Here is a 144,179-nt window from a genome sequence, read left to right as displayed (position 1 = left end):
AAAATGATGAGGATGGAACTGAGGACTGCTCTAGTCCATGATGCACCAAAGAGGAAGCGCTCCCTGCCAATCTGGCATGAAAAGAATTGTTACTAATCATAACTAATTGTTACTAAACAAATTGTCAGAACTAAAGAAAAGTATTCAAATTACTCTTTAACCAAGATCAAAATCACCAATCATTAAGTGAAAAGTAACTTGCACCCAGGAAGATCCAAATTTTCCAATGACCATCGCTGCCCATAGCTTTCAGGATAAAGCTCAGACTTCTTACTTTAACCAACAAGGCCCTTCATTCCTTACTTTCTTTCTCTCCTCTGCCTTCCTTTTTCCTTAATCCACAGGAGTGTGTCTCCGCAGCACTGCCCCCTACCCAAGCCAGTAATTGCAATTTTCCAATACACATGCCATTCCCCCGCCTAGAAAACTGTCTCCCTTTTTGAGTTCGTTCCGTTAACTCAAATTTAAATTTAAAAGTCAGCTCCACAGTGTCCTCTTTTGGGAAGTCTACCTTGACTCCAGCTTAATTTAGATGCCTCTCCTTTGTGTCCTCCCGCACACCATGGAGACCTTGCTGACAGCAGCGCTTCGTGATGGCTGATTGACTTGTTTTGCTTCTTTACCAAATTCAGAGCTCCCTAAGGACAGGGCTATGTTGAATTTAACTTGTATCTTCAGCATCTATTACAGTAACGGAAGCATAAAAAATACATTGATAAATGATTCTGAATGAGTAAATGATTAAGACAAGAACAATCAGGAAGTGATTTTTTTTTTAAAAAAAAAAAAAAGGAAACAATTTTTATTCCTGAGAAGCCCAACTTTTTCAGCCATAGTAGAGTTTTACGTACTTGTACAATTCTATGTATTGCTCCCTGCTGTTCCCTTCTCCCATCTTATAACAGAAAGAATATTATCTGAATCCATTACATGATTATCTCTGATGTGTTAAAGTTTTGCTCTCAACTTCCACAAATACTATAAAAAATTACTATAAAAACTCACTACTACTTCTTATGAATTCCCACACTAGGAATTTCTTGTAGACTTTAGCCCTAGGAAAGCTTAGTTTCCCATAATAAATTGGTATCCTTTCTCTTACTTGACAATGTAAGCTATATAATTGGGTGTATCTTCATTTTCACTTTAACTTCCAGGAAATTCAGAGTCAAATTTCTCGTCTAACCATAGCAACTATATAAACCTCCTGATTCGCATGGTTTATATTTTTACTTTATTTTCTGGTCTAATTCAATTCAGCTGATGTTTATTGATATCTTATTTTGTGCATAGACTGTTCTGGAGGCTTGGTATAAACCAATTAAACCAAACAGGAATAAAATTCTATCCTCATGGAGCATACAGTTTGGAGGTATAATTTTTATGTACTTTATATAACTCAATTGCAGAATTAATGCAGTGTATATGATCTAAAGTTGATGCTTTTATCTATTAAATACCTGGTTCCTTCTTCCTAAGTGCATTCATTTTAAATACATCTATCATCTAAATTTTATAAATGCTGACTTTAACAGGTGTGAAATTTGTAAGAAAAACATAAAATGCTGTTGGAATTAGAATACTTATTTCTGACTTTCTTAAATAATGGTAATAGAAAGTTTATAGGCAGCTTCAGTCATCCCTAATCAGCATTTGTAACACATTAGCAGTTGGTGTCTGGAGTCTGACATTTGCTGTGAATGAGTGCCTGGCAGCTTTTGTTGTAAGTTTGGGATGCTTTTGCTTAGTAATGTGTTCCTTGTTGTCTAGGAGGAGGGAATTTACTCTCCAAGACACCCTATGCTGTGAATGTCAGTTGCCCAACCCAACCCAGGGCTCACCCTCCACACCTAATACTATTCTGGGGGTTTCCAGGCTATGGGTCAGATATGACTTGTGCTGTGATTGTGATTGTGCTTCTCTTGAGATGCACTTGTCAGTCTTCAAAAAGATCCAAATAGCTTTTTATTTACTCAGGACCTCATAGAGACAGCAAAAGCTTAAGTTGAGAGTTGAACCTGCTTCATGGACTGAGAATATAGTTTGTGATATGGTTCACAGGAACATAACATATATATCAATTATATGTATGATATAATAGGAACCTGATATTTATGTCCTAGTTAACTTCCCCAAAGGGTTAGTGAAAACCTTAAGAGTGTAATGGGTAAGTGAATGAGATCGATTCTATCTATCCTCATCCCTTTTTTGGTCCAAGCTCCTGTCTTCATCCAGGCCCGCTGCTGCTCTTGTTCAACACTGCATGTTCTCTCAAAGTATCCACCAATGGAGGCCTGAGCTGAAAATTATCTCTCACTATGGAGAGAAGTGAAAGTCCATTCATGAAATCTGACCCCACTTACTCCTTCTCTGTTTAACTATTTCACTCTCATTACCATATAGGTTACACATACAACAATGCTATCTAAACCTGCCTAATTCACAGAGCAAGAATTTAATGCATTATTACTGGGTAGCAAAACACACAGAAAGTAAAGATACAATGTAAATGGAAACAGTGGTAAAGACTTAGATCTGTTTCTATGTCACACCTGACTGTATAATTGAAAGATGTTGTCACCTTTTGGACCAAAGAGTTCAGTTTATATTTGTTTTATTTCTTACGTATTGATGGGAAAATGTGGTTGTTGTACCACAGCAAATTAAGTATCTGCTTGTATTTTCTTTTATTAAATATACCACATTCTCAACAAATCATTTACTTTCCTTTCAGATAATTGGTAGGAAAATGTGCTCCCAAGTTTCCGATAACACAACAACATACAGCAAATGCATTTACTAGATCAAAAAAGCCAGTCTCAAAAGATGGTATACTATGTGAATTCATATATAGAATATTTAGGAAAAGGCAAAACTGAAGAGTGGAGAACAAATCAGTGGCTGCCAGGGTTGGAGGAGGAAGAACAGGTTTGCACAGAAGAAAACAGAGTGGGGAAATTTTGGTGGGGGATGGGTCACCATTAGGTATAATCATTTCAGGAGTGTTTTTATGGACCCATGTTTTTATTTAAAAATGCTGACTTGTATACAATCAGGAAAAAATTTTATTTTATGTAAAATAACAAAAAGTGTTAAAGGTCATGTGATTTTTTGCATGGTATAAAATGGGAAGAACTTTGGTTAGGTATCTAGTAATTATGGATTTGCTACACTACCTAAGATACTATGTATTTACACCATCTTTAGTTATTAGCCTTTGGATTACAATGTCAAAGGCAACACTAGAATTTTGCTAAGATAGATACAACTGTTTAAGTAACATATAATCACAAAATCAAATAATTAACAAGGTTCTTGAGAGTAATTTATCATATTAACACATTAACAAGGAAAACCACATAATCATCTCAATAGATTTGGAAAATTAACTATCTGAAATATCTAACATTCAACTCTGATTTCAGGAAAAAAAAAACAAAAAAACAAAAAAACAAAAAACTAGATATAAAAGGGCGTACCCTTAACCTGATGACAGGTATCTACATGAAACCTAAAGCTAGCATTTTACATAATGGTAATAGATTGAATGTTTTCCTTTAAAATGAGAAACAAGATGACAATGTCTGTTCTCACCACTTCTATTCAACTTTCTGGTTCTAGCCAGGGACACAGGAAATTTTGGGGAGTGACAGATAGTTCATTATCTTGATTGTAATGATTTTTTTCATGAATGTATATACACATCAAAACTTATCAGATCATAGCCTTCAATGTGTGTAGTTTATTTCACGCCTGGTATACCTTTAAAAACTTTTTTTTAAAAATGCCATTTAAGTGCAGTCCCTCCACCTGAGAGTAAGCAAAGCCCAATCAAGTTTTTTTAAAAACTTTTATTTTAGGTTCAGGAGTACATGTGAAAGTTTGTTACATAGGTAAACAGGTGTCATGGGGGTTTGTTGTACAGATTATTTCATCACCCAGGTATTAAGCTCAGTTCCCAATAGCTATATTTTCTGCTCCTCTCCCTCCTCCCATCCTGCCTGCTCAAGTAGGCCCTAGTGTCTGTTGTTTCCTTCTTTGTGTTCATAAGTTCTTATCATTTAGCTCCCACTTATTAGTGAGAACGTGTGGTATGTGGTTTTCTGTTCCTCATTAGTTGGCTAAGGGTCATTGCTTCCAGATCCATCCATGTCCCCGCAAAAGACATGATCTCATTCTTTTACATGGCTGCATAGTATTCTGTGGTGTATATGTACCACATTTTCTTTACACAATCTGTCATTGTTGGGCATTTAGGTTGATTGCACGTCTTTGCTATTGAGAATAGTGCTGCAATGAACATTAATGTGCATGTGTCTTTCTGATAGAATGATTTATATTTCTCTGGGTATATACCAGAGATTGCTGGTAGAACTAGAACTACCTTTGCTGGGTTGAATGGTGGTTCTGCTTTTTAGCTCCTTGAGAAATTGCCATACTGCTTTCCACAATGGTTGAACTAATTTACACTCCCAACCAACAGTGTATAAGTGTTCTCTTTTCTCCGCAACCTCACTGGTATATATTATTTGACTTTTTAATAATTGCCATTCTGACTGGTTTGAGATGGTATCTCATTGTGGTTTCGATTTGCATTTCCTTCATGATCAGTGCTAATCAAGTTGTTAGATTCTTCATAGTCTGTCTATTTTTCTTGGAAGTAGCCAGGAAGTCACTGGGTAGAGGTAGACCTGGCAATTGAGATATAGCTAAACATTCCCTCCTGACAAATAGAACAGAACGAATCAGACTTCTAGAAAGCCTGTTCACTGGGAGCAGAGAAAAACTATAGGATCCAATCTCACTGATAAGTAGGAAAGTATACTAAAACAAAAAAGACAAAGACAGATTTGAGATCAAATTCTAAATTCACCAATTCTTGTTTCTATTACACTTTCTGAGCTTCAGTTCCTGCTCTGTGAAATGAGAACAAAGATACTTCTTTTTCTAAAGGGTGCTGTGAAGAACAAATAAATTATTCTATGTTACATGCCTTATATATATGAGACATTCAATAAATACTGAATAAATTCCCCTTTCTTTGACCCAAGTCTTTTCTGCTTTTATTTCTGTCTGTTGAAAGCCTTATAGTTACTTATTCGACTACTTATTAAGTATGTTCTTTCTATTAACTCCAGGGCCAGGCAGTGGATATCACAGAAGAATCAGGCATGGCTTTTACCTAGGAGGAGCTCACTGTCTGGTAAGGAAGAACAATATATAAACAAATGCTACGTCGCCATTCTGCAGTCAAAGTCAGTGCTAGAAAGAGTAGAACCAACAGGTAGAATGACTAGTTTTGCTTAGCTGTCTCAGGCAAGGCTTTTTAGAGAAGGAGCAAAAAGCAGGTCTTGAAAGATGCATGAGAGTTAACCACGTTTATGTGGATTTGATTGTGGATTCCAAATTGAAAAAAACAAAAGCTGTACATTGCATTCATAACTATTACTAACAAAGTGCTTTTTATAGCTCACACTTCATGATATAATTCTGAATCCACATGTACTGAAAACAACTTCGGGGACTCCCTGAGCTTAGCAATCTGCCCCAAAATTCCCTGGTCCATTTAGAGAGGCCTGATCATTCTGTATGATCTTTAGCCTCCTTGATCTTGCCTGGGCTCTCAGAAGAGGCTCAGACACTCAACAATCTAAGACTAAAGAAAGATTGTCCCATGGAAGGACAAGTTCCGTACTGAGTTTGTGTTTATCACAACATTAAAATCATGTAAAGGCATCATTAGAGAAGTTGCACGCCCCTCGGGCATGTCAGATATGAATGGAAGTCTGAATATTATTTTTTCTGAACAATATTCAGAGTGAATGAAGCAAATTATTTGCCTCCAGGGAGATTGCTGAGCACCTTAGACAAAGGTATCACATAGTCATACCCCAATCAGCAAATCAGAAACATCTGGAGCCAGAAATTTTTTTGAATACATTTTCAGAAGGTATATATATTGAATAGGTCAAGAGAGTATCCTCCTGAGCTAGACAAGTTAATGTGATTTGGAGCCATAAACAACAAACTGTTTCATCTCCATTGCCACCTCACTCATCTCCATTCTTGAAGACTATTGTAATATGGTGGTTTGATTTGAAGTTGCCTGGACATGAGATGCATCCGTGAAATCCTGCAAGTACCAGATTCTTCATTTCAAGACTTGTGCTCATTTCACTGCAACATGCTGCTTCTGAGCAAATGAGCATGCCCTTCTCCCCAATCCCCACCATACATTTCATCAGGGGACCCTGAGTATATGGAACCCAGGATTGCTAAATTTTGCTGGGAAAAGGGGAGAGATTGGAGATTAGGAACATGGCTCCAGGATATGCAATGAAGAAACTTTCTACAGAAAAGAAACCTAACAATAACAAGGATCTAAAAAGAAGCAAAGGAAAGAGAACTAATTATGTGTGTGATACTATGCTAATTACTTAATTAAATCCAGTGATAACTATTAATATAATTAATATTAGTATATCCATTATAAAGATAAACAGGCCAGGCGCAGTGGCTCAGGCCTGTAATCCCAGCACTTTGAGAGGCTGAGGTCAGATCACGAGGTCAGGAGATCGAGACCATCCTGGCTAACACGGTGAAACCCTGTCTCTACTAAAAATACAAAAAAGTTAACCGGGCGTGGTGGCGGGCGCTACTTGGGAGGCTGAGGCAAGAGAATGGCGTGAACCTAGGAGGCAGAGTTTGCAGTGAGCCAAGATCGCGCCACTGCACTCCAGCCTGGGCGACAGAGTGAGACTCCCTCAAAATAGAATAAAATAAAATAAAATAAAATAAAACAAAGATAAACAAACTGAAGCTTAGGGTAGTGAAACATTTAGTTAAAGAATACTATTAATAAGGAGCAGAGTACAGATTGGAATTTAAATCAACTTGACTCCAAACCAAATGCTTTTAACCACTCTTCTATTCGAAAAAATTAAAAACTAAATTGTTTATACAGTATATTTCAGAGTATGCAATGTGCACTACACCATATACAGAAACTAACTGGCCCACAGCCAAGAATGAGCTCCTGGGCAGAGACCACATTCCCTCCAAAGTCATAAAGTCACTCAACCCTGCTCTTGAAACTACCTGGACACTGTTGTGAGTGTAAAGTGAAGGAGGCATTTGGAATGATTGGGCCTTTAAACCAGTAGTGGCTGTGTAACGCACGAGACTCCACACTGGCAGCTACTGACTTACTGTGATGAGACACATTAAAGTGGAGTTTCCCTGCTAAGCCAGCAGAGTGGCCCACTCCGCGGAAGGATCAGATTCATTACTGAAAATGTAGTGACTACGTTTTCTTGTATATCTGCATGCAGTGTGAGGATGCGCCTCCTCACTAAATATGAATGGCACTGTGATAAATATAGTGATGCAAACACACAGGGACCCACACAAGTTATGACAGAGAAACCTCAACTAATTTGTGGACTCAGGTAATGGTGTGGAGGTGATGTGTGAGCAGAAATTATGAGTAGGAGATAACTCAGTACCTGAATTAAGGGAGCACCCCAGGCAAAATAACAGCCTATATGAAACAGCCACCAGAGGTCGGACGAAGCAGAGGAAGGCCTGAGCCAGAACTTACCACCATTTACAGCTACCTGTCACAACCAAAAGTGTTCTAAGGAAATTTGCTAGGTCCAACGTGGTGGCTCACGTCTGTAACCCCAGCACTTTGGGAGGCTGGGGCAGGAGGATGGCTTGAGCCCAGGAGTTCCAGACCAGCCTGGGAAACATGGAAAGACCTTGTTTCTACAAAAAAATTTAAAAAGTTCGCTGGGTGTGGTGGCATGTGACTATAGTCCCAGCTACTTGGGAGGCTAAGGCAGGAGGATTGCTTAAGCCTGGGAGGTCAAGGCTGCAGTGAGCTATGACTCCACCACTGCATTCCAACTTGGACAACAGATCTAGACCTTGTCTCAAGAAAAAGAAAAATTGCTGAATAAAGATAAAATAAAATTGTCTCTGGATTTTTTTTTTCTTTTTGAGATGGGGCCTCCCTCGCTCATCCAGGCTGTAGTGTAGTGGCATGATCTCAGCTCACTGTAACCTCTGCCTCCTGTGCTCAAGGAATTCTCCTGCCTCAGCCCCATGAGTAACTGGGATTATAGGAACCTGCCACAACACCTGGCTAATTTTTGTATTTTTAGTAGAGGCAGGATTTCACCATGTTGGCCAGGCTGGCCTTGAACTCCTAACCTCAAATGATCCACCCACTTCAGCCTCCCAAATCCCAAAGTGCTGGGATTACAAGCGTGAGCCATCATGCCCAGCCATCTGTGGACTTTTAATCAGCCAATTAGTTAAAAGCTCTTTGCCCAATTTTCTCTAGACTTAGTCCTACAGAGTGACCTGATTTCTCTTCCCAACACTAACTCGCTGATCAGTAAAACCAGGTTGACTGACTTCCATCCAACCCTCATTCTTGTTATTTTAATGTCCCAACATAGCTGGAAGTTGCAAAGTTTCATTTGAGTCCTGTTTGTATGTCCTCCACTTCTGCCGACATAAAAGGGCCATTTGGTGGGAACACTGCATACTTGAAAAGACCATGGTGATAGAAGAGCATGAGACCGCGCTGCTACAGGAGCATATTACCAAGACACGCAACTAATTAAAATCTGTAAATTGTTCACTCTTTCTTTATGAGTAATAGTTTTGCATCCCCTTTGAAAGAAGGCTTAAAGATTGTCACAAAGTTATGGGGCTTTTACAGTTATCATAATAACCTTATCTAGATAGCACTTGGTAGTATACAATATGTTGCTAAATTCATTTTATTTACTCCTCCCACTTTTAACTGTATGAAGGGGACAAGACAGCTACTATTCTTCATTCTATTTGATACATTCTCATACTGGCACACAGAGTTTTAAGGATTTTGTCCAATTTATTGCTGAAGAAAAACTATCTCAAAACTTAGTAGCTTCAAACAAAAACTATCTTATTACACCTCATGATTTTGCAGTTAAGTATCTGAGCAGGGCTCAGCTGTGTGACTCTTCTCCAAGTAGCATTATGATCTCTCAGTGGTATTCACCCGGCAGATGCTCTGGTTTAAAGGACCAAGGATGGACTCACTCATATGTCTAGTGCCTTGGCTGGAATGTCTGGAAGGCTAGACTCAGCTGGAACTTTAGACCAGAGTATCACTACATGACCTCTAAAGAACAGTGGTTCCAAGTTAGTTCCAGAAGACAGAGGACATTGAATGAACTGAGTAATGTTCCGCTTAGTTCCAAAGATAGTACTACAGCATGGCATTTGTGATCTAACCTTGAGAGTCATGTAGTAATTCTCTCATATTCTATTAATCAGAGAAGTCAAAAACTCACAAAAATTCAACGGGAGAAATCAAAAACTCTATTATGTTTTTCTTGATTTTATATTATTGGGAGAAAAAATCTGTCTATCATTAGATGGGAAGAAACGTTAAGGAACCTGTGATTTATGTTTTAAGAATCATAGGCTCACAGGAAATGCTGGAACTGTGATTTAAATCCAGGACTTTGACTGCAAATTCCATTCCTTTAATCTACTATATGAAGAGTCACCAACAACCCACATGCCTATAGAATGTAAAGACATGAGGGAAGAGGCTGGCAGGGAACTGTGGCAAACCAGGAAGCATAGATTCAAGGGCTGACCAAGACTCTGTGGCCAGCTGTGTTGACTTATTATAAAAAGATAAAAATCCAGATTTTTATATGAAATATCTCAATTTTTAAATATTGATAAATAATTCAAAATTTAATGCACAGTTTGAAATCTCTCCCCTATATCACACAATTTGAACTTTTCTGTTTTGTTTTTTGTCTGGAGGAAAATTACAGAATTATTTGTTTCCTTTAAAGCAAGAAGTGGCTGGGCCCGGTGGCTCATGCCTGTAATCCCAGCTCTTTGGGAGGCCGAGGTGGATGAATTGCTTGAGTCCAAGAGTCCAAGACCAGCCTGGCCAACATAGTGAAACCCCATTTCTACAAAAAATTAGAAAAAATTAGCTGGGCATGGTGTCATGTTCCTGTAGTCCCAGCTACTTGGGAGGTTGAGGTGAGGCGATTGCTTGAGCCTGGGAAGGGAGGCTGCAATGAGCCAGATTGCACCACCACATTCCAGCCTGGTTGACAGAGCCAGATTCTGTCTCAAAAAATAGAAAATAAAAAATAAAGCAAGAAGTATAGAATAGTATAGAATACAAGTTCAGATTGGGAGTCAGACAGCCTCAGATTCTAATTCTGGTTTTGTTACTTGCTAACTCTGAGCCTTATACTAAGTCACTTATGCTCTCTGAGCATGTGTCCTCATATGTAAAATAGGGCTAATAATAATAATAACCCCATAGAACTGCTGTGAGAATAAACTGAGGCAATGCGTGTAAAAAGCCTAGCATAATTCATGACACGGAGAAGATGCTCAGTAAATCATACAATTACGGAGAGAAAAATATCCTACCACACTATAATACGAAACACTATGAAGAATGTTGACCAGAAATCAAAAGACCTGAGTTTTATTCTAGGCTCCATCTTTGGATAATATTCTGATTTTTATCAATTCAGTCTCAATTACTTCGTCTATAGAATTGGTATTTTAATATCAACCTTACCTACCTCAAGATGCTGGGGGATCAACAAACTACCTGTGTGGAAGAGCCTCCTAAATTGCTCCCAATATTTAAGCCACACTGAAAATACCACCATGGGTCATTAGACATCTTGACCCTCATTGGATATCAGCATCAGAGGAGGAAAGAGCACACTGGTCAGAGATGAGTCTAAGCGATGAATCAGCAATCAGGGAGCCTAAAAGGTAGGGGGCTCCTACAAGAGCACAGTCTACAAGAGCACAGTGAATGGATGTCTTAGTCCATTTTGTGCTGCTCTAGCAGAATACCTGAGACTGGGTAATTTATAATTGGCCGACATTTATTGGCTCACAGTGCCAGAGGCTGGGAAGTCCAAGATTAAGACAGCAGCATAAGGGGAGGGCCTTCTTGCTGTGGCATCACATGATGGAAGGCAGAAGAGCAAAGACAGGGTAAGATGAGATGAAATTTGCCCTTTTATAATGTTATCAACACCACCTATGAGAATGGAGCTCTCATGGCCTAATCACCTCTTAAAGGTTCCACCTCTTAATACTGTTACAATGGCAATTAAATTTCAATATGAGTTTTGGAGAGGACAAACATTCAAAGTGTAGCAATAAAGCACGTGAAAACAGAAGTTATGATCTGTACAGAAGCTGCAGGAATAGGTGAGCAGCATGGTGCGCCCTGGGCTTAAATTCTGTTCATTATTTAGATGACCTTGGAAATATCACTTAACTTCTCTGAAGCTTGTTTTATTCATCACAGATATTATGAATAGTGTAATCTCCTCTTGAAAGGGTTAATGTGCAGATCCACTGAACAAGCTCATGTTGATTGTCTCATACATACTCTTAATGAATGTTTATTGCATCTGACTCTGAGCCATTCTAAAGTCAAGCAGAAGACTAAAAATTTTGCCCCTTTGAAACTCAGGAGAATACACACACACACACACACGCACGCATGCACGCACGCGCGCACACACACACACACCCCACAAATGAGTACAGTAAAACTGATAAAACCTGAAAAGTTTTCTGGATTGCATCAATGTCAATTTCCTGGTTTCTATATAGCAGTAGTATACTCATGCAAGATGTAACCATTGAGAAATAAACTAGATGAAAGGCAAGCATGAGTTCTCTCTGTATTTTTGTGTGTGTGACTTCCTATGAATCTATAATTGTTTCCAACAATAACAAAAAAAGTTTAAAAAAAAAAGTCAGAAGAAACAATGGAATGTAAATGAGAGAGAGAAAGAGAAATTAGTAAGACATTAATATTGGAAAACAAGGCAAAGAAGAGAGTCGAAAGGCCAGGAACGTTGTGGTGAAGGAAGAGGAAATCCACAGACAGAAAAAAAATAGAAAAAGAATTCAGGACTTAGCCAAATCCATGGCTGCAGATAAAAATAGGTAAATGTGACCACATGGCTAGAAAGGGAGGGTATGCTATGAAATGGGGGAAGAAACAGGGAAAGAATGGAGATCACTGGAAAAAAAAATACCAAAAGAACATCATGCATCACACTGTGTGTGGTTTTTCATGTGTGTCCTGGAGCTTGTTCTGAGGCTAAGTCTTGAATGGTACATTTGTCTTTCTTACAGATTCGTGACCATTTTCTTGTTTATTCAATCCATAGAAAGGTTAATTATGCTAGAGACTGTGATTGGAAAACAATTCTTTGAAAATGCTTTGGTAACAACAGGTTGGCAGTGTATGGAAACCATCTGCTTCCTACAAATGTTAAGGTAAACTTTCAAACTTGTGGGGTTAGCAGTTACAGATTGTATAGTAGTTTAGTGGAGTGAAAATACATGCTGTGTTGATGCAGACTTTCTGGATCTTCTTGACACCCAGCCTAAAAGGAACACCGTGTTATAAGAAGAATGGTCTTTGGGCATATCAAAACTTTGAGTAAGTCATCTTTGTTTGCATGTATTAAGGCTAACAGAACAAGAACATCACACAAGGGAATATAGTATTTATACTGAATGTCTCCTAAGTAAATTAAGCCTCTCTGGTTTGCTCTTGCCTTGACCCACTAATGGGAACCGGATCATAGATGGAAGATTTGTTTCTCATAAAAATATTCTGTTTATTCTACAAAGGAACATAAAATGCTGTTCCTCTGACCTCATGGCATGAGCTGCTGTCAAGGGCGGCACTTGTGGTGGTTGCAGCTGCTTTGTCATAGAGCTGCCTGCTCTCCATTTCTAATGGCAGAGCTCTCCACCTCCATTCTGGAAGAGAGAAATGGAAATGGCTAATGTGCTCCCAACTTAGTAAATGCTGTTGGGGCTGCTAATCCATCACTCGAAGGGTACTCCTCAAAGAAACAGATTCTTGCTAAAACCATTCAGCTGAAGCTGAGAGGGAAAATTTTAAGTAGAGTGGGACTCAGAATTACGAATGGCAGTGGGGAGTGGACACAAATCATATTTGCTAATGGAAGTGAAAAATCTAATAGGTCCCTTGTGGTTTCAGCTTCATAGCAACACCTTATAATGCCTAGGCCTTAGGTGGCTTATGTCCATTACTTATTGAGGAATGGCTATGCATACATATAAATTAAGGTCTTAGGCAATCCTAAATCTATAGGTAAGTAACATTCTCCACACAACATTCTCACCCTGATTGACCATTTGTAATGCGTCTGTTGAGGCCTGGCAAAGCCAGAAAACAAACTATGTTGTCTACTTCAATTTGCATATATGAGCATTTTTTAGGAATAGTTATAAAAAAATGAAACATACATCCCAGTCAGAAGACTATATGGCATAATTAAGAGCCCCAAATTTGGAATTAGAAAATATTTGTTTGAATACAGATGTTGCCACTATATACTTAACCTTGTGATGGATTTTTAAACTCTCTGACTCATAGAATCCTCCTAATTAAAGCTAGATAGATGGCAATATGTCTTACACAGGATGGCTGTATGTGACAAACAACTATTTCACTTTGTGACAGATACCTATTATTCCCTCTTTCTTAGTTCATCAAGCCCCAATTTTGCTTAAGTATTCATATTTGCCCTAGCTATGTGTTCAGAGAACTGAAATGAATCCTCTCCAAGCCTAAGTGGAAAATCATGATCGGTCTAAGCCAAACATGGTCACTCCACTTCCTCTGACAGAATCTGGTCTAGGCATTGGTATGTGACAAAATTCTGGACAAAGAGGCATATGAAAGCAAGTCTTTGGGGGAAGGAAGTATCTAGTAAATGGATTATTCACTCTCACATAGAGCCCCCTGAAAATAAACTTCACTTTTCTTCCTCAGGATATAGTCAGCCACATGGGACACCTGAAACTACAGCAGCTAAATAAAAGTCATGAAAATAAAGCCAAGATAATTTCAGAGAAGTTAGGGTAGATCAGTGGCTCAATGACACGACGAGTCTATGAGTTAATAGCCCAAGAACTACCGTATCTCTGTATGATAAACTTACTATGTTTAAGCTACATTTTTTTTTTTTTACTTGCAACAAAGAAATCCTATCTGATATAATGTAAAAATCAAATAATGTCCTGGAAGGCTACCCTCTAGATATGGGATGAACCAGAGGCAAATGGTAGCTTTCCAAAGTCACAACCTAGCTTCTAGTCATCCCAGTCCTAGACTGCATTAAAGTGATCTGTCCTCTATTTGCAGTCTTGAGGATATGGGGAACTCACTCTGGAGGAAAATGACATCACTCAGAGATTCTATAAGTGCCCATACACAGTGTTTGGCATTCAATTAATCATACCAGACAAATCAACAGGCAAAACTAAGAGAAAAAATAAAAACAATAGAAAAGAACCAGAGATGACCCAGTTTAGGGAGTTATCAGACATAAATTTGAAAATAACTGTGAGTAATATGTTTCAGACAAATAGATGACAAGACAGAGAATGCAATCAGAGAACAGGGACCTATAAAAATAAAATAAAATTCTATGGCTAAGAAATATAATAACATAAATTAAGAATTTAATATGGACGTAACAGGTAAGCAGGAATTAGGTCAACAGAAATTAATTCAAGCCAAAGAAAGAAGAGCAAAGTAGCTGGAAAATTTAGAAAATACGAGAGACACATGAGTGAAAATTAAAAGGTGTAATTCGTATTGCAATATAATTTATATATAGTTCTCTCTATATAATATATGTATATATAATTATAGTCATAGAAAGGGAGCAGAGAAAGAGTCAAAAGCAATATTTGAAAGTTACAGCTGAAAATTGCCAAAAATTTATAAAAGACATTAAGCTTCAGATTAAAGCAGTATTCATACAAAGAAAACCACACCTAGGCATATCATAATAAAGCTACTAAAATCTAAAACCAAAAACATTTTGAAATCACCTAGAAGAACACATTTACTTTCAAAGGATCAGTAAGTTTGATTGCTGGCTCTTCACAAACTGTAGAAACTTTAGGACTATAGAATTGTTATTGTTAAGGTACTGAAGGGAAATAGCTATCAATCCCCAAATCTAAAATCAGTAAAAAAAAAATCCACTTAAGATAAAAGCTATCCTTGGTACCCACAGAAATAACTATTTATGTCCTACCAAAAAATATGTACAAGAATGGTTATCACAAGTTTCTTTTTAATAGCCAAAATTGAAAAACAACCAGTGTCTATCAATAATAGAACAAATGAGTAAATTGTTTTATATTTGTATGGTGATATACCTCATGGCAATAAAGAAAAATAAACTACTACTATTTATAAAATATACATATAAATAATATATAAAATAATATATATTATATATAAATATATAACATATATATATAATAAAATATAGATGTCACAGTCCTAGCCAGAAACAAAAGTACATATTACATGACTCCATTTATATGAAGTTCAAGAACAGACAAAACTAACTATGGTAGGAGAATACAGAATAGGAGCTACTTCCGTGGGAAGTATGAGGGGGCTTACTGGAGTGCTATGTATGTTCAAAACCTTGACTTCAGTAGTACACATGTAAAAATTCAAGTTGAATGCTTAAAATCTGTGCTCTTGAATGTAAGTTAATCCTTGATATTACTTACATAAAGAAGAAAAAAGCAAAGCTAAAATACAAGCAAAGAAACAAACCCTTAGAAAATTTGCTGTCAACAGAACCATTCTAAGAAATGCTAACGGTAGTTCTTCAGACAGCAGGAAAATCATCCCAGACAATGAAATGAAAAGGTAGGAAAGAATTAAGGGTGATGAAAAAAGCTATATAAGTAGATAAACCTGAATAAATATTATCTATACAAAACAGTAATAATGTTATGTGAAATCTAAAATGTATATGTTATATTCCTTCACACCGAAAATATCAGAGAGACAGCAAACATGATCAAAATGTTCTAAATGTTAGCAATGTCCAGAAACTGGTAAAAGACTAATTTATGTTAGACTATAATTAGTTAAGAATTTTTGTTGTAATTTCTAGGATATCTATTAAAAGCCTGATAAAATAATGAATAATCAGTTAATTGAGTCAAAATAGTAAAATAATAGACATGATGGAGAAAGTGGAACAAACAAATATACTAGTAAATGCATTAAATATAATTGGACTAAACATTTCAATTAAAAACAAAGATTATTAAATTGGACGAAACAAAATATAATAACCATGTGCTCCTTGTAAGAAACACTCTTTAAATGTAAAGACATAGACAGATGTTGAGTAAAAGGATGGATTCTTTTGCTGGAATTCCAGAGACACAGGTTCTGACACAAGAATTTGTGTGCAAATATTATAGTTAAGTATTAGGTGATGCCAGGATCATATGCAGGGGAGTGGAAAAATCAGAGAAAGGAAGGAATACAGGATGCACTAATGAACAGTTTAATTCTTCAGGCTACTGTAACTGAATTCTGCTATAGACAACTGAGAGGTGATATAAAATGTATATCACAGTTATCTCAACTGAGGCATTAGGAAGCTGGGGTATTTATCTTGAAACTCCCATACCTCAGTGGTGGAAGACTGCACCTGGAGAACTACTAACTTCCCCATACTTCCTGCCTGCTCCACAAGTCAATCAAAAGAAAAGTGTAGAAGGTGCCTTCATAAGCACTCAGTAGAATGCTTTGGCACTCCAGATGAGTGAGTGCTAAGCAGTTACTGCCACAATTTTTAAAACTATATGACGCAAACTTTAAAAAAAACAAAAATTTATGTAGTCATGCCAAAGTCAGACAATGTAGGCTTTAAGGCAAACACATTGATAAAAATTGTAAAAGGCTATTTCAGGAAATAAAGAAAATAATTTGCACTCACTAAAATGAACTCAACTGCATAGCTTAACAATGTATGAAATATAAATTGACACAAGCAAAAGGAGAAATAAACCTAAAATCATAGAAATATTAACAGAACCCTCTTAATAATTGACATATTTCCTGACAAAAATATCAGTAAGAAAAGAGAAGATTTGAATAACACAAATAACACACTGGAACTAATTGGCAAATTACTTCACTGCAAGTGAAAGCAATGACAGAACACACCTTCTTTTTAAGTGTACGTAGAACATTTATCAAAATTGACCATATGCTAGACCATAAAACACATCTCAACAACATCCAAACAATTAGAGTCATGCAGAATATCTCCTCTGATGTCACTGTTTTATACCTAGAAATCAATAACAAAAAGACTAAATAGAAAACCCCTAAAACTGGAAATGTTGCAAAATATTTCTAAATGGTTATTGTGTCAAAGAATAAGTCACACATGAAATTAGAAAATATTTTGTATTGAATTATAATAAAACATACAAAATTTGCAGGATGCTGCTAAATTAGGCTTGGATGAAAATGTGTATCCTTCCCATTCAGAAAAGAAAAAGAAAAAGAAAAAAAGGGCAGCTTGCTGCCAGGGCTCTTTTCATTTTACGTAAATATGCTCTTTGAGGGTGAAGGAAATCTGACTGATTTTCGATATGAAAATAAAACATAAAAACTGTTCTTGGAATTATTTCTAAACAGAACTTGTCACTAATCCTCATGTAACAGAAATGTATATGATGATCACTATTTAATAACTTTATTTTCATGTGGTAAATTTCAAAGCACACAACACCACAAAGCAGAACATCACATTCTGCACAAAAGGTGATCTGGCGTCCTCGTCGCTGGGCCAGCAGCAAACTTTGCAGCCACCAGCTGGATTTGGTTTCTCTGATGTTGGTGGCATGCTGTTGGGGAAATGTCTTCCAGACAGGCGAAGAGATGTGACACCAGCAGAACGCGGAGGACCTCAGAGATGTTGCTGCCTTGGCTTGTGATGCTTTTCCAGCATTCTTTCCATCAAGGTCTTTATGAAATTTGCATGGCTCATCGTGTGCTCAGGATTGTCCTTCCTGATGTAGGAGTTCAGCACTGAATGGTTAGAAGGTGGCAAAAGAATTTCTTATATCAAACCTTGCGCCTTTTGCGCTCCATTGGATAAGAAGTGAGCATCTGATCAGCCAAGTCCACTGCTCCCATATTCTCGTTATAATCCACAATGACACATGGCTTCTTAGTTTTCTTTCCATTTCTGTTGTCTGCTTCAATCACAGTATTATTGTGGAATGTTGGCAACATTGTCACCTCCTTCTTGTCACACCATTTTATCTCAAGGTAAATGCTGCAGCCACAAGTGCCACTAGTGAGTATTCTCGGGGCAAATGGGAAATGGGTTAAATGCACATATTAGAAAAAAAATTTTAAAAGGCCCAAACTCAGTGGTCTAAGTAATTATTTCAAGAAGTAAAATGAAAGCGATTTTAAAAAGAGTAGAAAAGAATGAAATGAAAAACTACAATCAAGAAAATAAAGCAAAATGATTAGATTAAAAATGAATAAACATTTAGCAAGACTGATCAAAGAGAGAGAAAGAGGATAACTAGGTATAAAAAGGAGTATATTACAACATACATCTTTTACCCTTTTTTTAAAATAGCATACTTTTAGAAAAGATAGATAATGAGATGGTATTATGAATAGTTTTATGGCCATAAATGTTAAAGTTTAAATAAAATTGCCAAATTTCTTTTTTAAAAACTCCTACACTCTTTTGACAAAAGAATAAATAGAAAATAATCTATATTGATTAACAAAAGTTATATCTGTAATTTAAAACATTCCATTAATCTCTAGGCTCAGATAGCTTCACTGGTTAATTCTTCCACATATTTAAGAATTAAATATTATCAATCTTTCACGAATTTTTCTAGACACAGAAAAGGTGAGTTAACTTTATAAGGCCAGAATAACCCTGATCCAACAACTTGGCAAAAGTATTATTGTCAGAGCAATCTCTCTCAAGACCATATAAAATTCATAAATAAAATATTGACAAGCCCAATTCAATGTTATGCAAAAATGATAATACACCAAAGTCAAGCAGGGTTTTTTGTAGTACAATCCATTTAAGTCAGCACATTAATGAAATAAAGAATAAAATCAGATGGTAATCTCAACAGAGGAAAGAATTTGATAAAATTCAACACTCTTTATTCTAAAAACTCCTAGCAAACTTGGAATAGGGTGAACTTTCTTAATTGGACAAATAATATTTTTAAAATACTTATATCAAATATCATATTTAAGAGTGAAATACTGAAAACTTTCTCTCTAAAATTGCGAATGAAACAAGGATACCTGATATTACCATTTGTATCTAACATTGTACTTGTTGACTTGGCTGGTATAATAATGCAAGAAAAAAATTAGAAGTAAGAATTGCGATAGAGGAAATTAAAATGCCCTTACATATAACTTGATTGTATGCAATAGGCAATCTAAAAGAATATACAAATAGAACTAGCAAGTGAAACAAGTGAGACTGATATTAATTAATTATGTAACTGTTTTTATGTAACAGTAGTAAATGGAAAGTAAAATTTTAGAAAATACTGTACTCCTATAGGGTTGCTAGCTAGGATTAGGTAAACCTCAAGGAGACTGTTTACAAAAGAAAGGATAAAGCCAAAGGCAAGAGATAGAGAGCACTCAGGTTGCATCCTTTAAACCCTGGCAACTTGTGAGGAGAGATCTTCCCCATCCTTCCCAGTTACTGGAGTCAGTAAATACTGTTTTTAAAGCTAATTTGAGTTACGTGCTAGTAACTAAAGAAAAATATTCCTTTGCTTTCAAATCAAACCTTAAAAGTTTCTTTCCACCATTGAGAAAGATCTCCCTATTCTGACACCTGGAGTATCCAGAGCACACTGAAGACCCTTCTGTGTGACATCTTTATCCCTCCATGCCCATCTTTCATGAAGCCAGCATTCAAGATTTCACATACCTCTTTTCAGGTATTCAGTTTCCCACCCTTCTGAAAATTCTTATTAAAAACATGTTTGTTACTCACCTACTGGGTGATTTTTATGGCCTATCTCAACGAATCCTCATCACGTATCTATGGGGTAGCTTATTGAGGACAGTGATATAGAAAGACAGTGATATAGAGACAGCTTATAGAGGACAGTGATATAGAGAGATGTTAATGGGTGTATTCAAGGTCATACAGCAAGTCACTGTCTCCACTTCAGCGTGTATAAATCCCACACATTCTCATCAGCCAGGTTTTCATCCTATCCCTAAGCCTCAAGTCAATTAATAGGACTAGAATAAGAGAATTACTGTAACTGACTAAGCCTGGTCACATTTCTCCCATGTGGTCACATGTACCATAGGTGGGATTGGCAGCCCTATCAGAATAATGTGGCATGTGTTCCAGGGGAGGAGCAATTCTCCAAAAAACAAAAAAAAAAGAGGATAGAAACAATCACACTGGAGAGTCAAATCTCTGACTACACAATCCACTACACTGAGTGTGCCTAAAGTTAAGAATTGTGGATTTCTACAGACACCTCATTAAATTCTAGCTGTGTGATTTGGCCTGGATATTTCACTGCTCTGGCCTTCATTTTCCTCATCTATAAAATAACGCACTTCACAGAGCCATCATAAACGTTAAATGAAATAATAAACCAAGGATGCTTTGTGCCTTGGACATAGAACTGCTCTGTGGGTAGCCATTATTAATAATATTAATTTTCATCTCATAGGCATAGGAACAAAAGCCCAAAGAGGTTGTGACTTACTCTTGGCCACATCCACTGAACACCCCAATGGAGAGATCAGAACAAGTAGAAGAGCCTGGAGTCCTGCAGACATCCTTTACACTCTGGGAATTGTACAAATGACTGATCAATGGTGACGTTTGGTCCTGAGGGAGACAGAGGCTCACATTTAGCTGTGCTTAAGGACAATCGTATAATAATCATAATATCTTGTGCTGCATGGTGCTTTTATTTTTCAAAGTGTTTGCCATCAATTACATCATTTTACTCTTAAATATCCCTATGAGTCAGGAAAGACATCATTGCCATTAGTTGTTGTTCTTATTATTGATTTTTTTAAAATGCTCTGCTTGTTACAGAGTAAATAAAGCCATTCCCATTTTTAAACTGTTTCTAGTATATTTTTTCAATAAATTCTGTGCTTTAGCTTTCTCTTACTCGAGTTGTTGTCTTCAAATTGAAACATGGCGAATTTCCTTGACAAATGCACAGCAAAATGGCTTAGGAAGAGAATCACTAAAGAGTGGAAGAGCAGGAAAATGCATTTTTATGTACAAAAAAAACAGATTACAAAATCTGTAATTCCCAGTCTTGAATTTCTGCAGCAGCTCAAGTCAGGAGGACCAAGAGATCTATGAGTTGATATGACACCACAAGTTAGCAGCTGTTCACATGGATCCCAGGCAGTTGCCAAACGAATGCATCTCTCAACATAAACAGAACCAGTGGAAAGTCTGGGCCTCATGAAATCTTGACATCTGCCAAATTCCAGCTGCATGAAAATGAGATCTTACCTTCTTTTCTCATCATACAGAGAAGAAGGTATGATGCAGAAAAGAGAATTCTCATCTAAGTAAAAGCCAGAAATCCCAGATTCTACCACTCAGCTCTGCCATGGCCTTACTTTAGGCAAGTCAAAACCACTCTCGGAGCCTCATTCACTTCTAGAGAGTGGAAATACATGAACTTCTGAGGAAGAAGATCTGGTTGTGAATCCAGATTTTCTGCATTTTGACTGCATGACAAGTTATTTAATTTTCTGAACTCTAGTTACAACATTTGAATTGCTTAGATTTGAAGATTGACACCAATCTGTAAAAACACCTAATACATTGTTGGGCATATAGCAGAGGATTAAGAGTTATTAGTAGAACAAAATAAGCAATAAAGTTTACATAGGCTTGAAAGATATACATATGCTATACACATACATAATTACAGTGGTATTTCTTAAAAATAAAATCAGTTATTTTAAATGATTATAAAGGAATATGATACATCATGCATAGTATACATTAAACATTTTATATTATTTAGAATTCCTGAATAAATAATAGCTCTTCAAAAAAAGTAACATTGTATAAAAGCAAGAGGTAGGATCACTCTCTTCTTTCATACAATAATTATCTAACGATCTCCTATGTGCCAAGCACTTTCATGCGCATGCTACTAACAAAACATACGGTGTCTGCCTTGTATAGAAAGGACGTTCAGCCAATTATAATGAAGGACTGTTCTTCCCTGGGGAAAGTACTTAGAAAGACTGTTTGAGGAATATATAAAAGTGCTGTCAAACTCAGTCTCAACAGAGTTTAGCTAGGTGAAAACAAAAGGTAGAGAATTCTAGTTTGAGCAAAGAGCATGAATGAACCAGCTTTGAGAAGAACATGAAAGACATTTGCTAAGAAAGAAAGAATCTATGGAAATCTTGGGGGTGGGGGAAGTATGAATCAATCTCTCAATTGACAAGAGATGAGATCCTTGTCTAATAATATAAGAAACTACCACATGACGAATGCCGATCTTTTAATAGTAAGGTAGTTGGAACTCACTTATAAAAATCAAGTAGCAAAATGATTTAGCTGTTAGTTAACTCCAGCCTGGGCTATGCTGTGCATGGGAAATGAGCTCAGCTTTGAATGCAGCAGATTATGCTTGTTTGGGTAGTACTTCTAATCGAAGCATATACTTATATTTTCCCTCAATCACAGGAAAACAAATTGGCAGTGGCATATTGCTTTGATATTTCAACCATTTGCTAGATTTCCATCCCTCCAAGATATCCAGCATCCAATTCATGCTAAACAGAAGCATGAAGCATGAGTAGGCCAAACTAGAGAAACCAGTATTTATGAGCCTATTCAAACCTTGTAAAGATTTGATCAGCAAATATGCCAATTGATACACCATGTTTTACAACTGCAGTTGTCTTGGTCTATAAAACGTATTATAAATCTGAAGGGATTTCTGCTTTCTTTGCACACATTTCTGTTTTACTGCCACCGAGTGGTCTAGATTAAAATTGGCAGTTTTGTTGCTTGGAGTTTCAGGAAGCAAAAGAAAGAAGAGTATTTTTATTTTTAAGTATAAGATACAAATAAATAATCCAGAAAGGCATCTTTCTCTCCTGCCTGGTTCATTCTATTTTCTCCATCTAAATATCTCCCCCAGTATACACAAAACCACACATGCACACACACACCCCCCATTCTGTTTTCTCCATCTAAATCATCTAAATTCCTCCCCCAGTACACACACACATCCCACACACATTATTCCAGTCAAAATCTCGAAGACCCTAGTATGGATGATGGCCTATAGTATCCATGGGCTATTCTACCTGTGTGACCTTGAATAATTCATTCTACTTTTCTTTTCTACAACAGAGATTTGCTGAAACACTGTAAGAGTTTTTTTGTTTGTTTGTTTGTTTTTGTTTTTCAGCTCTTCTTCCCCATCCACTCCCTAGGTGGTATTTCTGATGTTTTAATATTATCCCATTTGTTATAAGCTGGATTATGACCTCCAAAAATGTATATGTTGAAGCCCTAATCTCCAAGTACCTCAAAACATGACTATATTTGGAGATATGGTCTTAAGAGTGGTAATTAAGTTAACATGAAGTCGTTAGAATGGGCTGTAATCCAATCTGACTGGTGTCCTTATAAAAAGTGGAAATTTGTACACATAGACTACAGAGATGCAGGCACAGAGAAGAAAGACTATATGAGGATACAGCAAGAAGGGAGCCATCTGCAAGCCAAGGAAAGAGGCCTCAGAAGAAACCAAACCTGCCAACACCTTGATCTTGGGCTCTGGCCTCCAGAACTGTGAGAAAATAAATGTCTGTTGTTTAAGCCACCCAGTCTGTGGTACATCATTATGGCAGCCCTAGCAAGCTAATATGCCATCTGAAGCAAAGATATCAAATAATACATAATGTATAGACTTCAAAGCAAGCAACTGGTGTCTTGTTAAAGAGTCTGTGGCATGAAATTGCCTGAATCTCCAATCCTAAGAGGTCTCAACTCAAGATGATTGAAAACTAAGAGCTCCATCTGTGTAACTATATATACCTACATAGACATGTATATTTATATATGTAAATATGTGTATTTACATATATGGATATATATTTATATATGTAAGTATATATGTACATACACATGCATATATGCTATATATACACACACACAGCTTTGAGAGTGAGACAAACAGGTTCAAATCCAGGCTCTGTCACTTATTAGCCGGGTGGCCTAGGCAGAATAATTCTCTAAGATGTATGACTCTGTTTTATAATGACAAAACTGGAAAATAACAAAGTATAGTGGTATAATGAGGTAATACATAAGTATTAAAGGATGTAATCTTTTTTCTTTATAATCCGTACTTATACCTCATGTATGTATTAGGGTTCTCTAGAGAACTAATGGGATAGATGTATATGTGAAAGGGAGTTTATTAAGGAGTATTGACTCACATAATCACGAAGTGAAGTTCCACAAAAGGCTATCTGCAAGCTGAGGAGCAAGGAAGCCAGTCCAAGTCCCAAAACCTCAAAGGTAGGGAAGCCAACAGTGCAGTCTTTAGTCTGTGGAAGAAGGCCCGAGAGCCCCTGGCAAACCACTGGTGTAAGTGCAAGAGTCCAAAAGCTGAAGAACTTGGGAGTCCGATGTTCCAGGGCAGGAAGCATCCAGCATGAGCGAAAGATGAAAGCCAGAAGCCTCAGCCAGTCTAGTCTGTCCATATTCTTCTGCCTGCTTTTATTCTAGCAGCACTGGCAGCTAATTAGATGGTGCCCACCCAGATTGAGGGTGGGGCTGTCTCTCCCAGTCCACTGACTCAAATGTTAATCTCCTTTGGCAGCACCCTCACAGACACAACCAGGAACAATACTTTGCATCCTCAATCCAACTGAGTTGACACTCAATATTAACCATCACAGCTCAGATCACAAAGAAAATAATTTCCACTCCTTTCTACCCATTACTCAGGTAGCCCCAGGGGGATGTGAGGTTAATGCTAATCTTGAAAACTGATGTAGATTTGGACCTGTTTTCAGAAGAAGCAGAATGGCCCAACATTAAAGGGAAACAGCCTCTCTTTCCGCCTTATTTTCTGCTGATGACTTAGCCTGTGACCCAACAAGCCCCCCGCTAAGTACAAGTACACTACAAGTACTCAGCATCTGCTCTACAGAATCAGCTAGACCCACAGCAGGACCTAATCTTAACTTGGAGGAAGTAGAAAAGATCCCAAATCTATTTTTGCCAAAGGGCCCTGATCTTTTTTTTTTTTTTTTTTTTTTTTTTTTTTTTGAGACGGAAGTCTCGCTCTGTCCCCCAGGCTGCAGTGCGGTGGCGCGATCTCGGCTCACTGCAAGTTCAGCCTCCTGGATTCACCGCCATTCTCCCGCCTCAGCCTCCCGAGTAGCTGGGATTACAGGTGCCCGCCACCACGTCCGGATAATTTTTTGTATTTTTAACGGAGATGGGGTTTCACCGTGTTAGGCAGGATGGTCTCGATCTCCGGACCTCGTGATCCACCCACCTCGGCCTCCCAAAGTGCTGGGATTACAGGCGTGAGCCACCGCGCCCAGCCTGGGCCCTGATCTTTAATATCTACCAGTCTGTAAATAAAGATGACATTTTGGCTCCCAATTTGACTCCATGTTTCAAAGTCTCTACTAGTTGGAATCCGATAGAATGAAGCTTCTAGTCTTCTGACAACAGGGACCAAGAAGTCAGTGGTGTCAAGGAGCAAAGATGGGTTCCTCAGGAAAACACTGAGTTGATCTTGGCAGAGACTCATTGCCCTGGGCAAACGCACTGGGATATCTAGTGGAACTTCTTTTTTTTATTATTTTTTAAATTTTCATTATTTATTTATTTTTTAATTCAACAGTTTTTGGGGAACGGGTAGTCTTTGATCACACGGATAAGTTCTTTAGTGGTGATTTCTGAGATTTTGGTGCATCCATCATGTGAGCAGTGTATGCTGTACCCAATGTGTAATCTTTCATCTCTCACCCCCTCCCATCCTTCGCCCCAAGTCCCCAAGTTTATTGTATCATTCTTATGCCTTTGAGTCCTCATAGCTTAGCTCCCACTTACAAGTGAGAACCATATGATGTTCAGTTTTTCCATTCCTGAGTTACTTCACTTAGAATACTGGTCTTCAACTCCATCCAGGTTGCTGCAAAGGCTATTATTTTGTTCCTTTATATGGCTGAGTAGTATTCCATCGTGTGTGTGTGTGTGTGTGCATGTGTGTGTGTGTGTCTATCACAATTTATTTATCCACTCGTTGGTTGGTGGACATTTCGGAAATGGAACTTCTTTTTATGAGATTTTAAGAGCAGTAAACAAAGGCAACAAGAGAAAATGACAGCCATACTGTACTCAGCATATAAAGTGGGAGAAAGATCCCATTCTACAGAGGCTCTATGTTTCCTATAGAAATACTAGTTCCAAGGCAGCACAGCAATGTTTAGTCCCATCAGATTAATGATTTTTCATCCCAACAGAGTAGCATCCCCACAAGGAGCATTTGAAATAAGGGGATGTGTTTTCATAGCCACAATGAATGAATGGAGTGCACTTTTGGCATTCATTTTCAAGGGCTGGGGTTGCTAAATGTCCTGCAATGTTCTTGACAGTCCTGCAAAATGAAGCACGTCCCACCTAGAATGCCAGTACTACCTCCACTGAGAAGTACCACCGTAACTTGAGGATGGGGGCAATTATTCATTCTCTTTCATCCTTTAATATAACATTTTCTGAGCTCCTTCATATCAGGCCCTGAATGAAAATTGATGGATCTGATATTAACAACACAGTCACCCATAAATTTCAAAGCATACCAGTGGATATTCCATGAATTCTCACCAACACACCGTCACTGAACTTTTGTTGAATTTTTTTTCTCCCTTGAGAATATCATGGAAGCCACTTGAGAATAGCACTTTGAGGGTGTTCTCCAGGAGGATGTTATTATAATTACCGGACAAGGATGCTATGGTCCAAAGTGCTCAAAGCATCAAACCCTCAAGAGACTACAACAGACCTGCATTCCTTATGATTCTCACAGTGTTGAGGCCACACTGCGCTTTATCCCAAAAAGTGGGAGATACCTTTGCTTTTCCCTTTTATGTGACTCTGTCACCTGTTCACCAAACAAGTGCCACTTATGTTCTCATGTCTCAGAGTCTCCCCACATCACTCCTTTATCATCCACTTCTAGCTATGTATAGAATAGACTGGGGTACATGAGCAGGATACCTAAATTTCAGATAAACACTCTAATGTCCAACCTTTTTCAGACTCTGTCCTAGATACCACATAAAACCACATTATTTTTCTCCTTCAATAACTCTTTTCCACTCCTGGAAAAAACCCTCAAACAAATCTGCCCCCTAAGGCTTTACTTACCAGTTCAATTTATCAGATATATGTAAATCCTAGTTTAGGGTCAAACTGGAATGCCCCCTCCTACTACATATGAATTGAATTAACTATGCTTTCTTATATGTGTTGATGATTGATACAGATTAGATAAATAGAGGACAGATCCACTGACAGAGAGGGGAAGGGAGGAAGGAAGGAAGGAGGGAGGGAGGGAGGGAGGGAAGGAAGGAGGGAGGGAGGGAAGAAAGTGGATGGGTGCTTGGCAGACACCACACTCCCAATTAACTTTAGCTATTATCATTAATACACGTTGCAACAACTCTGCTATCAATGTCATTTTTAAAATGCAGAAACTGAGGCTCAAAGCCACAGGCAATTAGTCCGTAGCTTTAGGAGTCTAACTCATCTCTGACTCCAAAGTTCAGGTACTTTCGATTAAATTCAACAAGCTCTACATTCCACCCTATGTAAAACTCAGTCACTTTGAAACCATGTAACAGTGTATCATACATAGAAGACTGTATGTATACCCATTATGTATTTGTGCTTCATTCTGTAAACATGGGTTCCTCTCTCATCACATTCTGACAAGGACGGTAAATTGTCATGGTTGGACTGCTGTGTGCAGCTGAAGCCAAATGTCATGTGCTGCATGTCAACAAAGCCTACGTCACACTTGACATACACCAATTTATGCTATTCTAGAGATAATAACAGGCATATTACAGAAATAAGTAGATATCTTTCTTCCACATGTACTGTGGGTGGATAAACTGTAAACAACATTTTCTTTATTTGAAAGTTGTAAATGCAACAGATGGGAAAATTTCTGTTAATAACATATCAGCAATCATGCATATCTATATTTTGTTTGTAAATATAAACTTGTTCTGAATTATAGTGAATTTTCTGCAAGTGTGGGTGTGGTAAACATTACTAGGGCTCATTATTATCCACTTCTCTCTTTTCAGGCACAGGGAGACTGTGCCCTTTTTAAGGTATAGGGCTATCATTGCCTCAGACCAATGGACTGCATGCAGCAACAATGTGTGTGTCTCTCCTAAGGCAAAACATTTCATTCCAGGTGGGTAACCTTCTAGCACTTTCTGGTCTTGCCACAGGCATCATGGAAGCATGTGTTGAGAGGGAGGTGCTGTAGGGTCCACATAGACCAGATTGTTGAGCCAACACATGGAGGATAATCATCCTGGAGAACTGCCCAAATCCACAGCAGAATTTGTGTGAATGAAAATTACATTTTTGGTTTCTCAAGCCATGGAGCTGTAGGTGTTGTCTGTTAACACAGTGTAACTTGGCCTCTCCTGATTAATGGGATGGGTGAGGTTATTTCATTCATACTGTAAGATAACACATACATCTCTCTGTTGTAGTCAAAAGTAACATATGCATTGTCATCTGATACTCAAACTCTACAATCTGGCCCAAACCTACCTTTGCAATTTTGTCTTCTGCATTCTCCAAATGAACCTAGATGTGATTCCTTGGCCATATCCCATTTCTTGCTTTTTTCTGTCTCTACTTACGTTATTCCCCTACTTACAGTTATTATCTTCCCTTCTCATATGTCAATTACTACCTGTCTTTTAAAGATTCAACTCATCTGTTAACTCTTCAGAGAAGTCTTTCCTAATCCTACAATTATGAAGCAATTTATCTTTCCTTTGAATTTTCATATTTATTTTTTGTTACTGTACCTTACTTTATGTCATAGCTAATGATTATTCATGAGCATGTTTTATCCCTCCTGCCGGCAATCTTGAGAGGGGCATTTGAATCTGATTCATCATTGTATCCTCAACAACTCACCATGGTGCCTTAAAATTACATTCAATAAATATTTGATAGATGTAGAGGTACCAGTATTATGAATTTAGTAAGTTTTTTCATAAAATCAATTTGGGCCACTTGAGTGTGTCTAAAGGAGTCAAGACGCATTCCTTTACTCAATCATTTTTTTCTTCGCCTTTTAAAAAAGGGAGAGCGTTATCCTAACCAGGCCATCTTTATTAGTGGGTAGGGATATTATGCATTGAAAAGTCCTGCCTATACACAAGGTCCGTCTTCTAGGCCATGAAGCGTATCAGGAAATAGAGCAGGCTTTCTTCTTGTCCCAGAAGCATTTAGGAACTGGGGAGTTTATGGCACTGGGGCATAGGGGCTGGTAGTAAGAAAACTGGAAATGAAAGAAGAGTATCAGCAGCACTAATAGTTATTGGGAATGTAGAGTGTACCAGGACCTGTGCTAACAGATTTATGTATGTTATATCACTTGCTATTTCCAAGAGCAGCAGGGAGATGGTATCACGTGGTGGATAATACATAAACTCTGTAGCCAGACTGCATATGTTTTAATTCCAGCCCCATCACTACCTGAAATCTTGGACAAGGCACTTGACTTGTCTGTGACTCAGTTTCCTTAATTGAAAATAATACTCCCTACTTATTACTGTAATAAATGTGTTAATAAATAAAAAACACTTAGAAGAAAGCCTGTACATGATAAATACACAATAAATATTGCTTTAAAAAAGAATGATGTTGTTATTATACTCCCTTTATAGATTAAGATACTAAAGGGTAAATGCTAAGCTCATTGCCCAAGGACATTAAGGTAATAATTAGCAGAGCCAAGATTTGAAACCAAACCTTCTAGCCTCAGAATCAGCATTCTTAATTCTTCTACCATACAGCCAGAGGCCTTCAACATTATCGAGATAGAATGTTACAAGCAATATTAATGCTCCACTTTGCTGGGTAGAAGAATGGCCAGATCCGATAACTTGTGAGGTCTATTTCAACCTTGAGATTCTCTGTGTCTTAATCTGTTCAGACTACTATAGTAAATATACCATATACTGGGTGAGTTATAAACAACAGAAATTTATTTCTCATGGTTCTGGAGACTGGGAAGTCCAAGATCAAAGTGCAGCAGATTCAGTGTCTGAAGAAAGTCTGTTTCCTGGTTCAAAGACAGTCTTCTTCTTGCTGTATTTTCCCATGGTGGAACAGGCAAGGGAGCACTCTGAAGTGTCTTTTACAAGGACTCTAAACCCATTCATGAGGGCCCTGCCCTCATGAACTAACCTCCTCCCAAATGTCCCATCTCCTAATACCATCACCTTGGGGATTAGGGTTTCAACATACAAATTTTAGGTAACACATTCGGTATATAGCACTGTAGTTCTATTCACAGATGTTAAAACTTAAAGGCAGGTAAAGTTCTTAACAATCTAGAGCAGGGTAAGCTAATAGCAGAGGAGGCCAGATGGTCTTTATGTGGTTTAGAACTTCTGCTCTGTGGTCATTCTCTTGAACTTTATTACAACCACATTTTCCAGGCCACTATCATTATACTATAGAATTTTAAAACATAATGCTCCAAGGAGATGCTTTAGAGTCCAGCAAATGTGAATTTGAATCATTGTACTACCATTTATTTGTGGTAAGATCTTGGGCAAGTTATTCAACCTCCTATCAGGTTAACCTCTATTGGGTTCCTGCACCTTATAACTGTCTGGGTACTAACTCTTCCAATAGCTCCTACTAACAATTTTGTACATGATTATACCACCCACCAGTTCCATCCCCCAATACAGCAGTTCATTGGTTCAGATATTTCCTGACCAAGCTGGGCCGACCATAATTGCTCCTCTAGCAAATGGAACTAAGAAATTCCAGATTTTGCCAGCTCCTTGGGTAGAAATGAAACTTGTGAATTATGATTAGTGACTTTCTATCTGGTGATTATTTATGAGCATGTTTTATCCCCCAGAATGTGACCTGGGGGATGAGAAAACATTAATGTGTGCTACAGAGAAGAATAAATGAAGCTGATACACAGAGTAGTAGAGACAAGAGTCCTAAAAAAATTACCTGCCATAGTCCCTGACTGTTCCAGAGGCCTGGATTCATTTCTGTACTTAGTTTCATAAGAAATTCCCTTTTTGCTACAGTTGGCTGCGGTGGAATTTCAGCTATGTACAACCAAGGTCCTCGACAATCCAACACTCTGAGATCAGATTCCTCATCAGTAGAACAGAGATAATAATACCCTACATCCCTTATAAGATCATTACTGAAATTAAATGAAGTGCCGCATAAAAAGTGCCTCATCCAACGACTAGCACATAGTAAACCTTAAATAAATAGTAGCTGCTATGATAATATGCTTATCAAAATCACATTATACTATTAAAAGTCATCTCTCATGTTTATTTTCTCTCATGTATGTAATATACATTTGTGATCACATACTATGTACTATTACTGTGTTCAGAATGGGCTATGTGGCGAGTAAGACATAGTATTTATTTATCATCAACAATTGAGCAGGTGAGAAAGATTCTAAAATCATAATTATTATCAAAATAGTAGATTCAATAAAACTGCTGCTGTACTGAAAAGAGTGAACCACCTGACTGGGGGCATTGAGGATAAATGCCTTTGCAGGGTCAGTAACATGGACATGATCTTAAAAGTCAGAAACCGAGTCACACAAAAGACCTTTCATGCAGAACAACAACAAAAACGCTCAGCAGAGGCATGTGGGGATAAAACTCCAGGGAAGGTTGCGGAACACCAGTTAACTGCAGCTGAAGTTCATTAGGTTGGGAGAGAACATGGGACATGAGTTTGGGGAGGTGAGCAAAGCCAAACCAAAGAGGCCATAATAAAGAATGTGAACTCTAGTGTTCTTCAGCACTATAGGGTGACTAAGGTTAATAATTGATATGTATTTTCAAACAGCTAGAAGAGAAGTTTTGAGATGTTTTCAACACAAAGGAATAAATATTTGAGCCAATGGATACGATAATTACCCTGATTCAATCATTATACATTGTACACAAGTATTAAAATATTACCTTTACCCCATAAAATATGTATAAAGAAAGAACACTAATAGCAATAAACTCTTGCAGTACCAAACTCTATCCTAAACATGTTAACTCATTTAACCTCACATTGTGGTACATATTGGTATTATTCATGAAGAAATAAAGTCACAGAAAGGCAAAGTAGTTGCCTGAAATAACATCATATTAAATGGAAACCAGGTTTTGAACCCTGTTAAGGGTTGAATGGTGTCCCCTTCCTCCCACTTTATTTGTTGGCATCCTAGCTCTGACCATCAGATCTCACAATGTGACCTTATATGTAAGTAGGGTGGTTGCAGAGGTAATTAGCCCAATATCACTTGTGTCCTTATACACAAGGGGAAATTTGGACACAGACACACACACAGGGAGAACACCATGTGAACATGAAGATGGAGATCTACAAGCCAAGAAACATCACAGACTTCCTGCAAACCCCGAGAAGCTAGGAGAGAAGCATGGAATAGATCCTCCTTCACCACTATCTGAAGGAACCAACCCTGCCAATACCTTGACCTCAGACTCCTAGCTTCCAATAACTATGAGACAATGCATTTCTGCTCTTCAATCCACTCACTTTGTGGTACTTCTTTATAACAGCCCTAGAAAACTATTACAGGGCCCAAATTTGGCCCATCTAATCAGTAGGCTATACAGTTTTATTTTTCCAGAGCCAAGAGAGCATTTTAAGGAGAAAAGAAACTTGACCATATCTGCTTTCTATTTAAAGTCAGCCTGCCTTTGCTTGTCTTTTTACCTGAAGTCCCTCATTAGTCATAAAGACTAATGGCTTGGGTCCTGTATGTCTCTTGGAGAAAAAGCAAATGTAACACCCCCATATCTTTGTAATACAGCTCAGTTTAACATCAGTATTTGCCTCTCCTCTATTTGGACAAGAGACTTCACTGCAAAATGCCTCATTTTTATAGATCTATGATTAGACTGTTCAAAACAGCAGTTCTTTATTGCTTCCTGTTTATAAACTCATTCTACTTTGACTTATAAGGGCAAAAACAAAACACTGGAGACCATTTTTTTCCTCTTCCTTACTCTGTTTGATGGTAAATGTAAAATCCTGAAGTTTTAGGAGGGGGCATTCTTTGGTCCCTTATTGCAGCTATTTATCTTTCTTTGGGAAGAAAGGAGAGAGCGCTGACTCGGATGGAGATGTTTCTGTGGAATCTTTCTCTGGTGACTCGTAATCTAAAGCTGTTGAATTCAAGGAAGGCAGTTTTAACCACAGTATTTAATCTTGTGGAGACATTTATTGCACAGCTTTTTGTTTTGCCTTGTTTAATATAAACCACTGGAGAGATGTTTCGTGGTTGTGTCATTTCATAAAGCAGAGTGTAAAGTAGACAATAGCAGATAAGAAAAGACCACTCCTTAGCAATTCTGTCACAGAATCTGCATTCTGTAAGGAATGTAGAGCCTTAAAACAGCAGCAATAAAAATACTATCATTAATACATATTGATAGGAACAATGGCTAACTAACATCCACAGAGGAAGTATGGAGGAGGGGCTGTAGAGGCTACTTACAGAGTCAGGCACACCTGGATTTTTTATTATGTTTCTGACTTTTCCTAGCTACACAGCAAGTTCTTTTTCTTCTCTAAGCCTCAGGTTCCTCATCTCTGATATGAGAATATTAAGTCTTTTTTCATAAGGTTGTTATGAAGATGAAATGGGATGTTGAATGAAAAGCTCTTAACTCAGTGTCTGGCACATACTAAATGTTCACTAAATGTTAGCTGCTATTGTTATAAACAAGAATATAATTTATTATAAGCCTGTTGCATGTCAGGGGCCTCCAGATACATTATGTCTAATCCTGATAATCTTAGAGGGTAATTATTATTTTCTCCACCTTACAGATAAAAGAGTTAAATTACTTGTTCAAGGTCACTCAGCAGAGGTTCCCTCAGGTCCGAAAAATAGATCAGATTTCACCTGAATACCATCAAACTGGTAGAAGAGCTGCACAATAGAAAGCCTCTCCCCAATGCCACTGTGTTTCAAGTTGGCATTTGTAAAACCTACAGAGTCAAGATGAAGTCAAAGGATAGTCTTCAGTAGAATAACTAATTTGGTCAAAACCAATTTGCTCCTTCAAGCTTTATCAAAGAATTTATAGGAAAATTCAAAATGCCATCCAATCAATTAACTGTATCCCATAGATAAAATTTAATAACCTGAAGTTTAAGAGTCTCTCTGTTAGTCAGGTCTCCTTGGGTAAAGATTAATGACAGTCATCTCAAAATATTGTAAACAAAAGGGACGTTTATTACTCGTGTGTTTGAGAGTTCTGGAATCTCTAATTTCAGGCATAGCTGGATCCAGGCTCTTTGCTTTCCTCTCCTTCCCCGTGCTGGCTCCATTTTTGGCTCTGCTTTTCTCTGTTGGCTGACTTCCTTCTCTCTGAAAAATTGTAGTCTAGTAATCTTAACAGATATAAACTTTTTTCCTCCTATATGTGTATACAAATGATCCTTGAACAACACAGGTTTGAACTGTGGAGGTCCACTTATAGGCAGATTTTCTCCCAGCTCTGCCACCTCCAAGACAGCAAGATCAATCCCTCCTCTTCCTCCTTCTCTTCAGCGTACTTCATGTGAAGATGTTGAGGATAAAGACTTTTATGATGATCATTTTCACTTAGTAGATACATTTTCTCTTCCTTATGATTTTCTTAATAAGATTTTCTTTTCTCTAGCTTACTTTATTATAAGAATACATTATATTATATATGTATATATATAAAATATACACAATATGTGTTAATTTATGATGTTATCAGTAAGACTTCCAGTGAACAGCAAGCTATAAGTAGTTAAGTTTTGGGGGAGTCAAAAGTTACACGCAAATTTTCAACTGCACGAGGAGTCATCACCCCAACCTCTGTGTTGTTCAAGGGTCATTGATAAGAACTTTGGCCTTTTTAAGCCATAGAGTATAATCAAGCAACACTTTGACTGAAAATGCCCACAAGGACTCCTTGAAACAGGAAAAGATATTCCCAAAGAAAGCATTCAATTCACAGAAAGAAAGAATAGGGAAGCGTTTTAGGTGGACAAAACTCCCATGAGAACCATTTTCATTAGAGTATTTTTTAGAAAGACATTTTAATATTCAATTTTGGTTATCTTCTCCTTCATTCATTTGCTCAAAAAATTTTGTAGAGCACACTATAATCTAGATACTGTTCTGGATATTTAACAAACACAGAGAAGAAAAAGAAAAGAAGAGTCCTTCAATAGCATGACATTAAATTTTCCCATGGATAATATAATAAATTACCACACACAAATGTATTGTCTTACATTTTTGAAGGTTAGATGTCCAAAATCAGTCTCACTGGGCTAAAGTCAAGGGGTCAGCAGAATAGATTCCTTCTGGGGGTCTTGAGTAGAATCAGTTTCCTTGCCTTTTCTAGCTTCCAGAGACCATCTGCATTCATTGGCTCATGATCCCTTCCTCAAATCCCTGTACCCTCTTGCCTCCATTGTCATATTTACCTCCTCTTCTGTCATCAAATCTCTCTCACCTCCCTCCTAAAAAGACACTTGTGGTTACATTTAGGGCTCATCTGAAAAATTTAGATAATCTTCCCCTCTCGAGTTCCTTCACTTAATCACATCTGTAAAGTTCTTTTTGCCATGGAAGATAATATTCACAGGTTCTGGGGATTTAAAGGTGGACATCTTGAGGGAGGGGCATTATTCAGCCCTCTACAGCATAGAAGGAGAAGCCCGGACAACCAAAGCAAATAAATACCACACTCTCAGACAAAGACAGACATATTTCCTAAGAGAGAAGCCACAGGTTATATATAAGATTAAGAAGCTACTTTCAGCTGTGGAATCCAGTTTGGCTTCTTGCAAAATAACAGCAAACATTTATATTGTTCATTATGTGTCAGGCATTGTTCTAAGTTCCTTTCTTGTATAACTCACTTAAAATTCACAAAAAGTCATCCTCATTGTATGGAAGAGGAAACTAAAGCACAAAGATGTTAAGTGATTTGCCCAAGATTGCACTGAACTAGCAGGGCAAGGATTTGAACTCAAGGTGTCTGATTCCCAAGTTCACATATCATTTGAGATCCAACTTAAAGAATGGATAGGCAGGCTGACACAATGAGAAATGGAGGGGCATTATAGGCAGAGGAAACAAAGTGAACAAAGGCACCGAGACAGAGATATGAAAGGGAGATTCAGGCCAGTGAGTAAACTGGGTTGGATGCAGCGTAACAGGCCTAGGAGAAGTAGTGGGAGATCAAGCTAGCGATCTAGCTTGAAGTCAGTTAGTGGAAGGTCTTGAAACCACAGACACCTGCTATGGCTGATGAGATCTTTCAGACGTTTGGTATAGGAGGGGACTTGTCAGAGTTGGGCCTTGGGAAGACTGATCTGGAAGCAATGTGAAGGCTGGGAGGGAGGAGTCAGAAGGGAGCTGTTCCTGCTTCTCTGCTCCCTTAGCACTTTCTATATCGTAGAATGTGGTTATGTGTCTCACCCACTAGAGAGTGAACCCCTAGAGGGGAGCTGAGTGTGCTGTCCATCTCTGCCTGCATATGCCAGTGGGTGATACATTTATCTGTAAAGCACAGTACAGCTAGAGGTTAGGAGGCAGAGGTATGGATGCTAGAGCTGCTGCTGCCTACATTGATGCAAATAACAATACTATTTGGGAGTCAATCTAAAGTGTCTTTGCCTATCATCTGAAGTTTATTTTAGCATAATAACAACTTACTGGAAATGTAGGATATGCAGATCTATATTCTAATCTTAGCTCTGTACTTGCTTTTGCAGGATTTGGAGTAATTTATCAATACCCCAACTTGTTTCTTTTCTCTTTAAAATAAAGTAAAACTATTTTATTTATAACTATTAACTTGTGAGGTGAGAGTTATCCAGCTCACATAAGGGATCTGGCATAGAGATAGTACACAACGTTATTATTATCAATGTATAATATTCTGGTTTTGTTTGTTTGTTTGATACTGAGTCTCCCTCTGTCCCCCAGGCTGGAGTGCAGTAGTAGGATTTTGGCTTACTGCAAGGTCCATCTCCCAGGTTCAAGAAATTCTCCTGCCTCAGCCTCCGGAGTAGCTGGGACTACAGGTGCGCACCACCACGCCCCGCTAATTTTTTGTATTTTTAGTAGAGACGGGGTTTCACCATGTTATCCAGGATGGTCTCAATCTCCTGTCCTCCTGATCTGCCCACCTAGGACTAACAAAGTGCTGGGATTACAGGCATGAACCACTGTGCCCGGCCGACAATTTCATTTAATTTAGTCACCAACTCCCACTTAGGACCCTGTTATTATTTTGCCCCGTTTTATAGATGAGGAAACAATCTCAGGGAAAAGAAGAGATTTACTCAAGCCATACAGTGGAGACGTCTGGATTTGAACCTACTGTGTTCGAATCTCAACTGTGTGCAAACTCACAAAGGTAAATGAAGCCTCAGAGGAAGGGCGGGACAAGAGTGACCACACAGGTGAGCCAGATGGGCGAGAAGGATGCCCGCATATCGCTGAAGAAGAGAGAAGGCACAGATCAAAAACACCTAGACTCTTCACCCACCGGCAGCCATAGCCTGGGTCCATTGCCGCGGCAGTGGAGAAAAACCTGGTCCCCGCCCAGAAACAGCCTTCTGCGTCCTTAGCTACCAGGGCGGAAGAGGCGCCGCCCGCGACGCGGGCCCTGTGATTGGCTGGATTCCTGAGCTCAGTCCCCACGCCCCGTCCTGTCTCCAGGGTCTGAGAGTGTCAACTTCCTGGGGAGAAGCACCGACCGCGCAACTCTGAGCCGCCAGGGTGGGAACGCTGCCCTAGCGGTAAGCACCCCTCTCTGTTCTCTCCAGGGAAAGACCTCAGGACCGACACGCAGCTGCTGGGCAGGGAGGGGACTTGAGGATCACGAATTCCGAGTCTGGAAGATTCCAGACAGGTGCAAAGAGGTTGCAGGTCCCCGGAATGAGGGGCTGCCGTCGCACAGCAGGTCTTTAGTATTGGACTTTTGGGAAGAACCCTGGTCTAGCCATCAGACCCAAGTACTGGAAACAATCCTGTCCTTCATTCTCTCTGTGACCCTTGTCAAATAACACACCCTCTCAGGGCCTTAGTTTTCCAATCTGTGAGGGAGCCTTTGGAGTAGAATGATTTCTAAAGGGCTTTCAGTCTCTGGGTGGTTCTTAAAGGGAGTGTTCAGCTGTGACCAGATTTACTGAACTTCTGATTTTTCCCTTGACATCACTCTGTTTAAACAGCCAGTGCTTATCTTGTGCAGGAGCTCAATTTCACATTCATTGGATTGTTGTAGAAAGAGATCAGTGATCACAACAAAAGTCTGTCTCTCTTGTGTTCAGTCTCCCTTCAGATGCATTATCTCCTTGGATTCACCCCCAAGTCGTAGAACAGACCCGGAATTATCCTGATAAATGGAGAAACTAAACATCAGAACTGAATATTGATTCTTCATATGTCCCACTAATGCCCTAGTTTCTGCTCTGACCTCACTGGAATCCTATCCTATGTCTTGTAGTACAGGAAGGTAGAGTCACCTGATAACTCAGTAGATCTGCCTTGTAGACCTCTTAGGTGAGATTCCCAAGTCGGCTAATTACTGGTGATGTGATACGATGTGAGTAAGCCATATAGCTACATTTTGCCTGTTTCCTCAACTGTAAAACAAAAGTGATAATAGTAATTAAAAATATCTTTCTCATGCCTTTGTTAGGAGTGTTAAGTGAGGTAATACAGATGAAACACTTTGTCCTGCTATTGTTATTGCTTGTTATTGACAAGGATGATGGAGTTCCCTAATGGAAAATCAAGAAGAACAATTTACTTATTTTCATCTCTAAGGATTTGAAGGGATTTTGAAAAGAATCATGTCTTCAGCCTGGAAGACTCCCCGTGGATCAGATGCAATGCCTGAGATCATGGTGAAAATCATTGGAAGTAAATACTTTCGATACCTCGTGGAGAAGCCAAAGATGTAAGTCCATATTTGAAAAATACCTATGTTGCTTGGATGATAATGAAGTTTTATTGTTTTTTTTTTCACCCAGAAATTTAAACTTAAAAAACTGCCATCCATGGAAAACGAAGTCATTAAGATGCAACAGTAGAGTTAAAATCGTGTTGATAACTTCCATGCGCACTGTTTTCCTAGTATTTTTCATCTTTATAATTCCCCATACTCCTTAATTACTTGGGCTGATTTTCCAAATAGATGGGAAATAAGAGCATTGAGACATTTATAAATATTAATGGAGCATTACTGCCTTTTCTCATCGGGCTTGTAATCTACCACATGTAGTAATTTTAGGGAGAGTGGGGGAGGTTTATTAGTCAATTTGTTGTGAATTAAAGGAGTAGGATTAATACAGAATCATAAATTGTAAGGTTTTCACTTACTCCTGTTTGTATTTGATACTCTTCTAAGCTTGGGCTTCTCAGATCGTGGCTAAGATCTCTTTCTTCTCTTCCAAACCCATCACAGTCACATTTAAGAGATGACACTCATATATTTCTAATATTCACTAGATGTTTCAGCACAGAAGAGTATGACTAGCTCTTTCTTACAGAGTTTCAGTGGCTCAAAAAAGAAGGGAAGGTACTAGATCTGTCTTTCTTGTAGTAGGCATTCCATAAGTAATAGCTAGTCAAAAATTGCTTTTCCTTCCTAAGATTATTTCCTTAGCTCTATCTTCAATTTCAGAAATTCGTAGACTGAACAAATATACAAAGATATGGTATCATTGAACATAGGTGCAAGAAGAAATTTTTACTAAACCTGGCAATCATCAGAATCATGGGGAGGATCCTCAAAAATAAAGATTCAGGAACCAGCTCAAGGTCTGCTGAATCAAAATCTCTGAATGCAGGTCACCAAGACTGCTGTTATGAAGTACAGGCTTTAATAAGACTTTAGAAAGTCACATTAGTTCTACTTCCCCACTATCAGTATTGTAAAGTCTAGAGGGATTCCAAAGTGATTGCTATAATCAGTTAGTAATGTCTGCCACTGCACAGGAACTGAGGTTTGCAGCATGTGATTCATCCATTTGGGATCCCTACAGAGCTGAGAGGTGTGAAATCGAATCTTAGGTCTGATTCTTTCTTGCCTTTTGACATTGGGAAAATGAATTAACATCTTTGGCCTTAGATTCTATATATATGAAGTGGGGATAAAACAACACCTATCTAGTAATGGGGTTATTGTGAGGATTAAATGAGAAAAAGTATGCAAAGCACCTTTCCAGTGTCTATTATAAATAACATGCTTAGTAAATAATTCTGCTATTATTATTGAAGTCTTTCTATAGATATAAAACATGTAACAAAAAAATCAAACATCTTTCTGTTAAATGCTTGATGTCCCTTTTATATTCTCTTTATATATATATATACACACACACACACACACACACACACACACATATATATATATATATATTTTTTTTTTTTTTTTTTTTGTGAGACAGGGTCTCGCTCTGTGGCCTAGGGTGGAGTGCAGTGGCCCGATCTCAGCTCACTGCAAGCTCCACCTCCTGGGTTCACGCCATTCTCCTGCCTCAGCCTCCAGAGTAGCTGGGACTACAGGCGCCCACCACCGCGCCCGGCTAATTTTTTTTTTGTATTTTAGTAGAGACGGGGTTTCACCGTGTTAGCCAGGATGGTCTCGATCTCCTGATCTCGTGATCCGCCCATCTCAGCCTCCCAAAGTGCTGGGATTACAGGCGTGAGCCACCGTGCCTGGCTGTCCCTTTCATATTCTATGCCTAGGATGCAGTTTATGTCTGTTTTGTAGATGAGGAGACACTGTGATATGGTAAGTGATTATTTTGAGATATGTCAAATCCCTGTCACTGTCAAGAAAAGTAAATAGAATTGGTTTGGACACCTGGCTCAGATCTCCTACCTGGAAGACGATATTATTACTAATTCCATTCCTTCCTCAGGTTGTTTGTTTAGCCTTATTCTCTCCCAAACCCCTTGCTTTTTCCAAGGATATGGAGCTTAGTATGTTTTTAAACAGAAAGCAAGGAGTAGTGTTTAATTTTTAAAATAGTGAAAAGTTAGCTTTATCTCATAGGAAGGTGCCTTTCCCCATTTTGTTTTCTAAACTTCAGGAACCAAAAAATAAAAGAGTACATTAAATCAGCTAAATTAATTGTAAAATAAAATATGCAGTTCTATCTCTCCTATTATACTATAACAGCTGGCATTTTTTAGGTAGTAAGACGGGTATTTTGTTTGTTTGCTGTGTTTCCTATAGACTTCATGTTACTGTTGCCGGGATGACATAGGATTAGTAATGTGCATTGCTAAAATATTCTTGTATGTTTAAAAATGAATAATTCTTAAAGCCTCCTCATTGCTCAGGTAAGGAAAGTGCTGCCACTATCATGTCATTCATGCTGCAGAATCTGTCTTCCCAAAAGTGTTTATATTCATAAACCAGGGCCCCAGAAGGGTATTTTCTTTGGGTTGAATAAGTTGAATCAATTAATAAAAATCCACTTAAGAAGTGTAAGTAAACATCAAAAAAGAAAGGTTTCTCCAAAATGAAAATTTGAATTAAAAGAAAATCATGGATCAATAATGGATAGAAAATCAGAAATCTTCTCGTATAACCACATTTAGCTCAGATTTCCTGCAGGACATGTGTTGATACTGGGATAGTATGTCAGACCTGAAGGTGGTCTTTTAGATGCAGCCCACTGTATTAGCTTGCTAGGGCTGCTGTAATAGTGTACCACAAACTGGGTGACTTAGAACAACAGAAGTTCATGGTCTCAAGTTCTGGAGGCCAGACGTCTGAAGTCAGAGTGTCCATAGAGCTGTGATCCCTATGAAGGTGCCAGGGAAGGACATATGTGTCCTAGGTGCTCCATTGCTTCTGGCAGTTTCTTGACTTGTGGCAGCATATCTTGAAGCTTTACATGGCTTTCTCCCTGCATCTGCATCTGTGTCTAAATTGCCCCTTTATGTAAAGACATCAGTCAACTACATTAGGGGCCCACTCTAATCCAGTATGACCTCATCTCAACTCATTATATCTGTAATAATCCTATTTCCAAATAAGGTCATATACTGAGGTATGGGGGGTAGAATATCAACACAGGAATCTTGGCAGGGCCACAGTTCAACCCATAACAACCAGCCTCCCATTTTACAGATGAGGTGAGATAACTAAGGCCTCAGTGGTCTTAAAGCAAGCCCCTGAAGTTCCATGCTGGTTATTAAGAACTAAGACTGGAATGGAGCTCGCCTTCCCTCTTTCCTTAAGTTAACATGCATAATTGTTCACAGATCAAAGAAAAATACTTATATTTAGTATACATATTTTTCACAAAAGAGCAAAAGAGATGAATCTGTAGGCTTCAGGGAGTGAAACAAGTTTCCCCTTATTTGTGCCATCATCATCTTCCTCCTAGGTCACTATAACCGCCTTCCAACCTAGTTCTCTATCTCTAATCTTCACACTCTGTAACTGACTCCTCTGCAGCTTTGCTCCTGAATGTGTAGTCCGTGGATTTCCAGCACCAGTCTCAGCTGGGAACTTGTTAGAAACAGAACCTCAGCTCCTTTCCTGATATATTGAGTCAGAATCTTACTTTAAACCTGAATTTTCAGGTGACTCCTCCACACATTCCAGTTTGAGAAGCCCCATTCTTAAGTATGGCCAGCGTGATCTTTCTAAAATAAAATCTAATGACATGTTGCCACCACCAGACACACATTTGCCTGCCCCACCTGGGGGCTCCTATAACGCCCGTAAGGAATAGTACATGCTTACAACTTCCTATGCATTTCTGTCTCTATTTTACTGTAAATTGTATGTGCACAGCTATATCCCCAGCACAGAGGATAAAATCTTGTACATGGTAAAGCCTATTAAATAAATTAGAGTAACATGGCTACCAAGAAAAATAAAGACCTAGAAAGATAATACTTAGTAGCTTTAAACAAATCCAAATCTAAAGGCCCATGCTGTTAAAATAACATCCAGATGTTACTATGGAACCCTGATGAGTAACATGCCATGTGACAGGAGACAAATATTCTCATTTTCAAAAAGGGGATAGAAGCTAGTAATAGTACCACAGAGCCAGAGGTTGGTGGACAATCCCTGCCAAAACTGTAGGCCAAAAAATTAAATATATTAGTTGTGAAAATAAAACATGAAAGTGATGATCACCAAGAGGAGGTATGCGTTAACTAAAAATAGATTATGCCAAACTGGTTCCATTCTCATCATTGACAAGATTACTGCAGTCCAAATGAAGAGAATGATAAAGACAGTATGTGTTGATTTTGATGAGTCATTGGGCACATCTTTCTCACAAAGGCCTGAAACAAGGCAGTGAACTCCATACTGGACAGTGTTGAGATAGGTGATACACCACCAAGTGGTGATGGAACAATTGATATAAACACAACTTTCTGGAGGTGGAGAGGATTTGTGTGTGTGACCCTGCTCTTATTTAACAGTTTTTAATACACAATCAAAGGAAGATAGACAAATTGTTTCAGTAAACCCATACGTAGCAGAAAGCTAAGAAGCTTTGGCAAGGAAATAAGCTACAACCAACAAGATTAAGTGAACAGAAATATAGGCAAAGGCTATCTTTGGAGAAGTGTACATGGAAATGGTTATATGGAATAAATGTTCTGGTATTGCCTGTGTTTGAGCTTAGCATGAGTCAAGGGTATTCAGATAGAGAGATGTGGAGGCTCACTCCACACAGAACTCAGTGGAGTACTGCACACTTCATTCTGGATGCCACATTTTAGGAGGGACCCTGGCACACTAAACGTTGGGGCAGCAGAGGGCATTATGAAAGATCCATTGAAGAGAACAGAGGTCTCAGAAATAACACCACACATCTACAATCATCTGATCTTCAACAAACCTGACAAAAACAAGTAATGAGAAAAAGATTTCCCACTTAATAGATGGTGCTGGGAAAACTGGCTAGCCATGTGCCGGAAATGGAAATTGGACTCCTTCCTTACACCTTATACAGAAATTAATTCAAGATGGATTAAAGACTTAAACGTAAAACATAAAATCATAAAAACCCTGGAAGAAAACCTAGGCAATACCATTCAGGACATAGGCATGGGCAAAGACTTCATGACTAAAACACCAAAAATAATTACAACAAAAGCCAAAATTGACAAATGGGATCCAATTAAATTAAAGAGCTTCTGCACAGCAAAATAAACTATCATCAGCGTGAACAGGCAATCTACAGAATGGGAGAAAAATTTTGCAATCTATCCATCGGACAAAGGGCTAATATCCAGAATCTACAAAGGACTTAAACAAATTTACAAGAAAAAAACAAACCCATCAAAAAGTGGGCAAAGGACATGATCGGACACTTCTCAAAAGAAGACATTTATGTGGCCAACAAACATATGAAAGAAAGCTCATCATCTCTGGTAATTAGAGGAATGCAAATCAAAACCACAATGAGATACTATCTCACACCAGTTAGAATGACAATCATTGAAAAGTCAGGAAACAACAGATGCTGGTGAGGATGAGGAGAAATAGGAATGCTTTTATACTGTTGGGGGGAGTGTAAATTAGTTCAACCATTGTGGAAGACAGTGTGGTGATTTCTCAAGGATTTAGAACCAGAAACACCATTTGACCCAGCAATCCCATTACTGGGTATCTACCCAAAGGATTATAAATCATTCCACTATAAAGACACATGCACATGTATGTTTATTGCAGCACTGTTCACAATAGCAAAGACTTGGAACCAACTCAAATGCCCATCGATGATAGACTGGATAAAGAAAATGTGGCACATATGCACCATGAAATATTATGCAGTCATAAAAAGGATGAGTTCATGTCCTTTGCAGGGACACGGATGAAGCTGGAAACCATCATTCTCAGCAAACTAACACAGGAACAGGAAACTAAACACCACATGCTCTCACTCATAAGTGGGAGTTGAACAATGAAAATACATGGACACAGGGAGAGGGACATCACACACTGGGGCCTGTCAGTGGTGGCGGGGGGAAGGGGAGAGTTAGCATTAGTAGAAATACCTAATGTAGGTGATGGGTTGATGGGTGCAGCAAACCACCATGGCACGTGTATACCTATGTAACAAACCTGCACATTCTGCACATGTATCCCAGAACTTAAAGTATAATTTAAAAAAGAACATTTGTGATTCATGGGAGGATGTCAAAATAGCAACATTAACAAGAGTTTGGAATAAGTTGATTCCAACCCTCATGAATGGCTTTGAGGGTTCCAAGACTTCAGTGGAGGAATCACTGCAGGTGGGGTGAAAATAATAAGAGAACTAGAATTAGAAGTGAAGCCTAAAGATGTGACTGAATTTCTGCAATCTCATGATAAAACTTGAGTAGATGAGGAGTTGCTCCTTATAGATGAGCAAAGAAAGTGGTTTATTGAGATAGAATCAACTCTCCAGGTGAAGATGCTGTCAGCATTGTTGAATTGACAACAAAGGATTTAGAATATCATATAAACTTAGTTGATAAAGCAGTGGCAGTAATTGAGAGGATTGATTCCAATTTTGAAAGAAGGTTCCCTGTGGGTAAAATGCTATCAAACAGCATCATATGCTACAGAGAAATCTTTTGTAAAATGACGAATCAATGGATGCAGAAAACTTTATTGTTATCTTAAGAAATTGCACAACTACCACAACCTACAGCAACTACCATCCTCATTAGTCAGCAGGCATCATCCAGGCAAGCCCCTCCACTAGCAAAAAGATGAGGACTCGCTAAAGGCTCACAGATGATTATTAGCATATTTTAGCAATAAAGTATTTTTAACTAAGGTATGTGCATTGTTTTTTAGACAATGCTATTGCAAACATAATAGACTACAGTATAGTGTAAACATGTGCACCGGGAAACCAAAAAACTATGTGAATCACTTTATTGTGATATTTGCTTTATTGCAGCACTCTGGAACCAAACCACAAATCTCTGAGGTACGCCTATAATTTGCATTGATATTTACACCCAAGATATGCAAAGTTCTGGTATTTTCCCACGTGACTCTCCTAAAACTCATATTCTGTCATTTTTGAATCGCCCCAAACCCTTTATAATAACAAATTCTTTGTGACTTGTCTTAAACTTCTTTAAGTGTTAACATTAACAGTTTTAGAAATTAATGTATATAGAGAATTCCATCAACTTCCTTTTCACAAATATTAACTGAGCGCCTACTGAGTGCCAAGCCATGGAGACACAGAAGTGTACCTAAAGTTCTAGTGATGGGAAACACAAAATAGACAGATAAACAATGATTGTTCATGTAGGCACAGTGCAATAAGGAAAAATAAAGGAACATGAAGGTCTATCAGCTCTTAAGGGTCCTAGAAGCTGTCTCTGAGCAAGAGACATTTGAACTGAGACTGTGCGGAGATAAACAGCTAGAATTATGCAACGAGAATTATCCCAGGTTAGCTATCAGTGAGCTAAGACTAGCCCAGCCTTCGTCCGTGTGGGTATGGCTCTACCAGATTTAAACTCTCCATAAAGTTAGTATCTTCTTCCCTCCCCTGCTCAAGAAAAAGGGTCTGCAACTATTCACAGGTCTCAAGTTTGCCCATTATTGGGCATCTGGCATTCTCATTTACTGTTACAAATCGATGGCACCTAAGTTGACCGCCTGGAGCCCAAGCAATTTTTTTTTCTTTTTGTATAAGGTTGCCTCATGCTTGCCTCATTGTATTAGTCAGGGTTCTCTAGGGGGCAGAACAAATAGGATATATATCTATATCTATATCTATATATACCATATATATGTATCATATATATCCTATTAGTTATATATATAATATATGTATATCCTATTATATATAAAGGGGAGTTTATTAACTCACATGATCACAAGGTCCCACAATAGGCCATCTGCAAGCTGAAGAGCAAGGAGAGCCAGTCTGAGTCCCAGCACTGAAGAACTTAGACTTTGATGTTGGACGGCAGGAAGTATCCAGCATAGGAGAAAGATGTAGGCTGGGAGGCTGGACCAGTCTAGAGTTTTTTCTGCCTGCTTTATATTCTAGCTGCACTGGCAGCTGATTAGATGGTGTCCACCCAGATCAAGGGTGGGTCTGCCTCTCCCAGCGCACTGACTCAAATGTTAATCTCCTTTGTCCAAACACCCTCACAGACACACCCAGGATCAATAATTTGCATCCTTCAGTCCAATCAAGTTGACACTCAGTATTGGCCATCACACTCTTAAAAACTAGAATACCATCCCTCAGCAGGAGCACAGTGCTCAGGATCAGGGAACCCATATACCTGCTGCTTTCCTGCCACTGAGGTCCAGCCTGCACCAAGTGATACACACGCATTCACCTACATCCTAGTGACTCCACAGACTTACAGAGAAAGTAAATCATGCAAATATCTGAAGAAAGAGCATTCTAAGGAGAGAGAATAGTCAGAATAAAGCCTGTTGGTATGTTTAAGAAAGAGTAGGAAAGCCATTATTTGTGGAGCACAGTGGGGAATAGGGAGAGGAGCAGGAAATAAGGGCAGAGAAGCCAGTAGGGCCATAGTAGGAACTTTGGATTTTGTTCCATGTAGAATGGGAAACCACTGGAAAATTGAGAGCAATGCTGCTCACATTGTATTACTATTTTCTAAAGGCTGCTTCTGTCTGTTAAGTGGTGAGTAACTTGGGAGTGACACTAATAAAAAGAGAGAAAACATTTAAAGATTTATGTTAATCCAGGCAGGAGATGGAAGCACTGACCAATTATAGTCCATACATAAAGTATGGATAAATTTTGTGATAGAAAAATTCAAGGATCCCATTTATTATTTTTTAGAAACAACTGATCAAGAAGCCTTATCTTTGTTTATTACTTTTCTCACTAGACAATCTACACAATAGCTAAATATCTATGAACTCAATCTCTCATTAAAACTGAACAATAACATCACAGAAGATACTTATCTCCATTTTTACAAGTTCAAAATGATAAAGCAGTAGGCTAAAATCATACTTCTATTAAGCCCTTTCCACTGCATTAAACTGCTTCTTATTAATATCCTGGAATAATTTTCGTTTGTTTTCATTTGTTTGTGTGTTTATTTTAGGCACTGTGAGAAGTATAAAGAAGCATAACATACTGTTGTTCTAGTCATAAGTCTGTAAATAAGAGTACCGGGTATTATGTGAGCAAACATTCAATAAATGTTTTAGAAAACTTCTAAGTGCCCATTGATCCCAAATATTGAGACTATGAGGTAACAGTTATTTTTGCCATTTGAATTCTATATATTTTAAAAAATATAATAGAAAGTCAAAGTCAAAAACAAAATACTGTTTACAACACATGTGACAGAAAAATAAGTAATTCCTAACTGCATAAAGAGCTTTTCCAAATCGATGGGAAAAAGATGAACAGCCTCATTTCAATAATTGGCAATAGACCTAGACAGGAAATAGAAGAAATCAAAAGGAACAACAGATATGTGGGTGTATATTCGACCTGCATGATAATAAAAGAAACGTAAAGAGTAATGAGATATTATTTTTTACAAATCAAATTAGGAATGTTTTATAATGGAGATACCCAGTGCTGGCAGGTGTTTAGAGAAAATACTCATATGATACTGTGTTTTTTAAAGTATACTTATTTAAAGCCTTAGAAGTATATGTCCTTTGGCATAGATCTGTGTCTATGAATCAGTTCTATGAAAACGATTATCGATGGGTGTAATGATTTGGTTTCAAAGATTTACACAAAAATGTGTGTTGTGTCTGGGTCCCAATAGGAAACAGATCATACACTCAAACCAGGATGGCTTTAGTTTAAAAGGAATAATTACAAAAATATAAGCTGAGATTAAGAGAACTGCAAGCTATGGTGCAGGAATCATGGGCTAGCAGCCACAAGGTTGGTAGGAGCACTAGGTCTGAAGAGAGGAGAGGAGTAGAATGTTACCGAAACCATAAAAAGGAAGCATTCTGCAGCTCGGGCCATCTTGAGAAAAGTAGTGACTTTTGGCCAAGAGACACAGGTAGCCTGAGTCAACATTTCAGGGAGGGAACCTCCTCCTGCCAGGGCTACCCATTGGCCCAAACCACCCAGAATCATAAGACATAGGCACTGCTTTTCTTAGAGACAGGATCTCTGTCCATCACTCTGGAATACAATGGAGGAATCATAGCTCATTGCTGGAACTTCTGGGCTCAAGCAATTCTCCTGCCTCAGCTTCCCAAGTAGCTAGAATTACAGGTGTGCACCACAACGCCCGGTTAATTTTCTTTTTTTATTTTTTATTTTGGTAGATAGGGTCTGGCCATGTTGTCCAGGCTGGTCTGGAGCGCCTGGCTTCAAGTGATCTTCTTACCTAGGCCTCCCAAAGTATAAGATTGTAAGTGTGAGCCACTATGCCTGGCCTCATGGGCACTGTCGATAGAGTAAGTCCACAGAGATCAATTTTCTGGGTTTGAGAAGGATGGTGAGGATATAGGTGCCGAAGAAACATCTCCGGCAGAGCAGCAACATTCAAATTAATAAAAATTTGGAAACCAAATTAATGTTCAACAATATAGGACAAGTTAAATAAACTCTTGTATATCTATATAATGAAATACCATTAGACATTTCAGATGTTGGTGTAGAGATAGAAGTATTGGCCTGTAAAGATATCTGCGTTATTGGGTGGTCGGTGGGTGGGATGGAGGCGACCTTGGAGCAGCACTTGGAAGACACAATGAAGAATCCCTCCATTGTTGGAGTCCTGTGCACAGATTCACAAGGACTTAATCTGGGTTGCCGTGGGACCCTGTCAGATGAGCATGCTGGAGTGATATCTGTTCTAGCCCAGCAAGCAGCTAAGCTAACCTCTGACCCCACTGATATTCCTGTGGTGTGTCTAGAATCAGATAGTGGGAACATTATGATCCAGAAACATGATGGCATCACAGTGGCAGTGCACAAAATGGCCTCTTGACACCTCATATCTGTTCTTCAGCAGCCTGTTACAGGAGCTCGATCCTACCTATGTTAATTACCTTTAGAACTACTAAAGTTCCAGTAGTTAGGCCATTCATTTAATGTGCATTGGGCACTTTTCTATTTATTTAAGAGTCAATTGCTTTCTAATGCTCTATGGACCGACTATCAAGATATTAGTAAGAAAAGATCATGTTTTGAAGCAGCAGGTCCAGGTCACTTTGTATATAGAATTTTGCTATATTCAATAAATCTGTTTGGAGGGAAAAAAAAAGATATCTGCGTTATTTTGTCAATTGAAAAAAATGTTTAAGAGATTAGAAAGGTTGATTACAATCAATCTTTGTTTTAAAAACAAAATAAAACTTCTCGTGTGTGTATATGGAAGCTTTTTGTATAGAGATAAAATATTTGGCCACCTTTAGTTTTGCCAGCTAAGATTTTGATATAACAAATTTATATTGATAGAGTATTTTTAAAAATCCATCATCTTTTTATATATTCCTGATTTAGTTCAACCTGATTAAACAAAATAACATAGCAATAATGATTGCTCCTCATTCCCATAGACCATGTGGATGAATCCAGACGTGATGCAGAGAGAACTGTTTATGCTACATCCTCTCAGAGTATGGATAGAAGACCTGGCTCAGAAACTGTGCCCTACAGCACAGAGATCATTGGTGAAGAGGCCAGGCAGTTGCACAGTCATTTTGCTTAGACTTGCAAAAGCAATACAGGAGAGAATGCAAGTGCAAAAGACATTAAATTTCAAGTCATTAAAGATTGGTTCCAAGATTTACATTTTAGCCAATAAACATTGGCTCCAGACTGGCAAAGCTGCACTCTCTGTAAAGCTCTTGGGTGTAATCCACCTGAGGACATCATGATGCAACAATGTTTGGGTTGTTTGTTGTTTGTTTTTTTCTGTAAAATTAAGGAATGTGATTGAGAAGAATCCTGCTTTATCAGAACAGATTTTTAATACTACTTAATATTTGTTTTTTAAAGGCAGAGTGATTTCTCAAATTTGTATTTACTGTGATTGATAAATAACAAGGTGGTCAGATAGATTGCATTAATTATATCTGTTTTATCTATTTAAATAGATTTTCTTCAGTTCCTATCTACTACAAAACCTTGACTTTTGAACTTCAGTTTTGTCTGTCAATAAAGGAAGTTTTGGGAGTCCAGAGAAAGAAGCATCCCTTTGTACCTGAGTGAGAAGAGTGTGTGTGTAAAGGAGCTAGCACTTTAATTTATGATTAACATAGAATTACTATTTGTCAAGGTCTGGGGAAGGCACACTAGGCTTGGTGCTCAATATTTTATACATTTTATCTTGATAAGGATTATTTTTTCTCATCTTGTAGCTGAGAACCTGAAAATCAGATATTCCCAAAGTCACACAACATGAAAGAATTTATGTGTGGTGACTGACACATAAGCATTCAGATAGAACATATTAGCTAAAATAATTACATTGATAAAGAAATGATTCAAGTACGAGTTCAGGAGTTGAATGAAAGTATTTTTATGATCTTTTCGAAGACTAAATTTCTATGATAATAGTACATGGTATGGCTCCATGACATAAAAAAAGGAAATAAACAAAAAACCTTCATACTTCGACACAATAACATTAGCTACATTAGCACAGGCTTCGCATTTCAGCTTCCCTGTGGAGCTTGGTGAGCTTTTTCAGCTGTACTCCCCTCCCATTTCCGATTTTATTTTTTATTGTCTTTTTAAAAAGAGAAAAGTCTGGTTGTCTTGATTATCTCTTATTACTTACAAATAAGAACACACTTTCATTTGCTGAAATTAGATCCCCATTCACTGTGTTGGCACACTCTAGGCTGTCTTCTCCAGAGGGTTTAGGGCCTGTTAGATGGCGCACAGTTGGAAATTGGTGGCACTGAGTCGCTGCCAAGGCTGGCAGACCTTTAAGATGGCATCTGGTGACCTTTTGCTGAGCCCCCTGGGTCCTTCATTTGAGATTTTATGTTCTCGGCAGGGGTGTAATCCAAATCAAATGTGAGATCTGGTGAGCTGGAGTTACATGGGAGGTGGGGCCAGCGGGGGATCCCTACCTTGCTTTGGGCAGAGGATGCTACTAGACGCCTTTGCAATGTTTCTTTCTAACCCTGAGACTCTGTGCTCTAATGGAGGGTGACTCTAATGGGCTGGTTTGCAAAAAGGAGCCCGGTGAGAGAGGGAACGATTGGACAGTTTTCTCCTCATTTATTTATCATCCAGCAACACAGTAATCCTCTCTAATTGCTCTCATTCCTGGATGACACTAAACTCTTCACGGCACCCCCAGAGCAGCAGCTGAGGTCAGAAGTACATATGCGGAAGCTAGCTGTGTCTTGCTTCCAAGATAGTATTGATGGTGTTTTTTGTTTTTTGGTTTTTTTCCTTCTTTTGAAATGGCAAATGTCTATTTTCAGTAATATAGGTAGATAGTACACAAGCCTAGGAGAAAGAACTGTGAGTTTGTGAACAACATAACAACCAATGCGTGTTGACAAATTGTTTGTGTTAACCACAGACACATGCCGTTTCTCAGCTAGAGAGTCATTTTCTTGATAATTTTCAAAGTGCTATGTTTTTAAAAAAAAAAAAAAAATACAGCTTTTACTTGAAACAGATTTAACAGGTTATTTTTGGTTTTACATCTACAGGAACTGTTTTAAAAGACAGGCAGATACATTTTACATTTCTCAAGCAATTCTGTCCTGACACTGCCCACAAAAGGATCTCGAAGATGATTAAAGCAAAGATAATCCATTGTTCCTGTCTTTATCCAAAAGAGTTAACTCCCTGCCCAATGACCATTTTTGCCTTCAAATCCTGTGTTTCCTACTTTGGTTAGCTGCTCCTGTACTTTCAGCTCCTCACATAATCACAAACTTCCATGGACCTTCCTCTGACTCTACTGACAATAGGATCTGAGTCTGTGCAATGAAGTAGACAGGTTTAAATCCTGGCTCCACTACTGAAAAGCCATGTAAATAGAATTAGGCCAATCATATCAACTTTCCTGGCCTTAATTTCTTCATCCTAAAATAAGAATAATAGGAACACCTGACTATAGGGTTGATTTAAGAAATATATAATCTAATGTATATAAATAAGTATAGTGTAGCTGTCACATTAAATGTTCAGCAATAATATTATTTTTGTAACCATTGCAAACTATAGTTCTTTGTTTCTTATGAACTTCAAATAGTACTGAATCTTCATAATGTTCATTTGACATTCATTTATATGCTAAGTGGATATGTTTCATATTACTTATGTAAATTTTATACCAATTTGATACTTTATAGAAATACAGCATACCTATATTTACATAAAAGTATACATCATCAGTCTACCACTCACTGAATTTTCACAAACATGATATACTCATGCAACAAACACCTAGATCAAGAAACAAAATAGTACCAGAATCACAGAAACCCCATTATGCTTTCTTCTGGGCTATACATCTCCCCTCAAAGGTAATCACTATTCTGATTTCTAGAATCTAGTTTTACCAGTTGTTAGCTTTATTGTTTGTGTTATTTTTGGACAACCAAATGAAATTTAAACTTCTTGAAGGCAGGGAACATATATGTCTTCTCTCATTACAAAAAACATTTGTCAAATATACACTCTCCTTCTCATACTCCTGTCTTGCACTATTATCATTTGAATGTGTTTGTCTGGCAAAGCCCCAGTTCTGTGTAAGCCTCACTGTCTGCCTTCTCTGCATGTCCGCGAGGACTACTGGGTGAAATGCCACTCATCCTCTCAAATTGATTTCACAAAAATCAATGGTCTTTAACCTTAACTGGCCACTCAGTTGGCCCAGCCAACCTGTCTTATTTTTCTGATTATCCCTCTTCTACTCTTCATAGCAGCTGCCCCAAACCATCTGCCCTTAATTCAGACTTTCCACCCCATCACTTCCCCCATGAGACCCAAGGTAACCATACCTTGTTATCAGAGAGAAAATTCAAGCTGTCAGCAATTTGATCAACCTGTTGTCATCAAATGTACTAATTTGCCTATATCCTTACCTATTTTTCTATAATCTTACCCTGAGGCTTCCCTTCTGCCTCTGTTCTCTCAATGACTTCCATTTCCCTTTGTCAAGGTTCATCTTACATCATCAATGATGCCCTCTCCTTTCTGCAGTTCAACTGGCAATTCACCATTGGTGTTTCAATAGGTTAAACTCCCTAACATCTTTGAACATGATAATAACAGTCTTATCTGAAACCCTGTATTCTACATCAATCATCACCCCATCTTTCTCCCTTCTTGCAGCCAAACTTCTTCAGAGAGGTCTTTATACTTCCTGTCTACATTGCTTGTCCCCCCTCTTTCTTCAATCCATTTCAGTCTAGCATCCACCTACATTACCTCATTGAAACTCCCCATACCAAGATTCCTGACTACACCCTTATGGCTAACCCAATGGACCCTTTTCAGAAATTTCCTTTCTCAGCAGCATTTAATACTGTTGTCCTGTCTCCAGAAACATCCTCTTGCTTTTCTACCAAGTCTTCCTTCTAGTCTCCTGATTTCTCTTCTACTTTACTGGGAATTTTTTAAAGCTCTTTTTAAGGCTCATCTTTCCTCTTTAAATGTAGGTATCCATCAGAGTTCTTTCCTAGGCCTTCTTTTCTTCTTGTGCTACCACCACTAAGAGGATGACTATAAAAATACACACATACATTCAAATTATTGCCCATGGTTTGGTCTTATTCAAATCAACAAGTATTGTTCAACAAGTATTATTTAAATCAATGAATATTGTATTTACATAACATGATATGCTTGTAAATGGATCTTTTCCACTGTATCTATAAATAACAGCTAGAATTTATAGAATGCCATGTAGATACAAGGCATAGCTACTTTGAAACTTATTTTTTCTGATTATAAAATAGTATTTTCTTATGTAGAAAATTTAGAACAATAATACTATAAAGTATAATATGACATGATATAGTGTAATAGAGTGTAACGTAATACCCTGAGTTCTACCACCCAGAGATACTGTTAACTTTCGGCACATTGTTTTCTAGATTGAATAGGCACACACATTATTTACATGCATTTTATACAGTTGAGACAATCATATATTCACTTACTTTTATAAGTGGACATTTACTTGTATCATTAAATTATTCATAATTATTTTAATGACTTCATATACTCTATCATGAGCAAAGAATGAAATAGTAAATGCATCCACCTATTACTCAATATTTAGAGTTTTCTTTTTTTTTTTTTTGCATTTTTCTCCTTAATACACACGCTTTAAAATTGTTCTACAATGTCTTAATACACATGCTTTAAAATTGTTCAGTTTCTTGACTCTTAATATATTTTTTCAGGTCACCCACTGTAAGAATTATATCTGTCTTCTATGTTTAAAATGGCACCTTGTTACTGTTTTAATTTGGAAGACTTTTAGTTATTTTTTTATTTTTTATTTTTTTAGAGACGTGTCACCCAGGCTGGAGTGCAGTGGCGTGATCTCGGCTCACTGCAACCTCTGCCTCCTGGGTTCAACTGATTCTTCTGCCTCAGCCTGCCAAGTAGCTGGGACTACAGGTGCGCACCACCACGCCCAGCTAATTTTTGTATTTTTAGTAGAGACAGGGTTTCACCATATTGGCCAGGTTGGTCTCGAACTCCTGACCTCATGATCCACCTCCCTTGGCCTCCCAAAATGCTGGGATTACAGGCGTGAGGACTTTTTAGTTATTAAACAAGGTTGAACTTTTAATTTTGGTTGTTATTTGAATCTCCTTGAATCATCCTACAGATTTTTTTTCTTTCTTTTCTCTGTTTAATATTAAACTTAAATGAAAGGCTCCCAGGAGAAAAGGAAGTCTCAAGGGGAGAGGCATAGAGCAGAACTGGAGCTGACAAACTGTTTTGACTTTCTTTTCTAAGGCTGAAAATACCTGTTACATTTACAAGTAAGAAATGTGATAACCTTTAGGGTTCATTTTTCATACTGGTCATTGCTTACAGTAAGGGTTTGGGAGCAGATGGATAGATTATGAGTATGAGGAAGAGGGTAAGGAAACAGATAAATCCTGCAAAGGTAATATTAATAACATGTTCTCTCTATGGTCAGTTATGCATAGACAAATAACCAATGTTTATGCTTCCACATTCCACTGTGCTGAGTTACCACCGTTTACAACACCAAACACACCTTCTGTTCTTATGCCAGCCTTGCGTATGAGGAGTCTGCCTGTGAGTAACAAAGTATAAAATTCTTTCTTCACAGCAAGGAGAATGAGAATTTGAAAACAGAAACCCAAACAACGCGCCAGAAACCAATGACTGATAATGCAAGGCAGATGAGCAGAGACCCCCCAGCTCCCATTAACTTCACTGATCAGCAAACCAATTATAATCCAGATGATGTGAAAGAGAACAAGCACCCAGCGAACAACCAGAAATCAGAAAACAACCAGAAACTACTAACAGGGGCACACAGTAGCAGATTCCTGGATGGCAAAGTGAGTAACAAAAAATACCCAAGTTTATCTTGATAATTTATTAAGAAAATACAGATAAAAACATAGGTTCACACAAAAACACACCGTGCAAATGTTCATTAATATATTTTGCACGAGATAGAAATAGGAATCAATTTTTTTCAATCTGAAAATGAATTTCAAGGTCATTTTGTATATTGTATCTTTGCTGACCACCAACAGAGTTGGTCATGATCACCAATGAAGTTGGTCATGACAACCAATGGAGTTGGTTAACCTATTCGGCCTGTGGTTAGCTCAGCGATACTCAGTATTGTTACTATACATGCAAAGTTGGGGCATGTTGGAGGGTAAGAGTCTGTCTGCTTTTACATTACAAAAAGAGATAATTTATTTTAAAATTCCAATGCAACCATGTCTAATTACAAAAAAAATTATAGGCCCCAAACTCTGTTGATAGAAATATATATCACTGCACTCTGTTAACAATCAACCAAACAATTCATAACAAACTAACTTGATGGTGATGAATCTATATGATTAGTAATTTGTAATTAAAAAGCAAGTAAAGCAGCAATTGAAAACTGGATCTAAATCAAGACAAAACTAATGATTCATTGATAACAAAGTACCATTTCCAAAATTGCTGAAATTGCAATTAAACAGATACATAGAGTAGGAGTTTTGCAATGCTGCCAAGCATTAAGTGACAGCCAGATATTTTAGTAAAATACTGAATTAGAGTTTGCAGTACACTCTAACATAACTATTTTTAGTTTGTAATTTTAATAGCCCTTTCTAAATCACTGAGCTACCAGCTAGTCTTTAGTCATATGAGAAAATGAATGCCTATGGATTTGGGATCTTCTGCTCATAAGAACCATGCAAAGGATCAAATTTTGGAGTGGTTAACAGCCTATCTATGGACCTCAGGCTATACTCTGCAAGGTCTAGTTGAACACTGAAGACCAGAAATGAAAGTGACCTTCCAAAAACATGAGTGACACAGATTGAGCCATCACTCAAGCCTCTTAGTCTCCAGTTTGGCTGAGTCCTTGAATTTAGGCCTTGGTTACAGCAAAAGATAGTGAATCTGCAGAGGTGATATAATCCATTTGAATTATCAAAGACCTCTGAATTTTTTAACCTAATTTAGAATCTGGCATTAATATATTTGTTGTTTTTGCTCCCAAAGAATGGCCTTGGTAATAATACTATGGTTATAAAAGACTTTATTATTGACTGATGCTTCCTGGTGAATTTTATTATTTACTCTTTGAAATTAACCCTGTGAGGTAGATGCCATTGTTATTTCTATCACCATGGCATAGATGATAAAACCAACACTCAGAAAGGATAAAGTGACTCATAAGTGTGCAGATAAGATATTTATCTAGGTTTTCTTTTTTTCTTTACTTAAATTTTTATTGATCTTTCTAATTATAAATCATAGCATAATCATGTAGCAATTTTTGAAAAACAGAAGGAGAATATAAATAAGAAGAAAAATATCAACTAAAGTAAACTAGTGGTTTTCTTTTCCTTTCTTCCTCTTTTTTCCTTCATGCATAGAGATATAGAACGGGAGTCATTATATATACTCTTTATTATCCTGCTTGATTCACTTCATATCAAAAATTCTCCCCTTGGCATGAAAAAAATCATTCTATGCATCATCTTTAATGGTTCTGTGAGAGTTGTACTCAGAACTAACACTAGATGGATAGCATTTACTATGTGCCAGGCAGTATTCTGAGCTCTTTACAGATATTAACTAATTTATTATTCCCAAGCACCCAGTGAGGTAGGAACTCTTATTATCTTTAGTTCATGGTTAAGGGAGCTGAGACACAGAGAGGTCAAGTGCCTTGCTAAAGTCATAGAACTGAGAAGTGGCAGACCCACAATTCAAGCCCAGGTTCTAGGTCCTTAGTCACCAAACTGTATACATTCCTTTATAGAAACACAACACAGTTCACTTAACAAACGCCTTATGGGCACTTAAGCCATTTTAGTTTTTCTCTCATATATAGACATCTGTTTCTTGACACTCCTCCTAATACATCAAGCTGCTCATTCCTGCCATGGACTCTGCATTTGCCATTACCATAGGTAGTATGTTCATTAGGTAAGCTGTTCTTAACCTCCATGATCTGGATTGTTTGCTAGCTCTGTAGTACAGGGAGAAAATTTGCCCCTCCCATCCCAGAACTCAACAGGGTTTCTGGTGGGAGGCTCAGCGGGGGCTAACACCCAGCCACCAAACAAGGAAGGCCTTGTGGGAGGTGTGGGGACCGACTAATTGGTTCTGTCTGCCGGGCGGGCGTGTGGTGCTGGCCTGCCAGATGGCAGCCACAGTTGCCTGGTACAGAGACCCTCATTACCAGCTTGACTAAGTGGTAAATGGAATCCTGCCGCAGTTACAAAAGCACACCAATCAGAACTCCTTCTAGATCCTTATCACTCACACATAGATGAAAATAAGCTTTCCTGCCTGGGACGTAACAGGCAATCTGGACCAGCTGAATTTGCTCCAAAAGAGAAGTTGCTGATAAAGACTGAGCTAACATGCGTGAGGACGAGCAAGTGTGAAACTCTTTTCCAAATCACAGAGTAAGTTCGAAGAGTCTCATTGGTAGGAAGTAAGTAAAACTGAAGATGTTAAGAGAATCCCTCATTTTGTATATATAAGAACAGTGAGATATCTTAGAAATAAACAAGTGCAAACCTTCCTTTCACAAAGGAAGAATGAGAGGACCAGAGAGCTTAAATGCTCCAAGGTCTCACAAGAAAAGAGCTTGGCTCTTCTGACCCCTAGTCCTAGGATCTTTTTGCTTCTAAATTCTGCTTTATACGGGTACATTTTTGAAAAAAATACATATTGTTTATGTCATTTCTCAGAATTATCGGCTCTGCCTTCTCTCAGAAGAATAAAAAAGAATGTGTGACTGGCAACAAACTCAGTAGCACAGTTTCAAAAATAAAATTGCAGTGTGCTTTTTGCATCTGGCAGCATGAAAATGAAAGTGTTAGTGCTTTAATTTTAATAATTATCACAGTTGATTGGAAAGGTTTCTTTTCAAAGCTCTTTTGTGTGTTTTCCCTTGTTCATTCTCCACAATAGCCCTGCAAGGTAGGTAAATGCACATGATGTTATCTTTATTTTATAGATGAATAGACAGATGTCAAGGACATTTCTGCTTGGCTGTGCATTTGCAGCTCAGATTCAGCAAGTTCAAAGCAGAGCCTTTGATCTTGTACTTCTGGTGGTCTGTGTCTCACAGAATGGTCTCACTCCTCTCTCAATTGCACCAGCAAGAAACCAGAACATACTTTCCTCGTCTCTCTCCCTAACCCTGATATCCAACCAATCACAGAGTCTTTTAAATTCTACCTCCTTCGTGTCTCTCAAAACCTTCTCTTTCTTTTATTTCCTTTGTCATCACCATAATCAGACCACCATTTTGTCTCACCAGGGAGATTTTAATTATCTTCGAATTGACTTTTCTGTTTTAAAGGTCTCTCATTGTATTGGTCAGCTATTGTGATAAATACTGCTGCATAACAAATCACACCACAACTGAGTGGTTTATAACAATAATCATTTATGCTCACATCTACAGATATGAGCTTAGGCAGCTTTTATTTATCTCAGTTGGGTTGGGCTGGGCTTGGCTCTAAACTGGATTTGATTCAGGTCTGCTCTATGCTTTCTTGTTCTGAATCCAGTGAGCTCCTCAGAGCATGTCCTTCTCATAGTGATGGAAACATTTTAAGACAACAAACTCAATTACACAAGTACATTTTAAGTCTTTGCTTTTTGCTTGTGTCATATCCACTAACATCCCATTAGCCAAAGCAAACCACATGGCCAAGCACAACATGAATGGGGCAGGGATATATATGTTATCTCTTTTAGGAGGAACCACTTGATCAGATATACCCTCTGTTTAAAACACTTAAATTCCCTTGTTAAATCCCAATTTCCCTGGTATAAAATTTAAACTCCTTGACTCAGCATTCTAGCTCAACTCTGTCTATTATCTATTTCACTTTCATCCCCACATCCCATTAACTGAAATTCTATTCCATAAATAGAGTTCTGTTCCCTTTCACCTCAAATCCTTTGCCCAAGCTATTCTTTATGGGCAAAATTCTCTTCCCTCCATCTTTATTTCATTAACTTCTAATCATATAAGTGTCTCAACTTAGATAGCAGCTCTATCAAGAAGCATTATGGTCTGATTTCCAAGACTGAGGTAAATGCCTTTCCTAATGTATTTCCAAGTGAATCTGTGCATACTTTTACAGTAGATGTTGCCATACTATTAAAATAAACTGTTTCCTTATCTGTCTCCTTCCACAAGTCTATAAGACCACTGAGAGTAAGAATTGTTGCTTGTTCATTTTTGTTTGCAAATGTCTTTCTCTGTATATTGGCTCAAAGCCAACATCTAATTTAATGGGAAAACACTAGAGACTTTCTCATTTCAGTTTGAAAGAAGTTAATAGTGCTCACTGTCTCCACTGGCTTTTAATATTATGCTGGAGGTATTTGCCAATGCAATTAAATAAGAGAAAGAAAGTATAGGCATATTATTTAGAAAGGAAGAGGTAAAACTATTTTCGGGGTATAAGATTGTACCTCTAAAATCTCGACACTTAATGAAAAAACTACTAAAACAATCAAGATAATTTGGCAAACTAGAGTTATAACATCAATAACACAAATCAATGATCTTCATATGTGTGAACAAAAATGAGTTAGAAGATAAAATGGAAGAAAAGGCACCATTTACAATAGTAAATAAATGTAGAAGTAAATTAACTAAATAAATTAATTAAATGTCACAGCATAAACTTAACAAGAAATGTCCAAACCTGTATGAGAACAAAATATAAAGCACTCCTGAAAGACATAAGAGTAATTTTAACAAATGGAAAGGTATGCTGTTTTCTTGTACATAAAATGTTAACATCATCAAAAGTCAATCCTCCCTAGGGTAATTTATAAATTTGTTGGGATTTCAACAAAACAAAATACTATTAGGTTTTTATTTTGTTTTGTTTTACAACTAGCCAAATTGATCAGCAAGTTAATTTGGAATAACAAATAAGCATGAATAGTCAGGAAAACCCTGAAAAGGAGAGCAGCACTATGAGGAGTGGGTAAGATATCATTACCAGATGTTAAAACAAAAAGTCTCTATATTTAAAATCATGTGGTTTTGGCACATGAATACATGAAAGACCAATGAAATTGAAAAGAAAAATTCAGAAATAAACCCACTGGCATATTGTTATTTTGTATATGATAAAGGTGACATTGAAAATTAATAAGAAACAGATGGACATTTTAATCAGTGACACATTATTGGACAGCTTTAGAGAAGTTTTGAGTTGGGTCTATTCATCATATACTGTACATATATAGGATGTATATCAGGATATATTCCAAATACATCAAAGGTTTAAGTGTAAAGAAATAAAAATATACAAATAGTACAAGTAAACTTGTACTATTGATAGAGTGATTTCCTCTATCATATGGGATAAGGGGAAACTTTCTTAAGTAGGACTCAAGTTGCAGATACAATGAGAAATACAGTGATCCTTTTCACTGAAGGAGTGATTATTTTCACCATATGGCCAGACCCCCTGTAAGCAAAGCACATAAACACCTGACAAAGTAGGAGGAAAATCTACAACTTGCATTATTAACAAATATATCTCTCATCTATAGAATATTCTACTTAAAATAGAGAAGAAAAAGGGCAGTAAACTATTAGAAAAATGGGCAAAATATATGAACAGGCATTTCACAGTAAACCAAATGTAAGTGTTCCTTAAATATATGAAAAGATGTGGACTTGCTTTTAATAAGTAGAATGCAAATTAATTCTACCTGAGGTATAATTTCTCATTAGCAAAATCCAGGAAATTGATAACATAATTTGGCAAAATCCATAATATTGATAATATACTTTGTTGGAAGGCTATGGGGAAACAGATACACTGCTACAATGATAGAAAAAACTTTAAATGGAAAAACTGTTTTGGAAGAAAAATTGATAATAATTAGCAGAACTACATCTACATTTTTTATAAGAAAATCTCACTTTGAGAAATCTATCCCAAAGATGTACTTGAAAAATATAATATTAAAAGATTTATACAGAAGATATACATTGCAACATTACCTGTTATACCAAAAAATTATAAACAACCTAAATTTCCATAGATAATGGACTGTTTGAATAAACTAAGGTACATCCATACATGGAGTACTATGAAATTGTAAAAAGAAATATAGAATTTGTATATATATGAATATTATTATATATTACTATGTGGAGTAATGTAACAAGATACATTATTAATTGAATAAAAGTGAGGTAGAAAAAATATATAGATTATTCTACCAGGTATCTATCTATCTATATATCTATCATGTACATATCCTTTATGTTTTTTAAAATGAAGGAATTAATTAAGAACATTTTTAAAAAGTGGTTATCTCTTGGGGATAGGTAGAACATGATGAAGGGATAAAAAAATAGAAAGCATACTTCTCTGAATGTCTTGTTTTGCTTTGCAACCACATAAATTTTTTACACTACAGAATTATAAAGTAAAATTATATGTTAAGAAAATCAATTTGTAAAAATCAAAAACAAAATAAAATAAATCTGGTTTTGTTATCTTTTGGTGCATAACAAATTGCCCTAAAACTTAGTCACTAGAATCAATAAACACATATTACCTGCTACTGTTTCTCAGGGAAAGAAATCTAGGAGTGGCTTAGATGGGAGATTTTGGTTCAAAGTCTTGTAAAATTTCACCCCAGATTTCACCCAGGGATGCAGTCATCTGAAAGCTTCATCAGAACTAGAGGATCTACTTCTAAGCTCACTCATGTGGCTATTGATAGAGGCCTCCTGGTTGTGTCCACAGGTCTCATCTTTTCTCATGTGGGCTTCTCTCTAGGGGTGTGCATGATATGGCTGGCTTCCCACAAAATGAGTGATGGAGAGAGATTGATTCTACACAATCCAATTGGAAGCTGCAATATCTTCTATAACCTAATCTCAGAAGTAATGTACCATCACCTCCACAGTATTCTACTGGTCACATAGACCAATCTTAATTAAATGTTGAGGGGATGAAGGAGACTACATAAGGCCATGAAACCAGGAGGCAGGCCATGAAACCAGGAAGCAAGGCCATGAAACCATGAAACAATTGTAAATGATTTTAAAACACAATGACTTCATTGCATATACCTAGTGGAATATTTACTGTAAGGAAAATATTTCTTGAAAAAATATATTTAAATGTTTTTAATGACCATTATGTTGATACTGTTATTCTCTGTGTCTATATTTTATGTGATAAAGCAAGTGAGTCATTATCTTGGTGGGGTTTTTTTTTTTTTTTGGACTTGTGATTTGGGGTATAGAAGAAATAAAATATAGATACAGTATTAATAAAATTACGTAAAACTCCTGTGATACTACATTTGAAATGAAAAATTAGTATGAACTCTTTTTAAAAATGTATTTCCCAGTTCTGTCCATTGGAAAAATTTAGAAACAATGACTTGTCCCAAAGCAATGAGTAGCCTTGCATCTGCATTATGTTCAGTAAAATTCCAAGAGCTGATTCCAGTTTTGAGCCTGAAATATCCACTTACACCAAAAGCAATGACGATACCAAAGACTTCCTAAGACTGGTCAAAAAAGACTCAGGATCTAACTTAAAGAGGATCCCACAGTTTGAAAGCCACATAATTTAGGCATCAATAAAAATAATAATTGCAATAAACACATTAAATATGTTTAAATGTATACATTCATAATTATTATTTTAAAAAATAAAAACTCATTGGTCATCTCTGAAGAATGCTGGGGAACAAACTCTTTATTTGAAAAAACAGTAAATAAAAGAACCAAGCATTTATTCAGTTGGCTATTTTCTATGCAAACTGTATCTGAAGTAATAGTTGATGAAGGAACATTTTCCTTTAAAGAACTATTTCTGTTAATAAATGAAGAAATAATGGTGGGATAAGAATATCACCATTTTGCAAAGCCCTAATGAAAACAAAAAGAATTAAGCAATGCATATGAATGCCTGTAATTATGAACTAAAAAAAGACAATTAGATAGCATATGCTTCCATGGGAAAATATACCACCTATAAAAATGTCTTGCCAAATACAATTGAACTGGAACATAAATAAGACTTTAGATTTAACTACTAATTTACAGGAAATAAATAATACTTTTTAAAAACAGCGTAGGGATGCCAGAAAATGCAGACTGTGTAAAACTCTACAGTGCAGACAACACAGCTTCTTCAACAATTGCAAGAAAAAACAATGATGAAAGGGGCAGAGTGGGAAGACTGGACATTTAAAAAGATATGGCTGGATGCAGTGGCTCATGCCTGTAGTCCCAACACTTTGGGAGGTCAAGGTAAGAGAACTGCTTCAGGTCAGGAATTCAAGGTCACTCTGGGCAACCTACCAAGACCCCATCTCTACAAAAAACTACAAACGTTAGCGGGGTGTGGTGGTGTGCACCTCTAGTCCTAGCTACTTGGGAGGATGAGATAGGGGATTGGCTGAGTCTAGGAGTTCAGGCCAGGCTGCGGTGAATAATGGCTGAGATACTGCACTCTAGCCTGGGTGACAGAAAAAAAGAATGAAAGAAGGAAGGAAGGAAGGAAAGAAGGAAGGAAGGAAGGAAGGAAGGAAGGAAGGAAGGAAGGAAGGAATTTTAAAAGCTGTAAGAAATATTAACCTATTGCAATATATGGTTTATATTTTGAATATATAAACTATGAAAATAAGATTTACCAGACAACTGGGGGATTCTAAAGGCTGATAAGACATTTGGAGGTATTGAGGAATTACTGTTAATAATAAGGAATTTTTAAAGTGTCATAATGTTATTGTGTATTTAAAAAGAGTCCTCATTCTTGGGGCAGTGGTTCTCAAACTTCAGTGTGCTAAATCAGAATTACTGGAGGACTTATTCAAACACAGATTTCTGGGCCCCATCCCACAAATTTTTATTTAGCGGGTCTGGGGTGGGTCTCAAGAATTCTCATTTCTCACAAAATCCCAGGTGAAGCTGAAGCTTCTGGCCCAAAAACTACACTTTAAGAACCACTGCTTTATAGACACATGCTGAAATAATGTGGACGAAATAACACACTGTCTAGGCTCACTCATCTCTGGTGGGGGGTAATGTGGGGATAAATAAAATAAGACTGTCAACTGATCATTGAAGCCTGATGATGAGCACAGGGAGTTTCATCATCCTGTTATCTCTACGTGCGCCTGTGTTTGAAGTTTCCAAAATTAAAAGTTAAAATGTAAACAAAATATACATTGTTACAAATATGAGTAAAATAGTCAAATGAATAATATCAATATGTATTGTATTAATTTGTTTAAAGCACATTTAAAATCACATATTACATATAATATTAATTTGGAAATACATGTTTTTCTAAGTCTACATTTCTTTAAAAAAATGTATCCAACATTCTACTCGATGTTTCTCATGGCTGTCCTCATTATCACTAGTGGCCATTTTTGAGCCATTTAACAGCTTTCTAGAACACCCCCGTACCTTGGTCTAAGTTGTTCAAGAAACAGAACTTTTCACATCTGCATTTAATGCTATCTCTGGAAATTTTCTCCCAAACCACAGCTATCCATTGCATAATGTTAAGATGATTTGTTGTGTTCACTTGTCTTGAAAGAGAGTGTGGATGACTCCACACACACTCAAAAATAGTTTTATTTATAAGCAACCTTTAAAAGACTTGTTTACATTTCCAACTCTTGCAAGTTCCAACACCCCCAGAAGAGTTAGTAAATCTGTGTTAGATTTCTGTGCTTCATTTGTACCAGTTCTTTTAGGCAAACATCACACAACTAGAATTGATTGAAGTCACTTTAGGCTATGGTGCTGGTCCCCAACTGGCATTTTGTGATTCAAAGTAAACTAAATGAGAGAAATCTATGGTATTAGAGACTTCATGGGTGCTCTGACAAATCCCAAGGTCAGAAACATGGGGAATCTTGATAAAGTTTCCCATTTTATCTTTTTTAACACATGGGGAACACTCTTCACTTTGGAAAAACAACAGCCCCCCGTGACTTAAATCAATCAGCAAGGGAGAAATCTGAAGCCCAGCCTGCAGCTGGCCTGAACCCATGCACCAAGAGCTCCTCCCCATTCTCCCATGCTGTTGCTCTAGTTTTTCAGCAGATTCAGAGCTATTCTGGATGTTGTGGGGGTGTCAGCCAGGCACAAGACAGAGTCCTGGCCCACATGGAGATCATATTACTGGAGGAAGATACACAAAACACAACAAATAAATATATCATAAGGTTTTAGAATTATAAAATATTTAAAATACATAACACTCATTCTTCACAGCATTCCTGGGCGTATAGTATATTTTCCTGTTTCCATAGGTGAAGCCAAAAAACTCAGTCTGTGGCTGGGTGCGAAGGCTCACACCTGCAATCCCAGCACCTTGGGAGGTCGAGGCGGGTGGATCACGAGGTCAGGAGATCAAGACCATCCTGACTAACATGGTGAAAATCCATTTCTACTAAAAATACAACAAAACTAGCCAGGCATGGTGGCGGGTGCCTTTAGTCCCAGCTACTTGGAAGGCTGAGGCAGGAGAATAGTGTGAAGCCGGGAGCTGGAGGTTGCAGTGAGCTGAGATCGTGCCACTGCACTCCAGCCTGGGCAACAGAGTGAGACTCTGTCTCAAAAAAATAAATAAATAAAACTCAGCCTGTGATGTCTAGGCCCAAAGAACTATGAGGGCAGGAGTCACACCTGCCTTGTTCATTTGTATCTGTAGTGTCAAGGATACAGGCACTTAATACGTTTTCATGTTTAAATGAAAACAAAAGCAACTGAAAGATACTTTGACTCATGGAGTGATGAAGTATTGATAACATTTCTTTAAAACACTATCATATAGAAACACATAACTTCTCAGAGGTAAAAAATATATATATTTGTATGTGGCTGAAAATGGAAATATTTTATATTGCAAATAATTTGCAAAGAAACATATTGTCCTGTGAGCAATATGTCTGAAATACCTAGCCAAATATTTTAAAGAGTGAAATTGGCCAGGCACGATGGCTCAGGCCTATAATCCCAGCACTTTGGGAGGCCAAGGCGGGCGGATCACGAGATCAAGAGTTCAAGACCATACTGGACAACATGGTGAAATCTCATCTCTACTAAAAATACAACAACAACAAAAAAAATTAGCTGGGCATGGTGGCATCCACCTGTAGTTCCAGCTACTCTGGAGGCTGAGGCAGGAAAATCTCTCGAACCCGGGAGGTGGAGGTTGCAGTGAGCCAAGACTGAGCCACTCTACTCCAGCCTGGTGGCAGAGTGAGACTCAGTCTCAAAAAAAAAGAAAAAAAAAAAAGTGAAATTGCTCTGTGGACTGAACATTGAATCTCCCTCACCCTGGGGTAATTGTGAAAAGAAGGATTCAAATATCTGCACAATTTACTAGGGAGTAAGTTTTGGACAACTCTGCTCTAGTCATTGCTCTACTAATAATATTTTTATAGCTCCTATTGCCCTCAGAATAAAGCATAGATGCTAACAAGACTAAAGGTAATTCATTGCCTTTCTCCTGCCTCTCTCTCCAGGTTTATCTTTTGCCTTTTCCAAAAGTTAAACTATGCTTTGAAAGCATCATCTCTTACATGCATGCATGCACCTTTAGGGTTTTCTATATCCAGTTCACTCTTCCTGTAATCCTTTTGTCCTCTCCTCCTCCCTCCCCACTTGTTAGCCTATCCAAATCCAAACCTGACTTATCTTGTAAGCCTAGATTTAGATGCCATTCCCTTCAGACCTGGACCACCCAGTTGAGATCAGGTGGACCATGGACTATTCTGAGAGTGGCCCTTAGAATCCCTTTTCTATTGCATGGTTACTTGCTATGCCTCCCACCATCTGCAAACTCTGTGAGAGCAGGGGCTGAGTCTGTTTTTTTCACTGTAGAGCTAATGACAGTGCCTGGCCCAGACTAGACAAACCATAAATGTTTTTTAAACGAAGGAATAAGGTTATTTAACTTCTGCAAACCTTGGTTTTCCAAAAGTAAAAGGCTGCTAGTACTACCTACCTTGTAGTGTCGTTGTAATGATTTAAATAATGACATGAGCAGGACACCCATGTGGTGCCTTGTACAGAGTATGAGCCAAATAAATAACTCTTGTGATTTTTATGCCTATTCAGAACTCTCTGTCACTCTTGCCTACTTCTGCTCACTCTAGAGAGCCTCTTGGTTTTTACTTAAAATGTTCATGACTATAAAACATCTCTGGGTTGCTATTCATACTGATAGGTTATTCAACATGGCTGTCAATTTAGTAGTTTCTAGAGAATCCTTCTGATCATGTCACCTTTCTATTACCTGGTATTAAAAATAACCATGTGTCCAGAGGCTGAGGCAGGAGAATAACTTGAACCCGAGAGGCAGAGGTTGCAGTGAGCTGAGATCGTGCCACTGCACTCCAGCCTGGGTGACAACACAAGATTCTGTCTCAAAAATAAATAAATAAATAAATAAATAAATAAATAAATAAATAAATAAATAAAATAACCACGTGTCTTGATTTGTACCAAGTTTTTGTTTTAATCAGGTACGGTAAGATAACATATTTGGAGACAATTGCCTTTGAAAAAAGAGTTAATTGCTTTCATTTCCCAAGAGAAGCGGGGATTCCACACCACATTGGGCTACTTGAGGACATCAAGAGGCAAAAGGAGGAGCAAGGAGAGAAAAGCACAAGCCATAGCCTTTCTCTGGGGTTTAGGTGGGAAAGGCAAGGCAGGGCAGAACAAACAGCTTAGGACTGGCTAGTTGGAATAATTCCCCCAGGCTTTGGGGCATAGTGACTATCCTGGTTGTCTGGAACCTAGTCTTGGATTTATTTAGGGCAGGAGAAAAAAAGGCTTGCTGTGTGAGAGTTAAATAAAGGAGGTATCTTAGGTTTTGAACTCAGGATTGGTTTGCATATAAAAGATGTATTAGCAGGCCAGTTGTTTACCATCTCTAGGAATTAGATAGTCCTGGGAGGGGCAGTCCCCCCCAGCCAGCAAGGCCTACCTTCTTAAGATGTCAAAACACCATAAAATATGAATAATTTAAAAACACAATTAATATACCATGCTCCATGGCAAGAGAGAACGGGGTTTTATTATTGATCCTAATTCTATCATTTATGCTATTGTAACTTTTAGTGACATTACTCCTACAGTATAATATTCTGAGCTTTTCAATCTCTTGTTAAAGTTAACAATTACCTTTGCTGCCCTTCCTGAACCTCCTAATTAAAACAGCCTAATGATACCCTTATCTCTAATAAGAACCCCACATTTGACTATAAACACCTTATGTTCTACCTATTATTTTTGGCCTGTCACAGACACTTTCTTGCCCAAATGAAACATACCCACCTGTGAATATATTTGTCTAACATGTGTTAAGCGTATAATGCTGAAATTGGTGTGAAGGCAACATTTCTTCACTGATGATTCAATGACTCGATGATACATGGGCAGAAGTTCATTTAGAACTGGGAATGTGCTTAAAGAAATTGGTTGGCTTACTCATTTTCTCCCTTCTTTCCTCCTTCTCTTCCCTACCTCCTCTTCTGCTCCTTGCTTCCCTTTGTCCGTGTTCTGTTAAGATTCCCAGTCAGGCAAATGTCCACTGTAGCTCTGTACCAACCGGAGACCAGTCCCTATCCTATGTGCATGGCGTTCCCAGGAGAAAGCTTAGAGACTGGTCCTTGGAACAGATGGTGAGAGGCGGCTCTGACCAACCTGAGGTGTGTATACTAAGAGTTGTTGAGTTGTGTCTATTGTAGATGACGGAGTATTATTTGTTGACTGTATTTCTTGATGTAGAGCAGATGATAAGTCGGTCTGAGGGCTGGTCATAGTGACTCACACCTGTAAGGCCAGCACTTTGAGAAGCCAATATGGGAGGATCACTTGAAGCCAGGAGTTTGAGACCAGCCTGGACAACATAGTGAGACCCCACCTCTATAAAAAAATAATAAAATAATAAAAATAAAGACAGTCTGAGAATGGACAAATGGACACCAGACTTCGTTTATCCAGTCAGCTTTCCAGAAAGTGTCCTGGGGAGTTCACAGACAAACCTTAAAAATTTCAACCGAACTCCTCATGTTCCTCCCACCTTCCTCCTTTTCTAGGATTGCTGAGCTCAGAAAGGGCCATGATGCTCCCAGTTAACTCAGTCAGGGTCTAGACACCATCCTTAATTTGCATCCCCCATGCTAAACTCCCAGCTACAATGGGTCTCCAAAATGTGTTACTCTAAATTCTCATACCATCAAAGCAGTTATTTTGTAAAAGGCAAATGATGTATGTTAAAGCATCTTCTACCAGACCATTTACTCTAGGATTTGCTTTCTTCTCCTGAAGGAAGAGAGCTGATGCATTGTAAATAATGAATACACCAGATTGAATGCTCACCTTCAGTGCCACTGACTTGTCCTGCTCCAGGCCAGGCCTGAGAGTGGATGCTCAGATACCAGCCCCAGTGCACCTCTGCTTCCTTGCTTTGGTCTTTAGCTGGCTGATTGAAGAGTCTGGCTCTTTGTTTTTCATTGTTTTGTTAGGATATTGGCCAGAGGCCGAGTGGGACAACAAACGAAGACACTTTTCTTCTTGCCGTGGTCAGAAGAGAACTCAAGTCACGTCCTTTGCGTTCCAACTTATTAGAAAAACTTCAGAAAGAGCTGAAGATCCTGGACCCAATCTCTTCAAGATTTCTTCTCCAATCTCAGCTGAGCCGCCTCTTTTTGAAGCATGAAGTCCCTCTACAGTTACCAACAGTCAAAATCCTTTGTCAGAGATTTTCTAAGAGGGGTTCTCCTGAAATGGTATGGCCATGATGCTATTGGAAGTGTGTGTTCCTTTTGTTTCTTTAACTTGTACCCACCAGGGTAAAAGATTAAGAAGTTAGCAACTTTCTTGCAAATGACTTTTAACACTGACTACTGAGATAAAAAGCTTTTTTAGGCCAAGCACAGTGGCTTACGCCTATAATCCCAGCACTTTGGGAGGCTGAGGCGGGCAGATCACGAGGTCAGGAGATCGAGACCATCCTGGCTAACAGAATGAAAACCCATCTCTACTAAAAATACAAAAAAAATTAGCCGGGCCTGGTGGTGGGCACCTGTAGTCCCAGCTACTCGGGAGGCTGAGGCAGGAAAATGGCATGAACCTGGGAGGCAGAGGTTGCAGTGAGCTGAGATCGCGCCACTGAACTCCAGCCTGGGGGACAGAGCGAGACCCCGTCTCAAAAAAAAAAAAAAAAAAAAGAGCTTATTTATATTCATGTGTAGAAATTTCTAGTTGGAATGGAAAATAGACTTAGGTCTCTTTGCTCTGTTTCATTTCTCTTTAAAGGTCCTCCCTGCCCCAACTCACAGTGTCAGCTTTTAAACAACATCAGGGTAGTTACAGATTCAAGATAATGGGCCCACTCTAGTCTATTCATGAGCTAGCTTAGTTTGCAGGACCCAAGGTAAGAATTGAGACTGAGCAAAGATCTCCTTTGTGTCATCACAACTTCCTAGAGAGTTAGAAGTGGGGAGTATCTTTGAAATTTACCGATTAAGGAACTAAGGCCCAGAGGATGTCCAGGAACTTGTTTAGGAAACCAGAGAATTAATGGCAGACCCCATGCTAAGACACACGTTTCCCAGTGACAGGGCCAGAGTTCTTTGGGCATTGTATTTTCCAAGCTCATACCTATATCTGAATATAAAGAGTAGTCCAAGTGTCACCAAATTCAGGGAGCCAGAGGAAAATACCCTAAACTAGGAAGAAATAATAGCAATAAGAAAATCATTAGTGAGCATGTATCAATGGCAAAGCAACAGACAGCAGAAACCTTAAAAAAGAAGGCCTGGACTTTAATCTTAATCCCACCATCATTAGCTCTGTGACATGGAGCATACTCTACTTAAGTTCTCCCATACCTCAATGATCTCATCCAGAAAACCGGGCCAAAACCAACCTTGCAAGTTTAGTCTCAGGATTTAGTAATGTGATAAATGCAAACTAATAGAATTAGTTATATATTTATGAGAAGTATTTAGCAATACAGTATTGATTTATTAGTGCAACCTATATGAATATTCAGTTCAACCAGATTTTCTGGCCTGAGACCTAGTTTCTATCAGGGACCCTATCTAACTTCTCTTTCCCACTGCTCACCCCTCTGCTACCCTGGAGCTCTCTGTCCACCAGAGTCCCTAGGATGGCATCCAGCCTAGCAGTGGAAATGGATGACATTCCTTCAGTCCTTTCCTGTGCAGGAAAAGGGTCTTCAGATTTTTCATTTAGCCTAATACATTTTTGTCTTCAGATTATCTGAATATATCTGCTCAATGTAGCTAAATATATCTGCTGAATACAGCATATATAATAAATGTATAAGATATGTGAGAAGGAACAAGAGAGAGAGTCGGGGCAGGGGTGGGGAGAGAGAGAGAGGCTAGAGGTTAGGTTATGCTATAGTAATAACCCCAAAATCTTTGTGGCTTAAAGTCACAAAAGGTTATTTTTTCTCATTTTTATTTCCATAGAGCCAGCCATAGTTCTCAACACTGTTGTCATTTTAGCTCTGGGACCCAGGATGATGAAACAGCCACTTTAGGATATTTTTGGACAGGACAGCAGAAGGGGAAAAAGAGTCCTGGAGGGTCTTATGTTAGCTCACAGGGTCTCAGTTCTGCTTATAACTCATTGGCCAGAACTAGTCACATGGCCTTATCCAACCACAAGACAACCAGGAAGTACAATTTCACCGTTTGTCCAGAAGGGAAAATAATTAGAATACTTGCTAAAAACACCAATAATTATGATACTATATTTTTAAGTGGTTTTTTAAAAATGTTTAATGTAAAAATTTGCCAAACACATTTTATCTCAACAGGCCTCTTTCCTTACATGTAAATTAAATGAGGATATTCTATTTTACATGTAATTTTCAGGTGAATTATGAAAAGCTACTCTGGTTTTTAAACAGTGCAGCATCAGATTATCCACAGCAAAACAAAGCAGCTGCAGACCTGAGAAAAACTGAGAGTCATGGCACTCATAGCCAAAGGTACTCTTCTCCTTTTTTGTGAGGGTTTTGTTCCTAGGTGTCTTAGTCTGTGTGGGCTGCTATAAAAAAGTACTATAAAATGGGTGGCTTATAAAAAACATAAATGTATGAATCACAGTTCTGAAGTGAAGACTGAAAGTCTAAGATCAGGGCACCAGCATGGTTGAGTTCTGGGAGGGCTCTCCCAAGATGCACACTGCTGACTTCTCTCTGTATCTCCACATGGCAGAAACAGAGCAAGCTGGTTTGTGGGCCTCTCCTTACAAAGGTATTGCTATGGTTCGAATGTGTTTTCCCAAAGTTCATGTGTTGGAAGCTTAATCCCTAATGCAACAACAGCCCTGGGAGATGGGACCTAATAAGAGGTGATTAGGTCACAGGGCTCGGCCTTCTTGAATGCATTAATGTCATTATCTCAGGAGTGAGTTAGTTACCAAGAGAGTGGATTTGTTGTAAAAGCGGGTTGATCTCTCACCCTTGCCTCCTCTTGCCCTTCTGCCTTCCACCACAGAATGATGCAGCAAGAAGGCCCTTGCAAGATGCCTGCCACTGACCTTGCACTTCTCACCCCTGTAAACTGAAGAAATAAAATATCTGTTCTTTATAAATGACCCAATCTCAGATATTCTGTTATAGCAGTCCAAAATAGACTAAGACAGGCACTGATCTTACTCATGAGGACTCCACCCTCATGACCAAATCCCACAGGCCCAACCTTCTGATGTTATCACATCGGCATTAGGGTTTCAACACAGGAACTTTGAGGGAATTCAGTCAGTCCACGGCACTAGACTCCTAGTGCTGGCAGGGATCTTGAAGGCGTTCACTCAAACACCTCACCCGATGCAGAATCACTTTGCTCTTCACCAGCACTTGGCTTGTGCTCAGAGTTTTCTCTCTCTCTCTTTTTTGTGCGCAGGCCAACATAGAAAGTTATTTGCAGCAATTGCATATGTTTTTTAACATCAAGCATGTGTCTTTTTATGAGGTTGCTGTGTGAAAATGAAAAACCTCATTATGAAATAAGAAATGATTGTGTATGGGTACAGAACTCATCTATAAAGTGTGATTCCAAAAAGATGTTCAGTCAGTCAGCTCCTGGGTTGCAGGCACTAGCAAAAAAAGGTTTGAGGTTCAGGCATCCGCAGTCACTTCATATAATCTCAAGGGAAAGAAATTACTCAAAATAAAAATAAGATGTGAGAAATATAATCAGAGATGAAATGCAATAAAGTATGATATTCTCATGTTTGCCAAAAAAAGGTGACAAATCGCAGTGGTTAGGAGCATAGCCTCCATTGCAAAAGCCTGGCCTCAACTATTGTCTTTGCCACTCTGGGGCTATGTGACCTTGGCGTTTCACTTAACTTCTCTGTAGTTCCATTCTCCAACTGTAAAATGGGGATGATATACTTCACTTCATTGATTTGTAATAGTAACTGAGTTAATAAATGCAAAATTCCAAAAATCAGTGACTGGCACATAGTAAGTACTATATAAGTGTTTTTATTATTTTGAACTATTCTTCTAGAAGACACTCTTTTCAGCTGCAAATAATGTGACATGGTGGTTAAGAGCTATGGCATTAGAGTTAAGTGTTTTAGTCTAGGAAGAAGCTAGGGGTTTTTGTTTGTTTGTTTGTTTGTTTGTTTGTTTTGTTTGTTTGAAAACATCCTTGGGCCAACGGTTGGACTTGATTCCTCCTACAGTATGCCCTGTTTCACTGATAACTTCAACACTCATTGAATGTGAGCTGTTTGCCAGGCTTACTTTGCTGGCCACAGTGAATTACAGGATTGACAAAGCCTGGTCTCTTCCTTTAGGGCTCATGGTCCAAAGAAAACAATACTGCCATCTAGGCACTCCAGTCAAATACCACTCTGGGAGCAACTGTCTTACTGAAAGCCATAAAGCCCTACAAATTTTTAACCAACAGCAACTATCCTTCACATAATACATACTGTAAATTTTGGCCCTGAGAGGTCATAGACCATGCAGTAGAATACATGGCCACTCCCTGGCATATAAGGTCTTAAGAGTCCTAGACAGAAAGCCTTTGCTGATACCTAGATAAGGTTAGATCTGTGTGTTATATCGTCCCGTAGTCCTTCCCCTTCATAGCAGTTTTGGCATTTTCAGTTATTTATTTGATATTTGAGGTTAGGAATCGTGGCTGTCCTGGCCAACTCTGTGTCTAGCACAGTTCTAACATAGTTTCTGGCATACAGAAGATGCTCAATAATATTTGCTGAATGTAATTGGCACTTCCAGTTTTCTAAAGAGCTCACATCAATTTACTTTCAGGGATACCTGAATATCTGTTCTATAGAAAAGGCGCATAAAGAAATCATTTTGAGCGCAGCAGAGAAGGTGCTGCTTTATAAAAACCAGACAGTATGTTTGTAGAAATACAAGACTGATGGCCTGTAATAAAGCCAGGCTCTTTGTTAATTAAGGTATGGATCAGGAAAATCCCCTTCTCATGATCTGTCAGGTAGAGACTCTAATAGGGTAGCTCTGTGATGTTTTAAAAGGTTCCAGCATTGCCAGTGGCAGCAGGGGTGGCAAGAGCTCTCATCTCCTAAATGGGACCAGATGAAATAAATATCTGCAACAGGTCTTCTAAGAAACCCTACCAGCTGCAGTAAATGGATTCCATACCACACCTGCCCATCCAGTACTCAGGGTAGTGAGCCAGGGACCAAAGCTTCATGAATTCTTATCCCCAGAAACTGTCCTTGCAAGAAAAGAGGAAGGAAGACTTATGATTCAGATCTGGAACAGAGATATCTGATTGACAGTGTCCAGGTCATGTGCTCTTGCAGCAAAGAGAGGCTGGTAAAGCAAATAGTTGGCATTCTCCTCTGCCACAGTGAGAGGTGGACTGTCTCATGAGCTGGGGAACTCCCTGGACAGGTGAAGGCAGATCCAAAAGTTGGTGACCAAAATAAAGACACATGCCCACTATTCCTTCTCTGTACCAAACTTTTGGAAAATATTATGTATTATTAAGAGGTTCAGAACAGTATAATTTGGAGCCAAAGCTTGTGTGAGAGTCCCAGAGCCAAAAAAAATAAAAAGGAAATAATATGACCTTTGGACAAAGTTATATACATCTGATATGAATCAATTCCAGGTACTGTACAAGATCCCTGGGAAACAGTAAGGAACAAAACAGACTTGACCTCTTAGAGCAGACTACTAGGGAGGAAGTCAGACTTGAAAAAATAAGGAAATAGAGATGTGACTACAAGTTGAAGGAGACCTATTAAGGAAAAGAACAAAGCACTATGAATAAGTATATCAATCAGGGGTGTGCAGGAGCCAGACATCAGGGCCGATGATGCACACCTCTTCCCAACTCCTCATTCAGCAATGTCACAGTGGTAGCCTGAAATCAACCATGGTGGGAGTATTTATACCAGGGAAATCAGTAATGCAACAAATTAGGGCTTTATCTTGCAGAGCTGATTGTTAAAGATTTACCAGCATACCACTGAAAGAAACCTGATGTAGATGGGTAGAAGTTGGGCAGTGTCATGGACTGTCCCTCTAGGGAACTTGGTGTTTAACTTGAAACAATGGAAAACAGCAAAAGCTTCACAGAAGAAGCAATAGTCTGCCTGGATCTGGAGGAACAAATACATTTGGCTGTTAGATGAGTAAACATATCAAACCAGTTTCATAAAATCAGTGACTAAAACATCTCACCCTGTTGCTTTTCACCTATTATTTAAAATAATGATAGTCAGTTAGACAGACCATCTTAATAATTATGTACATTTGCATGCCAGACTGTAAGTAATTACTCCCAAACATTTCTGGGTTTTTCAGATATAAGGAGCAGAGTCAAGGTTAATGCAGGAAATTCAACTGGTTCAGGATTTCCTCCCAGGGAACTAGGTTCTCTTGGTATGGGGATCTGGTGGAATCTGCTTTGCTTTGCTTTGCTTGTGGCAGTGAGCAGTTTAGAAATTTCATTTGTCATCAGTAATTATCTGAGTTGAAGAAAAGCAAAATCAAGCAGGTAAACTACTATGATTACTTATTTTTTGTCTCAACCTAGAAAAAAAATACAGTTATAAAGATAGATTAACAATTTTGGCCTTTGGTGTAGTCAGATTGGTTGATGCCTCTTGGAAAAGAGATGGTAGAGCTCACTCAGATGGAGCAGGTACAATTTAAGCTATGAAATATCTGCATGCAGCCTCATGACCAGGTTCCCAAGACTGAGAGGGCCTTCGTGGATGGGCTCACTGGTTCCACAGTGTGTAGCAAAGTTGAGAGATGTAGTAGGAAAGCATGCAGCTGTTTTGAGTGGATCATCTTTTCATAGCCTTCCCCATTTCCCTTCCAATCAGCACTCCACCTCAACACTCCAGGTCACAGCCAGAAGTGAACAGGAGTCTGTTGGAGATTTTGAAGATGGCACTAAGGACAACCAATGGCAGACTCAACATAGACAATCTCAGTCTGAGTTTTCGAAAAGAAGATCGCTCATTCTCTGGCTGCCTTCCTCCACCTAAGGTAACCAAAATTCAATTTCAGATTTGTTCCTCTATAAAGGCTACTTTAGGGCATTGGGTCTATAGTAATAAGGCACAGGACTGATCTGTATTCTGCCTGTGGAATACATTACACAAGTGTTTGTTTTCTTTGCTTGAGAAGTGAAAAACAAGGCAGAAAAGGAATTGTGAAATGTACAGGAATTGTGAAATTGATCCAGGAATTATTTATACTGGGTTGTTTTATGTTAATAATAGAGGATATAACAACACCCAAATAATATTTCATAATGGAAAACAACTATTTTTTCAAGGCCAAATGTTTATTTCTCACACTCTTTCCTGGCTTCCAATGAGAACAGCATGTGGTGTCCCATCCCTGAGGAAAACCAAATTTTAGGGACCAATGTAATTTGCTGCCGGTAGAGGTTACCATGCTGTTTTGGAGCATTAATTAATAGTGCAGATGCGCTTCATGGAAGAGAATCCAGAACCATAATAATTCATGGAACTGCTGCAGCCAAGTAAATCCCATCATAAGGCTACTATGGATACAGGTAAAATAATAATTACCACTACTACTGTAACTCTATTAGCAACACCTCATCATCACTACACTTTTACTAAGTGCCAAGCACTGTGCTAAATGCTTTGCTTACATTATCTCATATAACACTTACAAAGTTAATTCTGTACAAAATACTACAAAATCTAGGTAGTCCTTACAATACCCATTTAATAAATTTTTTAAATTGAGTCTCACCGGGCATGGTGGCTCATGCCTGTAATCCCAGCACTTTAGGAAGCTGAGGTGGATGGATCACAAGGTCAGGAGTTCAAGACCAACCTGGCCAATACGGTGAAACCCCGTCTCCACTAAAAATACAAAAAAAAATTAGCCTGGTGTGGTGGAGCATGCCTGTAATCCCAGCCGCTCGGGAGGCTAAAGCAGGAGAATTGCTTGAACCCGGGAGGCAGAGGTTGCAGTGAGCCGAGATCATGCCACTGCACTCCAGCCTGGGTGACAGAGCGAGACTCTGTCTCAAAAAAAAACAACGGAGTCTCGAAGAGGCCAATTGAATCACCCAAGAGTCACAGCTAACAAGTGGCAGGGCCAGGATTCAAACTCCAGAAGAGTTATGGAAACTGAGAGGCAGAATCGGCACTTCATTAGGTAGAAGATATCTGGATGATTCCATTGAGTTCAATATACAAGAGTTAGAATTCCAGAAGATTAGAAAGAATTGGAAATTATAGGCCAAAAACTTCCTGTTAGAAAGATTGGAAAATGCCTTTCATCTAGGTATACAGAGGTTAGAATTGAGGGAGTCAGAGAATTTAAAAAACGGTGATGTTTACTAAGGAGCAAGGACATGATATGTTGAAAATGAGTTCTTATTCTAGGATAAAAGCATTTTTCTCTTAACTTCTGTATTAAAATCAACTGTGCAAAGGCAAAACTGTGTGTGTGTGTGTGTGTGTGTGTGTGTGTGTGTTTGAATATTATACATGCAAGCATATTTCATGAGAAAGAGAGATAGAGCATTCTAGGAGAGTCCACACAGCACATGTGGCCTTGTTTGTGAGAAGATCTACAGAAATAGTCTCTTAGTCTAAAAATTCTTAGCCGCAATTTTTTCTTAGATTAGAAACCACATAACCCAATGGTGAAGTTTGAATATTCTCAGATGATACTCATAGAATGAAACATAAACAACTTGAAAATCAAAATATGTTTACTAAAGCTCTTTAAGTCTCAGATTTTCCACTGACAAATCTGGGTCCCAAATATCTACCTCCTGTGTCTATGTGAGGATTAAATAAAATAAATATGTGGAGGCATTTAGCATACTATCTGATTTATAAGGCCCTCACTGTATATGCTTCCTTTCCTTCTTATAAAAAAGAAATCAGTGTTTGGTGAGGGTCTCACTTCAAAACAGCCTAAGAAAGGCGAATCTTCCCACAGTCAAGTGATGGCCACATTGAGGTCTGGTTGTCAGGGCAGACCTTGAATCTTGAATGTTCTTCTCCCCACAGCCATCCCTGTAAGCTTAACTTTATGGTTCAGATCCAAAGAAATGGGGTACATTTTCCTTGAAGCTGGTCTGCCTTTCATGAGCCATCTGGCATCTCTTAAGACATCTGGAACTCACTCAGAGCATAATACAGTTCTGGGAGGCACGTAAAATAGAATTCTGTTTCCCCAGAACATGAGGCAAATTGAGGCCGAAGGGACGTTGGAAACAGAAGCAGCCACTATGATACCTCTACTCCCTTACTCCTTAACATGGGACTTCAGAGTGGACAAGGAAAGGTTATGACTGAGTTAAAAGGTTTCTTTTTTTTGCGGGGGCGGGGGGGTTGTTTTGGCCAGTAGCTCTGAATTTCCTTTGGGTGCAGGAGAGAGAATCACAGACTATGAAAGCTATGCACTTTCTGTCCAGAAAGATTTTTTAAAAAATTTTAAAAGCACATCCACACAGCCACCATTTCAGAGGGTTCACAAATCATCTGTAATTTCCAAGATAAATAAATGCAGTTTCAAAGGATATTCTATGGGTCTTGTCACTAAGATCAATGGAATTTGACCATATACAAAGGTCAGTATAGAAGTATATAAAGTATCTGCCATCTTCATTCTATGGACTCACTCATCCTGTTCCTCTAGCATACCTTCAACGCAATGATGGTTTCTGTTAGGACTGCCAAGGCAATGTGGATACACATTCATTTATTTATTAACTTCCCTGACCATTATCCAAGTCAGGTGTAGATTCAATAGGGTTGTAGAACCTAAGACATTCTATGCATGCAGGCTCAGTTTAACCCTTTTACATAATCCATATTCTTCAGCATTTGAACTCATCCTCTTTCTGCTTCACAGCACAAACCCCTCCCAAACTGCTCCCAAACCTGCCTCCCAGGAGAAGCTAGCTAGAACATAGGTTGTTTTAATTACTCTTTGCTTCATTTTCATGTAGCTTCCTCATCATCAGGAGGAAGTCCCCTTACTGACATAGCCTGGGTTTGTGAATGTGAAGTTCATTCTTGTGGCAAGACTCTAGCTAAGACATGTGTTTAAGTGGACCAGGACTTTAAGACCTCCTTCTGTAGTTTGTCAGGTTCTATTTTCATATTTAGTGTTTTCTATAACTTTAAGCTCTGCCTTAAAAGTATAAAAAAGATTTTTACTAACTTTGAATCTTTCTCCTCTTCCAATGCAACAGTCACCTTTCTGATCAATATGGCATATTTAATCCATTCTTGCATTTGACATAATACTCACTCATTGTGTTCTGGGCATTGAAGTAGGAACTGAGGACAACAGACTTTTATGGTTTGGGCTCCTGAGTTCTCCAGGAGCTCAGGGGAAAGGCAATGTTTTAAATATGTCATCACAATTCTGTGTGACAGTGTAATGACGGCAGTGACTTTGAACACAGAGAAGGAACACCAATGTGCCCTCACCTGAAAGCTCTCCAGAGGAGATGATGTAAACACTGAATCTTAGAGGACAGGCGAGTTTGGCAAAGAATGAGGGGACAGGGTGGCTGGGCATGGTGGCTCACGCTTGTAATCTCAGCACATTGGGAGGCTAAGGTGGGCGGATCACAAGGTCAAGAGATGGATACCATCCTGGCCAACATGGTGAAACCCTTTCTCTACTAAAAATAAAAAAATTAGCCAGGCATGATGGCACACACTACTCGTGGACATGGTAGTCCCAGCTACTTGGGAGGCTGAGGCAGGAGAATCGCTTGAACCCAGGAGGCAGAGGTTGCAGTGAGCCGAGATCCTGCCACTGCCCTCCAGCCTGGGTGACAGAGGCAAGACTTATTAAAAAAAAAAAAAAAAAAAAAAAAAAAAAAACTTGGAGACAGGGGAAGAGATGGGAAAGTGTGAAAGTGTTCTCGGTAAAAGTCGCAATGTGAAAGCACTGACATGACAGCATGGCTAATTCAGGAAACTGTAAGTCCTGCTCAAGTCAACTTTAGAATGGAAAGTAGGAGCCAGTTTATGAAGGGTCTTTGTAAGGAGCGTGAATTTCATACTGAAGGTCCAAAGGAACCATTGAAGGATATTAAACAAGTGAATGATATGATCAGATTCAAATGAGAAAAAAGAGCATTCCAATCGAGTTTGGAGAATGGATTAGAAGCAGGCAAAACTGGGGGCAGAGAGACCTTTTAGAAGGCTGTTTCAATCATCCAGGCAAGAAATTATGAGGGTTTAAGCCAAGGCAGTACCAGGAGGGATGGAGACATCAAGGAGGTAGAAAAGCAAGTCTTGATGACTAATTGGATAGGGGCCCCGACTTGGGAGAAATAAAGAATGACTTCCAAGGTTCTAGCTTTGGCAACCTGATGGACAGTGGTGCCATTCTCTGAGATAGGAAACAGAAAAGGAGTAATTGAGAGGGGTAGAGGAAGGAGTGATGAGTTCAGTTTTGAACATGCTGATCTGGCTAGAGAGGAAAACTGAATAGTGATTTAAGACTTTTCAATATGGAGTGGAATTCATAGTAGTTAAGATTACCCAAGGATGTAATGACAAGTGAGAATGGAAGAAGGCTGAGGAGAGCACTCGTTGCTAAGGAGTGGTAAACAAAGAGAAGCCAACAAAGGAAATTCAAAACAATCAAAGGAGACATAGGAGTGGTTTAAAAAAAAAAAAAAAGCAAAATACAAAGAGAGTTTGGAGAAGGGTGGCAATGATCAGCCATGTCTCATGCTGCAACGAGATCATCTATAAATAGGATTGAAAAGTATACATTAAATTTAAAACCATGGAGATTCCTAGTAACGTGGTAAACATAGTTTAAGCAAAATGAAGAGGTAAAATGCAAATGGAGCTATCTGTGGGAAAAGAGGGAGCTGAGACAGTGTGCACTGCTCTTTCAAGGAGCATTTTGGGGAAATGAATGTTTATTTCACATGTAATTTTTAATAACAGATATTTTATTTACTTCTGGTTAAAAACATTTCCTTAATAAACAGAAGAAACTACATAGAAACATTTTCTTACCAAGGGTCCTCATTATGAATATTGATGTTTTAAAGGATTTTAATAATAATCGTGACTAACATGGAATTGCTGTTATTTTCTGGTAGATGTTTCTGTTGTGCCTCTATAACTGGCAGCAGTCCGTTCTTAGCAGCTATCAATCAGTCTGCTTCTAGGAACCCTGATGTACTATTTCTAATATGCTGTTCATTTTAGCCTAAAGCAAAACTCAATGTTGCCAGAAGTAAGTGATCTGTTTTTAGAATGTTCTCTTAATATTGATGTTCAAAAATATATCAATATGTTCTAATCATGAAGATAGTTCAGTTCTTATTTATGGAGTAAAATAGCCTAGCATGACCAATCTCTGACTCTTGAACTTTATTTTTTTGCCCATCTCCACTCACGCATATGCCACTCTTCAGTGAATTCAACTCATGCATTCATGGCCTCTTTCACTCATATATACATTTATTAAATAATTATTGATCCTTTATGTTTCAATACTGTGCTAGTCAATGGTGATAAGAAAATGAATGAAACCCAATTCCAGTCCTGAGTAAGCCACCACCTTGTAGAAATGCTCAACAAATAACAGCTAATTACAGCCCAACCTGAAAAGGGATATGATAGCAGAATGGATAATGTCAAAATAAATGCTGCTTCTAAAAAGCACCGTGCTTTTTCTCACCCATATTTACACATGCTTTTCCTCTGCCTAGAATGCCCCTCAACTCCTTATTCTTCTAGCAAACTCTATTTATTTTTTCATGATTCAAATCAATCTTTTTTTTTTTCCTCTTCTAAGCTTCCCTGACATTTCTCCTCTATACATAGGAACATGCGAGTTTCAAATCCAGATTGGTTGTCTTTCCTTTCATACAGACAAATGAGGATGGGCTTTTTGTTGTCATTTTAAAATGTTGGTTTTATGATTATTCAAGTATGGTGAGACCAACAGATCAGGAAATGAGATGATTGCTACCGAAAAGATAGTTTGTTTCTCATGGTTGCTGAAAGGAGAGGGCACCCCACACCCTGCAGGGCCAGGCCACACCTTGCAAGGCCAGAGGAAGCACCGAGTTCTGTCAGGAGGCAGAGAGAATGAGGGGAATGTGGGCACGAGACTTTCTGTGGGTTTTCGGGAAGGAATGGACAGAGCAGAGTAAGCAGGCTTAGGATTGGCTAGCTTTCATAACCAGCAGGCTCTGTACCTGGCCCCAGGGTGGTTAGAGCAGGGAAATAGTGGCTCTGTGAGCACATCAATAAAATAGATGGTTGGGGTATGGGCTTTGGATAAGTTGGTTAGGTGATAAAAGTCACACTTCAGGAAGGGCAGTCTCTCCAGGGTCAGCAAAGCCCACGAAGGCTGAAGTATCAATATAAAAAGATAGGTTTAAAACAGGCACTACACTGAACTTCCTCTAAAAATAGTAACAGTGACTAAAAATACAGGTCAAGTATCTCTTGTCTGAAATATTTGGGACCAGAAGTGTTTTGGATTTTGAATGTTTATTGGATTTGGGATAGTTACGTATATGTAATGAACTATCTTGGGGACAGAACTTCAAATCTAAACATGAAATTTATCTTTGTTTCATATATCACTTATACATATGGCCTGGAGGTAACTTTATACAATAATTGTAATAATTTTGTGTATGAAACGAGGTTTGTGTTAAATACTAATGTGTAGAATTCCACACTTGTGGTTTCCTGTCAGCACTCAAAAAGTTTCAGATTTTGGATTTTTGGATTAGGAATGCTCAACCGTAGTTATGTTTGTACTAAATAGCTATTTTTAGTAGCTGCTTTTTTATATATTTATTTACATAGTTATTATTAGAAATGTCCAATTTAGGGTAAATAGTCCACACACTAAACTCGACATTTGTTTTTTCCTTCCTTCTCCCCTTCCTTCCTTGATACGCTGCTATTTCTCTCTCTCTCCCTCCCTTGTTTCCTCTCTTCTTTCTTCTTCCATTTCTCTATTTTCCTTCTCTCTTCTTTCCCCTACTCTCCCCTCTTCTCTCTTCTTTCCTCTCTCCCTCTGCTTCCTCTCTCCTCCCTCTGTCTTTTCTTTATTTCATCAAATATTAATCAAATGCCTACTAAGAGCCAGGCACTATTCTAAATGCTAACTTTATCATGAAATCCTCACAGAATCCTGGGAAGTAGGAAGTACTAGTCTTGTTTAATAAATGAAGCTGCAGCTATAAAAAGGTTAAGTAACTTCCCAAGATCAGAGAGATCACAGGAAGCAGACCTGTGCTCAAATAAGGTCTGTTTGATTCTATCATTTAGATGTTTAACCATTATTCTAAATATGCAACAAAAGTTACTACACACTAAAAGTTTGAAATATTTGAATCTAAGTGTCACTTACCCACCAACCTGAGAACTGAACTAGTTTGTACTAGTTCAGAACAAGATTTATAACATATTATGAACTTGGGAAACTTCAATGACACCTCATTCATTCATTCAACAAATATTTATCTGAGCATCTGGTTTCTAGACTAAGTTCCATAACTTATTAGCTATGTGACATTAAGGAAATACTTAATCTCTCCAAGTCTTTATTTCCTCATATATAAAATGTAGATAGTAATATTAACCCCACTAATACAACAAGCTTGTTTTGCAAATCAAAATGGATGAAACAAAAACATTTAGCAATTCACCTATATAATGAAGTATGTATAATACAGAGGCATTGACTACCCATTCCATGGCTGATAAAAATGTAAGATCAGCATTTCAAACCCCAGTGGCTTCTGAGTAATGAAGTATGCCTCTGTGTCAACTGTATAAAAACTTGCTGGTAAGCATTCAGTTGCACATTCTTGTCCTAAATCATATCCTGAATGATACCTCAATGGTAGAATATACTGCTGGGTATTAATTCTTTGTCAAAAAATATAGCTTCTAATTATGAGAAAAATATTAATCGTATCCTATTGAAACATTTTGTATTCTAGTGAAATCTTTTTTTTTTTTTCAAACTTGTAGGTCAGGGCTATATGTGGGAAGCATGGATTGTATCTGACCCTGAGCCTGCTGGAAACATTGCTTAACCATCAAGATTTGGGTTACCAAAATGAAATAAAGTAAGTCAACTTTTGCTAAGAACTGAATATTTGTATCCACCACCCCTTCCCCAAATGATATGGTGAAGCCTTAACTTCAAATATGATGGTTTTTGGAGACTGGCTTTGGGAGGTGATTAGGTTTAGATGAAGTCATACAGGTAAAACCCCTATGATGAAATTATTGTCTTTGTAACAAGAGGAACAGACGTGAGAGTTTCCTGTCTCTTCCATGTGAAGATACAAAAGGTAGCCATCTATAAGTCAGGAAGAGGGTCCTCACCAAAAACTTAACCTGCCAGCACCTTGATCTTGGATTTTCTAGACTCCTACCTAGGGAATGACATTTTGTGAGAGCAGCCCGAATTTTTTATTCACTCTGTCTTCTGTTAGGATACCAAACACTGGATCTGTCTTTAGAGTAGGAGTTCTGTGTGTGAAGCGATCGATTTCATCACTTGATAGAGTTAAGAAGGTATGCTTTTTTTGTGACCAGAGGGTCTTCTTCGCTGTAGAAAAACAAAGCAGGAAACTTCCACCTACAACCATTACAGACTATCAGGGACTAGATTTACCATTCCACCTTTAACAACTAAAAATATATGACAAAAATATAGGACAAAATATGTGAAGCAGTGATTCTCAGACATCGAATGGCAAACAGCACGGAACAGTGACTCCTGGGAGAAGAAAAACAAAGCAAGTGAGGCTAGCTCATTGCATAGGAATGGGGAATTCAAGCAGAGCCCAGCATTCTCCCTGAGTTAAAGCGACAGAGTTTCGAGTTCAGGAAGGCCAAAAAGACTAAAATGCACAGTACAGAGGAGTAGAGAGGTGAGAAATCCCCAGGGAGCCCTCTCTGGAGATTTCTAAGAGTTACCCTTAAATCTTCATGTGAGTGCTGGCTAATGTATCCATTTGAGGCAACTACCCAAGGCCAGGGAAAGTAACACCAAAAGAAAGATGTAGAAACATCATTAGATCTCATACAGGATTGGGAATACTTCATGTTTCCACCAGCTAGTGAAGAAGATCTTGTACCACATATGGCATTGAGTAGAAACCTTAAAAAAGTACAGCATTGTAATGATGGTGCCAAATTACCCCAGACAAACTCAACAAACCTTAAAAGTCTAACAAAGCTTGAAAATGATCAAAATGTTTTTGAGCAACTTAATTATATCTAAGAACAAAGTCCCCCAACTTCAAAGGAACAGAAAATTTTGATCAACAATGCAAAAATCACAGTTTCTAAAATGTATGCAAAAATTGCTGAGCACAAAAAGAAGCAGGAAAATTAGGACGTATTATTCAGAGAAAAACCAGTTAATACAAGCAGATTCCTAAACAACACGGATAATACAATTAGTAAACAAGCATGTTAAAAGAGCACTTATAAATACACTTCACCTGTTCAAGAAGGCATAGGAAGACGTGAACATAATGAAAGGTATGGAAGATTTAAAAAGATCCAAATACAACTTCTGGAGATTAAAAAAAAAATACACTGTCTTCTCCACTACAACATGTAACCCCAGTGTAATAATGTGAAAAACCCTAAACAATTCACAACAGAGACATTCTACACAATGCCTAGCCGGTGCTCCACAAAATTGTGAAGACCATTGAAAATGAGGAAGATCTGAGAAACTGTCCCAGCCAACAAGAACATAAGAGGACATGAAGACTAAATGTTATGGGATAGCCTGGAGGGAATCTGGAACAGAAAAGGAATATTAGGTAAAAACTAAGGATATTGGAATTATGGACTTTAGTTAATCATAATGTATGAATATTGGTCCATTAATCATAGCAATAGTATCATATGAATGTAAGATATTGACCAAAAGGGAAACCAAGTATGAAGCATGTGAAAATTCTCCGTACTACCTTGAATTTTTTCTGTAAAATCTAAGACTACTTTAAAAAAATAAGGTTTATTTTAAAAATACAATACCTGAAAGAAAAATGTTTGTTATGGAAGCAATGGAAGATAATACACACAATAACAAATAAGTGAGTTTGACGACACAGATATAGACACTATGTAAAATAAAACTCAGTGTGAAAAAATGAAGGAAAAACTAACAGAGCATCATTGGGTCTTGTGACACCAGCAACCTAATACATGGGAAACTGGAGTCTCAGAAAAGGAAGAGAGGGATGAAGGGAAGAAAAGTATGTTGAACAAATAATAGCTGCAATTTTTTCAAATTTGGGGTAAACTATAAAGACATGGACCCAAGGAGCTCAATGAACTTCAGACACAAGAAATTTGAAATAAACCATGCAAAAGTTCATTGTGATCAAATTGTTTAACCCAGTGGTAAAGAAAAAACCTTAAAAGCACACAGAGAAAAAGACAAATTATAGTAGGCTTCCCTTTTCTGTGGTTTCACTTTCTATGACTTCAGTTACCAATGGTCTGAAAATATTAAATGGAAAATTCCAGAAATAAGCAAGTTATAAATTTTAAGTTGTGCACCATTCTGAGCAGCATGAAGAAATCTTATTCTATCCTGCTTGGTTCTGCCTGGGTCATGATCATACCTTCATCCAACATATATCCATGCTGTATATGTTACCCCTGTGTTGGTCACTTAGTAGCTGTCTTGGTTATCAGATTGACTGTCATGGTATCACAGTGCTTGTGTTCAAGTAATTCTTATTGTGCTTATTAATGGCCTCAAAGCAAAAAAGTAGTAATGCTGGCAACTTGCATATGCCAAAGATAAACTGTAAAGTAATTTCTTATGTAAAAAGGTGAAAGCTCGCAACTTAATGAGGAAAATAAATGTATGCTGAGGTTGCTAAGATCTACAAAAAGAACAAATCTTCTGTTCGTACAATTGTGAAGAAGGAAAAAGAAATTTGTGCATAGGACATATGTAGGGTTCAGTACTAGCTGTGGTTTCAGGTATCCACGATGGGTCTTGGAATATACACCGTGTAGGTAAGGGGAAACTACTACAATTTCCTTCTCAAATTTTTGGTAGAATTCACCAGTGAACACAACTGGGCCTGGAACTTGCTGTTTTGAAAGATTATTAATTATTGATTTAATTTATTTAATTAGAAAATCAACTTATATCCAGAATCTGGTTCCCTGTCACCCCCTCTATTGTTACTTAACAACACCCATCCACACTACCATTATCTTTCTCCTGGATTTCTGTAATAGCCTCCTAACTGAACTCTATTTCTACTCTTATACCTAATTTATCCTCACTCCTACAGCTATTATAATCTATTAATAAACCTAAAAGGGTTCACATCATTACTCTTCTCAAAACACTGCAAGAGTATGTTATTACATGTAGAAGGCAAAAAAAAAAAAAAAAAAAAATCAAAGTCCTCTACACGAGCTGCTCCCCCATCACTTCTCTGGCTGCATCTAAAATTTCCTTTCCCTAATCTGTTCCAGTTACACCATGCCTCTTTTCTTCCTCAAACACACCATGCAGACTTCCGCTTAGCACCTATCCTTTGAATGTTCCCTCTACCTTGAAAGCTCTTCCCACAGATACCCTTATGCTAACTCCCTCACCTTCTTCAAGTTTTTGCTCAAATATCTCCTTGTCAATGAGACCTACACTAACCACCCTATTTAAAGCTGTGGTCCCCATCCTTTGTTCCCCTTAAGCTAGTCTTCTTGTGTTTTCTTTTATACACTTATCAACCTCTAATGAATTAGGTAATTTGCTGATTTATCATCTGTTTAGTTATTATCTGTATCTCCCTGACAGACAGTAGATGATAGTGCCACGGGGAAGAAAGGGTCTTTGTTTTATTCATTGATGTATCCAAAGTGTCTAGAGCAGTGCCTGGTACATAGTAGGTTCTCAATAAGTATTTATTGACTTGAACTGAATTGGGGGTTGGGGATACATTGACTTGAATTGAATTAGAGGTGTGATCCCTCAAAATATTCTCAGGGATGCAGATACATAAATTCTTCTCAGTCCCTATCTCATGAGCACCTTGAAGAAGGCCTTCCTTACCCAAGTCATCAAAATCAGGTCCCTTGGGCTGTACTCTGTCATGGCACACAGTCATTTTATTTGCTAACACTTATCACTATTTGTAATTATTTGTGTATTTGCGTTATTTGTTAGTTTAAAGTCTACATAGTGATCTCCATGCTAGCAAGGGGCATGACTATTTTCCTCACACTATATTTCCAACATCTAGCCTAGTACTTGGCTGTATTAGTTCGTTCTCACAGTGCTATAAGGAACTACATGAGACTGAGTAATTTCTGAAGAAAAGAAGTTTAACTGACTCATAATTCTGTAGGCTGTACAGTAAGAATGGATGGGAGGCCTCAGGAAACTTACAATCACAGTGAAAGGCAAAGGGGAAGCAAACACGTCTTACCATGGCAAATCAGGAGAGAGAGAAAGAGAGACAGCGAGGGGGGAAGTGCCACAGTTTTTTTGTTTTGTTTTGTTTTGATTTTTTAATTATACTTTAAGTTCTAGGGTACATGTGCAGTTTTAAACCATCAAACCTCATGAGAACTCACTGACCATCATGAGAACAGCATGGGGCAAATCCGCCCTCATGACCCAATCACCTCCCACTAGGCCCTTCCTTCAGTACATGGAGATTACAATTTGACATGAGATTTCGGTAGGGACACAGAGTCAAGCAATATCATTCTGCCCCCAGGTCCTCCCAAGTCTCATGTTCTTTTTACATTTCGAAACCAATCATGCCTTCCCAACAGTCCCCTAAAGTCTTAACTCATTCCAGCATTAATGCAAAAGTCCAAGTCCAAAGTCTCATCTGAGACAAGGTAAATCTCTTCTACCTATGAGCCTGTAAAATCAAAAACAAGTCAGTTGCTTCCAAGATACAGTGGGGGTACAGGCATTGGGTAAATGCTCCCATTCCAAAAGGAAGAAATGGGCCAAAACAAAGGAGCTACAGTACCCATGCAAGTCCAAAACCCAGCAGGGCAGTTATTAAATCTTAAAGCTCCAAAATAATTTATTTTGACTCTATGTCTCACATCCAGAGCACACTGATGCAAGGGGTGGGTTCCTAAGGGTTTGGGCAGCTCTGCCCCTGTGGTTCTTCAGGGTACAACTCCTTTGGCTGCTTTCACAAGCTTGCATTGAATGCCTGTGGCTTTTCCAGGTACATGGTTGAAAGCTGTCACTGGATTTACCATGCTGGGGTCTGGAGGACTGTACACCCTCTTTTTACAACTCCACTAGCAGTCCCCTAGTGGGGACTCTGTACAGGAGCTCCAATCCCACATTTCCCCACTGCACTGCCCTAGTGGAGGTTCTCCATTAGGGCTCCACCCCTTCAGCAGACTTCTGCCTGAACATCCAGGCATTTCCATACATCCTCTGAAATCTAGGCAAAGGCTCCCAAACTCTTGCCTTCTGCACATCCACAGGCCCAACACTCCATGGAAGCTACAAAGTCTTGGGGCTTGCACCCTCTGAAGCCATGGCTTGTGCTGTGCCTTGGTCCCTTTCAGCCACAGCTGGAGCTGGAGCAACTGGGATGCAGGGCACCACGTCCTGAGGCTACACAGAGCAGTGGGGCCCTGGACCCAGTCCATGAAACTATTTTTCCCTCCCAGGTCTCCAGGCCTGTGATGGGAGGGGCTGCCAAGATCTCTGAAATGACCTGGAGACATTTTTCCCATTGTCCTGGCTATTAATATATAGCTCCTCATCACTTATGCAAATTTCTGCAGCCAGCTTGACTTTCTCCCCAGAAAATGTGCTTTTCCTTTCTACCTCATAGTCAGGCTACAAATTTTCCAAACTTTTTTTCTCTGCTTCCCTTTTAAACATAAATTGCAATTTTAGACCATCTCTTTGTAAATGCTTATGACTGTACATTTTTAGACACAACCAGGTCACATCTTGAATGCTTTGCTGCTTAGAAATTTCTTCTGCCAGATACCCTAAATCACTTCTCTCAAGTTCAAAGTTCCACAGATCTCTAAGGCAGGGGCAAAATATTGCCAGTCTTTTTGCTAAAGTATAGAAAGAGGGACCTTTACTCCATTTCCCAAAAAGTTCCTCATTCTCATTTGAGACCACCTCAGCCTGGACGTCATTGTCCATGTCACTGTCAGCATTTTGATCAAAACCATTCAACAAGTCTCCAGGAAGTTTCAAATTTTTTTCCCACATCTTCCTGTCTTCTTCTGAGCCCTCCAAAATGTTTCAACCTTTGCCCATTACCCAGTTTGGAAGTCACTTCCACATTTTCATGTATCTTTATAGTAGTGCCCCACTCTCCTGGTACCAATTTTCTCTGTCAGTCTGTTTTTACATTGCTGTAAGGAACTACCTGAGACTGGGTAATTTATGAAGAAAAGAGGTTTAATTGACTTATAGATTTACAGGCTTAACAGGAAGGATGGCTGAGAGGCCATAGGAAACTTAACGATCAAGGCAAAAGGCAAAGGGAAAGCAAGCATACCTTACCATGGCAAAGCAGGAGAGAGAGAGAGACAGTGAAGGGGGATGTGCCACACTTTTAAACTATCAGATCTTGTGAAAACTATCACGAGAACAGCATGGGGGAAATCTGCCCCCATGATCCAGTCACCTGCCATCAGGCCCCTCCTTCAACACATGGAGAATACACTTTGACATTAGATTTGGGTGGGGACACAAAGCCAAACCATGTCATTGCCACATGATAGGTACACAGTAAATGTTTGAGGAATTTACTTATTCATTTATTTAGCAAGCATTTACTGGGTACCCACTACATACCAAGCACTACTCTTACACACTAGGAATATAGATATGAAAAAAACAAAACCCCTTTGCTCATGAAACTGATATTCTAATGGGAAAGATAAATAATACCTAAGTTAGAATATATGGCATATCACATGGAGCAATACAGAAAAATGAAGGGTAAAGGTTATGAGGCACATCAATCAATGAACATATGAATAATGAGGTTATGATACTGAGCTTAGTCAATGAATTTCCACTATGCCAGCTTTGGACATGAGAGTCTGCCTTCTTTAAAACCTTGGGGGTGGTTGGATGAACGAGAGGGGTGTGGCTAAGCTGGAAACGCAGAAAACTGAGCTAAGAGCTGAGTAGAAAATCGCAAGACTAAAATTAATACCAAAAAGGCACCAATCTAAAGGAAGAAAAAGCAAGTATCAAAGCTCACATTATACTTATACATAGTAGAGACTCAATAGATGTTTGTTGATTAAAAATTGAGATCCAGAACCAAGATTCCAAGAATTAGGAATATGAGACCAAAAGAAAATGGGGAGCAAATAAGGTTAAGCTACTTATCATCCTATCAACACTCTCAGTTTCTCACTGTTTTTGTGCAGATCAGAGAAGCACACTGATTTCTTTACTCACCTGTCTTTGTCTTTTAAATGTTCAAGGATATCAAAACCGTAAGAACTAAAAAAGAATTGCATTTATAAGAAATAAACCTGTTTCATCCCTAAACAGTCATTGGCTAAAGCTTCTTTTGTTGAATTAAATCCATTTTGTTAAGGGCTTTGTACGCAAACCTATATCCTTAAGAGATTAAAGATGCAATTTAGACACACATTTTAGAAGCTGAATGCACGAATCATTATTTTAGTACATATTGTCCATTAATCTGCTGTTCAATTGGGAACCCATTTGGAATGTGGCTGCTTGCTAATTAGCAGGATTCTAGTGCTGAGCTGCTTCCTGACTAAATGTCCTTTAGAATCAATAAAACATCAGGAGGGATTATGGTGATGTGGGATTAGCCCCATCTAACCAAATAAAATGAGTTGTGTTTCCTCCTTAAACTGTCATGTTGTAAGAGTTGACGAGAGGAGCAATTTCACAAACCCTGTTACAAAGTTGTTGTTGTTGTTGTTTTAACATTGAGATTTGTTTTTTTGCCATTTGCCTACCAATTAGCAGAGACATTAGTGAATGACTGCCAGGATAAGGCGATTTTGAGAAAGACTTGATTACGATTTCAAATCTCTACTCTGAATCACCCTTATGTAAAATGAGTTCAGGTTGTGTTGGATGGAAATTATTATCCGTGTTCTTGGCCAGAAACATGTAAATCAGAATTAGCATTTAATGTTTCTGTGTGACTTTGCAATAAATGGTAATTAAGGAGGGCAGAGAGAGAACAGGAGGCAAACTAATACTCTAAAATTGTATTGGCAAAATTAAATGCTTCAAACCAGTTTAAAACACATGCACACAAGCCAAATTGCGTTGGGGGAAGGGATAAATAATAAAGCTGCTATGGAAGCTTCATGAATAGAAGGGAGCAATTGACACAGCCACAAGCAGGACTTATCATACACATCTGGCCCATTATTGAGAGTGCAATTAAGTTGAAAAAGACTGGTTTTGCTAATCCCAGAAACAACCAGAGGATTTTAGAAGATGAAGGAAACATGAGGTGTCTGATTCAGCAATTACTTATAAAGGGAATAGGAAAAGTGTTAGGTAGCAAGCTATTAGAGATATGGTATAGATCTGCCCATTGGCTGTGCCTTAGAAATCAGACCTGCTGCCTTTTCTCTTCCAGAAAATAATAATAAGTGCTTTATAAATATTAACTCTTTTAATTATTACAACTTTTCCATGAAGTAGGTATATTATTTTTCAAGTGAGGAAACTGAGGCACAGAGGCACAGAGAGGCTAAAACCAATACACAAGTAATAAATGAATTCATCAATAAGGCTAAGTCAAATGTAGGCCCTCTACCTTCAGTCTCGTCTCTTGGTCACTACACTACACTGAGTCTCCTACAAGTCCTATGAAACTCAGTTTATAAGAGAATGGCTAGGCACAGAGGCTTTAGCCAAACTGCCTAAGTTCCAGAGCTGGCTTCACCCTTGGGCTTGATGCTAAAGAGAATTCTAGATTTCAGTTTAGTATCTCTTGCCCCCTCCTCCAGGACCCAGGAGGAATGTAAGGTATGAATACCAAAGAGGGAAACATTTAAGCTCCAGGGGCAGGTATTATCCAAAGAAGCCCAGAGTTTGGAAGCAACCTTTCCTTACCAGATCACATGGCTTAAACAACAGAGATTTATTTTCTCACAGTTGTGGAGGCTAGAAGTCCAAGATCAAGGTGTCAGTAGGTTTAGTTTCTTCGAAGGCCTCTCTCCTTGGCTTGGCTAACTCTCAAAAGTTAGGCTTCTTTGACTCTTCCTTCTGTTAGGGCTGTTAAAGGCTGAATTGTATCCCTCCAAAGTTCACATATTGAAGTGTTAATCCCTAGTAATTCAGAATATGGCTATATTTGGAGGGCCTTTTAAAGAAGTGATAGGCTGGTTATGGTGGCTTATGCCTGTAATCCCAACACTTTGGGAGGCGGAGGTGAGCAGATCACTTGAGGTCAGGAGTTCAACACCAGCCTGACCAACCTGGGAAAACCCTGCCTCTACTAAAAATACAAAAATTAGCTGGCATGGTGGCACATGCCTGCAGTCCCAGCTACTCTCAAGGCTGAGGCATGAGAATTGCTTGAACCTAGGAAGGAGAGTTTGTAGTGAGCTGAGATCGTACCACTGCACTCCAGCCTGGGTGACAAAGTGAGACTCTGTCCCCCTAAAACTAAAAATAAAGAAGTGATAACTGAGTTAAAATGAGACTATTAGTTTGGGTTCTAATCCAATCTGAAGGGTGTCCTTATAGGAAGTGGACATTTGGAGACACAAAGAGACACCAGGGATGTACGTGCACAGAGGAAAGACCATGCACAGAGAACACAGCAAGAAAGTGGCCATCTGCAAGCCAAGGAGAGAGGCCTTGGAAGAAACTAAACCTACTGACACCTTGATCTTGGACTTCCAGCCTCCAGAACTGTGAGAAAATAAATTTCTGTTGTTTAAGCCATGTGATCTGCGGTATTTTGTTATGGCAGCCTGTCTGAGACCATTTGGACTGCCATAACAGAATACTATTGACTTGGTGGTTTATAAAAAAACATAAATTTATTTCTCAGATTTCTGGAGGTCAGGAAGTCCAAGATCAAGACACAAGCAGATTTAGTGTTTGGTGAGGGTCCAGTTCCTTAGAGACAGATGTTTTTTTCACTGTGACCTCCTATGGTGAAAGCAGAAAAAGGTCTCTCTTAGGCCTCCTTTATAAGAATACTAATCCCATGCATGAGGGCACTGCCCTCCATGGCCTAATCACTTTCCTAAGACCATAGCTCCTAATACCATGAGAGTGAGGATTTCAGTACATGAATGTGGGGGAGATATAAACATTTAGACCATAACACAACCCCAGCAAACTAATATAGTCCCTAAAGGCTAAAGGCCTCTTCAGTAATCCTCCTGTCTGACTCCTCCTTCTGGCATATTTTGTTTCCCTTGACTGAAGTAGAAGATTACAGGATTCTGAAGGCAATTCTTCAAATCATGGGACTTAACTTCTGATCCTGGCAGTCTGAACAGAGCTGACTCTTTATCAATATTCTATACTATGTCTCAGCTGAGCTTGGTGGGATTTGTAGGAGCTAACCAGGTAAGGGACAGGGAAGAGTATTTCAGAGATAAGGAGCCGTATGTGCTGAGACAAAAGCCAAGCAAAAATAAGTTTGGTGAACTATATACTGTTCATTATGGCTGGAACATACATTTCAGGAGGCAAAAAGGTAATGGGCTTAGGAGGTGAACACCGGCAAACCTTTTGACTTAAGCCTTCATAACCCTCACAGAACAGCATGCCAGCTGAAACTACCTTCATCAGTGTTACAAGGATGTTCCAGTAAAATAGCCTACATTTTGTGTGTTTAGTGCATTTAGGTTTGTTTGGTTTTCTAATGTATGAGGCTTTTTGTATAAAATAACATCTGCCTAACAACCCCTAACTAAAATTTCTATGAAGAAGGAAAGAGACAAACAATACAGGATCAGCAAAAACTGACTAATAGGGACTCTAGTGTCAGAATGTACCAAAAAATTCTTCACTAACTATAATAAATGGAATGTGGGAAAATAAATGAGTTGCACGCCCCAAGCTGTGCCCTATCCACCTATAAGAAGTGCAGAAAACAGAAAATACTTTATCCCTTCACCACAATCTTCCCCTTGATTTGGGGACCCAAGTCTTGACCAACAAGAAAATTACACAAGTGCTGTTTTCTTGTGCAGCCTGAGCACTATGGTTCCCACGTCTCCTTTCCCTCCCTCCCCTGCCCAAGGATACACACATGTATACTTAATCACACACAACTCTTCTGTGCCTATTTGGAGAGCTCAACTATCAAGAATGACAGCAGAAAGTTGAAGTAAGCGAGGTGGGAAAGGGAAAATATGACTATGATGCTTGCATCTGATGAAGGTAATATCTGATAATAAAGTTGTAGAGGTTAGTACAGAGAGGAAGATCACTGTCTGTTGTATATGATGAGGAGCATTAGCTTATGGCATACTATACCAATATGGGGTAGGCGATATACAACAAATGTAGCGAGAAGATCCTATCTCTGCCCTATCAAGGTGTACCAGGTGTATGCCTGAGAGGCACCAGGAGTGGATGAAAGTTGTCATCTGCCCTTGACTTCCGGTCTAGTGAGCAGTGAGCAAGGCCAAAGGAAATCAATGCAACTCATCTGCTGGGTTTTACTGAACACGAATAGATACTCATTTGAAGCATAATACCTAATTTTTAAAAAACACACACACTACAAAACATGGAAAGGGAGCCACAATTCTGCAGGCTCCAAATCTCAACAGACCTTTTAAATTGATCTACTCTAAGAAAAATTTAGAAAACCATTGATTTTTTTGTAGAGTATAAGAAGCCATGTCCTCTACTGAAATGAATTGGAAAGTAATCAACATAATGAGATTAAAAGGACACAAAAATGAAACTTAAAAAGCACAAAACATGAACAGAGGAAACTAGAAAGAATTTTGGTAAATATGGATGGTTTCAAGAAAACTAAAATTTCCATAGCTGAATTAAGAGGTAACCAGGAATCAATATATAATGTCAAATTTAAGAGGCTTTTACAAAATCTAGAGGAAAATAGCAAAGAAGAAAATGAGGATAGTAGATATAAAAGAAGAAGAATAGAGATTCAACCTCAGAAATAGAGATTTCTTTGGTATTATTAAAAAGAAAACTAGAAAGAATGGAAAAAGAAATAAAAATGGAAGTCCCAACTGAAGAAACTTTGCAGAGCTTGTACAGCTGTAGAGATTGAAGGGACTCAGTGTGACATAAGCTCAATTAAGAAAAAATGTATGCACATCATTCCAACAAAACTTTTATATTATAAAGACAAAGGCAATTATTCAGGGATCCAGGCCAAAAACCCAATAAAACTAAACCAAAGCAAACAAAGAAAAAATTAATTATAAATGACCAAAAATCAGACTGACACCAGACTTCTGCAATAATAAATGTCAAGAGACACTACAGCCGTGTCCATGGAACTGCAGAGATCACAGAAATATAACTGAAGTCAAGTTACATTATGTTCAGATAGATTTGGAGTCAGGGGATAAATCCTGGCTGTCCCATTGATCCATGTGCCCTTGGGCAAGTCACTTACCTGCCCCATAAGATGGTTGTCTCGATTAAATGAGATAATGCACAAAAAGTACTCAGAATATTCACTCCATGCCATTTTAACTTGAAAAACTCAGTTAAAGTGGGATTCGAAATCAGGTCTGCCTGAATCTAGAATCAGGCTCACAGAACTTGTCCTCCAGTCCTGACCTGTCTGGCTTGACACTGGAGTTTTGGTACCTACTTTTGTTATTAGAATTATAGTGCCTGTTATGGCAACTAGAACCCACTCCCAAATTTAAGTTGTGAACAGCACTTTGAAGGTCTTGGGGTAATGTAAAGAATGTGGGAGAAAAGAAATATTTTGTCAGAAGGATCTTAAAAATTGTGTTGGTCATGTAAGTCCTATACCATTCAAATCAGGCAATATCCAAATTCAATCATTAAAAAATTTTCCCTCAATCTGCTTCCCCCGCTGTCAGCATATAATCAGGAACGGGCAGGAAATTTTCTGGTGTCATTTTATGCAAAGGCCTTATCTCATATCATACCTGATATCTAAGAGAACACTACCTGATAACTCCTAACATCTCTGAAAAAATAAATGTTGTGTAATGTGTAAATATTAATGGATCTAGGTTCTTATTGTTGTTGCTGTTTTATGGTTTGTTTTTTTTTTAACCAAAGGGTCAGAAGGTGCTGCAGCCATAAACCTGGACTTAAAATAGTCTGGAAAGAAATTGCAAGAAGTGTAGAAGACAGGAGATGCCTCTACTGTAGTTTATTTGCAGATCTGTGCTAATGTCAGATCTTTATATAATGATTAATATTCCTTAAGAGTGCTTGCTACTTCTTGTTCAACTTTCTCTTATCTGCCTAGACCTGCAGCATCTGATATAGTCATCAGCTTATCTGACTGGCAGTCCTGCATATCCATCACTTATCTGTCTATTCATGTGCCCAAAGTGGCATGAAACTCTGGAGGCCACATGTTCAAAGCCCAATATCATACTTATCCTGACCAAATAATTTCTCTAAACATTATGTCATATATAGGAAAGGCTTCATGAAGTCTAAGAAAAATAAACTAGTTACCTATTTAACTCATCATTTTATTTAAAGAAAATAAAGTCATATGACATTAGAACTTTTCTTTAAAAACCAAGCCTATATATTTCCCAACTTGCTCTTCATTTTTACTTGACTTCTTCTAATGGACAAGACGGAGAAAGATAAAGATACTTAGTTGATATTTGGTTGCTAGCAACAGAAACTGTCTTTTGCTAACACAAGCAAAAAGAAATATTTTCAAAGGTTATGAATTAACACAATAATCGGAGAAAAATAAAACTTCAGGAAGGACTAGAACCAAACATTAAGGCAGAGATAGAGGCAGAGACAGTGGGAGAGAGAGAAGAAGCAAGGGAGGGAAGAAGAGAGGAAGGGATAAATAGATTGAGATCACAACGTTGGCTAGGGCAGGGTATGGGACTTTGACCATACCATGGTCCCATCTACACAGTATCCAAAAGGAAACCAGTAGCTGTCACCCCAGAGAAGAGTATATTTATATATAAATGGAGAATGGATGCTGGGCAAGCAAATATAAGTAGTTTTCAATGTCAAAGCTTTGCTAAAGTACTTTTTAAGCTTTAAATTACCTGGTTGTCACTTGCAGACATATTACTCAATGTAATTTCCATTTGGGAATTCACTGACTATTGTGTTCTTGCATTCAGCACCCATATTTATCCCCTTCTATGTTTTTTTTTTTTTTTCTGTGTTGTAATGCTTTCCATAATTGTGAAGGCAAAAAGAACTTTTCTGAAACCCTCTTGACACAAAGTTCTAGACCTGTTTTAAGATCTATCAGTGAGATGCAATTTCATAAAATTTGAAAGTCAGAAGCAGTGGGGAGAGGCCAGTGGCACGGAGACTGTTTGTTTGTTTGTTTGTTTGTTTGTCTATCTGTTTATATCTACAGCAGTAACAACCCCAGAAACTGGCAAGTGTTTGTTTTTCCAGTGGCCAGAAAGCAGTTTGTACTGCCTGATGACAACTTCACAGCTAGGGGCAACTGAGACATCAGCTAGATTTTCCTGGTGTTCCCTAATCTCTGGACCACATCTGCTAAGGTCTGACCCTAAACTTAGCAGCGCACTCCAGCTTCTGTTCTAATGGCTTTACAGTAATTCCCTATATCAAAGCCCTTTTTAATAGACATATATAAAGTAGTTTCTGTTTCCTGCATTGGACCCTAAATGATAGAAGTATCAAAAAGCTTATTCAGTATCACTACCAATATAAACAGAGCTTCACTGGACATTCTTTCAGGGCAATCATATTGACCACCAATTTTTGTTTCCTTTTCTTGCGCAGATGGCAGAATTTTGTTGCGATGCTGAGCACAGCTTCTTCTGATTTGTTATCTGATTTGCCTACAGGTGAGTTCCATTATTTTTTTGCTGCAGAGAGACCTTCCGTTTTTCACAGCTATTGTTGACTATGCTGCCTAGTTTGAGTGGTTTGCTTGTTGGGTTTCATCTCGTTTCTCTCAGAAATGTAAATAGCTCCCCAGTGAAGGAAAAATGGGAGTGAGAATCACGTTAATGGCTATTCTTTTAGGCCAGTTAGATCATAAAAGGCACAATTCTCCAAGTTTTATTTTATCATGAGACATTCTCTAGTGGTAGCCCTTAAAGATGAATGCAGTACATTTACAGACGTTAGTATTATTTATTAGAATTTCAAGTGCACAGTCGCTTAGATCAAAGAAGCTCATAGCTGGGTATTTATTCTACTGGTGTCTCAACAAAAGAAACCTGTGAGAGTATATATATGTTTAGTGTAGCTTTTTTTGGTAAACATTTTTAAAAACAGAATTAACAGAAAGATCCTTTGGGGACTATTTAATTAAATTACAATATAACCAATTGATAAAATGATGCAATTGTAAAATAATATGGCTGGGTTGCTACAGGAAGATTTCCAAGACATATTATTAAGTGAAAATTGTAACGATGCATTGGGGAAAATATTTAGCAATTAGCAAGTTTTAAATATGACAGGTGAAAAAATATGCATTGATATTAATCTGCTGTTGTAGTTTTTCTATTTACTACATCCATCAACCATTTACTGATTGCCCTTTGGATCAAAATACAAAGTACTAAATGTGCGTGTGTGTGTGTGTGTGTGTGTGTGTGTATGTATGTTCGGGATTAAATATATCAGTCTACATCCAGGTGGAAAAACCTAAGAAATCTTACTAGGTATTTCAAGCAGAGAGAATTTACTAAAGGGAATTGGTTATGTAAATATCCAAAGGTTGAAGGATAAAAAAGAATATGGTGAGTATATTCATTTCCCAGGGCTGCCATACAAAATACCACAATCTTAGTGGCTTAAAACAATAGTAGTTTATTCTCTCACAGTTCTGGAGGCTGGAAATACAAAATCAAGGTGTACGCGTGGCCAGGCTTTCTCTGAACACTCTAGAGAAGAGTTCTTTCTTGCCAGTTTCAGCTTCTAGTAGCCCCAGGCCTCCTTTGGCTCCTTATTGTGTAACTCCAATCTCTGTCTTTGTTTTCACAAGGCCTTCTCCTTTCTGACTTCTGTGTGTCTCTGTATCCAAGTGTTCCTCTTCTTTATCTTATAAAGACACCAGTCATTCTAAGTAGGGCCTGCCCTAATCTAGAATGACTTCATCTTAACTTGATGACATCTGAAAAGATCTTGTTTCCAAATAAGCTCAGATTCACAGGTACCAGTGATTACAACTTGAACATATTTTTGAGGACACAATTCAATCCACTACAGGGAGGTAACCCAGACACTAGTAACTGTAGAAAGCAGCTACCACCTTAAGGCTGAGGGAACATAGAAGAAGGGGTACTATTATCAGAATCTCATAGCTAGTGTCACCACACAGATGGTTCTAGGGTCTCCACGGAAATGCCAAGCAGCTGGAGGAAGGATTTCAGAGGGGATTCCATACAGCTGATTCTTGGACTACAACATAGTTTAAGACTCTAAGAAGGTGGCTGCACTTGAATCTCTTACAAAGCATCGTACTTTCAATGAGGAGACCATTGAAGTGATGTCACGTGGCTGTTCACCTGACCTGAGGTTTCACACGTGGGTAGGGCTGAGAATGCTGAAAAACTATAGCAGTAGCTCTTCTGATGCTAGGTGGATACTTGAGTGACCTCACATGGCTTTCCTCTGTGTGTGGGCATCCCTGGTATCTCTATAGGTCTAAATTTCCTCTTCTTATAAGGACACCAGTCAGATTGGGTTAGAGCCCACCCTAACAGCTTCATTTTTACTTAATCACCTCTCTAAAGGCCCTGTCTCCAAATACAGTCACATTTTGAGATTAGAGATTCAACATATAAATTTGGGGTGGGGGGCTACACAATTAATACCATAGCATATGGAATAGCAGAAAAATATGTAAAAAGATAAATTGAAGTCTCACACAACTAAATAACTACCTTATATTGGAACACTTATTTTATTTCTCTCTGATTCATTTTTCTCATCTCTAAAACGGGCAAAATATAAAAGAAAAATGCAAACCTACCCCACTGATCTTATAGGGTGATTGTGAGTCTGACAAACAAAATAGGCAACACATCACTAATTTTCATAGGCAATGTGTCACTCTCCAGAACCACAGAGTTGGGGTAGTGTTGCTGTTGCATTGCTGTTGTGATAGCTCACTGCTTATCTACTTAGTCGATGTCTTGGTCTCTTCTCATTTCTGTACTGCTGGATCTATGATGATTAAATGCTCTTAAGCACTGAGTGAGCCATTTTTTCTGTCTATTCTTTTGCTGCACAGGTAGATATTATGAAAGTGAAGGAGGGGCATTATACAGAAACTAAAGAAAGATACTCCTTATGGGTGTGTAGAACTGTGAATTTTCTCTTTCCTAGGACCCCTCTGCACTCAAAGATGCTATATGAACCTAATTGAGATGACTCATTTTATATATACTGCCTTTATTAGAAAATTTATATCATTAGGAATCATAAAAATCCTGGGAACTTGTTTTTCAATGTACATATAATTTTCATATAAATACTTAATATCTGTGACTTACACTAATGACAAGGAGAGACTACTTTCCAGCAAGCCAAACCTCCTGGGAAGAACAACTAGAAGATTAGATAACATACAAAAGAATATTTGTTCAAAGACTCTTACTTGGAATTCAAATTGAACTACCAGACAGTAGGGGGAAAAAAGCTCTCTGTGAAAGGATGTATCATACAAAAATCTCTTAAGATTTTCATACAGTATGTCCAGCTTCAATTAAAAATTGCCATGGATGATGTAAAACAGGACATAGATTTTGAAATAACTGTAATTAATATGCTCAAGAAAATGAATGACAAGATGGGGAATTTTCAGCAAAGAATTTGAATCTATAAAAGGAATCAAATGGAATATCTAGACTTAAATTTATAAAAATTAATATTTAAAAGCTCAATAGATGGGTTTAACAGATTAGACATCACTGATGAGAGGACTAGTGAATTGTAATATAGTTCAACAGAAAATATCCAGATTGAAGCATGGATGAAAAATTAGGATGTAATACATTTAAAAGTATGTAAGAATCTGGGTACAGTGGCTCACACCCACTGTCCTAACACTTTGGGATGCCAAAGTGGGAGGATCACTTGAGCCCTGGAGTTTGAGACCAGCCTGGGCAACAAGGTAAAACCCTGTCTCTACAAATAATAAAGAAATTAGCCAGGCATAGAGGTGCATGCCTGTAGTCCCAGCTACTTGGGAGGCAGAGGTGGGAAGATCACTTGTGCCCATGAGGTTGAGGCTGCAGTGAGCTCTGGTTATGCCACTACACTCCAGCTTGTGCAAAAAGAGTGAGACCCTGTCAAAAAAAAATATGCAAGAGACACATAGGAAATGGTGACAACATCTAACATACATGTAACTTAAGTCAAAGAAAAATAGGAGAAAGAGAATAAAGATGAAGTTGAAGCAATTATGACTGAGAATCTTCCAAAAGTAGTAAAAGACTTTAAGCCACAGATCTAAGAAATATGATGAACTCCCATTAAGACAAATATAAAAAGAGCTTAGGCCCTCTAAACATGGTAAGGTCTAATGTCTAAAATAGTATTTCACAAAAATGAAGTATGAGCTCAAATTTGAATCTCTTCACTGTGGAGCCTGTGAATGAGAGAGGGGAAGAAGATCATGCAGAAAGCAAACAGCAGAGTTCCAGTATGACTGCTGACAAGGGAAGATTCAAAGGAAATGAGAAGTAGCATAAGAAGCTCATTGACACCCCTCAAACATTTCTTGAATACCTATCAATCATTCAAGAAAACAGAAAAATGGTGAAGGGTTGGCCTCCCTTTTGCTAAGGAAAAAAAATACTCATACTAGTTACTAATTAGAACTACATCTATTGAAGGGACAGAAAAGCAAACGCAATTGGCTTAGACAATATAAAGATTTTGGTTTATTTAGCTGAAAATTCTGGCAGCAGCAAGGACTTCAAGAACAGTTTGATCTAGTCATTCAAATATCAAAATCAAGGATCTGCCTTCTTTCTGACTCTCTGATCTGCCTTACCTGCTGTTGGCATCATCTTCAGGCTCTATACAGTAGTCCCTCAACTACTTGGACATTCTGCAATAGCAAAATAGCTATGGTAGCTATGGCCATCACATCCTCACAGCATGCTCTTTGGATAGGTGTTCTCCCAAGAAGGAGAGAACTTTACTACCTAAGAAACTGTAGCATGTATTTCTTCTCATATAGAGGCTCAGATTGAGTTTTATGTCCATCATTGAACCAAGACTGTGATTAGGTTACCATGATAGACTTAAACTAATCAGAGATCAAGCTTGGACTTGGAACTGGAGAGTCAATCCAACCAAACCATAGTGCACTGGGATGGGGTAGGAGCAGTTACTACAAAGCAAAACATAGTTGCTATCTTCAGAAGGGGATAATGAAGGAGGGAATCACCAGAGGGGAAAAAAAATGAATGCTGAAAAGCACACACACACACACACACACACAAACACACAAACACACACACACAGAAATCAGCTTCAGTCAGATCATGTGGCCCATGGGGCCTTTTAGCCCTGTGAACACTTCACCCATTTCTCTTCCCTTTTCATTCTGCCTCACCCAGGCTCTGCTCTCAGTTACTGCTTGGTGCACCAATCACTCCTATCTCGTGGTCTTTGCCTTTGCTGTAACATTTTCCTCCAATGCTCTTTATCCATATATTTTCACAGCTTGCTCTCATTTCTCCTCTGTTCAGGGTTTTATTTAAATGTCACTTCTTTAAAGAGGTCATTGGTGAATTCTCTATCTAAAATGGCAACTACCATTCCTTTCCATCCCCCAGTCATTGGTTTTAGCTGTGGTTTATAGCACTTATCACTACCTGACATTCTTTGACGCATCTCTTTCTTCTCACCACCAGAATGCACACTCTATGAAGGAAAGATAGTGCCCAGCATATAGTAAGCACTTAAATGTTTCTTATATGAATGAATTAGTTCAAGCCACAGATGTAACCCTGCCTCTGTTATCTTAAGGGGGGAACTAAAATGTTCATTGCCTCAGTTTCCTCATCTGTCAAATGGGGATAATTTCTACCTCACAGGTTTAATTCTTTAGATTATGTGGAAATGTCTGTCATTTGTAGATATTTGATATATATGAGTTTTCTTCTCACAAAAACTTCATTCAGTAGGCCCACTGAAGCCAGAAGCTTTTATTAAAATCAGTTGTTCTCTATCCTGGTTTTACTTTAGAATCACCTAGGGAATTTTTTAAAAAGTACTGAGCTGGGTTCTCACCTCCTGAGATTCTGACTTAATTGGTCTGGTGTTATTCCTGAGCACTGGTAATTTTTAAAGCCGTCCAGGTGGGTCTAACATGCGGCCAGTGCTAAAGGCTACTGACTTCAAGTCATTAGTGAGGGCAGACAGGAGCACTGGCTATGTAACTATCAGAACTCACTGGAAACCCTGTAAAACCTGGCCCTCCAACACCTGGAAATCTCTAGAAGCCAGCTTGGCTTATTTCCTTTGGTACAAATCTTCAACTGGCAGACTAGACAGATGGTTATTATTTATCCTTCTTGCTGTGTTAGAAAGAAAAAAAAAATAGCTCTGCCTCAGGTTTTTCAAACAATTTTTTACATGTGCAAGCCATTACCTTTTTATATGCTATTAGCTATTAGGAAGGAGAAAGGGAAGCTTAAAGGAGACCAAGTAGACTAGCATGTACTTTTTCCTAATGGAAGTTTTAGAAGTGCAGATAGCAGAGAGGAATGGGGCTAGGACAAAGTTTAGGTTCTAGATCTTATTTTTAAAAGGATAATGTCTGGTACATCATAATTAATGTTAGTTTCTCTTCTCTGGGGAAACTCGATTTGCTTAAGGGTACATAATAATAATAACACAACAACAGATAATAATACCTTGACTTGAGCATCTTCCCTGTATTAGGTATTTTACATAGGATTTTTTTAATCTCCACGGTGTTATTGCAAATTTCTGTAATTTCACAAATGAAAGAATTAGGACCCAGAAGCTTGAAGCTGGCAAAGAGAAGAATCAGGGTTAGATGTTAGGTCTGTCTGTTCATCTCCTCCCCTTTCCTCAAATACTGCTTCAAGAATCCCTTTAACAGGAGAGCTGTATGATTCAGAGTATTTTGAACCTTTTATAATAATAAACAGAAAGCTTTTCTTTCACATAGTGGTTGAAATAAGCAGTAGCCAATGCTACTAGGTGATGATGGGTTCTCATGACAACTTAAACGTTCAAGAGATCAAATAAGATCTGCCTTGAAGGGGCCGTCCTAACTGGATGCCATCATAGTCTTCATTTAGCCACTATTAAGGTTTGCTCTATATAGCATCTGGGGTAGATATGAGAGAATAAAGAAATACAGAGAAAAATCACTCCTCTCCCAGGATTAGAAAAGAAATTGGAAAAATGGCACTAAATATCTAGTGACTTTATTTTTCAAACTATGTATTAGGACACATGATCATTCATTTAGTCAACATACATTCATTGAGTATTTAATTCTAATGAGGGGTGCTCGGGCTTCAAAGAAGATTATGAAACCACATGTCTTCTTCATCAAGAAACTGAGGGAGAACTTGTGTAATGATTCATTAAGTGTGATACTAAAAGTCCATATAATAAAAGACTTTTAAATTGGTATGTGAATTTACTTATAAAAACATCCTTACCTAGATAACACTATTAGTTAACATTTACTGAACACTTGCTGTGTTTCAGATACTTGCTTTACACTTTCTAGTCCATTTAATCCTTACAATAGCCTATAGGTGTCATTATCCCCTTTGTACAGAAGAGGAAACTGAGGCACAGAGAGGACAACTAACTTGCTCAAGGTCATGCAGCTAACAAGGAACAAAGCCAGGAATCAATGCCAAGGCATCTAGCTCCAGAGCTTATACTCTCAACCACTATGGTATACTGTCTCTTTTGTTTAAAATTTATGGATTAAATCATTCTTATTAAAAACAGTGAGACTCAATTTAGAAATAATATGCATTTGTTAATGGCATATCTGAATTATGCACTGAATAATAAAGCTGAGGCTCCCAGAAACCTGTGCTGTATGATCATCACACAGACTTGCAAAATAAATAAGTCACCAAGTCAGATGGAAGGTACTGAGTGATCAATGAAGGATACCTACAGTAGGGCTTAGAGGATTTCCACAGGTCTTAATGTTTGTTTGTGTTTTGCCTGCATCCCATGAAAATCTCTTCTATTCATGAAGACAGCAGCCTGCAGCAAGTAGTGCCTGGAAAACAGAATCCACTGGATTAGGGATGAGGCTGTTCAACCTCTTCCCGTCCAGTACCACTGACCATTGAAAGGAGCAAGGAAGGAAGATGAGAAAGGTTGTGCGTGGTCCTTTGGATGCACATGTGTGTAAAAGGAGGGACAGAGGTTCTTAAGAGGCAGGACCACAGGAAGACATCCCTTCAACTCCCTAAGTAATAAAAGCCTTTCTTAGGGCCTTGCTACAGGCTGTTGTCTCTGCTTTTCTAGAACTCTCTGCTCTGTGTGCATCACTACCATCATCTTTGCCTGGATAACTCCTCTTCAGTAGTGATAAGTGCTACAAACACAACTAAAACCAATCCTTCAGGTTGCGAATTTGTGTCACTTCCTCCAAAACCCCCACCACTGTCACCCCTGCCCCAAATAAGTTTAAACACTTTCCTATTTTCTCATATCTTTCTTTAGTTTTATTTATAGTAACTTGTGACTAAGTAATAATTTAGAGTCATTGTTTAACATCTACTTCCAAATCTAAGGTCCACCAAGGTGGGAACCAGGTTTTTCTCATTCATCAGAGTGTTCCCATTAATTAACACAGTGCCAACCACAGAGCAAAGCCTGCATTTTTTGTTGTTGTTGTTGACTGGTGTATATGTATGTATTAAACGAAGAGACAAAGCTAAACCCTTCCATTTTTTTTTTCATTCTTGTTCAGGGAAGAATGAAAAGAAAGCCCCAGCCCCTCCAACGGAGCCTGAAGTCCCTGAGATGTCTCAAAGCAAAACTGAACATATGGTATGCACCTGGGGCATATAGAGTTTGGGGAAAGGTTTTCGTGGATACTTGGCCTTTTCTCTGATGCTGGATGGGGCTCTCTCCTGTGGGTTTTGATTTTCTCCCAAACCCTTGATGTCAGACTATCTTTGCCTTCAAGATTCTCCTTGGGCAAAGAAGGAGGCAAAAGAACTCGAGTGTGGGTTAGTTTCTGTCCTTGCTGGTTTGCAGAGACCTATTGCCATCACTTGGTGATGGGCTTGCCACCTGCCCCAAGAAATTAGACTTGTAGCACAGCACACGTCTGGGTGTCCTTCCAAATCTTGTGACCGATTCACAAACTGCCATGAAAATAAAGAGTGGTTATGAGATCTATTTTAACATCTTAATTTCAACTTCCAGAAACTAAGGGTGACCTTTTCCCCAGACATCACATTTTAAAATGTAATAGCCTCTCTGATTAAAAAGAAGAAAGAAAAAAAAATCTGGCAAGCAGTTAAAACCCATTTTAATATTCCCAGCATTTAGCCAGAAGAAGTTGTAGACAGAATTGAAAAACAGCCTGAGTTTTTCTGTTGTTGTTTTTTAAATGCCCGGATTAGAACATAATTCATCTTAAAATGACGGGAGGCCTCCTCATGCACTTCACACGTTGAAATATTTTAGAAAATAGTACCCATTTTGGCAAGCCTCTTGCCATGCAAGAAACAACAGCAAATGCTTTTCTCCTTGAGTGTTAAGTCTGTTGTGAATAAGATTATAAAAAATATACTTTGCTCTTTTATTTTGCCTCTTGTTTAAGGAATTTATTGCATCTCTGTGATAATTGATTCTTCTCACATTCCTGCACAAACAGAATTGATTGTCCCACTTTTTAGAAAGGGAAATTAAAGCAGGGGTCTGGTAAAGCAGTAAAGCAAGTTGCTTATTGTCCCTGAGGAAATCATTCATTCATTCACTTATTCATTCATTAAACATGTCTTGACGACCTACTGTGTGCCAGTCACTAGCCAGACCTCAAGGATACATTAAAAACTATCTCATAGGCCCAGCCTCTGGATCTCTGGTAGAGGTAATACTTGAAGCAGACATAGACAACATCCAGTAGGAGTGCTGTGATGGGTTGGGGAGCTACAAAGATTCACATCTTGCCCAGCCTGGGGCTGTTGGGGAAAGCTTCCCACAGTAAGTAAACAATTAGCCAAGTCTTGAAGAATGAGTAAGAACCCAAACAATCAAGGCATATATGGCAAGAAGGGCTTTTAGAACAGAGGTAACAGCATTATAATGGCAAAAAGGTATAAAACAGCTTCAATTTTTCAGGTTTTTTGTGGCCAAAGAAGAAGATATGTATATAGGACTAAAAGAAGATAAGCTGGGAAGATAAGCAAGAACTAGAATATAAATGGTTTTGTGTGCCAGGCCAAGGAATGTGAATTTCATCCAGATACAGTGGGACCAAAACAGTGAAGGATATGTTAGTTACATTGTTAGTTACTTGCTTAAGTCTGATTCAGATCCCTACAAATCTCCCCTTTCCCTTGTCTGCAGTGGTCAAAGAGAGAGTGTTGAACTATCTAAAGAAATATAAAACTACTTAAAATTAATTTCTCAGATCCAAGGGCACCTGTGATCTTTCTAAAATTATCCATCAAAATGTATGCAAATGTGTATTAGTCTGGTCAGATTTTCTAAAGCTTTCATCTGATTTCTAAAGTAGTCCAATGCTCTAAACAAAGTATAAGAATCACGTGATCGAGACCATCCTGGCTAACACGGTGAAACCCTGTCTCTACTAAAAACTTCAAAAAAATTAGCCGGGCATGGTGGCAGGTGCCTGTAGTCCCAGCTACTCAGGAGGCTGAGGCAAGAGAATGGTGTGGATCCGGGAGGTGGAGCTTGCAGTGATCCGAGATCACACCACTGCACTCCAGCCTGGGTGACAGAGCGAGACTCCGTCTCAAAAAAAAAAAAAAAAAAAAAATGAATCACTATTCTAATTTGCTGTACAAAAACTTTCTACTTTTCCCAAAATTGATTTTATCAAAGTAGAATTCTTTTTATAGGAATTCCTTAAAATGTACTGGTTGTTTGTCATCCATGTGGGTACAATTTCATATAGCATTCCATGATCTCAAACAAAAGAATTCTTTACATTCCCCAGCAGCAGCTTAATCCATGTTTGTTAACCAACTCAGAATTTGGCTTCTCATTGCACTTACAATTCTTTAGGTCTCTGGGATTCTCACAGCTTATATATGAGAAGTTTGAGGCAAAGGTACAAAATTGGAAAAATTCAGACATTTGAAAGTTGGGGGAATACAGATGGTATACAAAAGTTAGAGGCATAATTTTATGGTGAATTAGTTAGGAATATTTACATTGCAATGAACAAAACCAACTCTACTAACTTAATTTATTGGAAGAATAGAGAAGCATATTATGCTCCCAAAGGACAGAAATACAACAATGAACTAAAACCAGAGACTCTAACACCATCAAGACTTCCTATATCTTTTTTCTTCTCTCTGTTGTCAGTTTCATATTCTCTGTCTTTCTTTCTCAGCAGACAAGCTTTTTCTCATTTGCAGTACACAAAAGGGAAAACCTGCTAGAGTTCCAATATCTCACACAGAATCACCTCCATTTTTCTCTCACAAATAGTACCAAAATTCCTAGACAATGGATTTTTGGCTCATTTTGCAATAGATGCCCAGTCCTAAACTATGCAGATAGAACATGGCAGTTCTTTCTACAGCCGTGTGGATCAGAAGGAAGGGCAATTTCTGCAAAAGGTGAGCTGGGCAGATCAAATAATAGATGCCCACTCGCTGCACATGGTAAAGGTCAGAATGCCTTATATGGCACTGCTGGGACTGATGTGTCTATTTAATCCTAAAACACCTCTATTTGATACTGGCAATGAGGTTAGGACACTAAGATGAGATAGCCTTTATGCCCTGCTTCTAGTCTTAGGTCTACTATAAGATGTGTGTGATCTTAGTGAACCCCTTGTACTTTCTGGGCCCCAGCCTCCTTTGCTAAATGAACAGGACTGGCAGACTAAGAGTGCTTTAGCATCCTTTAAAATGGACCCATAAGCCTAAGATAATATCACTATTGTTTCGATCATCTTTTGTCAAAAACCTCACACTCATGACCCAGAGGTATTTCTATCAAGAAGTATGAGCATTGTCTGAAGTCTACCCCCTGCACACCCTACTAGTACAAAACAGAGTAGAACATCATGAAAAGCCTCAGTCAGTTACAATGTTCTTTGCTTCATGCAAGTCAAAAATGAAAACTGAATAAACATCATGATGTCACCCTTCTCTTCAGACACACACACTTAACATGTTTGTATCCAAGATTTGGCAGATACGATCTTGTGGCACTGAAGATTTGAAGCTCGTCCTCTTAGCTTTCCAAAGTCAAACCTTGCAATAAATCTTGCTAGTTGTGTGGCCTCATCTTTGGCCAAGAGACTGGAGAAGCTCTGGGTGGTGAATGTGTTGCCAATGCTTTTGTTGTTTTGGTAGAAAACTCCAGAAGAGGAGCTGCAGCCAGAAAGCTCTCCTGCTGAAACTTCAGCACGCAAAGATCCTCTGAAACCTTTAAAGATCAGGCCAGTCTCCCAGCCCTTCGTGAATCCAGCTGTGAAGAATGAGGCTGAAGAATGTGAGACGTGGATAGACAGGTTCAGGAAGCTGGAAAATGCCCTCTACCTGTGTGATCTGAGTAACACAGGTGAAGTATGAATTGTAAAGCTGGTATAGCTTTCTATTTATGCTCTAGTTTAAAAGTAGGCACCTCATTTTCTTTTGCCTCTTGAACAAATGATACAATTAATGTATAGATCATGTGCCCTGCACTGTGCTGAGCACAATCTGGAAATATGAAGACGAATCAGAGGGGAATCCCATACCAGGTTGCTTCTAATTTCTTTGTGTTCCCAATGCTTCCTACACCCTACTTCCAAAAAGTAAACCCACCATCCAATTTTATAATTCTCCTGATTAAAACACCACAGAGACACCCCACTGATAAGAGGGTGAACTCTCAACTCCTTAGCAAGGCAAAGTTTGATCCCTATCCACCTCGCCAATCTCTTCTCCTACTATTGATATTCTCTCAGCATGTCCTGCCCAGTCATAATGAATAACTTGCCTTGCCTCAAGCAGTTCTTGTCTCACACATGCCTGTGCCATTTATAACTCCCAGTCTTTCATCTGAGCTCTTTGTTTCCTCTCTACCTACCCCAACCCCCACCAACTCCCCATCTTGTCCCCCTAAACATCTTTTATGTTTGAATTCAAACACAATTCCCCTGAGACTCCCAGACAGATCTAGGTCAACTTTCCTGTGGCTTCTTAGAATTCTTTAACATCCATCATCATACGCAACATATTGTATATTTTTATTTGGGGACTTATTACCATCTCACCAGTAGACTATATTCCTTTTTTATCCCTGGCACCTTGCACAGTTTTGTTTTGAGGAAACAAATACATGAGCCAATGTGCGTAAATAACCAAATCCAAGATAGATGGTGATAAATGCTGTTAGAGGATGCTCTGGGGGCATTCAGAGAAAAGTGAAGTTCTTCCTGGTGGGGTCATCGTGGAAGACTTTGTTAATGTTAAATTGATCATTAAACTTAAAATACAGTTTGGTCACAAAGGAATGAAGTAGCCTTTTCTGGCAAAGGTGCAAATGCCGTGTGTGAGGCTCCGTGCAGGGTACTCAATATAGGGGCTATTAAAAAGAATGTTAAATGATAAAGATGGAAATAAAGAATGGGGCCAGATATTGAAAGATTTTAAATGCCAGATCAAGGAATTTGGAGTCAATTCAAATATAATGAGAGCACGGAGAGTTTCTAAGCAGAGGAGTGGTGTAATGAAGTTGTACTTCAGAAGGATCCTTGATGACTATGTGCAGAATGAAGGAGAAAGTGAAATAAGGGAAAGTGGAAAGGAAAGAGAGAATGAAGTCTAGAACCAGGTCAGAGTGCTGGGAAAAGGGGGAGCAGATAGAAAAGCACATTGTCCCAAACTGTCTTATTTACTTACATACTGTTTTTCATGAAGAGTTGGTGTACACATTAGTACTATCTAGAAGTAATCATATGACAATGGCAATGTCTGCCTTTTCATTCTCTTTGTGTGTTTTTGTTTTGCTTTGAATTTCCAAAGCAACTTAATTCTAGACCACAGGAAGTATAATTGCCATATAAAATCCAAGGACTCTTAATAATTATACCAAAGAGAAAAAAAACCTGAAATTTTTAAATGAAAGATTCATCTGGTTGAATTATAAAGTTATTTATTAAAAATCTGTTATGGGCCCAGCACTGTGTTAGAGGCTGAACCAAGAGGAAAACCGGAAAGGATGAGACATGGTCTCTGGCCTCAAGGAGCTTACCTTTAGGTAAGACACAGAGACCGGCAATAGTTCAATGCCAGTAAACAAACAAAATTGAAACACAACATTAGCTATTACAAATGAAGGCACATGGCTAGGCATGGTGGGTCATGCCTGTAATCCCAGCACTTTGGGAAGCTGAGATGGGAAGATCACTTGAGCCCAAGACTTTGAGACAAATGAAGGCACAAATAAGAGTTCAAGAGTCAAAAGAAAAGTGAAGGTATGAAATGAGGCTCACCATCCAATGTGAGGCTGGGGACCCAGAGAGGAGAGAGAGAGAGACCCAAGGGAGAGAGAGAACTTGAGCTGAGACTTCAGGTAGAATTTGAATAGTTGGACAGGTCATCCCGAGTTTGAAGTCACCTCCTGCAAAAGTTAGAAAGTGCAGATGAGTATGATAGAGAAGTAAGTAGCAAGACAGGACTAGAGATGCACGTTGGACATGCAGTAAAGTTGAGAACCTATTATGAACCCTGAGGGATAGGATGAGGCTTCATTCTCTACCCAGTATGCAAACATACATGCAGATGAGGGCATAATGCAAACTGAGATGGATGATTTAGGGAAGGTACTGGAGAGAAGGAGATGAAAAGTTTACTGAAATAACCCTGAGTCTGGGTATTCATACCAGGGCTATGAGAGTGGTGATGAGGTTACAAGCAATAACAAAACATTTTTAAAAAATGACATTTCGAAAGAAACAAATGCTTACTTGTGATAGTGGATAATGGATCATAAACTTAGTTGCTAAGACACTCTCCAAAGACTGGGAGCTTTCTCATGCTTCTGAACCGTTCAGAGGAAAAACGGAGTTTGTTGACTTTGGAGGCAGATTCCGACAGATTTGAAATGCCTTTCTCATGGCCTCTTCACTATTTATGCCTGTTTTCTCTGTTTCCATGAAATTCATTAGTTCCTCAACAGCCAAGGAATGTGTCAGCCAGATCTGGGAAAATCTACAACTGTCTTTGATGAGGAAAGAGGATTAACTGAGGTCACTTTGTTGGTTTATTAACCCACAGTACTTAGCAGACCACCATAGCCCCATTCTAGATGCTGAGCAGATGATACCTGCTTTGCCCATGGATGAATCACTATTCTTTATTATGTGCAAAGAAATATGTAGGCCAGCATGTTCTTCATCCAGGATGAGGACAGGCCATCCATCATCACATCAGTGCTTCTGGGAACCTACTGTGCTTATTCTCTAATGGGGGTTGTCAACAAAATAGACTTGAGGAGAAGGGATAAGGAATGACTATGAATAAATGGTCGTGTTTTCTAAAGAAAAAAAAGAGTGGTTAAGATAAATGTCTGGGTGGATGTTGCATTTGGAATTTTCCCAGTGAACTAAAGGCTAAATAGAAAATGTTTTAGAGTTCAAGGAGGGAGAATGCAATGAGAGCCTTAAAGAAATTTCTCTGCATGAGCCTGGACTTTACATACACTACATCACTAAATCCTCATATCAACAACATGCTGAAGGGATTAGTATCCTTATTTACAGAGGAGAAAGCCAAACTCAAAGTGATAAAATAATAGCCAGTAAGATGGTGAGCCATAATTCAAGCCCAGCTCTCCGTGAATCCCCACTGCACCAAGTCCCATGACATACTAGAAAGAGCACACGATTTTGCTTGTTTTTGTATCAGAAGATTTAGATTCAAAGCCAGACTCTACCAGTTGTTGATCTGTAAAAGCCAGTCTCTTACATTCTCTTCGCCTGTTTCCTCATCTATAAAGTAAAACTGATAATAATAAAATATACAACCCAGATTTGAGAAAGGATCAAATGAGATAAAATATTGAAAGTTCTTTGTGTACTGTACAATGAAGTTGATGTTAAAAAGGTTCTTATGGTCGGGTGCAGTGGCTCACGCCTGTAATCTCAGCACTTTGGGAGGCCAAGGTGGGTGGATCACCTGAAGTCAGGAGTTCGAGACCAGCCTGGCCAACATGGTGAAACCCCTGTCTCTACTAAAAATACAATGAGCCAGGCGTGGTGGTGGGCGCCTGTAGTCCCAGCTACTCAGGAGGCTGAGGCAGGAAAATCGCTTGAACGCAGGAGGTGGAGGTTGCAGTGAGCCAGGATCATGCCACTGCACTCCAGCTTGGGCAACAAGAGCGAAACTCCATCTCAAAAAAAAAAAAAAAAAAAAAGGATTCTTATTATTTCTTTTATTTTGGTTCTGGTTAGAAAGGACAGGCTTTCCAACACTAAGATGGATTGTAAGGGCTATTTTATGCAGCTGTTCTGGACATCCCCTAATGACAGAGTAAATTAGACAGATACAAATTTCATTCAGTGGACTTTTTGTTTGACTCTAGGAATCTTCTATCAGTGGTAAAGCTTAGAAGATAGAAAATACTACTGTGATTCCTAGATGTATTTTTTAACATAACTTTTAATTTTTAATTAAAATACAAACTAAACTAAATGCCATATATTTTAATAATAAGCAATTACATATATAGTATTGATATATTTTTTAAATAATGTTGATGATATAATTATAATTATCCTATAGTAAAATTTCACATTATTGAGTGCTTACTAGTACTGGATACTGTGTGAACTTAATATTTTATTGATTTTTGCACAATTTAATTATCCCTATTTTCTCTTTCTTCTTTCCCTCTTTCTTTCTTCTTTTGACATTCATTTATTTATTTATTTATTTATTTATTTATTTATTTATTTGAGACAGAGGCCTCACTCTGTTGCCTGGGCTAGAATGCAGTGGCATGATCATGACTCACTGCAACCTTGACCTCCCAGGCTCAAATGATTCTCTCACCTTAGTTGGTGCATGCCACCATACCTCGCTAATTTCTTTTTTCGTACAGTCATAAACATATTCCAAATCCATGTCTTATATTTCCAGAGGCAGGGTGAGGGGAAATGGCCAAAGGAAGCAAACCTAGGCAGGACTGAGAGCAGCCATCCTATCCAGAGAACTTCGAAGATGCAATTGACCAACTCAAAGAATGAGGTTTACATAAATGAAAGGACCACTGTTCTAATGAGAGAGATAAACAATAAATAGGCAATGAACAAACTAGAACAGAATAGGAAATGAACATACTGGAATAGAATAGAATAAATTAGGACCCCAACTGTTGTGGCCTACTGTTAAGAATAACCACTAGAGAGTAGTTGAGAGGGTGGAACCATGCTCAATAGTACTTGCACATTTAAAAATGAGTCATATTTTGTATCTTAAACTGAGATGATAGGTATCTACCACTGCCCAACTCTAATGGACTAGCAGTGGCTTTCTGCAAAATGACAAGGCACTGCCTCGGGATTCTTTAAGAAAGAATTTCACCATCACTCTTATAGTTTGCTCACACAAAGGAGAGTAAAAGAGGCCAGGCACAGTGGCACATGCCTATGATCCCAGCACTTCAAGAGGCCTAAGAGGGAGGATTGCTTGAGCTCAGGAGTTCGAGACCAGTCTGGGCAACATAGTGAAACTTCATCGCTACAAAAAATTTAAAAAATTAGCTGAGAGTGGTGGCACATACCTGCAATCCCAGCTACTCATGAGGCTTAGGTGGGAGGATCACTTGAGCACAGGAGATCAAGGCTACAGTGAACCATGATCGTGCCTCTGTACTCCAGCCTGGGCAACAGAGTAAGACCCTGACTCAAAAAAAAAAAACAAAATGATCCCTACTTGAAGCAATCTCTTTCCCCTCATTCCATAATGTACTGTAGTGGTTAACCTTAGGCAATCAAGAGACTTGCAGTCTCTAGGCTTTAGTTTCTCCCTCTGTGAAATGGGTTATTGTAAGGATTCAATTAGTTAATATTGGTGAAATGCTTGGAGCAGTTCTTGGGACATAATAAATTTTATATTTACATATTGGTTATTATAATTATTCTTGTTGTATCCCAGTTAATTTTCTGCATAACTTCTCTCCCCCATGGGTCAGAGATCTTCCAGAGGTAGCAGAATAATTCTCTAAATCCTCTGTATTCCCAAGCACAGTATCTGACACATAGAAACTTGCAATTAGGGGCTTATGAGTGAGTTATTGATCTTCAGTGATGCCATGATCTACACTGCAACTCCTCCCAACAGCCATCAAAATCTACCCAATCTTAACATGGAAAGCTTACTGACATTGGTATTAGCATATATAATGTGTGGGCACCAGAGCACATCCTGCAGTCATACACATTACCACCTCTATTATGCAGATTCAAACTCTGAGCTATGAGAAGTTAGATGCTTTACCTGTGATTGCACAGCAAGCTGGAGGGAGTCACAGGACAGCCAATCTTCTGCATCTTTGTATTCCGCAACTACAGATTCGACCGACTGCATATCAAAAATATTTTAAAAAATAGACATAAAATATAATGACATGACGACAAAAAAATTAAGAATTTTAAAACACAGTATAACAACTATTTACGCTGTATTTGCATTGTATTAGGTGTTACAAGTAATCTAGAGATGGTTTAAAGTACATGGGAGAATGTGGATAGGTTAGATGCAAATACTACTCCATTTTATATCGGGGCTTGAGCATCCATGGGTGTAGGTATCACTGTTGGGGAGGGCAATATCATGGACCCAATCCCTGCAGATACCAAGGAACATCTATAAATACGTTTAGAGAAATGCATTTTAAAATTAAGTTGTGAGAACACTCATAGGTGGGAACTGAACAATGAGATCACTTGGACTCGGGAAGGGGAACATCACACACCGGGGCCTATCATGGGGAGGGGGGAGGGGGGAGGGATTGCATTGGGAGTTATACCTGATGTAAATGACGAGTTGATGGGTGCAGCACACCAACAAGGCACAAGTATACATATGTAAAAAACCTGCACGTTATGCACATGTACCCTACAACTTACAGTATAATAATAATAAATAAATTAAAAAAAAAAAAAAAAAAATTAAGTTGTTTAATCCCTGCATGCTTAGGAGCATGTTTGGAGACTTTGACAAGATAAAATGAACTCAAGACAATTAGAAATTACTTCTGCTAGGCACCCCCAGTGTTTCAAAAATTGGCCTCACAAGTTTTAAAGCTACAAAGAAAAGCTTAAATTGCTTTAGAATTTTTCTGTGAACCTTATTGGATCCCATCTTGTTCTCTCTCCCCTGAAATCACCCTCAGATTCTTCCTGAAATCTGTAATGCATACCCATGAGTACAAATACTTTTTAAGATGCCACTTGATTTTTAAGAAGCTTAAAGTTGCAAAATATTATCATTTAGCCTTTACCTGGAAGTCATTCAAGCTAATATATAGTTTTCTCTGTTTTCCCTCTGTCCTCTTTAAAAAACCTTCCACCTACCCAATCCAATCACAGGAGTTCTGGAGAAGGAACGAGCCAGACGCCTCATTCACAACTACAATCTCATTTACAACCTGTCCCTGAGCCCTCGGAAAATCGACCAGGCCTTGCGCAGATTCCATTTGGGAGAAAATATGCTCTTGGAGCCAGCACTGCGGTACTTAAAGGAGCTATGATAACAAGCCCATATTGTGAGAACAGATGTTTCCCTTATCTCCCTTTTTACCCAGACACGTGTTTCTCCCCAGCCTGAGTATAGTGGCGGAGACATTGTCAGAGTGCAGGCCGATGCAGCTATTGTAGATGCTTTTGGTTTGGACTTGGTTTCTGGCTATGATGCTCGCTCATAAGCAGCTCAAAGTGATCAGAGGAAACCTAGTTTTATCTTTTGATGTGGCAAGAACCCAGCTACTTAGAATCTCCTTCTGTTTTAATAAAGCTTATTATTAATATTACATGTTTGATTTTTTCCTACATTGCTAATCAAACTGTTGTTTCAAACCCCACAATTCCACATCACATAGTAAAAACCACATTACATGTTGCCACTTGCCCACAGTGCCTGGAACCTAGTAGACCTATAAACATCGTTTTTGGATAGGTAAATCATCCCTTCTCCTGATCATTATTCTGGGAAGGATTTCCACATTAGAAGAAAAATGAAAGTATTACCAATGCTCTATCTTAACCTTAAGCAGTAGAAGAACCATTTCAAGTGAGGTTTTCTGAACAACTCCAATATTTTCGGCAGTACAAAACTAAACAATGTTACACTGTCTCCAGGGGTATTTTCCAAAAGTCCCAGATAGAAGTTTTGAGGAAGGACTTCTTGGGAAAAAGGGTTTTGGGAATAGGTAACATCCTCTGCTCTGCCTGGACAGGAAAACCAGGTGGAACTTTCCATCAGTTCCCGTAGTTCTTCTGTTCTTAACATCCCCCCGACTTTGCACCTCTCACATAGCACACAGTTACACACATATCACACCCTACTGGTAGCATGAGCTCATTGAAGAGACACTGGCCTGGAGCTTCAGAGATAATGTGCTCCCAACACCATCACTAATACTGGGTGATCAGGGTACTGAGTTTCCAATCTGTGTGCCAGACAAAATGAACAAGTTAGGTCAAGGGGAAAATCAAACAGAAAGGCCTCTGAGCATCCCTTTCTATGCATTTTATCAAATAAGGTGCTTCATGTACTCTTACAGACAAGACCTCAAGAACAAAACTATTTGGATCCACTAAAATAAATGCTCTCTAAGGTCTCCTAGTCTGACCTGCTTTGGTTTTTATAATCCTTGTGTTGTCCAGAAAAATGACTCTTGAAGCCGACGGGCTACCCTTTCTAGAACCCCTTGGACTTTCTAGCTGCCTTTTAGGTAAAAAGAGTAAGCAAATAGACACGGCTTTCTCGTTCTACCAAAATGCCAAGTAAGGATAATTAGAATAGTAGGTCAAAAAATTTAATATGCCTTGAGCAACGATTGTGTTTGAGGAACCTGACATATTTTGTTTGATCTATCTCTGACAATTAAATAAGACAGGTTTCACCTCTCTGTTTCACAAATGAGGAAACAGGCTCAGAGATGTGAGGACAAGAAAGCTGTTAGGTTGTGTCAGTTAACATCTGCCAGAAGGTTCGTGCTTCCTGTGAAGGACTGGTCAAATGATACTGAGAAGGTCTCACTTTACCCTTCATCTCTGGGAGTAAGTGGGTTGGAGAGGCAGTTCGGGTAAAAGAAGTTCCTAAACCTAAAGTTGGGGTTATTAGACAAAATCATAAGGTCCTGAACAGCAATGATTTTCCCTTGCCCAATTCTTAATATCCAATATCTAGTATAGTTTTTGATAAGTAGCTCAGCATCACCAAGCTACACAAATGCAGGGGGCTGCATTTACATAGAATGCAGCATGAAAGGTGCCACCAGGGCTGTGTGACCACAGGTTAAGCGTGACCACAGGTTAAGCGTTACCTGTACTATAGTCTTGGCTGAATGAATACTTCTATAAGTGGGGTAACCTTTACCAGATCTAGATCCACAGTCACCCTACCACCCCGCCCCCCTGTATTTCCACAGAGAGTAGAAAAAGAATAAATAAGCGCCAAAATCTGGCTCTTGCACTTAGTGGGTGGTAGCCTTGACAAGTTGCTTAATCCCCCTGGAGTTCAGTTCCTTCATCTATAAAACAGAAGCAATTGCATCTGTTTGTAGAATTGTTATAAACATTGAAAGCAATGCCATTTGGACAGTTCTTTGCATGTAATAAAGATATACCTTTTTATGTCCCTTCCCTTAGCTGCTGAACATTCAGGAACCTTCCAAAGAACTTTGAACAATGGTCTATGTGAAATGGCATAGGGAGGTCAGGCCACTACTACAGCAAGAACAAATTTTGAGATGTGTCTGCCTTCTAGAGTCAAGTATCAATTGCTTTTGCATCATCTTCTACCTGGAATTCTCCACTACTTTACCCCAAGAGGTGTGTGTGTGTGTGTGTGTGTGTGTGTGTGTGTGTGTGTGTGTCTGTCTGTCTGTCTGTCTTAAAGAAAAAATTATTCTGACTCTTGTTAAAATCATAAGGCAGGTTTTACTCAAAACTATCACAATAGTTATAGGAACCACTGCAATGGAGTTTTGCAGTAGGGGAGAGATGTTGGGCTCAACTCTAAATTCAACAACAAAAAGTGGGAATTGATAGACAAGGAGCATTAGGGAGGGATGTTGGTGGATGGAAAATTACTAAGTGCTAGGAAGTCATTATGGTTCACAATATCATTATGATCTCTATGGTGGAATTTCATGGTTTACTTATAGAAAGTCTATTACTTTTCTCCCTTTTTTCTCAGAGCTGTGTCATTGTGAACTTCTAATAAACACTGTGTTGGGAAAGTCTGGTATCCGTCACCAGTGTCCTCCAAAAAAAAACCTTCCTAAATGGGTGTCTGTGGATAGTGGACTGGTTAACCTTCAGTGTGCTCTGGAGATGCTTGGTGTCAATTAGGTATGCCCCAACTCCCCCAGAAACCTCAGGCTTTAAGGATGGAAAGGGCACAGGATGACAGAGGCAGGTTCTCACCAGCTGCGCAGACTCTTTCCCAGCTGTGTGGCCCTGAACAAGTCACTACTTACCTGAGAGCATCATTCATATTAAATGAGATAATACATGCAAATTGCCCAGCACTATGCCTGGCACACAGATGTGCTCCATAAGGGGAAACTAGCTTATTTTAGTCTTATATGGGATTTCATTTTACCCCATCCAATGGGCCAAATGGTTGAATGTCTTTTCCAGGTACAGACATCTTCCAAGCCTACAGATGGTTCACCGACTGCGTGGTCCTGGAGGGCACAGAATATGTGTTCCACATCCCTGTCTCTCATTCTCTGTCCTGTACTTACTCCTCAAAGTGAACCAATGAGATTGGCATTACCACACCCATTGTACAGGGGAGTAACACAGGCTCAGAGCAGTGTATGTACTTGCTTAAGGACTTATAGCTGTGAGTGACTGAGCCAGGATTAGAACCCAGTCTTGCATAACTCCAAGTTCCTCAGTGCTGTTGGCCACAGTTAGAGCAAATAACCCATACAATTCTCTTTAGCATGTGTGGTGTGTCGCTCCCAGCAAGTCTGGAGGTGACTGCAAGCCAGTAACAAGATCTTCCTGTCTTTGTGACCAGCGCAGAACTCAGACGCACTGCCGAGTGGGCACCTGGCAATCATCTGCTAAGGGGAGCCCCCACAGGTACATTTTGAAAACTCAACAGCTTTTCGCCCTCTTCTCATCCTCCAGCTTCATCATTGCCTTCTGGGAACTGGAACAAAGGTGGTTTTCAGGACTCTGGCATGGTATGTTCACACCACCAGAAGCACAACTGTAGAGATGGTGCAGTCCAAAGAGTTTGCTAAGTGCTTGCTGACTCTTCTGAGGAATTTCCCAAGATCATTAAGAGAAACAATAACAGGGGGTTTGATATTCTAATTGGGATCAGAAATTGGACAGCTTTGGAGCTGGCCAGAGAACTGTGAAGCTCTGAAAACAAATGCTCTCCTTTCTTCTCTCCCTCTCTTCACTCCCCTCTCTTCTAAGAGCCTTTCAGCTACAGTTCCAATGCTCCTTAGCAACAAAGGCGGGGTTCCCAGAGTCGGGTGTGCCTTAGGAATGCCAACCATTTCCCTCATTAGCATTCAGGGGCCCTCATCTGCCCGCACAGTTGGCCACGGGACTGTGCAAAAGGCAAAGTGGCTTGCGGGAGGCCCAACATCAAGCGTGGTTTGTTGGGAAATGGGAAACCTCCACAAAGAGTTTTCAAACAAAAGGCATCAATATTATTTGTGGAGCCATCAGACTGCCTGGGGCACAATATGGCTCTGGCTGGGCCACATGCTCTCTCTCCAGGTTCTGTGTGAAGGCTTAGTGGGGCTTCCCAGACACCTCTTGGCCAAGAACACTAGCACATTGGAACATCTCCCACATCTTCCCTTCTCTCCTGTCCTGTCTTTCTCCAGACTCAGTTTATCCAAGATGGACAATGGGTGGATTCCATGGGTGGATTCCAACTGGCAGTGGGAGTGCCCGGAGGAGGAAGTTGACAAAGGGTAAATGGTCAGATGGTAGGACAATCGCAAACAGATGGTGCTGCTGGGAACGGATTCCAGGCAAATTCACAGGCAGATTGAGCTCTGACAAAGGCTGATCGAGACTTAGCTGGTGAAGAGAAATTGGCACTTTGAACCAAGCTCTTGCTCAAAACACACACCCCACTCTCCCACACTATCTTCAACAGCTACACAAGGGCGACACCTAGCCTGGTTCTGACTCACCCAGATTCCAAAATACTGATCAATCTCTGGAAGATTACAATCAGCAAAGCTATTTCTCAATATTCTCATAGAATCAACCCTAAGCAAGGTTTCCTTCAGCCTGCCTATGCTTGGACACCTTCAGGGACATGGATCTCACTACTTGTCATCTTTTGCTCTCCAGATAGCTCCAACTTGTTCTTCTAAAACAAGTTCCTCTTCTAGTCCCTTTTCTCTCTCCCTCGTGGCCAAAGAGAATGCAAAATGTGATCAATAATTGCAACAACAACTAACTCTGTGCCTGGCCCTTCTAGGCATCAGGGATAATTAAAAAGAAAGAAAGAAGGAAAGAAAACCTTATTTCTGTCCTCCAGAACTGACTTAATTTGGGAGGGATTTGGTGGGGGTGGTTTTGGGGGAACAGATGTGTAGGCAAGCGTATTAGTTTGATAGGACTGCCATAACCAAGTACTGCAAACTGGGCAGCTTAAACAACAAAACTGTATTACCTCACAGTTCTGGTGGCTACAAGCCCAAAATCAAAGTATCGGTAGGGTTGATTCTTTCTGAGGACCACAAGGGAGAATCTGTTTCATGCCCCTTCCTTGGCTTAATGTTTTCAGTATTCCTTGACTTGTTGAGGCATGACCTTGACCTCTGCCTTCACCTTCACATTACATTCTCCTTCAGTATGTGTCTCTCTCTATGTCCAGATTTCCCCTTTTCGATATCACACCAGTCATATGGAATTAGGGCCCACCAGAAAGATGAAGGACCTCATTTTAACTTGATCACCTCTGAAAAGGCTAGCTCCAAATAAGATCGTGTTCTGAGGCACTGGAGGTTGGGACTTCAGCGGAACTTTCATGCAGGGATGCAATTCCACCTATGATAGCAAGTAGGTAAATAACTGTATTTGTGTGATGAGCACTTTCTTAAACTTACTCTGGGAGTAATGAGTGTGCAACAGAAGTAATAAACGTCTCCACTTGAGTGAATCAATGGGAGCTTATTGAGGGACAAGACACTTGTGCTCAGCCTGGAATGTTGAACTGGATTTTGCCAGGTGAGTGAAGGGAGATGACCTTTCCAGGAAAGGGAAGAGTATATGCAAGCCACATATTATCCCTTTTCCACCTGATGCTATTTTGTGATTTGCTGTCCCCTCCTCCCACAACACACACAAGCTCCCTAGGTTGTATACACTATGCTCCCCCTCCCTCGATAAGCCAGGATTGGGATCCTTTCCTCATCCTGGGTGCACTCCTCCAGAGAGTATTGAACACAGGACTCCAGAAGTGCTAAGGGCAGCCCCAGGCTAGTAGGACTTGACTTCTGACATTCACGTGATTGAAATATAAATCCTCTATTTCATGATGAGTGACTGCCAACAACTGAAGTAGTGACTATTGCCTGAAGTTGGTGGGCATTTCCATAAGATCTTCCAGTACCCTAACCCCACAAGGTAAAAATTCTGAGTCCCCTCTATGGTCTATTGTATTAGTTTGCAAAATAACTCTTGTTCAAAGTTTGTTTCTTCCACTTAGGGAATGATACTTTCCAACTTCATTGATGTCAATCACGCTTGGCCCATGACTTAAGACTTGCCACCCAGTGAGAGAATTAACTCCACCCTGTTGAGCCTGATCACTTCCTTTTGTCAGTGAAGTTGGGTAAAAGTAGCATGTCACTCCTAATAGTAGTTTTAAAGGATATTGTGTGGTTCTCCCATGTTCTCTTTTTCTTCACCGATAAGCCTGTGATAGCAGCCTAGGACCCGAAGTAAAGACAACATGGAGCACAGTAGAAGTCAACATCATAGACCTCAACACAAACCTATACATAAACAAAAACAAGTCTTTGAACATAAACAAAAAATAAGCCACTAGGAATCTGAGATTGTTGCCATGGCAGAAGCTTACTGATACACCCTGGCAAGTAGGAGGAAAAGGAACATAATTCTCAACGAGAGCCTTTTAAATGCTGCAGCTTGAAATGCGCATTTGGAATCTTCTGGCTTTCCCTCTCCAACTCATTCATGGAGTCTTTGTTTCTTCAGCAAAATTGGCAAAGATAGCTAGCTGTCCACCAAAATGTGTGCTCCTTCTTTCACAATGGGTGGCTGAAGGTGGAAAGTAACTGTCGAGCAGGGGCTTCATTTCCAGCCCATCTTGCAAACAGACGTGGCTTCTTGGCTGGGTCTCACCAGTGGAATGTGAACTGGAGTAATACATGTTCCTTCTGTGCTAGATATTTTAAGAAGCAGCAGGACCTTCTCCACTCTTTGTCTTTCCACCATTCTCTTAATGACAAAAACAATTCTGCTTTATTTATTTTCAGATACCTATAGCTGTCTCTCAGAGTGTGTTCCCTAGAATATTAAAACCAGGTGATGCTTTTCCAGACAGGTGTTCAAAGTTCAAGTTTGGGAAACACCATAGCCTATATCCCTTCCTCCTTGGTAAGTCTCAGTGCCCAAGGACTAACACAATGAAAACAAAACCACACAAAAAGTCATCTTATTCTTGTTTAATCCAAATTGATTTAACCAAAGTCATTTTTATTTTCAAATATAACATTTTGGCAGTTCTCAGAACTAATGCTCTATGCAAGACACTATAGAAAATACTTTCCTAGGTAAAGTTTCAACACCTTAAGTCTTTTAAGTCACCTACCACACTTACTGATTCAGCAAGCACATTTAAAGCATTCACTATGTCCCAGGCCCTGTGCTCCCAGAGTGTCAGGGCCTCAAATAGGGCCTAGCCTATACGGAATGTCAAATAAATATTGTCAAATAAACTGTATACTAATTGCATAGCTGCCATCACCCACCAAATAAGATCAACTGCAGCTTGGCTAACATCTTGCTAGAAACAAGCAGCTCATTGCATCCTTTGTCTCACCAATGCCCATCCCTCCTGCCTCATCTGCCACTGTTTTCTCATCTTTATTTCAGCCACATGGACAACTTTTTGCTTCCCGAAGAGATTATGCGTGTTCCTGACTTTTTGCCTTTGCACATGCAATTTTCTCTTCTTGCAATACCTTTTCTCTTACTTTTAACTGTTAAATTCCTTTTCCTTCTTCAAGAACTAGATCAAAGGTTCCCTGTTGTATAAAACTTTCCATATCTCAAACCCTGACCTACACCTTCCTCTTTGAACTTCATATGTGTGAACGTCTGAAAAAACAGCCCATCCCAATTAAGTCATATCATGTATTCCCACCAGGGCTGACCTTACTTAACAACACTTTCTACTCCTTACTCAGCCATGGCACCACATGCCCTTAAATTCAGCATGTGGGAGAGAGATTAAAGGAAAAGAAAAGCAGGTAGGAAAGGTATTCCACTCTTTAGGGGCCAGGAGTAGAGGTAGGAATGGAAGAAATTATAGAGAGATTGATTTTGAATTAATCTGAAAAAACATACTAACAATCAGAACTGATGAACAACGAAGTAGGCTACTCTATAAGGTTGGTGGCTTCCTGAGAAGGACTCAGGATGGATGAAAATCCATTCATAATGGGAAATACTGGTCCCTTTCAAGTTGGGTTGTGAAGGATTTGAGAATTTGCCAGGTCTTGGCCTCATGAATCCAATGGCAGAAGGGGAAGGAGAAGGTTCCACTATACCTAGGCTAAATTCATAGTCTCTGCTCTTTTATATCCATAATCACTCTAGTAACCACATCAACATCTTCTCCAGCTGACTTGCGGTCCAGAAGGCCCTGTCTAACTAAAGCCCTGCTATTTTTCTGCCATAGATCAAACAAAGTACAGTGCACAGTGGGAGTCTCCAGAGCCTGAGATCCAGCTTACACTCTGACTTTTCAAGGAGCATCTAACCCAAATGCTCCTTCAAAAGTCAGAGTGTAAGTTGGATCTCGGGCTCTTTAAACTCCCACTCATTATTCTTCCTACCTCCTGGGGGGATGAATTTCTGACTAGGTCAACTGTGATGACCTATGCATTATCTAGAGCATGTTTCCAAGCATGCCCTCTATCCTCAGAACAACACACAAGAGCAGCCAGGGGTGGAGAGGAACAAAAGAAGAATGGTGACCATCTGCAAATGAGGATGCTGAGACTCAGAGAAGTTCTGTGACTTTGCTAAAGTTACAGGAGGAACTGGAGACAGAAGTGAAGACCTGCCTTCCTTCTGCACAGCTCTTGGTGCCCATTATTTGCTAGACCTGCCAGTCCTACTGCATCCTGTCTTATTATCCAGCTTCCAGCAGCAGGTTTGCCCTGTTCCAAGAGCCAGGTTGGCAGGGTGCAAGAAACTTTGTTTCCACTCAGTGCAGTTTGGGATTTGTTTCCTGCTGCCTTGTGCCAAGGTTCACTGAACCTAAGGCAAGGGGAAGGGAACTCTGAATATTGAACACACGCTGTGGGCCATGTTCTGTGGTCTAATCTAATACTCGTGACAGCCCTGAGAGGTGGGAATTCTTTCTACTTTATGAATGAAGAGGTGAGGCTTGGCAAAAGAGTGGTATAGCCATGGCTTAATCACAGATCTTCCCAGCCTCAAGGCCTGTGATGACCCCCCACCCTGGGCTACCTGGAGGAACATGTAATGGCCTGGGTGTAGCTTCCTTCTGGAGCTTCTAGTTACCGTGGGCCTCTCTGTCTCAGGAAGGAAAAGAGGAGCTCAGCCCTGCCTATTTCTGTCTTTTTCATTCAACAAGCATTTACTGAGCACCTACTATGTGTTAGGCCTCAGTGAATAGTTTGAGTGGATTTCCAACGATATGTCTAGACTTCCTTGGTAATGTTCCTATCCAAACACCACTAGACTTCCTTCTAATACTGACGTTTACCTGGAATTGTTCAGACAGGCACATGGCTCAGCACAGTAAAAGGAAGGCTTCCTGGAGTATTTAGGACTAAGCAGAGTCCTGGGAAAGGAAAAGTAATTGGCCAGGGTGGGGATTGGGTGGGGTATTTGGGTGGCAGGGGTGAATTTTCTAGGTAGAATGAGCAAGATAAGAGTGCCTCTGAGACATGAATTTGCTCTCTGTTCTGAGAATTGTAAACTATGGTTACCTACACACATGAGATGCCAGGTGAAAGTGAAGGAAGCAAAACCAGAGAAAATAGGAGCAGATCTTAAAGACCCCTGATGCTCTTCTAAGACTCCAAACAGGGGGCAAAGGAGTGTGATGTGGTCAGATGAATGTTTTGATTACTTGGGGGCCATTTGAGGAGATAGGTCAGAGACTCAAAAATGAAAGCACGAAAACCTATTACATACTACTTGTGTGACTTGGTTAAAACATGTCATCATATCGAATTTCAGTCTCTTCATCTGTTAAGTAGGCCCTTGTAGGAGCTCCTTTGCAGGAGCATTATAAGGGTTGGATACAACATATAGAAAGCCATACACACAATGTCTAACACTGAGCAGGTCTCATAATGGTAGCTGTGTAATTTATAAGGTTCACGTTCTGTAATAATCTGATCATAAAGACAGAGCAACTTGCAGTGAGATCAGCCTTTCTTAGGAAGGGCATGTGGGATAATGCCATCAGGAGAACAGCTTCAAGGGAGTCATTAACACACACGAGTAAATAATTTATGCGTTTGGACCATTTTTTAAAAGCCCCATTATTATTCCTACTCCCTGCCTCACAGTGACGCTGGTAGTCGCAATGCATTAGTTAATTTCATGGCCCTGTTGTGAATCTTACAATATTTCATCCCCCTAATTCAAAATATTCCTTCCAAGTGGTTCCAACTTCACAAATAAATAATTCCTGTTGGAAAATGGAGTTTTTCCATCTGCCCAGCCCATTTTCCATCTGTTCCTACAAGCTCATGGCAGGACAGAGCTGGGTCATGAGGCCCCGTTGATTGGTCCTGATTTAAGAAGAAATGGCTTTCCCCCAGATGGATTGCGCGTTAGTGATAAAGATTAGTTTCTGCTGTTATCAGTTACTGTGCTATGAGACAGTTTTAAGGATCTGGAAAAGAATAGAAAAGTACATGACAGAAGAAAGAAGAGAAGTGTTGTGTTGACTTAGCTCCCACAATGAGCTTGACATTCTTCTAGGCACCATATACACCATGCATACATCATTTCATAACTGCAACAGCACAACAGGTGTATGTGATTATGTCTATCTGACACATGAAAGAAGTAAGGATTAGAGGGACCTAAAAACCTGCCTAAGGTCTCATAATTTGCAAATAAGGGAGCTAGGGCTGATGGCAAAACCCAGGCTCGGTCCACAACACAAGAGATTCAAAAGAGCACTGTGCTTTGAGAATGGAAAGTATATCGGCCAAAGAATTGTGCTTCTGTTTTTTTCAATAACCATGTAATATAATAGACGATCCCACGAAATAAGAGCAATTTATTTTCAGATCTTTATCATGATGTAGAGCTAGACAAAGGAAGAGAGTCACTTCCTGATAATCTGAATATAGATAGAGTCTCAGCTTAGAAAAAGCAGTGGACTATGAATCGGGAAACTCGAATTCACATTCTAGGATCCTCAACTTATTGTCTTAACAGCAAGGGCAAACCACTTAACTGTCTGGGCTTTGGTGTCCACAACTGGAAAGAGATAGTTCACATTATGTTGCCTCTTCCATACCTCACAAGGTCTAGAAAGGCACACCTATAGGAAGTGTGTAGGACTACAGAGAGTAGTACAGTTTGTCAATGATAACATTTCATGCAAATATTAGATAACATTTTTATTCTGTCCCTGCCTGCAACAAAATAAGGAGCTTGTGTCAGAGTGTAAATCTAGGCAATGCTTCCTTCATTGAGAAAGTCTGGCAACAAAAAAATAGTAGCTGAACTTAATGGTATACTTCATGATGGAATTGATTTACTTCATCACAAACTAAGCAAATAGTCCATGGACCAATGTCAGCCTGTGACCCCTATGTTGATTCTTGCTGTATAGACCACTTTGAAGAAAGCAGTGTGTGAGCATTGATAACAGAATGCCTGAGAATACAGTCTCAGCTCATTCCTTATGAACTGTGTATGACCTTGATCATCTTACTAAATCTCGGTTTCTTCTTTAGAATGCAGTTAACAGTGCCAAATTGGTAGAGTAATTATAAAGATGAATTGAGAATACATGTGGACCCTTAGAATAGGGCCTAGGACATAATAGCCAGTGGGGAAAAATGCTACTTATTATTATCATCACCACCATGGTCATCCACCCAAAGCGTCTGTCCTCCTGGTCTACCACAGTTTGTGGATTCCCATTATTCAGGTATATCCCGGCTGTTTGTCAAACATCAAGGACGTTGTGCCACTGACACCTAGTGAGTAGAGGCCAGGGATGATTCGAAACATCCTACAATATCCAGGACAGCCCCTCACAACATGGAATTATCCAACCCAAAATGTCAACAGTGCTGACACTGAGAATTTGAGTCATTCCTTTGGGTTGAGTGAGGTCCTGGAAATCAGATCAAGATTTAATAACAGATTTCAGGTGTACCAAACTTGTGCTTTCATAGAATATTAGCCCTAAAAGAGACCTTTGATGTTATATGGCCCCAAAATCTGTTTTACTGAAAATAAACTTAAGAAGAATAAGAATTTACCTTCTTTCAATCGTCCGTCCTAAAAGCACACTTCCCCAGATGCATTAGAGAGACCCAAGGTCAAGGCCATCAGGCTACCAAGGGAGAGAGCTACAATTGCATCCCATGTTTCTGGATCCTGTGGCTGAGGCTAAAGAAGGGGGAAGGTAGGATAACCCACAGCATCTGTAGTGCAGAGACCAAGCCTCCACATCTCTTGACCCCTCACCCCACAGAATCAGGCACAGTGGAGGGAGGTGTTCATAAAATAGTATTATAGTAAAAAGCACTAGACTCGATGTCAGAAGGCTTGGAACTGTGTACCCTCTCTCTGACACTTTCTCTGTGTTATTGACCAGTTATATAAGGCATAATAGAGCCCTAGAATGTCTTTAGAATACTTCAGGTGCAAAGTTAGCAAAGTTCATTCTATCTCTACCTATCTATCGATCTATTGATCTATCTATCTAATATATATATATATTTCTATCTCTGTGTCTCTCTCTCCTTAAAAAAAAATGTTACGAATGTTCTTACCTTATAGAACTGCTTGTGAGAACAAATAGGACAAAAAGTGCAATGCAGGTTGTTACTAATGCTTAGAAGTACAGACTTTGGAACCACACAGCCTGAGTTCAAATCGTGGCTCTGCCAATTACTAGCTCTGTGACCCTGGGAAAGTCACTTAACCACACTGTGCCTGTTTCCTCATCTCCAAACTGGGCACAGTAATATCATTACCTGCTTCGTGCTGATATTGTGAGAATTTGGTGAGTTAGTATACCTAAAATGCATACGGAACAATGTCGGGCTCTTACCAAGTTTTATGCAGAGTATTAGCTATTATTGTAACTAACCATCCTTTGTCCTAGTTCTTCCCAGTAAAGCCAAAAAACCAACAAATACATTTTTAAAGTAAATTGTGGAACTCTACAGTGGCTAGTAAGAGGCAAATTTCTTCCTCCAAACTGCCACGCTCACCTTCCTGTCAAAGCCTATTTTAATATTAGGAGGCAACATCGCCCTCTGCTGTCCAGAGCTGAAACAGCACGTTCAGCCCCTGTGCCGGCTTCATTACTATCCCGTCCTTTCTGCTCTGCCAATCTTGCCTCCTGAAAATGCGCTTCCCAGACAGATGAAATTGCTTCTATGTACTAATATCATCAGCGTGGCATTTTCCTAAGCAGATGACTCATGACTTCTTTTTTTCAAGCAAAAGGAACCATCTTTCTAGGCTCTAGTTAGAATGGGAAGAGCTGCCTGTTCTCCAGTTCCCAACAGGAAGCTACCCTCTGGAGCCCCAGGAACTGAGGAGGGCGTCCTCTCCACCGGCAAAGAAGCTGCGGAATTGGAGCATTATAACAAATTATTTCCATCCACCAATCACTTTGTAATGTGGCTGTTTTCAAGGTAAACTCATTCGTCTTCTTGAACAGATGGCAAAAAATAAATAAATAAATAAATTCTGTCTTTGCATATGTGACTCCCTTCAGAAAACTGTATCCCAGATTCAGAAGTGGGCAAACAGGCCTTTGACCAAGATGAGCCTGATAGCCTGAGTAAAGTGGACTGTCTCTGATTCCTCAGAAAGAAGGCCAGCATTTATTCAAAACCTACCACACCAGACATTTTACAAGTATTGTCTCATTCCATCGTTACAACAGCCTTGTGAGCCAAAATTCGTCATGCCCAGTAATAATGAAGGAACTGAGGCTCTGAGAGGTTCGAGCATGTGGCCCAAAGCCATACAACTGATAGATGCCAGGGCCGAGGGTTTTGGTTTGGCTCTTGCTGACTCCAAAGCTCCCCATACCTCAATGTCTCCTAGGGACTCAAAGTCACACTGGGAAAACAGTGGCCTGCAGACTGGAGAGATAACACCAGAAACGATCAAAGAAGAGGAGTGTTTCATGTGTGGTTTGGAGAAAAGGGATCCTCTATTACCCTATTTACAGGGAGCTTCTAAAGGGTCTGAGGCGGGACACCCCTCCAACCCTTCCCCAAGAAAGACCCGCAGTCATCATGAAGAACTCTGGGTCATCCAGGGCTGCCTAGAACATGGAAAACCTTCAAAGGGACGCAGTGTGCTGGCAAATTCTACCAAATATTTAAGGAAGAAATAACATCAATTCCACACAAACCCTTCCAGAATATAGAAGAGGAAGAAGGAGCACAGCCCAACTCATGTTTTACCCAGATACCAAAACAAAGACAATGCGAAGAAATCTACACACCAACAGCCCTCATGAATATAGACCCCAAATCCTTCACACAATACCAGCAAATCAAATCCAACAATTTGTAAGATACGTAATACCAAGTGGGGCCTCTCCTGGAAATGCAAGGCTGATTAAACATCCTAAAGCCAATCAATGTAATTCACCATATCAGCAGACTAAAGACGAAAAATTACATGAATAGACAGGAAAAAAATGGAGTCCAACTCTGACATTTTCCAGATGAGAAGCCCAAGGACCAGGAGTGAGATGAGATGTCTCAGTGTCACAAATTACTGACAAATCTGTATGTAGGATGCAGCCCTTCAGACCACAGAGCCGTGTAAAGCTGCTGCCCATGCCGGGTGCAGGGAAGTCCTTAAGTATGAAGGAGCAGTCACCAAGAGGCTTTATTCACAGCTCCACGTGGCTGTAACTGAAGGGATGGAGTAGGAAGCAGCTGGCTCCAGCCCACACCAGCTAGAAAACATCTGAGGGTCACAGACATGAGCATCAAGGGAGCATGAGGTTGGTGGTAGGGGTTATTTTTTCCCTGCAACTTCCCCAAAGAGGTGCAAATTGTAACTGCTGAAAATGTGATATAAGGAATTCACTTTTACATATGGTGGCATGTGCCTGTAGTCCCAGCTACTCAGGAGGCTGAGATGGGAGGATCACTTGAGGACAGGAGTTGGAGACCAGCCCGGATCACATTGCAAGACCCCCATTTCTAAAACAAACAAACAAAAAATTAGCCAGGCATGGAGGCAGATGCCTGTAGTCCCAGATATTCTGGAGGCTGAGACTGAAGGATTGCTTGAGTCCAGGAGTTTCAGGCTGCAGTAAGCTATGCTCATAGGGTGCCCACACTAAGTTCAGCATCAATGTGGTGACCTCCTAGAAATCAGGGATTTCCGGATTGCCTAAGGAAAGGTGAACTGGTGCAGATTGGAAACCGGGCAGGCCAAAACTCCAATGCTGATCAGTAGTGGGACTGTGCCTGTGGATAGCCACTACACTCCAGCCTGGCAACATCGTGAAATCCCGTCAAGAAGGACGGAAGGGAAGGGAAGGGAAGGGAGAGGAAGGGGAAGGGGAGGGGAGGGGAGGAGAGGGAAGGGAGGAAGGGAGGAAGGGAGGAAGGAAGGAAGGAAGGAAGGAAGGAAGGAAGGAAGGAAGGAAGGAAGGAAGGAAGGAAGGAAGGAAGGAAGGAAAGAAGGAACTCATAATTTGAGAAACACAAGCCACAGTTATTTCTTTTTAAGCAGAGTTTTCAAATATTACAGGATTTTCATCAAGACACAAGAAAAGGCTGCAAATACTTAAATATAACTAAAATGATAGATTCCTCAATCTAATCATCTCCAACCAGGTGGGTTTCAACTCTGTGAACTTCACAAATATTCACTCTTGTCAATACCTTACATTAAACAATTTGGTGTCCTTTTATTAACTCCTGTTTAGTAACTTGATATCTTGGTCACAATTACAAAACTGGTGATTTATTTACTCTTAGTTGTGACTATTGGAAAATAATATCAAAGTCAAAATGTCTTTTTTCCCCTTCCCACCCCAAAATTACATACACAGAGAGAGAGAGATACACTCACACACACATGCACACACACTTCTCTCCCTTCTCTGCCCCTTTCTCTTCTTGGTTTGGAACCCTTGGGTAAGGTGTATACAAATTCACTTTTGTTTCTGGGGCGATAATCAATGGCCAACTGCCTTCAGCTCCAGAATCTTTAAAGTGAAGTGGAAATTGAATGTACTTCTTATCTGTGCATTTCCTCTTAAACTAGTCCTTTTAAGTCAGCTCAATTTGTTTTTGAGCTTTATCATTTAAAAGGTACTTCAATACTTAACGCTCCCAGTTACCTAGTATCCCCAGTTTACAGACAAGGAAGCGAGCGCAGTAGGGTGAAGTAAGTTTCTGCCACCTGCTCAGTTGGATACGACAGGAGCCAGGCACTTGGGTCATTCTGCTGGATATAGAGGTATTATGGCATCCAACCCAAGGAGGGCCATCTCGTGGGCAACACTGGGCAAATGTATAAGTACTGACTTAATCATAGCAACTGTTTAATGGGTTCTTACTGTGTTCAATGCACTGAGCTACATGTTTTTTCTTCAGTAGCTCAGTTAATCCACATAGCCACCCCATGGAGGAGGTGTGATTATCCCCATTTCACTAAAGGAGGAACTGAAGCTGAGAGGGGTCATTTAACTTGGACAAAGTTATACATAACCAGGAAGCGGCTGCATCTTGCAAAGTCAAGGGTCCTGAAAGAGATGCAAACAGCATGTTGTGGGGACAAGTGTGCAGTGGGAGTGGGGGTGTTAACGAGGCAGTTTATGGTTGAGAAGTGACCTCATATGCTTGGGGAAGGGTATATCAAATAAGATTGTTTGGCAGTTGACAGGTATCTTGATAGATGAACCGGATTTGAAAAGGTAGACCTGAACGAGAGAAGAAGAGCAGGTTTCTAGATGGGGCAATGCCACAAACAGAGGCTCGGGGGTAGGGAAGTGTACTTCATAATAATCTTGTTTGTAGGGAGGACCAGCTATGAAGTGTTTTGCAAGAAATGTGACACTAAGGGTAAAGAATGGAAGTCTGACTTTATGTAATTTTCCATGTAAATTAAGGTCAAGATTATTCTTGTAACTATCATGGTTCCTGAACTCAAGAAACTTGCATTCTGTTGGGAAGATAAAGAACTAAACAAGCAATTACAGCACAGCAGTAAGTTCTATGAAAGGTTAGGCACAGAGTGGTCCTTCTAACTCAGACTTAACGGAAGCATGTTACAGAGAGATGTCCAAGCTGAGAACTGAGGACATGTGGGTGTTGTCCACACAATGAAGGACGCAGGTTACTAGGTGGAGGGAACAGCTTGTGGGAAGTCTCAGGCTGGAGTCAGACCACAGATCGCTTGTTTGTGAGGGCTGCAGGTGTTAAGCACAGCGGAAGAGGGGAGAGCAGGTGGGAACTGATAACATGTGAGACCAGGGGGCCTACACGGGGTCAGCTCATGATGCGACTGTGTGCCATGTTAAAGAGTGTATGTGGTAAGGCGCCCTGGCCCAGTGCAAGCATGGGCTGGCTTCCCACTGCAGTCAGCAAATCAATTACGCCCTCCACCGACTTTCGCCTTGTGTATTTAGAATGCATGGAGTTAGCCTGCCAAACATCTGCTCTCGCTATTAAGCATGCCATGGTAACCATTGCACTCCCGTGCGTCAGCGCCACCAGGATTGGTAATAATCACAAGTGTCAAAAACGAGAAAGAATGGAGAAGGAAAGCTGTGCAAAATCCAGCGGCAAGATGATTGGGCTGGCAGCTCCACTCCAGGGCCCCCGCCAGCTGCACCTTCTGCTGCCCCTGTTGGGGGCAGGGGAATTGATGCGGCTCTGGCCTCCTCTTGCCCCTTCTGTTGATCCCTTTCCCTGTATTATTCATCCACTGCTTCCACCGACATTGGAAAATGTTTCGTGCCTTTGCCAGAACAACATATGTGCCCCTGCGTCATTGTGTGTGATAGATAAACCCGCCAACAGCTCACCAGACCCAGGGGGCCTCTGGGTGAAGACCCCGCATTGACACAGGCAGGCAGCACGGTGCCCTGGCAGAGGTGCAGCTCTGAAGACAGAGAGACCTGGCTTAGGATTTCAGCCGCGCAACTTCATAGCCTTGAGACCTTGGGCAAACCTCTCACTCTCTCTCAACCCTACTTGCCTCATTTGTGAAATAAGGGTAGGAACACCTACCTCAGGACCGTTCGGGGGCTTAGAGATCATGAATGGGAGATGGCACAGCACCTTTCACAGAATCAGAGTTCAAGGTTAGCTAGTATGATATTTTTTAAATTGAGCTCTCAATAAAATGCTAGGCATAATGCTGAGATCTTTATTCAAATTATTGGATCGCCACAAAAACTTTGCAAGGTAGACATTATTACCACCATTTTACAGGACTGAGGCTAAGAGAGTTAAGTGACTTTTCCAACGCATGGAGGTCGTCATGGCAGGCCAGACCTGCACTCGGGGATCCCTCCATAGCCCGCGGCTTACTGCTTAAACCAAGCGCTCCTCCACATCTGCAAGGTTCTTCCCGTGTTGAGCTGAAATCTCCCCGTTGATAAATATTATATATAAGTCCAGTTCTGCTGCTAGGGCCACATATAATACAATAAGCCTGTTTCCTCTTCCAAACCAAAGCCCTTCAGAAAAGCAGGGCGGGCTCCCATAGCCCTCGAATCCTCTTTCCCCCAGGAAAAGAGTTCTGAGTCCCTGAGCAGGGCTCATACAGCCTGGTTCTCACGCAGCCACTCCCCGCAGGGCACCCTCCACGCTGGCCAGTGTCTCTCTCAGAGGTGATGCCCGGGTGGGGTTTGTGTCTTTCCTTCCAGCCCTAGGAGTCACTGCATCTAGGGGCGCACACGGAAGACCTGGGCCTGGAGCTGTCAGGGCTGGTGCCTTCATCCGGCACACACCCCATCGTTTTTCCGCCGGTCTCTGGACGCCGCCTCCCAGCCGAGAGCGCGGTAACATGGGCTCCAGCGCCCTCTCGTGGAACGCGAGGGAAATCTGCGATCAAGGAGCTCAGGATCAGCATGGGAAGAGGGAGGAAGGGAGAAAGCGGCTGATTGTCCGCGTGAAAATCGTAATTATTAAAAATGCCCGCCCAGTCCACCTCCGTAGCTGCCGTTTGTTTGTGTCTGGATTGAATGTCAGTCTCGCCAGGTTAGTGTGAGATGGGTGACTTCCCAGAGGACTGCTCTTTCTAAAGTCAGTCAGGAAAGAGGCAAGGGTGTCCCCACCTTCCACGCTTTTAATTAAACCTCATTATCCACCTCCTCCCCAGCGTTCCTTCAGCTATGCTAAGGATATAAGGAGAAGACATATGTGAACATATCTGCGCCCAAGCATCAAAAGTAGAGTGTTCCCGTTTGGCACCGCTGCCCCATAGGCTCTTGGAGGGGATGGCAGGAAGGGGTATGACAGCAGGAAGGGAACACCTGAGGCAGTAGTGGGGGATTATTGGGAAAAACATAAGGTCAGATAGCAACTCGAGTTGGCGCTCAGGGTTACTGAAATACCCACCACTGGGTCCCATCCTCCTACCTGATGCAAATGAGTGACATCTTTCTCTACCAATAACTTTCTGGGGGTCATTGGGCAAGTCGTTTCACTTCCTGGGCAAGGTAGTGTCAGAGGTCCTCCGTTCAGTTGTAATATTGAATGAATATTCAATGAGCTCTAACATCACATGGTCACCAAATCAATTTCAGCCATCTAGCGGACTGCTGCAAGACTGGGCCACAGGTCTGCAAGACTGGGCCACGACAGTTTTTTGTTTGTTTGTTTGAGACGGAGACTTGCTCCGTCTCCCAAGCTAGAGTGCAGTTGCGCGATCTCAGCTCATTGCAACCTCCGCCTCCCGGATTCAAATGATTCTCCTGCCTCAGCCTCCCGAGTAGCTGGGCTTACAGGTGCCTGCCGCCGCGCCCAACTAACTTTTGTATTTTTTAGTAGAGACGGGGGTTTCGCCATTTTGGCCAGGCTGGTCTCGAACTCCTGACCTCAGGTGATCACTCGCCTCAGTCTCCCAAAGTGCTGGGAAAACACAGAACTAGAACTATCATTAAATATCTGTTGAGTACATTCAACTGATGCAGCATTGACACCATGGTTTTCTTCCTTCATGGTAACAGGGTGGTGTTCAACAAGCCAAAAATGAACAAAAACATAAAGGTTTGTTTTTTATTGCCTTCATTTAGTATCTTTACAATCAAAGGAGCTTAGGTGCAGAAATCAGTCTCAGAAATTACATTGTCTTATCCCTCATACACAGGGTTGTATAATAACAGCTTTCCCAGATTAAAATTCTTCAGTGGTTTCAAAATTTCATAAGCATGTCGTGAACCACTGAGTTACAACCTTGGTTGGAGCAGCTGGCAAAGCCACATGCTCATCACAAAGCTGGCACAGAACTGCTGTCTCAGTGACCTGCATGTGCTGGTTGGTCCCCCCGGGGCCTTTTATACCTGTCCACCCTTCCCACAGCTCCATCCTCTGGTGTCACTGTCCATGGAGCTACACAAACTTCTCATGCTCTTGCAGCCAATGCTGATTAATGGAACTGGGATGCCTCAGGGCTCTGCAAGGAACTCCCTGCAGGGAGAAATCCTCTAGAGTAAGAGCCAGTAATCAGCAGCCCTGTTCAGGCTGTGTGTCCACCCGCTCATCTCTTCTCCCTGGGACTCCAGGCCCTCCAAGCATCCAGACAGCAGGCCTCCGCCATGAGGGTCCACGTACTTATGTGTGTGGGAAGATTGGGATCAAGAGGGGAAAGGTGGGCCGTCCGGGAGGCAAGGCAGAAAAAGCAAGGGATTGAGGAGAGCGACAAGGGAGGGGAAAAGGGAATAATTTGGGAAGTCAGTGTTATAAAATAAGTCCAAATATTTTCATCTGACTCCAATCAAATAATCTCATCTCTTGTTTGGGTGCTTTGAAGATCTGTTTTAAGGAAGCTTTTCTGGGAAAGGAAAGAAAGTCAGGCACTACCAACTTTTTCATGAGAGCTGTAGAATTGGTTTCAAATAAGCTATTTCTGATTTATCTCTGTCTCCTTTAATGGTATCATCCATAGCTGGAGATCCCAGTGCACAATTACCTGTGTCACTTTCAGTTTACCTTCCTCTTGTCTGGAAGAATAGAGAACTCTTGCAATAGAAGCTTTGTGATATCACAACTGGCAAACCTGGGGACTTACTGGAAACGTGAGACTCACACACCCGGCCAGGCTGGTAGAATGTGCAGCCATTTGTCTGTTTATATACAGTGAAAAAGTTGAGTCTTTGATCTTGATCTTAAAACACAAATGATTCTGATTTCAGATTTATGGAAATACACATAAAACAGTTTTATTAAAAAGGCCAGTATTTCAGTACTTACAAATAGCATGTTACAGTGTAATCCCCCCATGTCCACAACCAGTGCAGCCTATTTCCTCTCATGAGATAGGAACATGAAACAAGCTGTGCCCCATGACTGAGACACAGGAGGCAGAGGCTTTGCTGAGTGTGTTTTCCATCTCATTCAAAATTAGAGCCCAGAAAGCCCAGCCTTGCTCACGGATACATGCTCAGAGAGACGGCACACACAAAGGCAAGTCTGGTCTGCAGAAGACAGATAACAAGGCAGGTGCAGGCAAGCAGAGGCCCCGGCAGTCTGGAAAGGAAACGCAGCCCACAGCATGCCTTGATAAGAGAATCCCCGTCCCTGCTGCTTGTGGTAGGCCATGTTAATGCAGCTTAAGGGTTATTTTCTCCTTTAAAGAATAGGTCGAGTTTTAAAACCCCATCTTCTTCCAGCTGACACGCTCATGCTTTGCCAAGCTCTGTTAAACACTGACTCATTGGAAAGGAACAGCCTTTCCAAAGAGGAAATTGGATGTATATTTGTGTAAACCTCTTTTAAGAGGTTTGCATAAACCCCTTGTGATTACGTGGCCTGGAGATTTGTTCCTGGCTTTGTGGCTCCTCGAGCAAGAGCTTTCTTTAGTGGTTATCTCAGCTCATTCTTAAAACTCGTGTAAGCTTTTGTGTCTGGAGTTCTCAGCCTAAACCATAAAACTACATCTGCTCAAAGGCTAGCTGGTTCAGAGATGGAGGCCAAGGTCATATTTCAGGGGAGAAAAACAGGGAAGGTTGGATATACATTGTAAAAGCAAAATGATTGGTTTGAGGAGTAGTTTTGCCTGAAGAACTTGGATTTCCTTAATCTAAATAACTTGTGCCTTTCAACCACCCACCACCAATACTTAGAAAGACCAGGACTTCAGAATAAACAACCATCCAGAAAGTAACAAATTCAGTCAAATGTGTTCAGTTTGGTGATATGGATGAAAATTTGTGTCACTTACCTTTTTTGCTTGGCCAAAGTGAATTCAACCAAACTAGCTAGTGTGTGAAGACAGTCACAGATAACGTTCATCTTCCTCTACTGACGCCCACCTTTTTGCAAAGGTGTTGCTACTAAAGAAATTCGGCTGCTTTTTGTTTTTTAATTGGCCCCACCTGCATTTTTTCCTCATAAAACCTACTTAGTCCTTACCAACAGCCACCCAGCAGTTTTGTTACATGTTTGTGCATAACACATTTCATATGGCATTAGGCAGAAACAGTGCCATAAAGTGGACAGAACACCAGCTTTGGAGTCAAAGACCTGTGTTTGGGTCTCAGTCCTGCCATTTACCAGCTGTGTAATCTACGTGGCCTTCAGTTTCCTCATCTGTAACCTGGGAATGGTAGGAAGAAGAAATATCTACATCATGGGATTGCTGTGACAATTCCATAAAAAACTTTAAATATTTTATGGTACTCAGGATATAGCAATTCTTTCATTAATGTCTCCATGAAAGGATGTAAGTAAAGAATGCCAGGAAGGCCTTTGGAAAGATAAAGTTGAGGAAGGAGAGGAGTGCTATAATGAAAAGTTTAGTCAACATGATGAAAAGTCTGGGTTGAGCTTATGTTACCACCAGACTGAGAATCAAGCTTAACTACTCTTAATTCTATCTGCCACCATCTTGCTCCTGGACCAACTAATGACAGGGCAAGTAGGATCTATGATAAATATGACAGTAGCATCAGATCTTAAACATTACAAGTCTTCCAAAATAAATTAACCCTGCCACACACTAAGGACACGAGAGCTTACCGATGGTTTTACAATTTACTCAACTAACATAAAATCACAAAGCTTCATGATCATCAGAATTTGGGTACACCCTAGTAATGCCATAGTGCCAAGTCCACCACTGGTCAGGGCTGTCAATCCACTGAGCGCTCATCCCAGGACAACCACACAGCAAGTGTAGGAAAGGGGTACTTGGGAAAATCCATGTTGTCAACTTTGCCAAAGCTGGGCCACCCTGACGGTGGGTGACAACTCACTGTATCTCTTATGCTCTGTGTGTTTTTTTCCCCAAATGTAACAAATGTCTTGTATTTGTGTCACGGAGTTGGTGTAGCCCAGGGCTCAGCCCTCTGAACTCTGTTATTTATCTATATTCACTCTCTAGTTGATTTCATCTAACCCAGGGCTTTAT

At 39.4% G+C, this 144,179-nt stretch overlaps 2 protein-coding genes and 1 long non-coding RNA gene across 4 annotated transcripts; 2 read left to right on the top strand and 1 right to left on the bottom strand.

The window, feature by feature from the left end:
- Window positions 1-34,525: 34,525 nt before the first annotated feature.
- On the bottom strand, window positions 34,526-37,951 carry LOC108587218. The gene is made up of 3 exons (XR_001905506.2): window positions 37,856-37,951; window positions 35,586-35,816; window positions 34,526-34,683 (listed from the first exon to the last, which is right to left on the bottom strand). It is a non-coding gene; the product is annotated as an uncharacterized LOC108587218 (long non-coding RNA).
- A 68-nt stretch (window positions 37,952-38,019) lies between these two features.
- On the top strand, window positions 38,020-120,934 carry C1H1orf87 (chromosome 1 C1orf87 homolog). Of its 2 annotated transcripts, XM_021942200.2 has the most exons (12): window positions 38,025-38,108; window positions 39,139-39,271; window positions 56,587-56,821; window positions 70,566-70,706; window positions 71,526-71,789; window positions 73,911-74,026; window positions 78,388-78,553; window positions 86,551-86,648; window positions 101,498-101,562; window positions 109,671-109,750; window positions 113,269-113,476; window positions 120,495-120,934. In XM_021942200.2, exons 2-12 carry the CDS (start codon window positions 39,165-39,167, stop codon window positions 120,653-120,655), a joined length of 1,641 nt encoding a protein of 546 aa, XP_021797892.2. In that variant the 5' UTR covers window positions 38,025-38,108; window positions 39,139-39,164; the 3' UTR covers window positions 120,656-120,934. The 2 variants fall into 2 exon arrangements, with proteins under 2 accessions (XP_031525224.1, XP_021797892.2); XM_031669364.1 differs by lacking the exon at window positions 113,269-113,476 and having other exon boundaries at window positions 38,020-38,108.
- Window positions 49,968-50,546, top strand: LOC101015869 (ragulator complex protein LAMTOR5). Its single transcript, XM_003891969.5, has one exon. It carries the CDS (start codon window positions 50,005-50,007, stop codon window positions 50,278-50,280), a length of 276 nt encoding a protein of 91 aa, XP_003892018.1. The 5' UTR covers window positions 49,968-50,004; the 3' UTR covers window positions 50,281-50,546.
- Window positions 120,935-144,179: the final 23,245 nt, after the last annotated feature.

Source organism: Papio anubis, chromosome 1 (assembly GCF_008728515.1).
Source record: "Papio anubis isolate 15944 chromosome 1, Panubis1.0, whole genome shotgun sequence".
Classification (NCBI taxonomy): Eukaryota; Metazoa; Chordata; class Mammalia; order Primates; family Cercopithecidae; genus Papio; species Papio anubis.
The sequence above is the reverse complement of the archived record's forward strand: the minus strand, read 5'-3'. Positions and strand labels throughout refer to the sequence as shown.

Bases quoted from the DNA above. Each gene is read 5' to 3' on its own strand.
- C1H1orf87 (XM_021942200.2), top strand. From the start codon at position 39,165: ATGTCTTCAGCCTGGAAGACTCCCCGTGGATCAGATGCAATGCCTGAG. The intron at 109,751-113,268 runs GTATGCACCTGG...TTGTTTTGGTAG, and splicing joins AAAGCAAAACTGAACATATG to AAAACTCCAGAAGAGGAGCT. The intron at 113,477-120,494 runs GTGAAGTATGAA...ATCCAATCACAG, and splicing joins GTGTGATCTGAGTAACACAG to GAGTTCTGGAGAAGGAACGA.
- LOC101015869 (XM_003891969.5), top strand. From the start codon at position 50,005: ATGGAGGCGACCTTGGAGCAGCACTTGGAAGACACAATGAAGAATCCC.